Source organism: Petromyzon marinus, unplaced genomic scaffold, assembly GCF_048934315.1.
Source record: "Petromyzon marinus isolate PM22_M1 ecotype Great Lakes invasive population unplaced genomic scaffold, UKy_Petmar_22M1.pri1.0 PM_G_Scaffold_119, whole genome shotgun sequence".
Lineage (NCBI taxonomy): Eukaryota > Metazoa > Chordata > Hyperoartia > Petromyzontiformes > Petromyzontidae > Petromyzon > Petromyzon marinus.
Window position 1 is genome coordinate 92,043 of NW_027422672.1, and position 144,179 is coordinate 236,221.

The following is a 144,179-nucleotide window of genomic DNA, read 5'->3' on the forward strand; positions in this document are numbered from 1 at the left end:
TAGACCAATTCCGCGACCACATCAATTCCATACACCCAGCCATCAGATTTACCATGGAGGTGGAAAAAGATGGCAAACTACCCTTTTTGGATGTCTTAATTAAAAGGAGACATGATGGTTCAATGAGCCACTCTGTCTACAGGAAAGCTACCCATACACATGCTTACTTGAAACCGGATTCCCACCACCATCCATCCCAGAAGAACTCCCTCATCAAGACTCTATACCATAGAGCCCAATGCATTTCCGACCAGGAACACATTACCAGTGAACTCAAGCACGTACACCAGGCTCTCAGGGCTAATGGTTACTCCGACTACACAATCCGCAAAGCCATCACTCCAGTCATGAAGAAGGATCCTCTTGTGGAGCCACTCAAAACCATCACCTTACCCTACATTGCAGGGGTCACTAAAAAGATCTCCAAAATCCTGAATAAACACAAGATCCAGGTCCGATTCAACACAGTACATAAAATCCGTGATTTAGTTCCATCTGTAAAAGATGCTGTTCCAGACATACAGTACCCGGGCGTTTACAAACTAAAGTGCCTCTGTGGTAGTAGCTACATTGGAGAAACCGAACGACATATCTCGGACCGCATCCGCGAACATAAAGCAGACTTGAAACACGGTAGGACGAACTCCTCTGCCGTGGCAGATCACTGTTATAATTCAGTGGGCTCACATGACATTGACTTCTCCAAGACGGAGGTTCTTTGCAAACCAACCGGCTACCATGAGAGATTCGTTCATGAGGCCATTCACATATACAAGCACAGAGACAATTTCAACCGAGAAGATGGATTCTGGCTTAGTAACCACTGGAAAGATGTTTTAAATCATTTCTGTTCTTAATTAATTGTATTTTTACGATGACCTTCAGACCGCAGCTCTTTCACCAGCATTGACTCTTAATACTTCTCACACCACGGTTAATGGTATGGTTTACAAAATGGAGTATAATAGCGCCTCGCAGCTGTCTCTCACCCCTCCTCTGTTCCGACCATGGATGAACTCGTCCGTCTGAACGGGGCCCGTAGCTATCCGTGGTGCTAAAGTTGAGGGTAAGAATCCACCCATTTTTTCGCCATATAGCATTGTGATATATAACGACTTATTGTTGGTAGCTTAGCTGATTGGAGAATATAGAGTTTATTGATAACATTAAGGTAATTTATATTTTAGTTTTTTATTGGTTCACTATATAGTACTGTGAATAGCTCGGATGTATAGGCCTTGACTTCAACATAGTCATTTCTGTGACCAGTCACTAGCTAATCACTCAGTTATTTCAATGCTAAATTCGCCTAGTTATTTCAATGCTAAATTCTCCTGTTTGATTTGTACTAAGTGCCTCGGTGAATGTGTATGCTCTGACTTTAACGTAGCTATTTCTGTGACCAGTTACAAGCTAATCACTCAGCTATTTCAATGCTAAATTCTATGCTAATTCCTTTGTCAAGGGGTGCCTCTGCGGATGTGTATGCTTTAACTTTTAACATAGCTATTTCTGTGACCAGTCACAAGCTAATCATTCAGCCATTTCAATGCTAAATTCTATGCTAATTCCTTTGTCAAGGCGCTTTGTTTCCTCTCACACAGCTTAAAGGTCGTGATCTGAACGTGGCTCTTTCACTCCAGCGCTGTCCTACCAGACAGTCTCGTCCCTTCACCTGATGAAGGCCGCTTGTGTTGTGGCCGAAACGTCGTGAGAATATTATTGTTATTTTATTTTATCAATTTATTATTTTATTCTCATTCTACGTGACTTTACCGAAAGAACCAAAGAAGAAGTATGTGTTAGCTAGAGTAGGTCGGTGGTCACCACCTTATGTGCAGTGTTATATTACTTACCGTTCTAATAAATCAGCGTTGCCTCCCAAGGAGTCGTGTGTGCACCTAATTCGAACCCACTACAAATGCAATACTACTGTAGAATTCAGTGGTAAATGCAATACTACTGTAGAATTCAGTGGTAAATGCAATACTACTGTAGAATTCAGTGGTAAATGCAATACTACTGTAGAATTCAGTGGTAAATGCAATGCAACTGTAGAATTCAGTGGTAAATGCAATAATACTGTAGAATTCAGTGGTAAATGCAATACTATTGTAGAATTAAGTGGTAAATGCAATAATACTGTAGAATTCAGTGGTAAATGCAATAAAACTGTAGAATTCAGTGGTAAATGCAATACTACTGTAGAATTCAGTGGTAAATGCAATACTACTGTAGAATTCAGTGGTAAATGCAATACTACTGTAGAATTCAGTGGTAAATGCAATACTACTGTAGAATTCAGTGGTAAATGCAATACAAATGTAGATTTCAGTGGTAAATGCAATACAACTGTAGAATTCAGTGGTAAATACAATAAAACTGTAGAATTCAGTGGTAAATACAATACTACTGTAGAATTCAGTGGTAAATACAATAAAACTGTAGAATTCAGCGGTAAATGTAATAAAACTGTAGAATTCAGTGGTAAATGTAATACTACTGTAGAATTCAGTGGTAAATACAATAAAACTGTAGAATTCAGTTGTAAATACAATACTACTGTAGAATTCAGTGGTAAATACAATAAAACTGTAGAATTCAGTGGTAAATGCAATAAAACTGTAGAATTCAGTGGTAAATGTAATACTACTGTATAATTCAGTGGTAAATGCAATACCACTGTAGAATTCAGTGGTAAATGTAATACTACTGTAGAATTCAGTGGTAAATGCAATAAAACTGTAGAATTCAGTGGTAAATGCAATACTATTGTGGATTTCAGTGGTAAATGCAATACTACTGTAGAATTCAGTGGTAAATGCAATACTATTGTAGAATTCAGTGGTAAATGCAATACTGTAGAATTCAGTGGTAAATGCAATACTACTGTAGAATTCAGTGGTAAATGCAACACTACTGTAGAATTCAGTGGTAAATGCAATACTGTAGAATTCAGTGGTAAATGCAATACTACTGTAGAATTCAGTGGTAAATGCAATACTATTGTAGATTTCAGTGGTAAATGCAATAATACTGTAGAATTCAGTGGTAAATGCAATACTACTGTAGAATTCAGTGGTAAATGCAATACTACTGTAGAATTCAGTGGTAAATACAATAATACTGTAGAATTCAGTGGTAAATGCAATACTACTGTAGAATTCAGTGGTAAATGCAATACTACTGTACAATTCAGTGGTAAATGCAATACTACTGTAGAATACAGTGGTAAATGCAATACAACTGTAGAATTCAGTGGTAAATGCAATAAAACTGTAGAATTCAGTGGTGAATGTAATACCACTTTAGAATTCAGTGGTAAATGTAATACTACTGTAGAATTCAGTGGTAAATGCAATACAACTGTAGAATTCAATGGTAAATACAATAAAACTGTAGAATTCAGTGGTAAATGCAATACTACTGTAGAATTCAGTGGTAAATGCAATACTACTGTAGAATTCAGTGGTAAATGCAATAATACTGTATAATTCAGTGGTAAATGCAATAATACTGTATAATTCAGTGGTAAATGCAATAATACTGTAGAATTCAGTGGTAAATGCAATACTACTGTAGAATTCAGTGGTAAATGCAATAATACTGTATCATTCAGTGGTAAATGCAATAATACTGTATAATTCAGTGGTAAATGCAATAATACTGTATAATTCAGTGGTAAATGCAATAATACTGTAGAATTCAGTGGTAAATGCAATACTACTGTAGAATTCAGTGGTAAATGCAATAATACTGTATAATTCAGTGGTAAATGCAATAATACTGTATAATTCAGTGGTAAATGCAATAATACTGTATAATTCAGTGGTAAATGCAATAATACTGTAGAATTCAGTGGTAAATGCAATACTACTGTAGAATTCAGTGGTAAATGCAATAAAACTGTATAATTCAGTGGTAAATACAATACTACTGTAGAATTCAGTGGTAAATACAATAAACCTGTAGAACTGCACACGCTCTTGTGTGCCGGTTACCTAACATTTACAAACGGAAGCACAGTTAAATAAACATCCCCAATATCTGCATTACCGTATATGTTCAACAGTATGAACATGCAACTCTTTGTCGCTTAATGCAGATACTCTGCAATGGGTATACGGCACAGCGCTCGTACGTGCTGGTTTCTGTATGCACCGACACACAGGGCATAAAACGAAACAGGCTGCATCAAGTGTTTATTCGTATATCAACACGAAACGCATCATTAAACCTCCAAAATGTAAAAAGGGACAAACGCTCCCAACATTTTCTATTGAACACATGAGTACAGTATAACGTAATGGACACATCTTCCATTTTCTTTGGTTCTTTCGGTAAAGTCACCACCACGTAGAATGAGAATAATAAATAATAAAATAACACGATAAAATTCTCACGACGTTTCGGCCACAACGCAAGCGGCCGTCTTCAGGTGAAAGGAACAGACCCGTCGGGACGACAGAGCTTCAATGAACGTTGTTAAGATTCGAAGCGACTTTTTAGCTGGTTGGGGGAAGTGAGGCACCTTGACAAAGGGGTTTACATATCAAACAGGAGAATTTAGCATTGATATGTAAACCCCTTTGTCAAGGTGCCTCTCTTCTCTAAACCAGCTTAAAAGACGCCTCGAATCTTAACAACGTTCGTTGAAGCTCTGTCGTCCCGACAGGTCTGTTCCTTTCACCTGAAGAAGGCCACTTGTGTTGTGGCCGAAACGTCGTGAGAATTTATTTTATTTTGTTAATTTATTATTTTATTCTCATTCTACGTGGTGGTGACTTTACCGAAAGAACCAAAGAAGATGAATCCTTGCAGTCACGAAAGCTTTAAATAGAAACATCTTCCATTCTTTCTTAGCTTTCTTCTTTTATATACGCGAGGGATTTGCCTCTCGAACGGTGGGGTTCACGTCGAAAAATATTTGACGCCTGGCACGCCCTAAGCCCCGCGGTGGGAATAGGCTATTCCTTTTTCACGTCCGTCACATTAAACTTTGGTTTTTGCACCACAGGTTTTGACTTCAGCATCGGTCCAAACGGACAGCTGTCTTCACCTGATGGTTTCCTCTGCTCGTGAATGAGACTGGGACTTCCCGGTGCAGTTCCAGTGGTATTTGAAACTGTGGGAGGCTGATGGAAAGGACTTGCGACCGCGGATTTTGGAGAACTGAGAACGGACTGAATTTGAGACGAGTTAGACGCTGATTTTACATTAAAAGGGTTTCCACTACTTGGTTTAGGACTCACCGGAGGTGGTGACTTGACAGGAAAAACGGCGTTCTTAGTCTCTGAATGACTCGACGCCACACTCACGCTAGATGGCTCGTCATCTTTGAACAAGACGCTTGGGAAACTGACTGGTCTGAATGGTTTCGGCTTCCACTGGTGAACTCGTGGTGGCTCAGTTACAATCACCTTCTTAGGCATGCCAGCACAACTTCCGGATCGGATGGCATCAAGCATGGCCAGACGTGCATCCTCGGGCCTACGCTCTGTACCTGTGGCCCCGTTACCCACAAGGATGACAGGAGGTGGTGGGGCTATGGGGACTGGAGGAGAATGCACAGGTGCAAGCCGTGGCCGCACTGTGGCTGAGTCGCCCGAGTCGGCTTCTCTCAACTGCTGAGACACCAGTTCTTCGTCTTCTGCTGCTGCCGCTGCTGCTGCAGATGGGGTCTATGGAAACCAAAGACAGTAGAACACAGCAGTCAACGAGACACCAAGACTTGTGCTACCTGGGGTAACAACACTTCAAGTTCAGACAAATCACGCCATTGTTCGATGCCGTGCAAACGTACATCCTCAAGCTCAAAGAAAATTATGTTGAAGGACGTTTTTGTTAATGTATTAATGGGAGCAAGACAAATAGGCCCTAATATGCGTGATTCGTGTAATTTGCAACAGCTGTCAGGTTCACAAAAGTTCCATTATCCATGGCCCTATTCTTCCTATTATCCTCGATTATCCCCGACTTTCTCATTAGTCATTGCGGAATGGCTTCCTATGATCTGAGATTTTTGAAGGTAAGTGTCCCACGCGGGCACATACATCCCTATCGTACAGAAACTTTTAATTAAAAAAATCACTTTGGCCAAAGCAAATGAACGGATGGCACTTGCTTTGTTTATACACTGCATGGGAAATCAAAGACACAAAGACGAGACACACACACACACGAGACACAAATATCCCCACCCTCCCCCACCCTGTACAGCTGTCACTGACTCTTGGAGCAAGTGATGTTAGCACGTGCTAATGTTTACACACCGCACCGGGTACTCATTTGAGGCCGAGTCACGTAGAAGGGAAACAATAAAATAATAAAAAACAAAACAATAAAATTCTCACGACGTGAAAACCACACCTGATGATGATTGCTTGTGTTGCAGTCGAAACGTCGTGAGAATTTTATTGTTATTATTCATTGTTTCCCTTCTACGTGGTGGTGACTTTACCGAAAGAACCACGAATGTGAATCCCTGCAGTCACGAAAGCTTTAAATCAAAATTAAATACACAGCTGTCACTTGCATTCCCACTTACTTTTCTCAGTCGTTTCCCTCCTGCGCCTGATGGAACAGCGGCAGAAATGCGAGCATCTCTCTCTGCCTCACTGTCTACAGCTGCCAGCATTGCCTGCAGATGTTCACCCGAAACCTAGAATATAACGGAACAGCGACCAGAACATTTACGGAAATGTTGTACAACGTTTCACGTTAGCAAGGTAAATGTTTAATATAATATTGTTAGCTCTTTCGGTAAAGTCACGTTGAAGGGAAACAATAAAATAATAAAAAATATATATAAAACAATAAAAATTCTCACGACGTTTCGACCATAACACAAACGGTCGTGTTATGGTCGAAACGTCGTGAGAATTTTTATTGTTTTATATATATTTTATTATTTTATTGTTTCCCTTCAACGTGACTTTACCGAAAGAGCTAAGAATATGAATTACTGCAGTCACGAAAGCTTTAAATCAAAATGTTTAAAATAACTTTAATTATACATGTGCAATCATGGTTAACAATGCAGGTTCTACAAATACTTTTTTTTTAAATAAACGAATCACATTTAATTTAGGCTAAACACAACATTTTCCATATTTATTACAATATTTTAAATGTGACGATGTAGACGAAGCAGGCTGACCTTTCTCAATGTGCCCACGTTGTCTGTAGACTGAAGCGCTTCCATTAGGGAACCATGTGCATTGTTATCCTTCACAATTGGTGTTTGCACCACAGGTTTTAACTTCAGCATCGGTCCAAACGGACCGCTGTCTTCACCTGATGGTTTCCTCTGCCCGTGAATAAGACTGAAACTTTCCAGTGCAGTTCCAGTGGTATTTAAAACTGTGGGAGGCTGATGGAAAGGACTTGCGTCGGTGGATTTTGGAGAACTGAGAACGGACTGAATTTGAGATGAGTTAGTGGCTGATTTTACATTAAAAGGGTTTCCACTACTTGGTTTAGGACTCACCGGAGGTGGTGACTTGACAGGAAAAACGGCGTTCTTAGACTCTGAATGACTCGACGCTACACTCACGCTAGATGGTTTGTCATTTTTGAACATGACGCTTGGGAAACTGACTGGTCTGAATAGTTTTGGCTTCCATTGATGGACTCGTGGTGCCTCGGTTATAATAATCACCTTCCCCGGGTCACCTGGAGCATTTGGAATGTTGGCATTTTCTTCCGTAGAAAACTGTGGTGGTGGTGGAATCGTGAGCTCATCCTGTTCCCAATTTACCTGAATTGGTGGCAAAGCATGTACAGGTGTTGTATTTGTTGTGGTTGTGCCACTGTAAGTTTCATTCGGAGCATCAATGGCCTTGTAGGCTGTTCTCTTGGCAATGGCAGATGCCACGTAGATGCTGGAGGCCCTCCTGCCGGGACGGAAAAATGCATCTTGCTTTGAGCTCGATGGTGGTGGTGGTAGTGGTGGTGGAGATGTGGCAGTGCTGGCAAGTGGCTCGGTGGCAGAGTGTTGCTGAGATATTGCCTCCGTAGTACACTGGAGGGAATGGGACCTCTGGAATGGGCGAGCCACAATTGAGAGCCCTGATAAATGAGGAATCATTGGTGGAGGAATCACTGGTGGGGGAATTAATGGTGGAGGAATCACTGGTGGAGGACTTAATTGTGGAGGAATCACTGGTGGGGGAATCAATGGTGGAGGAATCACTGGTGGGGGAATTAATGGTGGAGGAATCACTGGTGGGGCAATTAATGGTGGAGGAATCACTGGTGGGGGAATCAATGGTGGAGGAATCACTGGTGGGGGAATTAATGGTAGAGGAATCACCGGTGACTGATGTGCTGTATGCTGTTGTGGATTGGTTGTAATGTCACCGATCTTCGCTGTTGAGTAGTATTTCAACGTTTCTTTGATTTCTTTTGTAGCATTGGTTGCAGTAGCATTTTCAGTCTTGCCGGGTTCTGTTTTATAAGCTGGTAGAAGGAATGGGACATCAGCTGTTCCAGGTTTTGGTCTTATGACTGGCTTGGAAGGAACAATTCTGTAAGTGGTCAATCCCACTTTAGGAAGGTAATCTCTGGTGATTTCATTTGTGGACCTCCACCGATCTGAAGGCTGCTTACAGACAGGAAAAACTGGAGATGTTTCAGCAGAATGATTTTGACATTCAACTTCAGGTGCACGTCGCTCTTTTGAAATTGATCGAGTCTTGTGAAAAATTCTGTTTTGCATCGAAGCCCCAGGCTCATTTGACTGGTCCATTACTGGCTGTGAAGTTTCATTTATTTCGGATACTTTTTCACTTTTAGTTAGCCTTGCTTCTGCAATAACCTTGCAAACTTTGTCTGGCTCAACTATTTCTTCTCTAGCGCCGGCAATTTCTTGACGGATTTCCACTGGCTGGATCAATACAGACTCTTCCACGTGCGTCTTGTGTTGGCGTGTTACCAGTTGTTCCGTATGCTGTTCGGATGATGCATCCTGTCGCTCCACAGGTATACTCTTTACTTGCTTGTCCACAGATTTGGCATGCACTACGGGGATTTTCTCCACGTGCGCATTTAGACAGGTTTCGTTTTTAACGGGCATTTTATCCAGGCACTTTAGACTTCCTCCACCACGCCTTCCTGCCCTGCTTAACTCACTATTGGGTTTGGTGGACGTGTCAGGGAAAGCCACGGGTAACCTTTTACGTCCGGGGTCTTGTTCACCCACGACACAACCAGACGCTTCTGCGGTGGCCCCAGTAAAAGACCCACAAAGGGCAGGTTTGGATTTACGGTCAAGTTGCTGGGCCAAGGCAGATTCCCGAACCTTGGCAAGGAAGTCGACTTTCGCTTCATTACCATTCTTTGTCTGAGTAACGGGTGGCTCGGCAGAAACCTGCGGCGCGTTTCCAGCCTCGTTTCCATCGGCTGCTTCCATTCTTTGCACATCATCGCGAGCTTTGAGAAACTGCAAAGGTTTTTCTGAAGGTCCTCTGTTGACATCTGTTGCCACATTGGCATTTGTCTCATCGTTCACGTCGACTTTATCAGTTTTATCGGAGCTGCTGTCCGCAGTGGCTTTCATCACTGTTGAATCTGGAAAGGCTGATTCTGGCTTTTTAACCGGCTCTACAGTAGAATCAACGTCAGCCTCTGTTTTATTTATTTTTACAGTTTCCACGTTGCGGGGACCACTCTTAGACCTCGAGTCATCATCTGCAAACAAGACAAAAGCATATTTTGTACATAATGTTTAAATCACAAATGCCACACCCCAATTATTCCACGTATTTTTTTTTAATGGTGATATTATCACTCATTTGCTTTTCGCTCATTGCACGCTTTATGAAACAACACTGAATTTTATCACACGTTAAGTAGTCTTCTTTGGCTCTTTCGGTAAAGTCACCATGTAGAATGAGAATAAAATAATAAAATAAAATAACACAAAAAATTCTCACGACGTTTCGGCCACAACACAAGTGGCCTTCTTCAGGTGAAAGGAACAGGTTTGTTTTGTTCCTTTCACCTGAACAGGTCTGTTCCTTTCACCTGAAGAAGGCCACTTGTGTTGTGGCCGAAACGTCGTGAGATATTTTATTGTGTTATTTTATTTTATCATTTTATTATTTTATTCTCATTCTACGTGGTGACTTTACCGAAAGACCCAAAGAAGATGAATCCTTGCAGTCACGAAAGCTTTAAATCGAAATTGTTAAGTATTGTGCTACGTTATTCTTATTTCCGCGACTAACCGTTTTGTGTGTGAAAGCGCTCACCCGTCGTCAGCCCCATTTCAAGTTCATCAATTAACTCGTCCAATTCAGCCGTTGCTGCGGCACCGGCGTCAGCCTGCGCCAGGTCTGACGGGCCTCCTTGCACCGCGTTATCAGCTACGGCCCTGCGCCGACATTAACAGACGGCACAGACCGACGTGGGGAACGTGTTCTTTTAGCGTGACAGGACGCGTGACGTGGCAGCGTTTTCAACGCATCTAAATTAAAATGAAAGGAGTGTGTCGCGTGTAAAAAAAGAGCAAATCTGCCCGAAGAGGAATGGGTTGCGACGCCTTACCCAGCTTGTTGAGATGTGACGCAGAAAGTCTTCTGCGTCTCAGACTTGGCGGTGGGTCCTTGTTCGAGCGTACGGGGCGACGACGCTTCGGGCTGTTGCCTTGTGACATCGGGATCGCCGCCCATTCCAGCACCCTCGTTCAAAGATGTTTCTGCGGCGGTAATCAACGTCCAACGACGTAGATGAACGAGGTCCGTTAAACATTGCGGATATGAACACCGTGACGTACTTCAGAACGTTGAGCAATGTTTTTAATATTCTTGGTTCTTTCGGTAAAGTCACGTTGAAGGGAAACAATAAAATAATAATATATATATAAAAAATAAAAAAATGTTTTTATAAATACACCGTTTAAAAATAAATAAATTTATGCAAACCGACACACCTGATGACGACCGTTTGTGTTATGGTCGAAACGTCGTGAGAATTGTTTTTATTGTTTTATATATATTTTATTATTTTATTGTTTCACTTCAACGTGACTTTACCAAAAGAACTAAGAATATGAATTACTGCAGTCACGAAAGCTTTAAATCTAAATTTAATGTTTTTTTATTTTTTTCAACGAGTGACGTGAATCCATTTTCTCTGACAAAATCGTTAAAGTTCGCGCAAACTATCACGCTGTGTAAGAGCACTTGGGGGGTGAAAAAAAAATCGGGTTCTTTTCATTTACATCTTCAACACCACAAAGATGTCTTATTAAAATCCACAAAACGCAAAGCGTAGAGTAATTTTTGAACGCGGACGAATGGCACTCTTTCGCCGTGCTGTTCGGCATCTCCACGAGCAAGCAATTTGCAAACCAACGGATTTTCTCCGACGTGAACGTGTCATCAGTGCGCGGGTTGCTTCGAATAAAGGCAAACAGCGGGGCAGCGTTTACACTATGAGACCTCCTTTGCCAGGAACAAGATATAGCAATAGGTTTTACCCTTTTAACTGGCACAAAAAACTGACACCTGTATTCAAGGCATCGTGTCTGCAATAACCACAACACAAGCAGTCAAAATGCAAACAAAAAAGACAACTCTGAAAATAATATTGGCACTGTCCTTGAAGTTGATTGGTCCACACCCGAGACGGCTTTCTTTAGAGCCTAGTCTCCACTGGTATTGTACGCCTTTTGGCGTCTTCTGGTCCAACACCAGTGGAGACTAGGCTCTAAGAAAAGCCGTCTCAGGTGTGGACCAATCAAATTCAAGGACAGTGCCAATATTATTATCAGAGTTGTCTTTTTGTTTGCATTTTGACTGCTTGTGTTGTGGTTATTGTAAACATGATGCCTTGAATAAAGGTGTCAGTTTTTTGTGCCCGTTAAAAGGGTAAAACCTATTTCTATAGCGAGGCAGTATTTATACTGCGAGGCCGTGGGGCTCCATGAATGAGGAGGCATAAAAGGCGTTCCCATCGTGATCTCAGGGCATCTGCTCTGGGGGTTTCGTGTGAAGTTTTTGTTCAACAAAAAGAGCTTTTGGCCAAGTGTGCTGTACAACAACCAGAATAAACACCGTGGCCAATGATGACATCTGGTCACCGTTACATTGCATTTATGGCTTTTATTTTGGTGATTTCGAAAAGTTTTTTTTTGTTTTGGCCATGTTTTTGTTTATTGTAGTACGGAGTTAGACTGATGGCCTTAATCTAAGTTGTCTTGTGGTTGTTGTTGTTGTTTGACTTGCATCCCACTGGGATTTTTGCACACAGCGTTGGTGGTGTACGGTGCTATTTCAGGAATATTTTGATGTTTTTTTCCTGGATTTTCTGTTTGCAAAGTCACACACAAAGTCACTTTAAGATGTTTTCTTGTTCATGTTTTTGTTTGTTGCGGTTGCACCCGATTCAAGAGCCGGATGGCTCACAGGGCTATACCACATAAATTAAACTATGGAACTAAATGAACTATGGAGAACAGACTTGCTGAAATGTACAAATTGTGCATGAAAAGAGTCAACTTACACGAACGGTAAGCAAAAGTACGAGTCCAACATTGGCAGAAGAAATTGCTTGTGAGTTTTTTTGACATAATAAACATCAACTTGTATGCGCATTTGAAATTTAAATTTGTGCAAGCTTTCAGAATTTACGTGTATTTTAAATCAATAATGCTTCCATCAAAAGCGCAATTGATTAGCACCTCACATTATCACGTCTGGCTACGTACGGTGCGAAATAATTGCAACATACATACATTAAATATTGTTTGGATTCAAACAGAACGTCACGTTAATGTCAATCACGTATGGCTACGTACGGTGTGAAATAATTTCAACATACATAGATTAAATATTGTTTGGATTCAAACAGAACGTCACGTTAATGTCAATCACGTCTGGCTACGTACAGTGTGAAATAATTGCAACATACATACATTAAATATTGTTTGGATTCAAACAGAACGTCACGTTAATGTCAATCACGTCTGGCTACGTACGGTGTGAAATAATTTCTACATACATACGTTAAATATTGTTTGGATTCAAACAGAACGTCACGTTAATGTCAAACATACAATGCTTGACCTGTTTGTCCATTGGAAATCCAAATTCCAGTTTTACAAAACATCATCAACAACCAAACAATAAGGTAATGGTGTCGTTTAGAACATAGGTAGCCAATGAAATAAAAAATAGAGCACTTGGTGGAGTATCCAAGAGCTTTCATTCCGAAATCTATAACGTACACTCACACTACCACTTTAAACGAGTTGAATATGTTACGTTACAAGCACCACAACTGCCCTTTAAACAAAGATTCACAGCTCAAACACAGGTTGAAAACATAACATACGTACGTGTTCAACATATGTATGAGCAGTTGTGTAAGATGATATATCTTATGAGATTCCACAAGAGATGTTTGACAGCCAGTTATATGTGCCAGCCAAATAAAAGATTTTAAAAAAATCCAATTGGTTGTCCTTGTTAAAGAGCCGCTGAGCTCAATTGGCTTTGCCAGCTGGAATAAAGTTAGTCTGAAATTGCATGGAACATATGTAAATTAACAATATGTAAATCACTAATTCGAATGTTTTTTTTTGTTGGTATTTTGGCAGGCTGTTTGCTCCACAGCCTGTCAACATTTTCGTGGAAAAATGAGGACCGGGAAGGTTAAAGGACTTTCAAAAGATCCTTCAATTAATCCACACACTTTCAAAGGAAATGGTGCCCCTGCTGCAAGGTTATGCAGTTGTTTTACCTTGTAAGCATTATTCTGCAGTATGAAAGTCAATTTTATATCTGAATTAACATGCCCTAAAAAAACTCTTAATAAATTACATATTTTATCAAAGTAGCGTAATAATTAGCCAATTGTCGGAACACGATTACAATTTTGATCACAAGATATCTAAATGAACAACCATTTAAAGAAACAGTTTATTGGATTAAAATTACTTCTGGCCTCCATACTGCTTATACAGAGCCATCTATTCCAATGAAGCCGTGCATTTTACAATATTTACCTTCTTCATTTTCATCCTTTAACGGTAAGCGCCCAGAACTTTGAGCGGAGGCTGAGAAACACAAAACAACATTTCCATACATGTGAATGCCATTCATTAGCATCAGCACATTTGACTTACCCATAACCGGTCAAGTGAATTCTTTAAGGTTCAAACAGCAGCTGGCTGTTAATATAAAACATGTTCGTCACATGCATGCACGCACACACACATACACATAAGTACTCACATACACTCACTCACAATCAAATATATACATATACACACTATGTACATGCTCACTGGACCAACTTGCTCACTGATTCGATGACTGTTGGATTGTGATGCCACCTGACTAACAAGAACACAACTGACAGCATGCAACTCCCATCACAACACATTGCACGGTACGATGCCATAGTGCGGCACATTTCTGTGTAATCTATCACAACAAGACAAGATTTCATCCATATAGTAATAGGTTTTACCCTTTTAACTGGCACAAAAAACTGACACCTTTATTCAAGGCATCATGTTTGCAATAACCACAACACAAGCAGTCAAAATGCAAACAAAAAGACAACTCTGATAATAATATCAGAGTTGTCTTTTTGTTTGTTGTGGTTATTGCAAACAAGATGCCTTGAATAAAGGTTTCAGTTTTTTGTGCCAGTTAAAAGGGTAAAACCTATTACTATATCTTGTTACTGGCAAAGGAGGTCTCATAATGTAAAATATTTCATCCCTTTTACTGGTCATCTGTGAAAATGAGCTTCACAGTTCATCAGATTTCTCCAGTCTAAATAAAGATTCTGATGGCACCCCAAAATTGCAAAATGTCTCTCTTCACAATAATAAAAAAAATAATTTCGTTTGGTCGATGAACAATTCATCCCGGCCAAATCTCTTAAACATAATTCACTATTGCTTCGCGAGGACATTAAACCCCGGAAACATTACTGGGTTAGGCACTTTAACATTCCACGACTTCAACCCTTCATTAAGCGTAACAATGATGATACATTCTGTGTTGATGTCCTCAAAAATAAGTCGCCAATTAAATATTTCACCTTGTCATCATATTACAAACGGTGCTTTGACTGACGACACACATCGTGGGGCTCATAGACTCTTTGTGTTTCTTCGGTAAAGTCACGACGTAGGTAAAATAAAATAAATAAAACAACTACATTAAATCACGACGTTTCGGGGGCAACACCAAGCTTCCGTCTTCATGGGGAAACCGTCACGGCAAAATTGCTGCATCAACTCGATACATAAATTCAGGTGGAAACCGTCACGGCAACATTGCCGCATCAACTTGATACAGAAATTCAGGTGGACACAGGTCACGGCAAAATTGCTGCATCAACTCGATACAGAAATTCAGGTGGAAATCGTCACGGCAACATTGCTGCATCAACTCGATACAGAAATTTAGGTGGAAACCGTCACGGTAAAATTGCTGCATCAACTTGATACAGAAATTCAGGTGGAAACCATCACGGTAAAATTTCTGCCTCAACTTCATACAGAAATTCAGGTGGAAATCGTCACGGTAAAATTGCTTGATACAGCTGTGACGGTTTCCACCTGAAGAAGGGAGCTTGGTGTTGCCTCCGAAACGTCGTGATTTAATTTAGTTGTTTTATCATTTATTTGTTTTTTAACTACGTCGTTACTTTGCTGAAAAAAAACACAGAGTGTGGTGAATCCTTGCAGTCACGAAAGCTTCAAATCTGGAAATAGTGGGGCTCACAAGGTAAATGTGTAGCAGCAGAGGTCTTGTTGAAAGAAGACAGTTGAAGCCAAACAAAACCGCATGCACGATTGGAACGTGTTCGCTTACCGTCTCCCCTGTGTAAACATGATGTTGACAAATCGGCTAGGTGATGATACTGTGTAGGAACCTCCTGGTTACTACACCACCAGCCCACAGGAGATTATTATTGTGTCAGTCTGTCGTGCATCCAAACATGGGAGGGGTGGGGAGGGGCTGGTGGGGAGGGGCTGGGTGGGGAGGGGAGGGTGGGGAGGGGCTGGGTGGGGAGGGGCTGCGTGGGGGGTGGGGCTGGCTGGGGAGGGGCTGGTCACCCCGTGGTGCCCTTATAAAACTCAACGTTTAACCTACTCACGCTGGCTTGTGCCTGCCCTCACAGTCGGGCATATTTACGGAACACACCACGTGGTGGTGCCGCCGTTGACCCTGGCCATTGACCGAGCAACCCAACAACGTTCCTACCAGCTCCTCCCTCCGCAGGAGAATGTGTTTAAGTTTAGGTATTGTGCCTAAGCAGTTCACTGCACTAAAAGCAATGGAATTTCACTTTTTGCTCCCCGAGATGCTTGCAGGTTGTTACCAAGACGAAACGAACAGAAGCTTTTTTTAGACATACTTTTTCGCTTAAATCAAAACGTTTGCCCGATGGCACAGCTTAAATTCCCGCATTTTGAACAGGGCCAAAAAGCGCCGCTCCGTCGTAAAAAAAAAAAAATCGGCCTTGAATCGATAGAACTATAAAGGGCACTTGATAAAAATAAAAAAAATGGAAAATGTGAGCACGTGAGAGCCCTCTCTCTCTCTCACGTGCGGAGCTGCTCCGCCTTCGACGCTCGTTCTCCACGCCGGGCTGCACAGGAGGAGTGGATCCAGGCTGCGACAACAACAACAACGCCGCCGGCCGCGCCTGTTCTGGGGCAGATCTCGGAAGCGGAGGCGGCGGCTCGGGGCCGGCAGCCTGCGTACCCCAGGCGGTGGTGCATGGGGGGGGAGGAGGAGGAGGAGGAGGCGCACGGGGCTTGGTGCGACGCCGCAGCGTGCCGAGCGGCGACGTGGCTCCAGCGGCCCGGGTCGAAGGCGAGGCCAACGGTGCGGGAGGGGGTGACCGGCTTCTTCCGGTCTCCTGTGCGAGGCGCGGCTGGCCTGGAGGGCTCTGAGCAGGAGACACAAGGTTTACATCGTTAGACCTCCTTTGCCAGTAGCCAAAATGTAATAATAGGGGGTTTTTCAACCTTTTTTCTGGCAACAAAACTGAAACCTTTTACATTATGAGACCTCCTTTGCCAGAAACAAGATATAGGAATAGGTTTTACCCTTTTAGTACGCCTTTTGGCGTCTTCTGGTCCAACACCAGTGGAGACTAGGCTCTAAGAAAAGCCGTCTCGCGTGTGGACCAATCAAATTCAAGGACAGTGCATATTATTATCAGAGTTGTCTCTTTTGTTTGCATTTTGACTGCTTGTGTTGTGGTTATTGCAAACATGATGCCTTGAATAAAGGTGTCAGTTTTTGTGCCAGTCAAAAGGGTAAAACCTATTCCTAAAACTGAAACCTTTTTACGAGGATTCATGTCGCTGCATTAACCACAATGCACGCCTTTTGGCGTCATCTGGTCGAGCACCAATTTGGGTCGAGGCTCAAAAGAAAGCCGTCCCTTGGCGTGGACCAATCAGTTTCAAGGACAATGCTACATATTATCATAGTATTTTTTTCGTTTGCATTTTGACTGCAAGTATTGTGGTTAATGCAGTAGACATGAATCCTTGTTAAAAGGTTTCAGTTTTGTTGCCAGAAAAAAGGGGAAAAACCCCTATTAAAACACAAAGTTGTTATGAGATATCCACCAAAGCCAAACCTATCTCCGGCACAATGCTGTACAACTATTTAATACATTTTGATTTAAAGCTTTCGTGACTGCAGTAATTCATATTCTTAGCTTTCGGTAAAGTCACGTTGAAGGGAAACAATAAAATAATAATATATACAAAACAACGTGACTTTACCGAAAGAGCTAAGAATATAACTATTTACTAATGGTGGTGTGTTATGTAACAAAGAACTTTATTGAAATCCAAAAACTAATTCGTTGAAATTTTTTTTTTTTACAGCTATTGGCCAAACATCCCTGTGCAGGACCCTCTTGAATAGGAGTCTTCAGACTCAGTGCAACTTTCCTGAACATGTAATTATTCTTACGGGTGTAACACATTGCCATGCTGGTCAGTGGGAGATTGTTGAAGTATGATTAACTTAAGTGCAATTTTAATTTTTGAATGACGTGAAATATTAGGTAAAGAGGTATATAAGAAATAATCGATTTCAAGGAGCATCTTCATGATACTCAGCTCGAGTATCATGCCAATAATGGAAACTATTTATATTCCAGACGCTACGTCATTGGTTGGCTATGCACGATGTGAAAGACGTTCAACATACTGCCAATGCATTAAACATATGCAGTATCACAATAAAACAGCATGTAAATGCCACAAAAAACTTTGAAGGAGCCTGAAAAGGCTTCATAATTTTGTTTTTGAAGTGTGGTTGCTATAACAATTTTGTTAACAAAGAGATTAAGTAACCAAAGCCTTAGGTTTATTTTATCTCCATATATGTAAAAGACAAAAAGGTGTGAGTATGTGTCTGTTCAAAATGTTTAGCGAACTTCCCGACATGCAACAAACTTTAAATTTGCCATGTGGGTACTTTACAGACTGTACACCGTGCAAACCTTATACAAATACACTTTTGTTTTAGTTTTTTGGTGGGGGGGGGGGGAGCTCAATAATGTATTTGTTTTTGCACGGCAAAACATAAATGCTGTGACGTCAAATCTGTCACGTGACCCGCGCATGTGGAAGCCTAACGCATTGTAGTGTAGCATAGCCTGGCACAAGCGTCGTGGTGACGTCACCGCCACTTAGTGGCGAATGGCGGTTGTTGTTGTTGTGTATGTGTGTGTATGTGTGTGTGTATGTGTCTGTGTCTATGTGGAAGCGTAAAGCATTGTTGTGTAGTGGTTAGCGCGCTGTGTATGTGTCTGTGTGTATCTGTGTATGTGTGTGTGTCTGTGTGTATGTATGTTTGTGTGTGTGACTGTGTGTCTGTGTGTGTATGTGTGTGTGTCTGTGTGTCTGTGTATGTGTGTGTGTATCTGTGTGTATGTGTGTGTATCTGTGTGTGTCTATGTGTGTGTGTGTGTAAGCCTAACGCATTGTAGTGTAGTGGTTAGCGCTACGCCGCGCTACGAACCCGGCGACCCCCAGTTCGATTCCCGCTCACTGCCACCGCCGGCGACGATTATTTCAACCGCTCCTGGGCCTCCCCTAGGTCGACTCAGCCTCAAACGAGTAACTGCCGTGTTGTGTGTGAACATCGCCACCGGGGAGACAAAGGCGGCCGGGCGTGGTGGACCCAAGTCCCGGGCGAAGCCGGCTAGTGACAGCTCAGCCCGTGACGTGTATATCCATGCTGTGACCGTACAGCTCATGCAGGCCAACGATGCCATTACCCTCTCATATCCCGACCTGCATAGCGTTGGCACAACGGTGCACAGTAAAGTTCACGCCAAAGGCCCCTCGTGACGCGGTGCTGCCCAACGGGCGTTTGCCGATGTGCTGCTCCACCCATTCAGTCGCCTGCACGTGTTCACCTACACGTGTTCACCTACACGTGTTCGCCTACACGTGTTCGCCTACACGTGTCCGCCTACACGTGTTCACCTACACGTGTTCTCCTACACGTGTTCACCTACACGTGTTCACCTACACGTGTCCGCCTACACGTGTTCACCTACACGTGTCCGCCTACACGTGTCCGCGCAGCATCAGTAGGCTCCGAACGTTACTGAGCACGACATAGGTTGCAGTATTGAGAGGGGGGATATTGTTGAAACAGCACAATAAGTTGTGTCACGCTTTCTACAGGGTTGGGTGTGGGTGGGGTTGCACGTTCCTCCAGGGATTCAAGCGCTGTTCGTTCGGCCAATGCACACGGTGAAAGCAGACAAAGATACTGCTGCGCACTGCACTTCCATTTACTTCCTTTAGGTCACCGTCGAAAAAGTCTTGCTGGAGGGCAAATAAATAAAGAGGTTTCGATTTTAACTGAACATTAAACTAATTTTCAATGGTACAGTATCTTTTTTCCAAGTAGTGGTATCCCAAACGTTTCGCGGCTGCTTAAATTCCCTTTTCACACCATCGATATGTAAACTCCCCCTCGCCCCCTCGCCGGTCTGCACATGTTCACCCTCTCTACACCGTTCATCGTGCTAAGTCTGCCAATTAAATGCTAAATTCTATGCTAATTCCTTTGTCAAGGCGCTCTGTTTCTTCTCACACAGCTTAAAGGTCGCGGTCTGAGCTTGGCTTTTTCACTCCAGCGCTGTCCTCCAGACAGTCTCGTCCCTTCACCTGATGAAGGCCGCTTGCGTCGTGGCCGAAACGTCGTGAGAATTTTATCGTGTTATTTTAATTGATCAATTTATTATTTTATTCTCATTCTACGTGGTGGTGACTTTACCGAAAGAACCAAAGAAAATAAATGAGAGGCGTTTTTATTAACGGCTCGCAGCATTTAACAAAAGTCAGCTCACAACTCATCTATGGGATGTAGGGAAATAAAGATTCCTTTTCTGCTGGTGGACCCGTGCACGTTTTTTGTTTACAACCTTACTTTTAAGAGCAGCGCAACTGTAGCGTAAGGTTATTAATAATTTCTGGAAAAAAAAAAACAGCAAAGGGCTATCACTTAAAACGGTTCACCACAATGGATGGTACAAAAAAAACCTTGATTGAAAGCTTTCGTGACTGCAGTAATTCATATTCTTAGCTCTTTCGGTAAAGTCACGTTGAAGGGAAACAATAAAAAAATAAAATATATATAAAACAATAAAAATTCTCACGACGTTTTGACCATAACACAAACGGTCGTCATCAGGTGTGAAAAAACCGTTTGTGTTATGGTCGAAACGTCGTGAGAATTTTTATTGTTTTATATATATTTTATTATTTTATTGTTTCCCTTCAACGTGACTTTACCGAAAGAGCTAAGAATATGAATAAAGAAAACCCTCATTAAACAAACACTTAACGTCATATAAATCGACAACAAAAAGCTTTAAGAACAGGATTTGCCAGTGGTCAGCGATAACATCGACAAAAATATTACTCACCAGCTCACTTTATTTTCCGATGGGTGTGGAGGGCAAGCGGCACCTGGCCACGTGGTCCCTACCCTACAACTCAAGTGCCAAGGCCTACGTGCTATGGTGTAGCGCGCAGGGAGACGTGCCGCTAACAAGTCTCCTGCTTTTGAACTAAATACGAGAGAGTAAGTTCTAAGAGGGGCAGAGTAACGGCAAATTCAAACGTGTGCTCAAATTTGGACCTAAAACCGCACCGGTCTCAGTCTGTGGCACGTCCTGTAAATCACAAACTGGAGAAGCCACGTTTATCTTGGCATTAAGCCTGCACACGCTTCGAATTGAAATGTACATTGCACTGTATGCACACAACATTACACCTGATGATGACCGTTTGTGTTATGGTCGAAACGTCGTGAGAATTTTTATTGTTTTATATATACATTATTATTTTATTGTTTCCCTTCAACGTGACTTTACCGAAAGAGCCAAGAATATGAATTACTGCAGTCACAAAAGCTTTAAATCAAAATTATTGGTGTTTTGTTGCTGCAAATATGGCGATGGGGTTCCTCCCCTTGCACATGATAAATGTATCACGCACGGTATTCATGCCACAGCCTGCACCCCGCTTGAAAGTTTTTTGTGCTTCCCATAGAGGGGCATACTTCCCACCCCCCGGGTTGAGAACCACTGTATTAACCTTTTAAATAGTACATTGTAATAACTGTTAACATATATACGCAAAAAACATGTCGCACCAACAATTTAAATGTGTATTGAGTGACACCTACAGCAACCACGATACATCTGCATTAAAATAAACTGATACATTTGAATTTAAATATTTCAAAAGTAAATCAAGGTATGTGATAAATATAAACTTAAAATCGGCTGTAATTTAATCATTCAACAATCCAGTTGTACAGTGATCACTGAATTAACAGTACTTACCCTGAATTTGATGATTCTCAACATCAATGGAATCAGCATGAATCATACTATACAGCTAAATAAATCGCTAATGCTTCCAAAAGGGTGCACTGTCAGCTAAATTGGTCTAAAACATGTTTTACCAGTGAATAATTTCTGGAAAGTTGTTGTTTTGCAGTTTACACCTACACCTGTACAACTTATTCCACCAAGATAACTTACACAAATTCTCAAAATGGCATTAACTGATTTAGTTGATAGCTAAAATTATTTTCCAATACGATTCTAACAATAAAGTGAACCAGAAAACAAAGATAACGAACTATAGGACTACACTGCATAACACATTGATATTTTTGTGGGGACCTTATAAGCTCCCCACAAAATATCAATGCCACATTTTAAAATGTAAAAAGGGTAATTACGAGTGTTGTATTATATTTAAAAAAATGTCTTTCACGTTGAATTATAAGGTCGGCATGACGGAAAATTATCTTTTTCAACAGTTTGATGTGCAAAAAAATGCGTAACATTTTAATGACACAGTCTGCTTTAGCTTTGAAGCTATGAATCATGTTGACAGGTTTCAAGGTTTTTTGCCAAAGGCAAGCTTTAATTTGAATCATAGCACCATAATTCAAGACAGTTCTTCAAGGGCAACTGAGTATTAAAAGGGAACGGGGTTAGCGCTAAAAAGTGATGGGCCTGTGCGACATTTACCGCTGTGAGCACAAGCATGAGGAATTATTTTCTGTTTAGCACTGCCGTTAGTATCGTTAGCGGGGCTGTAAACAGAGTTAGTACTTACGTCTCTGCTACTGTCACCATGCATTGAGCTGTTGGAACCACGCTCGGAAACATCATCATCATCACTCTGGGAAAGCCACAGCAGCAGAATGAGGACATGACACGCGGGTAAGCAAAGACAGCAAATACTCAACAATGCGCACGGGGGGAAGTTGTTAGAATAACCAAAACAGCTAGAAGTAGCTGGTTGCGTGTGTTAGTATCAACAGCAAGAACATGTCCCAACAGCGTTCAAAGCAAGCTTCTGCACGCAACGTGTTAGTATATTCAAATATAAGCGGAAATATAAAAATAAAAAGCAAATGCCTCCAGAATACATTTGAACTATAAACACACCGACTTGTTACAAATATATATTTTGTTACTGGCAAAGGAGATCTCATAATGTAAATGCTCACCCCGAGCCCTCAATACTCTGATGGTGCGCTGTTTTTGAGTTGTACGCCTTTTGGCGTCTTCTGGTCCAACACCAGTGGAGACTAGGCTCTAAGAAAAGCCGTCTCGGGTGTGGACCAATCAAATTCAAGGACAGTGCCAATATTATTATTATCAGAGTTGTCTTTTTTGTTTGCATTTTGACTGCTTGTGTTGTGGTTATTGCAAACATGATGCCTTGAATAAAGGTGGCAGTTTTTGTGCCAGTCAAAAGGGTAAAACCTATTACTATATCTTGTTACAAACATGTCTCCGTGTATCTACACATGACACTCCTCTCGACAAGAGAATAACACACCGTTTAATGAAGTCACAAGAGAACACCACGGCAAGAAAAAACACCGCTCAATTTCAAATACGCAGGGGTGCAAGTGTGTCACGTACTGACCTTCTTTATCTTTGGCCGCAAAAAGCTCCAAAGCCCTTTGTGTTTTTTCTCCGGGAGGTCTGCGTTGTCGTTCAGGCCATGGCCCAGCTCTGTAACGCAAAGAGAGCCACTCAATACATCCACAGGGTACTCTTTGGTTCTATTCGCTAAAGTCACGTAACAAGCAAAAAAAAAATTCTCACAACGTTTCGGCCACAACGCAAGCGGCCTTCATCAGGTGAAGGGACCGTGCTGTCATGAGGACAGCGTTGGAGTGAAAACAGCCAAGCCCAGGTCGCGTACTTTAAGCTGTGTGGGAGGCTGTTTTCACTCCAATGCTGTCCTCATGACAGCACGGTCCCTTCACCTGATGAAGGCCACTTGTGTTGTGGTCGAAACGTCGTGAGAATTTTTCAATTTTTATTTTGTTGTTGTTTAAACCTTTTTACAAGGATTCATGTCTACTGCATTAACCACAATACCTGTGCACCAATCAGTTTCAAGGACAATGCACCATATATTATCATAGTATGTTTTTTGTTTGCATTTTGACTGCAGGTATTGTGGTTAATGCAGTAGGCATGAATCCTTGTTAAAAAGGTTTCAGTTTTGTTGCCAGAAAAAAGGGGAAAAACCCAACTATTATTAAAGTTAAATTAATTAAGCCTTTCAGTACATGGTCTATTTTTTTATTAATTGTACGACGCTTGAAACCCAAGAAACTTCAAATTGCAAAAGGTGTACTATTTTCACGCACGTACCAAAATTATCAAGGTGTTTATTAAATGTTGATATAAACATGCATATTACACCATACTTGTGTATATATTTTTTTTAGGTACACCTCTACGGAGCGTTCACATTGTTCATTGTAACAATACTTCTCCACTAGATGGCAGGATTGTAAAAAAAAAATATTTTACACTTAAATTTCGATTTAAAGCTTTCGTGACTGCAGTGATTCATATTCTTGGCTCTTTCGGTAAAGTCACGTTGAAGGGAAACAATAAAATAATAAAAAAATATATAAAACAATAAAAATTCTCACGACGTTTTCACACCTGAAGATGACCGTTTGTGTTATGGTCGAAACGTTGTGAGAATTTTTATTGTTTTATATATATTTTATTATTTTATTGTTTCCCTTCAACGTGACTTTACCGAAAGAGCTAAGCTTATATATTTTACACTTCTTCAATTTCCCACCGGGTGGCGCTGGTGGCACACAAAATGCAGCAAAGCGCGCAGCAGAGAACGGCGCTGATTGTGCCAAGGGGTTGAAACTTGCAGCCCGTCACGGTAACCATGGAGCTGTCCAAGCACGGACATTCTAAGCCTCCCAAGCCATTATTAATGCGGCCAAGAAGTCAGTTCACCCACATGGTGGCCGCACACGGGACGTGTGAACATTCCGTGCTCGATTCCAGCAGCCAGCAAGCCCAAACATGCAGCTCATAAACTCGCACGCACGCACAAACAAATAACACGAACAATCCTCTGCATTAGTAATAGGTTTTACCCTTTTGACTGGCACAAAAACTGACACCTTTATTCAAGGCATCGTGTTTGCAATAACCACAGCACAAGCAGTCAAAATGCAAACAAAAAGACAACTCTGATAATAATATTGGCACTGTCCTTGAATTTGATTGGTCCACACGCGAGACGGCTTTTCTTTAGAGCCTAGTCTCCATTGGTGTTGGACCAGAAGACGCCAAAAGGCGTGCAACTCAAAAACAGCGCACCATCAGAGTATCGAGGGCTCGGGGTGAGCATTTACATTATGAGACCTCCTTTGCTATGCATGGGTAGCCAAAGGAACGACAGAGAAATCCAATCACGGCGGCTTTAGGTTCGAAGCCAATTCATGCGCTTTGCCTACTGACACAAATTAGCACGAGGCAGAGGCGACTAAATTTCGATTTGAAGCCTTCGTGACTGCAAGGATTCATCTTCTTTGGTTCTTTCGGTAAAGTCACCATCAATAAAATTCTCACGACGTTTCGGCCATTCTACGTGGTGTTGGTGACTTTACCGAAGGAACCAAAGAAGATGAATCCTTGCAGTCACGAAAGCTTTAAATCGAAATTTAACCTCTACGGGGAGGGATTTCACACAACCTTAAGCACCTGAAGACGGCCTCTTGCGTTGTGGCCGAAACGTCGTGAGAATTTTATCGTGTTATTTTATTATCTTATTATTCTCATTCTACGTGGTGGTGACTTTACCGAAAGAACCAGAGGCGACTAGACCGAGAGTGAGCAGACTGAGAGAGTTTGCCGGGCGGACTGATTTCAAGCAATGCTCACATCAGCATCTAACTAGAGATATTTGAGCAGATACCACGTGCACTATTTACTTTTAAAATGCTAGCAGTTATGAACACTGTCACAAAAGTAGGCACAGCAACTAGAATATACTTGTAAGAGACCTCTACGTGGATAGCAAGGCTATTTATTATAGTGGAGGGGGGGGGGGGTATCAAAACTGAAAGTCAGATGACCAGGGCATATTTCCAGGATGCTGACAAGTAAAATACCTTGAAACCCAAAAGATATACCGATGTCTGAAAACTTTAGAGGTGAAACAAATGAGTAGAATATCAAAAAATTAAAACTTCAGAAGGTGCACACGGTTTAAAGCATCACCACATGGGGGTCCGCGATTCCAAATGAACTATAATAATGATAAAAGTACGTGAAAGGAAGACAAGTGTCATTGCATTTGGAATCTCAGAAAAAAAACCATAAACAGACCATAGACTATTCTTAGCTCTTTCGGTAAAGTCACGTTGAAGGGAAACAATAAAATAATAAAATATATTTTGTTTAAAATATATTTTATTGTTTCCCTTCAACGTGACTTTACCGAAAGAGCTAAGAATATGAATTACTGCAGTCACGAAAGCTTTAAATCAAAATTTAGACAATAGACTGTACATCAGAACGATTGAAATGAGAACAGAATTATTTCCAGGTATATCAGGGTAGTGTGGAAGGCATCAAAATGAAATATAAAAAAATGTATTGCATGATGATATAAGAAACATTTTTACGCGTTATATATAGGCCTGTAATGTACAAAATATAGTCGCACATGAACACATACACACATATATACAGACGTCTAAAACAAATTGTTATCTTAAAAGTCATACCGATAAAATAAACAATTCTAGGTCAAATTTCGATTTAAAGCTTTCGTGACTGCAAGGATTCATCTTCTTTGGTTCTTTCGGTAAAGTCACCACGTAGAATGAGAATAAAATAATAAATTAATAAAACACAGTAAAATTCTTACGACGTTTCGGCCACAACACAAGTGGCCCTCTTCAGGTGAAAGGAACAGACCTGTCGTCTGACCTTTATTGTGTTATTTTATTTTATTAATTTATTATTTTATTCTCATTCTACGTGGTGACTTTACCGAAAGAACCAAAGAAGATGAATTCTAGGTCAATAACCAGGAGGTTCTATTGACAAGTCTAAAAGAAACTGCAGGGAAGGTAGGCTTTAAGCCAGCCTTATAAAGGACCGCCATGATAAAACTAATTTTTTATTCTTTGGTTCTTTCGGTAAAGTCACCACCACGTAGAATGAGAATAAAATAATAAATTGATAAAATAAAATAACAAAATAAAATTCTCACGACGTTTCGGCCACAACACAAGCGGCTCCAGCGCTGTCCTCCAGACAGTCTCGTCCCTTCACCTGATGAAGGCCGCTTGTGTTGTGGCCGAAACGTCGTGAGAATTTTATTGTGTTATTTAATTTTATTAATTTATTATTTTATTCTCATTCTACGTGGCGGTGACTTTACCAAAAGAACCAAAGAAGGATGAATCCTTGCAGTCACGAAAGCTTCAAATCGAAACGAATTTTTTGTTCTTTTCCATCAGCTCAAAAGTAACGTTAAAACAAAACCTCTGCTCCTGTCGACGGCGTACACCTCCTTGACGCCGAGCTCGGACAGCGAGCACGACGTATCGAGCAGCTCCGTCTCGCTGGCGTCCCCGAACAGCGCGGTGTGGTGGACGTTAAGCTCGCACTCGTTGCAGATGTCGGGCAGCAGCGCTTGCAGGGCCGCGCGCGGGCTCGCCAGAACCACGGTCTTCTTACGCGCTCGCGAGTAGTTCACCGTCAGCCGCACCGTTTGCTGAAAAACAAATTAAGTGATGTAATACTCTTTGCTTCTATTCGGTAAAGTCACGTAGGTAAAAAAATCACGACGTTTCGGCCACAACAACACAAGTGACCTTCATCAGGTGAAGGGACCGTGCTGTCACGAGGACAGCGTTGGAGTGAAAACAGCCAAGCCCAGGTCGCGTCCTTTAAGCTGTGTGGGAGGAAGCAACAGGCTTTGACAAAGGAATTAGTATAAACATGAGCACGATGTACGTAGGAGGTGCATGGGCCATGACCTGAGCTTGGCTGTTTTCACTCCAACGCTATCCTCATGACAGCACGGTCCCTTCACCTGATGAAGGCCGCTTGTGTTGTGGCCGAAACGTCGTGATTTTTGTTATTTTATTTTTTACCTACGTGACTTTACCCAATAGAACCAAAGAGTATGGATCCTTGCAGTCACGAAAGCTTTAAATCTAGAATTAAGAGATTTAAGTAGAGGATCGACGAATTGAATGCTGTAGTTAAAAAATCCCGTCTTTGTTTACCCTCTTAGGATCCAGCTGTCAACGTTCATTAAATTTCTCCATTTAAAAATGAAATACTGGGCTAGGCTGTGGATTAAGGGGGACTAAAACTGGGTTACACTTGGTCTGAATTACAGTCTAAAACCTCACGATGTGCTGTAGTGGAGGTTCAATGGGACAGGAAGCCCACCTCTTCACACAAATAACAATGTTATTGTATTTGTCTCTCACCCAATGGGGCCTTTGCCTTTGCAGGAAAACTCTGCACCAGTTTCGACCTTGTGAATTGCCCTTTTAAACAAATGCTGTTTCCAGCTGTTTAGAACAGCAGCACCATTAAAGCTATGGTGGATTCAGCAGCAGAAAACAGAAAAACTATACACAAACTCAAGTTTGTGGTGGAGGATCATGGGTAATGAATACATAATAAACAGACTGTAAAATTATGTTTTGTCTTTCTGTTCCCCCCCTTGTACTGTGACTCTGTACTGGGCTCATGCTCAGTCCCAACAAAAACCTTTTTGTAATGATGTTTCATCCATTCTGCCTATGGACCTTCCAGACCAATATTTTCCAGCAGTGCAGACAAAGCATGATTTCAGAAAGTAAGCTGGTTTCGAATTTCTGGGTCACATCACCAGTATATAACCTGCTTAACAAATGCTGCTGTGTAATATTCCATATATCCTGGATGACAGGATGCATGCATTTGTACCCCTGGGGAGAGCCTCTAACTAAGCAAATTCATCGTGTAACTTGTATGATTCACGATAAAGGTTTTTGGGTGAGATCGCATTATTTATAAATGTGTCGTAAAACCCTCCACCACCCGACATGGCCAAAGCAGTAAACATGTGTCACGTTCACAAAAGACAAAATATTCTAGATTTGAAGCTTTCGTGACTGCAAGGATCCATACTCTTTGGTTCTATTCGGTAAAGTCACGTAGTAGGTAAAAAAATAAAACAAAAATCACGACGTTTTGGCCACAACACAAGCGGCCTTCATCAGGTCAAGGGACCAGCCCATCTAGAGGACAGCGCTGGAGTGAAACACAGCCAAACTTAAAGGTCGTAGTCTGAGCGTGGCTGTGTTTCACTCCAGCGCTGTCCTCGAGACAGCCTGATCCCTTCACCTGATGAAGGCCGCTTGTGTTGTGGCCGAAACGTCGTGAGAATTTTATTGTTTTATTTTTTTACCTACGTGGTGACTTTACCGAATAGAACCAAAGAGTAAAAGACAATTAGTTCACTACTTTAGCCCATTTGCGCGTTGAAGAGTGAATCCACAACATAATTTACAACATTGTGAATACGACGTTTCGCTGGTGATTAGATCCAGCATCATCGGGCAATTCGCCAGAATGGTGAAGCCCTCTCTGCTTGCTCCCGGTCTTAAATAGAGCAGCAGTAGGGTGACGTCATCATTTAACTCATATCAGGCACAGCGATTAGAGGTGGATAGGGGGAGGGTATTGTAATTATATAATAGATTGGTAATTATTCAATTGTTATTAATTACTAATAGTTTCCCCTATAAGGAATTGTAGTTGCAATATAATTAATTTAACAATAAGGGTTACGACACGTTTATAAATAACGCGATCCAACCCAAAAGCCTTTATTATGAATAATATTGGTCACGAAAGCCTACGTGTTAAACTTGTAAGATGAAAATAAATGCACCAAAGGTTATCGGTCTGTATCCAGCTATATGCCTCTGTGTCTAGTATACAATAAACAACCATCACAAGATAAAATCTAAGACGTTTTGTCATTTGGTAGAATATCAACTAATGTACCATGGCCTCTGGTAAAATTGGGCTTTCACAACATTTACATACTCGCTAAACATTCTAAACTAGCCCCTGATCCTGGTGTACAATGCAAAGCCACCACCGGAGAGAAGATCAAGGCCTTGTTCACTGATCCCCAGGATTAAAGCACCTGCAGTTGCTAAGCATGCTTAAATTACATTTCAGACTAAACAATGCAGAGTAGAATTGGAAATACGTAATAGATTTGGATATCATGGAAAACACATGTCTCTAATTACCAATATGTATCCATATCTCTGTTTAAGAGCATTTCATTATTGTAATTTAATTGTACTTGTGTTGGTGTCAATAAAGTAGGAAATATGGAAACAGTTGCATAAAACTATGACAGTATAGGCTGACCTGGCTATAAATCAAAAGTAAACGCATCTACGCCTCCTTGTAAGGAACGAGACAGGAAGACTTCTCCACAACTCTGGATGTCGCCTGATGAAGCTGGTTGTAATTACTGGCAAAACGTCGTACTCAGATTGTAAATGTTGTGGCTTGGCTCCCCAACACACCGGTGTGCTGTACTAGTACACTACACTATACACTACACTACTATACACTACACTATACACTACTAGACACTACACTATACACTACTATACACTACACTACACTATACACTACTATACACTACACTATACACTACTATACACTACACTATACACTACTATACACTACACTATACACTACACACGAGTGCTGTACTAGTGACGAATCGTCCACGTTCTGTTTACGCGACAGCCCTTACTAGTTGGCTGTGTCGGGTGGTGGCGGGTTTTCACGACACAACATTTATATATTTATACGCGGTCTAACCCAAAAACCTCTATGATGGATGATATTGGTCGCGAAAGCCTGCTACGTGTTAAACTGACCAACTCCAACTCTGCCTGACCACCACAGTCCCACTCAAATAGTCACACAAAGTGGCTGCATCTTAGCCCTTCGTATTATTCATAAGACTGCCGGTCTCCTTTTACCAATTGAAATCTTACTCCAACCATTCACATATTTCCAAGAGGAAATTTGACTTCCTCATTACTACCAAGTAACGAGGCAGTCAAATTTAAAAGATTTAACAACAAAAAGCATCGTACGCTTTTCGAAGCAGACTTCAACTTTGCACAGAAGAACGGAACGGTCCAACTCTCTCTTCTCAATAAAGCCAAGTATGGCGCGTAAATACTTTGATCTAAAAGCAATCCATCCTTTTCACTGAATGCAAGTGATAAATATAATCACAGCCGGTGAAGTGACGAGAGGGAAATATTTTCCTTTAAAATTAATTAGGTTGCAATGTTTATACAAGATGCTTAAAAGTAAAAAAAAATATTTAAATAAGAATGTTTGCATAGCATATTCCACCCATGGATAAGTATTATCATCATCATCCGCATCATCATTCAGTATAAATTTTCTACTGGATGAATGCTAAGTATAGCCTGGTAAAAACATGATCTGCAGGCGAACTGAGCCAAAGCAAAATGTAGTTACTCTTTGTTTTTTTGTCGGCAAAGTCACGTATAAATAAGAAATAATAAAATAACATAATAGCGTACGACGTTTCGGTTGCAACACAAGCAGCCATCATCAGGTACAGAAGAGCTAAATTTACGAGAGAGGGGAGACACATAACCTCAGATGTATACACAGACACCCAAGTACTGGGGAACTAACACAGATACAACAGGGGACACAGAGAGAGAAGCATACCAGACAAACAGGGTTTATAAACATTTGGAAACCATATAAAGCAACACAGTCGGTCGGTCAAAACACAATCAACGCGTAGTCCGGTTGATCACGCTATTTCAAAGATTGATAAATTGCAAGTTGTAAACTGGCGGGTAACACCAACCGGTGCATCCAGTGAGGCATGATGTGATAATGGCATTTCATCATGTTTCATTAGTCAAGATACCAAAATCCAACCAAATCCAGTCTCACAAATATTTCCATTCATAAGTAGATTTGACCCGAAGGGTCAAGGTTTCCCGATGATACTCATCGCGTGACGGTGTAGTCGGCAGCATGCGTGCAAGGTTCAGAAATGAATCCGGCACACTGTCACAAAGGTCAAATCGGAGAGCCATGTATATAACACGGTAATCCACAGATGGACCCTAATACAAAACTGTACAACATCCTTTTACCTGTAACAACACGCGAGACTTTCTACAAAGTGTCAACAAGCACGACACGGCCGAGGAAATGTGTGAAAGACGCCTAATGTAGAAGCTAACCAATTGAAGGCAATGACGTCTAAAATGTACTTAAGGAGAATTTAACTAAAATTGTGTACTGACAACGTACACACATGCTGTGTTAACACACACCCATAGCCACATCTAGCTCAAAGTGTAGTTTCAAACTCTTATAATTCATCTAATAATAGTTATTTGCATGTACGCATGAACCGGGCCACTTTGCTTACACGTCCATTTTGCTAATCAGCTTTGTCACTCCGAGATCTCTACGCAGGTTTCAGCGCGTTTCGACTGTACAAAGTCTTGTCTACGACGAGGCCGCGTCAGCGAATCAACGCTTTACCTCCGGGACAACGGGCTGCATCGGCTTCTCCAGTCGGTCATCGCCGGCGGGCCGAGGTTTGAGGAGGGCCGTCCCAGCACCGAGGGCCCCCAGCGGTGTGCTGGGCCCGTACTGTAGAGGCGATGCATCGTCCCTCGATAGCAGCTCCAGGGTGTGGCCGTCAGGGCTCAACCAGTAGGAACCGCAGAGTTCAATCAGGAGGTCCATCACCGTCCTGCTGCTCACACAGCAACACGTGGGCAGCAGCAGCAGCAGCACAGACCGCAGCTCCAAGTCAACGTCAAACTGTGAGCAATGCGCAGGACATTTGTTGTTCCCGACTGAGGCCCGACTCGTAATTTAGAAACCAGAAAATTGTTCAAAAGATGCAGCGTGATATTCTTACAGTCTGGCTATGAACGCTCGGGAATGCGTTTGTGTCATGTTTACATTCGATGTGTGGAGTGTAATTTAAATTACTGTTTACGGGCCATAGCAATGAGTATGGAATGTAAGTAAAAAATTGTACACAATGCATCTTCAAAACACTCACCATCCTAACGTATTACGAGGAGGGGGATCAATCATACGTCTTGTTCACACTCATGGATTTCAAACACGGCTTAACAAGTTAAAACGTGTTGCATGGATACAAAATATATTTTTAATGTTGTATTCAAAATGACCGTAAATGTTTTCCAAGAAATAAAATGGCGTGTTTATTATATCCATAGCGATTATTTGCGCATTTAACAAATCCCCAAAAAAATAACACGCCGGCAGATGCAATCACCCAAAAGATGACCACATTACAGACAACTGGAAATAGCTCGTTATAAAATTGCTTGCAAAGAGGGCAATTTGACCTCGCGGCCATGAAGATTTATGCTTCGTGAAAATAACACATTTATTTTAATGCATTTAAAACCCGCTGTGTGAGCACAGAAACATTCCACGTGGAGCCAGTTTTACCGTGGATCATTCGCCCACCCACGCAGCACGTCCACCACTCTCATTAAACTCCACTCACCACTCTTATTAAACTCCACTCACCACTCTTATTAAACTCCACTCACCACTCTTATTAAACTCCACTCACCACTCTTATTAAACTCCACTCACCACTCTTATTAAACTCCACTCACCACTCTTATTAAACTCCACTCACCACTCTCATTAAACTCCACTCACCACTCTTATTAAACTCCACTCACCACTCTCATTAAACTCCACTCACCACTCTTATTAAACTCCACTCACCACTCTTATTAAACTCCACTCACCACTCTTATTAAACTCCACTCACCACTCTTATTAAACTCCACTCACCACTCTCATTAAACTCCACTCACCACTCTTATTAAACTCCACTCACCACTCTTATTAAACTCCACTCACCACTCTAATTAAACTCCACTCACCACTCTTATTAAACTCCACTCACCACTCTCATTAAACTCTACTCACCACTCTTATTAAACTCCACTCACCACTCTTATTAAACTCCACTCACCACTCTTATTAAACTCCACTCACCACTCTTATTAAACTCCACTCACCACTCTTATTAAACTCCACTCACCACTCTTATTAAGCTCCACTCACCACTCTTATTAAACTCCACTCACCACTCTCATTAAACTCCACTCACCACTCTTATTAAACTCCACTCACCACTCTTATTAAACTCCACTCACCACTCTTATTAAACTCCACTCACCACTCTTATTAAGCTCCACTTTTATTAAGCTCCACTCACCACTCTTATTAAACTCCACTCACCACTCTCATTAAACTCCACTCACCACTCTCATTAAACTCCACTCACCACAATATTAAACTCCACTCACCACTCTTATTAAACCCACTCACCACTCTCATTAAACTCCACTCACCACTCTCATTAAACTCCACTCACCACTCTTATTAAACTCCACTCACCACTCTCATTAAACTCCACTCACCACTCTTATTAAACTCCACTCACCACTCTCATTAAACTCCACTCACCACTCTTATTAAACTCCACTCACCACTCTCATTAAACTCCACTCACCACTCTTATTAAACTCCACTCACCACTCTTATTAAACTCCACTCACCACTCTTATTAAACTCCACTCACCACTCTTATTAAACTCCACTCACAACTCTCATTAAACTCCACTCACCACTCTTATTAAACTCCACTTACCACTCTCATTAAACTCCACTCACCACTCTTATTAAACTCCACTCACCACTCTTATTAAACTCTACTCACCACTCTCATTAAACACCACTCTTATTAAACTCCACTAACCACTCTCATTAAACTCCACTCACCACTCTTATTAAACTCCACTCACCACTCTTATTAAACTCCACTCACCACTCTTATTAAACTCCACTCACCACTCTCATTAAACTACTCACCACTCTTATTAAACTCCACTCACCACTCTCATTAAACTCCACTCACCACTCTTATTAAACTCCACTCACCACTCTCATTAAACTCCACTCAGGGACTCCCCGGCCCTACGCCCTTATAAGGGCGAGGTCAGAGGAAACCAGAGTGTAGACCCTGGGCCGGGGTCAGTGGTCAGCCCCCCCTAGGGTGATCACAGCGGAGGAGCCGAGAGCGTTGCCAGCGTCACGGCACGCTGGGAGTAGGCCGTGTCCCTAGGGCTGTAGCAGCGCATCAGGACTGTCGGGGAGCGCTGTGTTGTAATAAAGGAGTTGTCTATACGAAGGTGTGTCTACGGAACCCATTACGCCTGTGCCAAACTTGGGCGGCCATAAAATGCTTACCCATCCATCGCTTGATCCCCGCAGGAATGGAATGAGTGTGCGTGTGTGTGTAGCGGTTAGCGCTACGCTGCGCTATGAACCTGGCGACCCGGGTTCGATTCCCGCTCACGGCCAACACCGGTGACGATTATCTGAACGGGTCCCGGGCCTCCCCTAGGTCGACTCAGCCTCAAATGAGTACCTGGTGCGGTGGATAAAAACATTGCCACTGGGGAGACAAAGGCGGTCGGGCGTGGTGCTGGCCACCCACCCCCTCGTGTACCGTTCCGGCCTTCATAAGTGCTCGCTAACAGCACTTGCCCCAACTGTCTGTTAAGGCTACACGGGGGATCTTTGTGTTTGTGTGTGCTCGCTAACAGCACTTGCCCCTACAGTCTGTTACAGGCTACACGGGGGATCTTTGTCTTTGTGTGCTGCTCGCTAACAGCACTTGCCCCTACAGCCTGTCACAGGCTACACGGGGGATCTTTGTCTTTGTGTGTGCTCGCTAACAGCACTTGCCCCTACAGTCTGTTACAGGCTACACGGGGGATCTTTGTCTTTGTGTGTGCTCGCTAACAGCACTTGCCCCTACAACTCTGTTACAGGCTACACGGGGGATCTTTGTCTGTGCTCGCTAACAGCACTTGCCCCTACAGTCTGTTACAGGCTACACGGGGGATCTTTGTCTTTGTGTGCTGCTCGCTAACAGCACCACTTGCCCCTACAGTCTGTTACAGGCTACACGGGGGATCTTTGTCTTTGTGTGCTGCTCACTAGCAGCACTTGCCCCTACAGTCTGTTACAGGCTACACGGGGGATCTTTGTCTGTTTATCTTTGTGTAAATAATCCAAGTGCACGACACGCACCTCCCGTCGACTCGGGCCACGTGGTGCGCCCCGCCCGGCAGGATGACGTTGAGCTCCACGTTGTCCACTGGGGGGCCGTCGCCACCGTCCGGTGGGTCTAAGTTGGGGGTCCCAGTCTGGGACTGGGACCGCGTCAGCGGTGGTACCGGCGCACGGGGCTTCATCTTCCGGGCTGCTGCGGAACGACAACAAAATAAAGAGCAGTGGGACGTTGCGCTGCTAGGCCGTTTTAAGGATTTATATTGTTACATCAACAAGGGGGGTGGGGTGTGCAGTCAGGGTTGATGCAGGTACATTCGTTAGGTCAAGGCGAAGCCACTCATTCTCCAACGTCGGTGGACTGGCGATTTGTTAGGAACAACGAATGATCGGCCACTTAAGAGATCACAAGGCAATGGGGATCAATGCGTCAACATTCAACCCTGACTTAAAACTGCAATTAATCAAGTGATAGGCGTGTGACCGCCCTTACACACATCACTTTCAGATCTCGCATGGCCACGTGCACCTATATTCACAAATTGAAAGGAAATTAATGTATTCATTTAGTGGTTAGCAGCAGTAATGTATGATCATGATGCTTTAAATAAATAAAACATTTCATAAAAACGAAGCAGATGGAACCATTATATTACAAACACAGTAGCTCCATGTGATGCTTATGTAAAACGCAATATCTACGTAAATGCAATTGCCAGTTCAACGTAACACGTTTGCTACTTTGTTGCATGCAATTTCACGTTCACTTAAAATTGGGCAGTGCTCTTTGAATACATCTTGCACTGACTGTGCAAGCCCTGTACCGCCATGAAATTACTACACAGAGAAGTGATATTAAATCACTCTTGACAACAGGATGTTGATGAGTGATTAGCACGTGATGAGTCATTCATTGATCCGTTCGTTTTTTTAAAAATCATCTATCAGTATGGTGGGGGGGGGGTGTGGTCACTCCGTCAAGTAACCAGTTAACATTATCAAGACACACCTTAGTACATGACTTAAGTGAGTTTAGGGGTGTGATCAGTACGTACGATATAATTTTTGTTTGGGTGAATAATTATCCCGAATGTTTACGATCTGACCACTTACTGCATTCTTGGCGTAATGCAGTAAGAGTGTGAGTGTGTGTATGTGTGTGTATGTGAGTGTGTATGTGTGTATGTGAGTGTGTATGTGAGTGTGTGTATGTGTGTGAGTATGTATATGAGTGTGTATGTGAGTGTGTGTGTGAGTGTGTATGTGAGTGTGTATGTGAGTGTGTATGTGAGTGTGTATGTGTGTATACAGTCTGTTAAGGTAATATGGGGGATCTTTGTCGTTGTTGTGTATATGAGTGTGTATGTGTATGTATGTGAGTGTGTATGTGTATGTGAGTGTGTGTGTATGTATATGAGTGTGTATATGAGTGTGTATGTGAGTGTGTATGTGTGTATGTATGTGAGTGTGTATGAGTGTGTATGTGAGTGAGTGTGTATGTGAGTGTGTATGTGAGTGTGTATATTAGTGTGTATATGAGTGTGTATGTGTGTATGTATGTGAGTGTGTATGTGTGTATGTATATGTGTGTATGTGAGTGTGTATATGAGTGTGTATGTGAGTGTGTATATGAGTGTGTATATGAGTGTGAATGTGAGTGTGTATGTGAGTGTGTATGTGAGTGTGTGTGTATATGAGTGTGAATGTGAGTGTGTATGTGAGTGTGTATGTGTGTGTGTATATGAGTGTGAATGTGAGTGTGTATATGAGTGTGTATATGAGTGTGTATGTGTGTGTGTATGTGAGTGTGTATGTGAGTGTGTATATGAGTGTATATGAGTGTGTATATGAGTGTGTATGAGTGTATGTGAGTGTGTATATGAGTGTGTGAGTGTGTGTGTGTTTGTACAAGGATGTTGCAACCTGCTGTGTATGGTGTACACTGAAGTTCTTCTATGTGTAAGCACCTTGGCAGGAGTTTCAAAGGGGGAGGAACAACAACAACAACCTGCTTGCACACACACGGACACACACACGGACACACACACAGACATACACACACAGACACACACACACGGACACACACACACGGACACACACACACGGACACACACACACAGACACAATACAACAATGAGTACACACGTGTCAGCCAGAGTGAGCGGACACTGCTCAGATGGATCAACGTTTTCCATCATTAGACCTCCTTTGCCAGTACCAAAATATAATAATAGTGTTTTTTCCCCTTTTTTCTGGCAACAAAACTGACACCTTTTTAACAAGGATTCATGTTACTGCATTAACCACAATACCTGCAGTCAAAATGCAAACAAAACACATACTATGACCATATATGATGCATTGTCCTTGAAACTGATTGGTCCACACCAAGAAAGCCATCCCTTGGTGTGGACCAATCAGTTTCAAGGACAATGCATCATATATTATCATAGTATGTTTTTTTTTATTATCATAGTATGTGGTTAATGCAGTAACATGAATCCTTGTTAAAAGGTTTCAGTTTTGTTTTGCCGAATCGATTGTTAAAAAGCCACTCGCCATAACAATTACGTCATCCATTGTGATTCACAGCATCTCAATACTACATTGTTCAAGCGTTATGTAACATGCCCGTATTTGTATTCAGCAAAAGTTATTTAAACATGCGCTTGAGTGTCATAGATTTTACACGTATGTAGAAAATGCAAAGAAATGTGTCAGGCATATTATTACACGTCCTATTAAACCGCTCCCACCGTCTGTACACACACACACGGTGGTGGTGGTACTTTATACTGTAAAACACAGCACTTATAATACACCTTTTATAAATGACCGCAGTCGTAAATCGGCCACGTGTATTAACCACGTGGAGCTCATTAACACAGCCACGTTAGCCACGAAAAATCAGACACAGTCGTTCACTTGTAACTTAGAACTTGTAAAATCTATACACGTTACTTTTAAACTACGAATAAGAGTACTGTAATTACGGCAAAAATACATTAGAGGTGCTGTATATCAGAACAATAAATCAAACAATAACACAGCAACGTAGACCACAAACGCCAAAGGCCCCGTTCACCACCACAACTTGTGCTAAAATATTCTTGGTTCGTTCGGTAAAGTCACCACGTAGAAGGGAAGCAATAAAACAATACAAATATAAAACAATAAAATAATAAGAATATAAAACAATAAAATTATTATTCTTGGTTCTTTCGGTAAAGTCACATAGAAGGGAAACAATAAAATAATACAAATATAAAATAATACAATTCTCACGACGTATCGACTGCAACACAAGAAGCAATCATCATCAGGTGTGAAAACCACAACAAAATATTCTTGCTGTGGTTTTCACACCTGATGATGATTGCTTGTGTTGCAGTCGAAACGTCGTGAGAATTTTGTGTTATATTTTTATTATTTTATAGTTTCCCTTCTACGTGGTGACTTTACCAAAAAGAACCAAGAATAAGAATCCCTGCAGTCACGAAAGCATAAAAATCAAAATGTAACTTGTGCCAAGTTATCAGAGTTACTCATCAATCCGACTTGTTCAACGTATAGCTGCTACGGCTTCAAAGATTATCACAAACAACAATCATTAAACATAAATAAGGGAGCCCAGAACACCCCACCACCAACAACCACAACAACCACGCCATCATCAACGTATAGCTGCTACGGCTTCAAAGATGATCACAAACAACAATCATTAAACATAAATAAGGGAGCCCAGAACACCCCACCACCACCAACCACAACAACCACACCACCATCAACGTATAGCTGCTACGGCTTCAAAGATCATCACAAACAACAATCATTAAACATAAATAAGGGAGCCCAGAACACCCCACCACCAACAACCACAACAACCACACCATCATCAACGTATAGCTGCTACGGCTTCAAAGATTGTCACAAACAACAATCATTAAACATAAATAAGGGAGCCCAGAACACCCCACCACCACCAACAACCACAACAACCACACCATCATCACGGACGACATAAACTTGTTTACTTCACACCACGCAACAACTTTACAAACTGTTGTTGTTGTTTACGAATGCGACCTCGCAGAACCGCAAGAGTTTGTGACGCTGTGCAAGCAAGCAGCAGCATCACCATCTATTTATAATTAATATCGTGAACAAAACAAGTACAAACTTCTCCGTCTCTCTCCACTTCCACACTTGCAACCAACCCCACTTCCTCCACGTGCTGCTGCTGCTGCTCACACAGACAGCGACAACAGCAGCAGCGTGCGACAAAAGGTAGCCATTACCACGTGCTGGTGATCACGTGCTGGTGGTGGTGGTGCTGGTCACGTGCTTGTTTGTAGTCGTGGATTTTGTCTTAACGGGGTCTCCAGACAAAACCTTGTAACTCCACAGGCTGCTGGCTGCTGCTGCTGCTGGCTGCTTGCCGTCTCTCACTCCTCCCTGGAAGCCGGGAGGCGGGCGGGCGGGGCGGGCGGGAGCGTGAACAGAACTCGACGGCAGTGTGGCCGGGACCTCGGTTACGGTCGGTCTCAGACGGGCCCGTCACCGCTGCGTAGTCCCGTCGTCGTCGTCGTGTGCGCGAAGGGGCCCACGGAGCGGATGAGCGAGAGAAGGGGAGAGAGAAGGAGAGAGAGATTATGGGAGCTGTGAGAGAGAGAGCGAAGTGGAGTTGATGAGAGCGGCAGGAGGAGGGGGAGGGGAGGGACGAGGAGGGGGCGGTGCCGTAGTGGGCGGGGTCACACTACGGCACCGCCACCTCCTCGTCCCTAGTGTGACCCCGCCCACTACGGCACCGCCCCCTCCTCGTCCCTAGTGTGACCCCGCCTACTACAGCACCGCCCCCTCCTCGTCCCTAGTGTGACCCCGCCCACTACGGCTGAGACTTGAAGCCAACTCGGTGTGTGGGGGTGGGTGGTTACTAAAACAAACATTCAGATTTATTAGTGCAGCAAAGCGCTTCATAAACTCAAGCCGTGTTTAATTTTACCAGGGTAAGGCTCACTGGGCTCTGTTAGATCTGCTTTAATTTATTTGTCTTTCCAGAAGAGATCTGCATATCGTCGCAAATGATGGGTCAACCAAATTGGCTTATCGTGGGTAAATTTGTAAGACGCTAATGCAGGGTGGTTTAAAAAAATGTGGACCCAATTTCAAAGCGGTATATTTCACGATGGCAACAACACGTTACAATTACACAACAAGTTACAAACGTAACAGTAGGGGTCTTCCCCCTTTTTTCTGACAACAAAACTGAAACCTTTTTAACAAGGATTCATGTCTACTGCATTAACCACAATACCTGCGGTCAAAATGCAAACAAAAAACATACTATGATCATATATGATGCATTGTCATTGGTGTGGACCAATCAGTTTCAAGGACAATGCCACATATATTATCATAGTATGTTTTTGTTTGCATTTTGACTGTAGGTATTGTGGTTATGCAGTAGACATGAATCCTTGTTAAAAAGGTTTCAGTTTTGTTGCCAGAAAAAAGGGGAAAAACCCCTATTGTTACATTTTGGTACTGGCAAAGGAGGTCTAATGAAGTTACAAACGCTTTAATGAGTTATCAAGATTTACTAACCATTTTATAAATTCTCTATGTGCCCTCCACCAACATCGAGACGATAGTTGAATTCGTCCCAAACGCCTCTCAAAGCGAAGTCTTCTCTTCCACTGAAGTCACCGCTTGCCGTGATTCTGTTTTTGAGGTCATCCAGATGAGTCGCTGATGGTAGCACCAAAATCACTCTACGGGTCTTTGACGTATCACCACAAGGACAAGTCGCAGGGTGTGGCCGGTGAATGACTGAGGCTAGGGGATGTTTGTGCGCTGGCAGAAGCATCTAGCGGTTATCATTTTAAACTCTATGCCCCGCCGTTTCAAGTGGTATTGCCCGATGACGTTGGATGTAATTACCAGCGTAACGTCACAGTACTAATCAAACTGTAAATGTTGTGGATTCACTCTTCAACCACCACCGGTGTGGGGCTAAAGTAGTGAACTAATTGTCTTTTTTCAACGTGACGCTTTTTTTTGCTGATTGGCCGTGTCGGGTGGTGGAGGGTTACGACACAGTTATAAATAACACCATCTAACCCAGAAAACCTTTATTGTGGATTATTATGAAGAGTTCGTGGTTTGCAGAGATGTAGCGATTTCAAATCGGGTCAATGTATTTGAAACACCCTGCTCTAAAATCCTGACCCGAACCTTAATAACAATACGATTATATTAAAACATTATAGCAATGCATTGATAAAAATTACATATTTACAGTGGTGGTAAATATTCAACATGCAAAAATAATGTGCGGTGCTTCGAAAAGTATTACATTTGCATCTTCCGGCATAATTATGAAGACAACCTAGACTGGATCAGCCCATCATCTGTCGGGGGTAGATACAATAGGTAACACACTGTGGAGGAGAAGTCAACAGTGGTTGCCTTTATGTGTTTACTTGCCCCCGCCATAGTAACGTCGAATTTCCACCACGTGGCTCAGAGCTCTTAAACGGGAGATGAGCACCGCCTAAATGCTCACTTTGTAAAAAAAATATTTTTGAGATCAGAACGCATCAGTACAAATACAATATTACAGTAGAGTTCACATTGCAGCAGTACACAGACAAGTCACAATCATTCATTATTATTATTTTATCCAGGCGAGATTACAGGATTTAATCCATGCAACCTATCTTGGCCACGGATCAGTAACTAAGGGATGGGGAACCTTACGATTTCGGCTGATTGTTGATCCTTCTACAACAGCCTTGTGCCATTGTGATGTTTTTTTTAATGTAAAGGCATTTATAATGTTTTTTAACTATATATTTTTAAAAGTAATGTCCGTTTGTATTGACCCTGCAACCACAGCCTTCCGATTAATTATTAGACGGTTGGCTATTTTATCATTCGTTATTTTACAATAATTAACTTTACTTCTGAACAATCACTTCGCTGTCTCCTGTAAATCGTTCATTGAATGTTTTTGATCTTTTTATTCTGAATCTGTTCGTGTAAAATCGATGTTTTCATTTCATTAAAAAATTTGAGCGATGCATCAATGCGTTTGTTCTTGTCAATGTCCCCGTGTCTAATCGGCACCAGTGATTCTGTCAAATTCGCTTCAGTACGATGGACCCACAAATCAATTTTGGTTACAGCCTGCTTTGTCGAGTCTTAGAAGATGTGCAGTTTGTGGATTAACGCTCCACGATTAATTGACGATGTACAGTGGAATGATGTATGAAGAAATATTTCATACTGTAGGAATTGCAGGTTTAACTTCACAGACTGTACCCAGTCTTTGGGGGGTAGGGGAGGGCAAATGTCTTTCCTTGTTATAGTAATAGGTTTTACCCTTTTAACTGGCACAAAAACTGACACCTTTATTCAAGGCATCATGTTTGCAATAACCACAACATAAGCAGTCAAAATGCAAACAAAAGCGACAACTCTCATAAAAATATGCACTGTCCTTGAATTTGATTGGGTAAAACCTATTACTATATCTTGTTACTGACAAAGGAGGTCTCATAATGTAAATCTTTCCTTCTTGTTAAACTCCAACCCTCGCTGCGACCCTATTGAAGCAACGCTGGGTGGCACCCTATTCCCATTGTAGATCCTGAACTCGTGCTGTGCAGAGTGGTCCTGATGTCTTGTGACTCCCAAAATTAATTGACCCCGAACATATTTGCATATTAAATGTTGCGTTTTAAATAAAGCCTCCTATTACAATATTAAGCTTTAGAGGAGACATGAGACATTTGGACCACCCTGTATCTGTAGCCTGGAATTCCACGTTGCTGATGGTGGCCAGTTTACATTTTTTGGCTTCTCACAAAGTGATGCTCAATATACACAATAAGTATGAAAATAATGGAAGATAAAAACATCTCACATTCTGAAGGATTTCAGCTCAAAGTTCAGCTTTAAATGTGACCTGTTTTGTTGCCAGAAAAAAAATGGGAAAACCTATTTTCATATCAATCAGCCAATGAACTGTCATTACACTGAATTTGTATCTGAGATATAGACAGGGTTCTCATAATAAATTGATGGTGGATAAAACCAGCAAGTGGCAAATTCTGCAACAGGTTACTTTATACATTTCTATAGATCTCGGAATGAAATGTGCATGTGTGTTGCAGTTTTTTCTGTTTAATTTTTGTTTAAAAAAATTGTTACTTATTAACTTTGTACCCAGTGGTGTTGACAAGAATCAATTATCAAAGTTAATGACACACCCACAAATGAAAAGACGGCTGATAAGTTAAAGAGCCAAGCTCCATTGGAAGTGGACAGTGACCAGTCATTTTATTGTCGAGATACGTTACACAAGTGCGTTACTTGGCGGGCTGCAGGCCAACAGTAGCCGTTCAAGATGAGATCAGATTGCTTCATTGATGTTTTGTTCATCATTAGACCTCCTTTGCCAGTACCAAAATATAATAATAGGGTTTTTCCTCTTTTTTTCTGGCAACAAAACTGAAGCCTTTTTAGCAAGGATTCATGTCTGCATTAACCACAATACCTGCAGTCAAAATGCAAACGAAAAAACATACTATGATAATAAATATGTGGCATTGAAGCCTCGACCCAATTGGTGCTCGACCAGATGACGCCAAAAGGCTCAAAAGAAAGCCGTCCCTTGGTGTGGACCAATCAGTTTCAAGAACAATGCATCATCATATATTATCATAGTATGTTTTATTTTTGCATTTTGATTGCAGGTATTGTGGTTAATGCAGTAGACATAAATCCTTGTTCTATGGGAGCCTTTAACATTGAAGTCTATGGGAGCCTTTAGCATTGAAGTCTATGGGAGCCTTTAACATTGAAGTCTATGGGAGCCTTTAATATTGAGGTCTATGGGAGCCTTTAACATTGAAGTCTATGGGAGCCTTTAACAGTGAAGTCTATGGGAGCCTTTAACATTGAAGTCTATGGGTGCCTTTAACATTGAAGTCTGTGGGAGCCTTTAACATTGAAGTCTGTGGGAGCCTTTAACATTGAAGTCTATGGGAGCCTTTAACATTGAAGTCTATGGAAGCCTGTAACATTGACGTCTATGGGAACTTTTAACATTGAAGTCTATGGGAGCCTTTAATATTGAAGTCTATTTGAGCCTGTAACATTGAAGTCTGTGGGAGCCTTTAACATTGAAGTCTATGGGAGCCTTTAACATTGAAGTCTGTGGGAGCCTTTAACATTGAAGTCTATGGGAGCCTTTAACATTGAAGTCTATGGGAGCCTTTAACATTGAAGTCTATGGGAGCCTTTAACACTGAAGTCTATGGGAGCCTTTAACATTGAAGTCTATGGGAGCCTTTAACATTGAAGTCTATGGGAGCCTTTAACATTGAAGTCTATGGGAGCCTTTAACATTGAAGTCTATTGGAGTCTTTAACATTGAAGTCTATGGGAGTCTTCAACATTGAAGTCTATGGGAGCCTTTAATATTGAAGACTATGGGAGCCTTTAACATTGAAGTCTATGGGAGCCTTTAACATTGAAGTCTATGGGAGCCTTTAACATTGAAGTCTATGGGAGCCTTTAACATTGAAGTCTATGGGAGTGTTCTATGTTGAACTTCTTTCGCTCCGTACGTGGCCAGCCATGCAAACCCACTGGCGGCATTCACAAAACAGACCCAGCACCCGTACCTCTGATTAGCACGGTTGGCCACGTAGGGTGCGAAAGAAGTTCAGGGCACGTACAGCCCTCGCGACAGGGAGCTTCGAGGCGCGTCGTCAGGGCCGTCGTTTGCGACATGGCCGGATAGCTTCTGAAAAACAGCTGCACGGCTCGGTGGGCATCAGGCGGTGAAATAAACAAAAAGAGTCTCCAGCGAGCGGAGAGCGAGAGGAGAGGCGGAGAGGGACGGACGCTCAGGCGCGGCGTTCGGTCTCACCACAGGATGGTGGCGGGCGGCCACACCAACACCGAGCACTCCATGTACACCGCCTCTCCCTCTCTCGCTCTGTACATCCTGTCTGGCTCCGACAGCATCTGCGGGGCGCTGGCTGTGTGAGGCTGTCGTCGGGGGGCTGCCGCGTCCCCCCCTACGAGTCGTGGAGGGGGGGGGTCATAGAAGGCGATTCGCACAAAGTGGGTTTTTTAAAAATATAAAAAAATCGATTTTCAGAACCCTCTCTCTCTCCCTCTCGCCTGCAAGGTTCTGCGGCTCGGAGTGGTTGTTTCTCGCGTTGGCCTCTCGTCACCGTGGCGGTCGCGTGGATTTCTCCCTCCGGGTCCTTCCGGGCGTCTCTCCCCCCGCGCCGCACTCAGAATCGACGTCGCGCGTTTCAAAGCGTTTGGGCCGCAAAACAAAAAAATGTCCGCGCCCGCTGACGACGGCGACGGCCCGGTCGCCGGTGAAAAAGCGCCACGTAGCTCGGTGGGGCCCTTACCTGCCGGTCAAACACAAAAACAAAGTTTTTCGCAGTTTTAGTTTTCCTAACGAGGGGACGCCGGCCCGGCCCCCGGGGGTCGACGTGGGGGGGGTCACGCCGGGGTCGCGGGTCGTGAGCGACAACTCCGTTGTTGTCCGCCCGGCGGTGGGAGTGAGCTCACCGCGGTGCTTCCCGTCTAGGCGGGTGGCACGTGGTGGGGTGAAGTGTGGGACACTTCAAGAGGTTTGGCTGGCGTGGCGGAGGAGTGGGGTCCAACGTGCCCTGCCTAGAGGGGAGCTCCCTACAGCGCTCTGTGCAGTGAAGGACCTCCTCCTTATCCTCCTCCCCCTCCTCCTCCTCGTCCTCCTCATCCTCATCCTCCCCCTCATCCTCCTCCCCCTCCTCCTCCTCCTCCCCCTCCTCCCCCTCCTCCTCATCCTCCTCCCCCTCCTCCCCCTCCTCCTCATCCTCCTCCTCCTCATCCTCCTCCCCCTCCTCCTCCTCATCCTCCTCCTCCTCCCCTTCCTCCTCCCCCTCCTCATCCTCCTCCTCCCTCCTCCTCCTATTCCTCCTTCCGCCAACAGGGGCACGAGCAAGTACTTGCAGTGCTGCACCTTAACAAACTGCGTACTCAACTGGGCCCTGTACATGTGTATGTGTGTGTGTGATGTCGCAACCGTGCACCTTTCCGTCGTGTGTCCGGAGGTTGCTGCTTTGCTGCATACACCTGATGTGAGCTTCTTTGGTACCGTACGTGGCCAGAGATGATAACCGCAGCTGTGGGCGAAAATACAGCAGAGTGTTAGTAGGGTCTCTGTGTGAGTAGTGTGTGGGTCTCTGTGTGAGTAGTGTGTGGGTCTCTGTGTGAGTAGTGTGTGTGTCTCTCTGTGAGTAGTGTGTGGGTCTCTGTGTGAGTAGTGTGTGGGTCTCTGTGTGAGTAGTGTGTGTGTCTCTCTGTGAGTAGTGTGTGGGTCTCTGTGTGAGTAGTCTGTGGGTCTCTGTGTGAGAAGTCTGTGGGTCTCTGTATGTGAGTAGTGTGTGTAGTGTGTGTGTCACACAGATACCTACAAGTGTTTCGAGTACTCGGCCCCGCTTGAACGTCGAAGTGCTTCGTTGAAGCCATCATTTGCAAGAGCCGGAGCGCTTCTGAAAAAAAAAAGCGCCACGAAGCTCAGTGGGCATTGCCTGGTGAAGTCAAAAGAGTCGAGTTTAGTCGATGGCCTTTAGTGGGAGTAGCGTTGAGAGGGGGCATCGTCTCAAGTGTGGTAGCAGCGCTGTTTGCTACTCACGGTCAAGGGGCAGGGCGAAGGGGTTGTGACGACGGTCGCCCAGCACAATGACCAGCAAGGCCACTAAACGGGTGGTGGTGGAGAAAGTCTCCATTGGGGGGAGGTGGCAGATGGTCGGCCTGGCGGCTTCCTTCACTTGGCTAGGAGGGGTGAAGGGGAGGGAGTAGGAGGAGCAGTGGGAATGATATTTATTTAGACTGCAAGAGGAGGAATCCAAAGCGCTACGAAGCTCTTTTTGTCACAGATGTCCAGCTGTGGCACTGGGTCAGAACATGACAACAAACACAAAACAAAAACACGGCGTGAGTGCAGAGTTACAGGAAGAGTAAAACAAATCACTTTAAAAATATATATACTAATAAAACTAACCAATGTTTAATGTTGCCACGGGAAGCACACCACCGTGCTACATAGCTCTTTTTTAAGAAGAGACCTTGGCCCATAAATGGTGGGCTGATATCAAGTGGACATTCAGGGCAAAATACTCTAAACGCGTGGCGTTTCGGAATGCGGAGGGGGAAAACCCGGAGGACTCTGGGAGAAAAATCCACGCGGCCGCGGGGAGCGAGAAACGTCAACCCCAAAGAAAGAGCAGGGAGTGTCAGGGTCGGTATCAAACCCCACGACCTCCTGTACACCAGGTGACAACCATGCCGGGTTAAAGACCTCCTCCTTCACAAGGGACAATTGGATGCATACCTAAGGCTCCCTCACTGATGGACACGTTCCTCCTGTGTTGAGCAAAATGTTTAGGTTCTCATCGTTTCGCAGAGGCTGCATTTTTTGCCACCGCAGAAAACGAACGTTGGGGGAAACGCCTCCTCGCATCGGACTCTTTCTTTTTTTTGCTAAAGTCACGTAGGTAAAAAAAATCTATAAAATAAATAAATGAAAAAAACAACTCAATTAAAATCACGTTTCGGAGGCAGCAGCACAAGCTTCCGTCTTGAGGTGGAAACCGTCACGGCAAAATTGCTGCATCAGGTGAAGAGAACTCTAAGACACCCGAGATTGTATACAGGTTAAGGGGGGGGGAGAGACAAGAAGGGCCGTGGGGGGGGGGCTAAGTTAAGCCACCTTCTGTTATGCTGCAGGGGGTTGGGGACGGAGAGATGGCCGTGTGCAGGTTGAAGAGCGTTACACACGTGAACCAGAGGCAGAAGGCAGTAGTTAAGCTGACAAACTGGTTGCCTTGCGGAGCATACTGCTGTAAACTATAAGGCTGCTAAAGTTTAACTTGGGTTTAACTTTATTTTTTTTACCAGCGCGACTTTACCGAAAAAAAGCTAAAGACTATGAATCCTTGCACATCACGAAAGCTTCAAATCTAGCGCCTCACATCGTGTTAGTTTGGCACCGATGTTCGTGCTGATGTTTTAAACTAGATCAATAAAACAACATTGATTACAGCCCCAGCTCAGGTTATTTTCCCATCAATGAAACAGCCCCTGGAGTGAGAGCACCTTCCAGGATATAAACCAACACTGCCGCACGTCTGTCCAAGAGCTGTGTAAAAAAACAATTGAGTTGAAAAAAATGTCAAGCCGACAGGGAAAGGGGCTCCTGGCAAGTGTGACCACCAGCCAGGTCGATGTATTGGTAATGAGAATGTGCAATTGTTTTTGTCCTTGGAAACACGAACTATGAATAAAACGAGATATTCTTAGCTCTTTCGGTAAAGTCACGTTGAAGGGAAACAATAAAATAATAAAATATATATAAAACAATAAAATTTCTCACGACGTTTCGACCATAACACAAACGGTCGTCATCAGGTCGAAACGTCGTGAGAATTTTAATTATTTTATATATATTTTATTATTTTATTGTTTCCCTTCAACGTGACTTTACCGAAAGAGCTAAGAATATGAATTACTGCAGTCACGAAAGCTTCAAATCAAAATTTAAAACGAGATACTCACAGAGTTTACGCTTCTGAATGTGCCCTTGTTCAAGCGGTTCACTCGGCCTAAGAGGCAGACGCACGGTAAATTATTGGGCGGCACTTTGTAAGCTGCTAAGGTAGACAAAGTGAGCTTGAACACGACGCGCTCGAGTGAAGTCTTTGAGCGACGCATCACCACGTTGACACGCGTGCATCGCAAACAATTAAAGTTTAAAACACGCAGCAAAGATTCGTTACAAAAAGCCGAGCGGCAGCCTTCACGCATCCTTTGGAAGCTTGCTAACCCACAACATAACCTAGAGACCATCTTCCAGGTCTCCATGGAGACCATCGCATGACAGCGGCATCTGTAGCCGGCCAAAGTGCCGCCTCGGCCGGCTGGGCAATCTAGCCGAGACCGGTGACACTCCCGGAATAGGCCTCAACGCGGCACTCACCAGCGCAACGCTGCGTAGGTGCTGGGGAGGGGGTCTTGAGCTATATCCTCCTTCGTGGTGAGGTTACAAACAAAACAATGTCCTCGTGTGGTCGTGGTGGAGGAGGAGATTCGACGTTCCGTGCCTCGAATCACGGGCAGGCGACTCGGCGGGGCTGTTATCACGTGAGGCCTTAGCAGGGCGCTTTTATAAATCGTAGTGTGGATAGGCGAACACGCAGTGCGAGCGAGGCTCAGATTCTGTAGAATTGATAAACACTGCCCATAGACTCAGCACTGCCCATAGACTCAACACTGCCCATAGACTCGGCACTGCCCATAGACTCAACACTGCCCATAGACTCAACACTGCCCATATACTCAACACTGCACCATAGACTCAACACTGCCCATAGACTCAACACTGCCCATAGACTCAGCACTGCCCATAGACTCAACACTCCCCATAGACTCAACACTGCACCATAGACTCAACACTGCACCATAGACTCAGCACTGCCAGTAGAGTCAACACTGCCCGTAGACTCAACACTGCCCGTAGACTCAACACTGCCCATATACTCAACACTGCCCATAGACTCAACACTGCCCCATAGACTCACCACTGTGATCTCTACATTGGGTCAAACTTAACATATCTTAATGTTCGACGGCTTGTGCACCAGATCTTATTTATTCACGATGTACTTACAAAAAATTCCGCAGACTACCTACTGGATCTCCTCTCTGTTTCAAAGAACAAATTTGACCTCAGGTCTTCGCTCATTTACCAGCTTCACATTCCCTATTGCCGTACAAAAACAGGAGGAAGGGCCTTTGCTATTGATGCCCCCAGGGTCTGGAATGCTATTGCCAATAAACTGCAACTTGAATCACTACCTATGAGATCTTCACTCAAAACTGCTCTAGAGGAGTTGTACACCCCTAGCTGCCACTGCTATTCAGTGGCCTAAAATATGGCTCTAGATTTTGGTGTTATAATTTATTTATGTAGTTTATTGTTAAAAATTCGGTCACAGTCCCTATGATCACTGTTACATTGCATTTATGGCTTTTATTTTGGTGATTTCGAAAAGTTTTTATTTTATTTTTGGCCATGTTTTTGTTTATTGTAGTACGGAGTTAGACTGATGGCCTTAATCTTAGTTGTCTTGTGGTTGTTGTTGTTGTTTGACTTGCATCCCACTGGGATTTTTTGCACACAGCGTTGGTGTACGGTGCTATTTCAGGAATATTTTTGATGTTTTTTTTTTCCTGTATTTTCTGTTTACACAGTCACACATAATCACTTTAAGATGTTTTCATGTTCATGTTTTTTTGTTTGTTGAGGTTGCACCCGATTCAAGAGCCGAATGGCTCACAGGGCTATACCAAATAAATGAAACTATGAACTACGACCTCCTGTAGACCAGGCGAGGTTTTTCAAATTTCCCGCGCTTTTTGTGACTCCGGGTCACGTGGCCCCGGCTGCCTCCACCCCCCCTCGCGCCCTCGGCAGCGCCTCTCAGTCCCTGAAGGCCACCGCGAGGTTGTTTTAACAAAGTAAATAATCTCCTCATCGTGTAAATGTACACACGCGTGTGTATAGAGAGAGAGTGAGTCACGAGTGATAGATAATTAATAATTAAGCTGAAGTTAGCCGTCCAAGTGGGAACGTGAAGAGTTTGCGGTGTTGGTTTTGGTGACGGTTTGTTTTTGGCGGGAAAAGTGGAAACGGCTGCGCTGAGGGCTCGCGTGAGGTAAACTTTTAATTAAACACAACTCTTAAATTACACGCCCAATGTTTATTTTATCATCGTAATATACACGGCATTTAATATTTGCGCAGGTTGAGCACGTTTTGGGCAAAGGGGGGAGCGGTGGCACAATGGTTAGCACGCATTGACCAGCGTGGTGAAGTATGGTCAGGTCACATTGACCAGCGTGGTGAAGTATGGTCAACCCACATTGACCAGCGTGGTGAAGTATGGTCAGGTCACATTGACCAGCGTGGTGAAGTATGGTCAGTACACATTGACCAGAGTGGTGAAGTATGGTCAGTACACATTGACCAGAGTGGTGAAGTATGGTCAGTACACATTGACCAGCGTGGTGAAGTATGGTCAGTCCACATTGACCAGCGTGGTGAAGTATGGTCAGGTCACATTGACCAGCGTGGTGAAGTATGGTCAGTCCACATTGACCAGCGTGGTGAAGTATGGTCAGGTCGCATTGACCAGCGTGGTGAAGTATGGTCAGTACACATTGACCAGCGTGGTGAAGTATGGTCAGTACACATTGACCAGGGTGGTGAAGTATGGTCAGGTCACATTGACCAGGGTGGTGAAGTATGGTCAGGTCACATTGACCAGCGTGGTGAAGTATGGTCAGTCCACATTGACCAGCGTGGTGAAGTATGGTCAGTACACATTGACCAGGGTGGTGAAGTATGGTCAGTACACATTGACCAGCGTGGTGAAGTATGGTCAGTACAGATTGACCAGCGTGGTGAAGTATGGTCAGTACACATTGACCAGCGTGGTGAAGTATGGTCAGTACACATTGACCAGCGTGGTGAAGTATGGTCAGTCCACATTGACCAGCGTGGTGAAGTGTGGTCAGTAAACATTGACCAGGGTGGTGAAGTATGGTCAGTCCACATTGACCAGCGTGGTGAAGTATGGTCAGGTCGCATTGACCAGCGTGGTGAAGTATGGTCAGTACACATTGACCAGCGTGGTGAAGTATGGTCAGTACACATTGACCAGGGTGGTGAAGTATGGTCAGGTCACATTGACCAGCGTGGTGAAGTATGGTCAGTACACATTGACCAGCGTGGTGAAGTATGGTCAGTACAGATTGACCAGCGTGGTGAAGTATGGTCAGTACACATTGACCAGCGTGGTGAAGTATGGTCAGTACACATTGACCAGCGTGGTGAAGTATGGTCAGTCCACATTGACCAGCGTGGTGAAGTGTGGTCAGTAAACATTGACCAGGGTGGTGAAGTATGGTCAGTCCACATTGACCAGCGTGGTGAAGTATGGTCAGGTCGCATTGACCAGCGTGGTGAAGTATGGTCAGTACACATTGACCAGCGTGGTGAAGTATGGTCAGTACACATTGACCAGGGTGGTGAAGTATGGTCAGGTCACATTGACCAGCGTGGTGAAGTATGGTCAGGTCACATTGACCAGCGTGGTGAAGTATGGTCAGTACACATTGACCAGAGTGGTGAAGTATGGTCAGTACACATTGACCAGAGTGGTGAAGTATGGTCAGGTCACATTGACCAGCGTGGTGAAGTATGGTGAGTACACATTGACCAGGGTGGTGAAGTATGGTCAGTACACATTGACCAGCGTGGTGAAGTATGGTCAACCCACATTGACCAGGGTGGTGAAGTATGGTCAGTACACATTGACCAGAGTGGTGAAGTATGGTCAGTACACATTGACCAGAGTGGTGAAGTATGGTCAGTACACATTGACCAGCGTGGTGAAGTATGGTCAGTCCACATTGACCAGCGTGGTGAAGTATGGTCAGTACAGATTGACCAGCGTGGTGAAGTATGGTCAGTACACATTGACCAGCGTGGTGAAGTATGGTCAGTACACATTGACCAGCGTGGTGAAGTATGGTCAGTCCACATTGACCAGCGTGGTGAAGTGTGGTCAGTAAACATTTACCAGGGTGGTGAAGTATGGTCAGTCCACATTGACCAGCGTGGTGAAGTATGGTCAGGTCGCATTGACCAGCGTGGTGAAGTATGGTCAGTACACATTGACCAGCGTGGTGAAGTATGGTCAGTACACATTGACCAGGGTGGTGAAGTATGGTCAGGTCACATTGACCAGCGTGGTGAAGTATGGTCAGGTCACATTGACCAGCGTGGTGAAGTATGGTCAGTACACATTGACCAGAGTGGTGAAGTATGGTCAGTACACATTGACCAGAGTGGTGAAGTATGGTCAGGTCACATTGACCAGCGTGGTGAAGTATGGTGAGTACACATTGACCAGGGTGGTGAAGTATGGTCAGTACACATTGACCAGCGTGGTGAAGTATGGTCAACCCACATTGACCAGGGTGGTGAAGTATGGTCAGTACACATTGACCAGAGTGGTGAAGTATGGTCAGTACACATTGACCAGAGTGGTGAAGTATGGTCAGTACACATTGACCAGCGTGGTGAAGTATGGTCAGTCCACATTGACCAGCGTGGTGAAGTATGGTCAGGTCACATTGACCAGCGTGGTGAAGTATGGTCAGTACACATTGACCAGCGTGGTGAAGTATGGTCAGTACACATTGACCAGCGTGGTGAAGTATGGTCAGTACACATTGACCAGCGTGGTGAAGTATGGTCAGTCCACATTGACCAGCGTGGTGAAGTGTGGTCAGTAAACATTGACCAGGGTGGTGAAGTATGGTCAGTCCACATTGACCAGCGTGGTGAAGTATGGTCAGGTCGCATTGACCAGCGTGGTGAAGTATGGTCAGTACACATTGACCAGCGTGGTGAAGTATGGTCAGTACACATTGACCAGGGTGGTGAAGTATGGTCAGGTCACATTGACCAGGGTGGTGAAGTATGGTCAGTACACATTGACCAGGGTGGTGAAGTATGGTCAGTACACATTGACCAGCGTGGTGAAGTATGGTCAGTACAGATTGACCAGCGTGGTGAAGTATGGTCAGTCCACATTGACCAGCGTGGTGAAGTATGGTCAGTACAGATTGACCAGCGTGGTGAAGTATGGTCAGTACACATTGACCAGCGTGGTGAAGTATGGTCAGGTCGCATTGACCAGCGTGGTGAAGTACGGTCAGGTCACATTGACCAGGGTGGTGAAGTATGGTCAGTACACATTGACCAGCCTGGTGAAGTATGGTCAGTACACATTGACCAGCGTGGTGAAGTATGGTCAGTACACATTGACCAGCGTGGTGAAGTATGGTCAGTCCACATTGACCAGCGTGGTGAAGTATGGTCAGTACACATTGACCAGCGTAGTGAAGTATGGTCAGTTACACATTGACCAGAGTGGTGAAGTATGGTCAGGTCACATTGACCAGCATGGTGAAGTATGGTCAGGTCACATTGACCAGCGTGGTGAAGTGTGGTCAGTAATCATTGACCAGGGTGGTGAAGTATGGTCAGTACACATTGACCAGGGTGGTGAAGTATGGTCAGGTCGCATTGACCAGCGTGGTGAAGTACGGTCAGGTCACATTGACCAGGGTGGTGAAGTATGGTCAGGTCACATTGACCAGCCTGGTGAAGTATGGTCAGTACACATTGACCAGCGTGGTGAAGTATGGTCAGTACACATTGACCAGCGTGGTGAAGTATGGTCAGTACACATTGACCAGCGTGGTGAAGTATGGTCAGTACACATTGACCAGCGTGGTGAAGTGTGGTCAGTAAACATTGACCAGCGTGGTGAAGTATGGTCAGTCCACATTGCCCAGCGTGGTGAAGTATGGTCAGGTCGCATTGACCAGCGTGGTGAAGTATGGTCAGTACACATTGACCAGGGTGGTGAAGTATGGTCAGTACACATTGACCAGCGTGGTGAAGTATGGTCAGTACACATTGACCAGCGTGGTGAAGTATGGTCAGTACACATTGACCAGGGTGGTGAAGTATGGTCAGTACACATTGACCAGCGTGGTGAAGTATGGTCAGTACACATTGACCAGCGTGGTGAAGTATGGTCAGTCCACATTGACCAGGGTGGTGAAGTATGGTCAGTACACATTGACCAGCGTGGTGAAGTATGGTCAGGTCACATTGACCAGCGTGGTGAAGTATGGTCAGTCCACATTGACCAGCGTGGTGAAGTATGGTCAGTACACATTGACCAGAGTGGTGAAGTATGGTCAGTACACATTGACCAGGGTGGTGAAGTATGGTCAGTACACATTGACCATCGTGGTGAAGTATGGTCAGTACACATTGACCAGAGTGGTGAAGTATGGTCAGTACTCATTGACCAGCGTGGTGAAGTATGGCCAGTACACATTGACCAGCGTGGTGAAGTATGGTCAGTTCACATTGACCATGGTGGTGAAGTATGGTCAGTACACATTGACCAGAGTGGTGAAGTATGGTCAGCACGCATTGACCAAGGTGGTGAAGTATGGTCAGTACACATTGACCGGGGTGGTGAAGTATGGTCAGTACACATTGACCAGCGTGGTGAAGTATGGTCAGTACACATTGACCAGCGTGGTGAAGTATGGTCAGGTCACATTGACCAGGGTGGTGAAGTATGGTCAGTACACATTGACCAGCGTGGTGAAGTATGGTCGGTCCACATTGACCAGGGTGGTGAAGTATGGTCAGGTCACATTGACCAGCGTGGTGAAGTATGGTCAGGTCACATTGACCAGGGTGGTGAAGTATGGTCAGTACACATTGACCAGCGTGGTGAAGTATGGTCAGTACACATTGACCAGGGTGGTGAAGTATGGTCAGTACACATTGACCAGGGTGGTGAAGTATGGTCAGGTCACATTGACCAGAGTGGTGAAGTATGGTCAGTACACATTGACCAGGGTGGTGAAGTATGGTCAGGTCACATTGACCAGCGTGGTGAAGTATGATCAGGTCACATTGACCAGCGTGGTGAAGTATGGTCAGTACACATTGACCAGGGTGGTGAAGTATGGTCAGGTCACATTGACCAGAGTGGTGAAGTATGGTCAGTACACGTTGACCAGGGTGGTGAAGTATGGTCAGTACACATTGACCAGCGTTGTGAAGTATGGTCAGTACACATTGACCAGCGTGGTGAAGTATGGTCAGGTCACATTGACCAGAGTGGTGAAGTATGGTCAGGTCACATTGACCAGCGTGGTGAAGTATGGTCAGTACACATTGACCAGCGTGGTGAAGTATGGTCAGTACACATTGACCAGCGTGGTGAAGTATGGTCAGTACACATTGACCAGCGTGGTGAAGTATGGTCAGTACACATAGACCAGCGTGGTGAAGTATGGTCAGTACACATTGACCAGCGTGGTGAAGTATGGTCAGTTCCCATTGACCAGCGTGGTGAAGTATGGTCAGTTCACATTGACCAGCGTGGTGAAGTATGGTCAGTACACATTGACCAGCGTGGTGAAGTATGGTCAGTACACATTGACCAGAGTGGTTAAGTATGGTCAGTACACATTGACCAGGGTGGTGAAGTATGGTCAGTACACATTGACCAGCGTTGTGAAGTATGGTCAGTACACATTGACCAGCGTGGTGAAGTATGGTGAGTCCACATTGACCAGGGTGGTGAAGTATGGTCAGTCCACATTGACCAGCGTGGTGAAGTATGGTCAGTCCACATTGACCAGGGTGGTGAAGTATGGTCAGTACACATTGACCAGCGTGGTGAAGTATGGTCAGTATACATTGACCAGCGTGGTGAAGTATGGTCAGTACACATTGACCAGCGTGGTGAAGTATGGTCAGTCCACATTGACCAGCGTGGTGAAGTATGGTCAGTACACATTGACCAGGTTGGTGAAGTATGGTCAGTACACATTGACCAGCGTGGTGAAGTATGGTCAGTCCACATTGACCAGCGTGGTGAAGTATGGTCAGGTCGCATTGACCAGCGTGGTGAAGTGCGGTCAGGTCACATTGACCAGCCTGGTGAAGTATGGTCAGTTCACATTGACCATGGTGGTGAAGTATGGTCAGTACACATTGACCAGAGTGGTGAAGTATGGTCAGCACGCATTGACCAAGGTGGTGAAGTATGGTCAGTACACATTGACCGGGGTGGTGAAGTATGGTCAGTACACATTGACCAGCGTGGTGAAGTATGGTCAGTACACATTGACCAGCGTGGTGAAGTATGGTCAGGTCACATTGACCAGGGTGGTGAAGTATGGTCAGTACACATTGACCAGCGTGGTGAAGTATGGTCGGTCCACATTGACCAGGGTGGTGAAGTATGGTCAGGTCACATTGACCAGCGTGGTGAAGTATGGTCAGGTCACATTGACCAGGGTGGTGAAGTATGGTCAGTACACATTGACCAGCGTGGTGAAGTATGGTCAGTACACATTGACCAGGGTGGTGAAGTATGGTCAGTACACATTGACCAGGGTGGTGAAGTATGGTCAGGTCACATTGACCAGAGTGGTGAAGTATGGTCAGTACACATTGACCAGGGTGGTGAAGTATGGTCAGGTCACATTGACCAGCGTGGTGAAGTATGATCAGGTCACATTGACCAGCGTGGTGAAGTATGGTCAGTACACATTGACCAGGGTGGTGAAGTATGGTCAGGTCACATTGACCAGAGTGGTGAAGTATGGTCAGTACACGTTGACCAGGGTGGTGAAGTATGGTCAGTACACATTGACCAGCGTGGTGAAGTATGGTCAGTACACATTGACCAGCGTGGTGAAGTATGGTCAGGTCACATTGACCAGAGTGGTGAAGTATGGTCAGGTCACATTGACCAGCGTGGTGAAGTATGGTCAGTACACATTGACCAGCGTGGTGAAGTATGGTCAGTACACATTGACCAGCGTGGTGAAGTATGGTCAGTACACATTGACCAGCGTGGTGAAGTATGGTCAGTACACATAGACCAGCGTGGTGAAGTATGGTCAGTACACATTGACCAGCGTGGTGAAGTATGGTCAGGTCACATTGACCAGCGTGGTGAAGTATGATCAGGTCACATTGACCAGCGTGGTGAAGTATGGTCAGTACACATTGACCAGGGTGGTGAAGTATGGTCAGGTCACATTGACCAGAGTGGTGAAGTATGGTCAGTACACGTTGACCAGGGTGGTGAAGTATGGTCAGTACACATTGACCAGCGTGGTGAAGTATGGTCAGTACACATTGACCAGCGTGGTGAAGTATGGTCAGGTCACATTGACCAGAGTGGTGAAGTATGGTCAGGTCACATTGACCAGCGTGGTGAAGTATGGTCAGTACACATTGACCAGCGTGGTGAAGTATGGTCAGTACACATTGACCAGCGTGGTGAAGTATGGTCAGTACACATTGACCAGCGTGGTGAAGTATGGTCAGTACACATAGACCAGCGTGGTGAAGTATGGTCAGTACACATTGACCAGCGTGGTGAAGTATGGTCAGTTCCCATTGACCAGCGTGGTGAAGTATGGTCAGTTCACATTGACCAGCGTGGTGAAGTATGGTCAGTACACATTGACCAGCGTGGTGAAGTATGGTCAGTACACATTGACCAGAGTGGTTAAGTATGGTCAGTACACATTGACCAGGGTGGTGAAGTATGGTCAGTACACATTGACCAGCGTTGTGAAGTATGGTCAGTACACATTGACCAGCGTTGTGAAGTATGGTCAGTACACATTGACCAGCGTGGTGAAGTATGGTCAGGTCACATTGACCAGAGTGGTGAAGTATGGTCAGGTCACATTGACCAGCGTGGTGAAGTATGGTCAGTACACATTGACCAGCGTGGTGAAGTATGGTCAGTACACATTGACCAGCGTGGTGAAGTATGGTCAGTACACATTGACCAGCGTGGTGAAGTATGGTCAGTACACATAGACCAGCGTGGTGAAGTATGGTCAGTACACATTGACCAGCGTGGTGAAGTATGGTCAGTTCCCATTGACCAGCGTGGTGAAGTATGGTCAGTTCACATTGACCAGCGTGGTGAAGTATGGTCAGTACACATTGACCAGCGTGGTGAAGTATGGTCAGTACACATTGACCAGAGTGGTTAAGTATGGTCAGTACACATTGACCAGGGTGGTGAAGTATGGTCAGTACACATTGACCAGCGTTGTGAAGTATGGTCAGTACACATTGACCAGCGTGGTGAAGTATGGTGAGTCCACATTGACCAGGGTGGTGAAGTATGGTCAGTCCACATTGACCAGCGTGGTGAAGTATGGTCAGTCCACATTGACCAGGGTGGTGAAGTATGGTCAGTACACATTGACCAGCGTGGTGAAGTATGGTCAGTATACATTGACCAGCGTGGTGAAGTATGGTCAGTACACATTGACCAGCGTGGTGAAGTATGGTCAGTCCACATTGACCAGCGTGGTGAAGTATGGTCAGTACACATTGACCAGGTTGGTGAAGTATGGTCAGTACACATTGACCAGCGTGGTGAAGTATGGTCAGTCCACATTGACCAGCGTGGTGAAGTATGGTCAGGTCGCATTGACCAGCGTGGTGAAGTGCGGTCAGGTCACATTGACCAGCCTGGTGAAGTATGGTCAGTTCACATTGACCATGGTGGTGAAGTATGGTCAGTACACATTGACCAGAGTGGTGAAGTATGGTCAGCACGCATTGACCAAGGTGGTGAAGTATGGTCAGTACACATTGACCGGGGTGGTGAAGTATGGTCAGTACACATTGACCAGCGTGGTGAAGTATGGTCAGTACACATTGACCAGCGTGGTGAAGTATGGTCAGGTCACATTGACCAGGGTGGTGAAGTATGGTCAGTACACATTGACCAGCGTGGTGAAGTATGGTCGGTCCACATTGACCAGGGTGGTGAAGTATGGTCAGGTCACATTGACCAGCGTGGTGAAGTATGGTCAGGTCACATTGACCAGGGTGGTGAAGTATGGTCAGTACACATTGACCAGCGTGGTGAAGTATGGTCAGTACACATTGACCAGGGTGGTGAAGTATGGTCAGTACACATTGACCAGGGTGGTGAAGTATGGTCAGGTCACATTGACCAGAGTGGTGAAGTATGGTCAGTACACATTGACCAGGGTGGTGAAGTATGGTCAGGTCACATTGACCAGCGTGGTGAAGTATGATCAGGTCACATTGACCAGCGTGGTGAAGTATGGTCAGTACACATTGACCAGGGTGGTGAAGTATGGTCAGGTCACATTGACCAGAGTGGTGAAGTATGGTCAGTACACGTTGACCAGGGTGGTGAAGTATGGTCAGTACACATTGACCAGCGTGGTGAAGTATGGTCAGTACACATTGACCAGCGTGGTGAAGTATGGTCAGGTCACATTGACCAGAGTGGTGAAGTATGGTCAGGTCACATTGACCAGCGTGGTGAAGTATGGTCAGTACACATTGACCAGCGTGGTGAAGTATGGTCAGTACACATTGACCAGCGTGGTGAAGTATGGTCAGTACACATTGACCAGCGTGGTGAAGTATGGTCAGTACACATAGACCAGCGTGGTGAAGTATGGTCAGTACACATTGACCAGCGTGGTGAAGTATGGTCAGGTCACATTGACCAGCGTGGTGAAGTATGATCAGGTCACATTGACCAGCGTGGTGAAGTATGGTCAGTACACATTGACCAGGGTGGTGAAGTATGGTCAGGTCACATTGACCAGAGTGGTGAAGTATGGTCAGTACACGTTGACCAGGGTGGTGAAGTATGGTCAGTACACATTGACCAGCGTGGTGAAGTATGGTCAGTACACATTGACCAGCGTGGTGAAGTATGGTCAGGTCACATTGACCAGAGTGGTGAAGTATGGTCAGGTCACATTGACCAGCGTGGTGAAGTATGGTCAGTACACATTGACCAGCGTGGTGAAGTATGGTCAGTACACATTGACCAGCGTGGTGAAGTATGGTCAGTACACATTGACCAGCGTGGTGAAGTATGGTCAGTACACATAGACCAGCGTGGTGAAGTATGGTCAGTACACATTGACCAGCGTGGTGAAGTATGGTCAGTTCCCATTGACCAGCGTGGTGAAGTATGGTCAGTTCACATTGACCAGCGTGGTGAAGTATGGTCAGTACACATTGACCAGCGTGGTGAAGTATGGTCAGTACACATTGACCAGAGTGGTTAAGTATGGTCAGTACACATTGACCAGGGTGGTGAAGTATGGTCAGTACACATTGACCAGCGTTGTGAAGTATGGTCAGTACACATTGACCAGCGTGGTGAAGTATGGTGAGTCCACATTGACCAGGGTGGTGAAGTATGGTCAGTCCACATTGACCAGCGTGGTGAAGTATGGTCAGTCCACATTGACCAGGGTGGTGAAGTATGGTCAGTACACATTGACCAGCGTGGTGAAGTATGGTCAGTATACATTGACCAGCGTGGTGAAGTATGGTCAGTACACATTGACCAGCGTGGTGAAGTATGGTCAGTCCACATTGACCAGCGTGGTGAAGTATGGTCAGTACACATTGACCAGGTTGGTGAAGTATGGTCAGTACACATTGACCAGCGTGGTGAAGTATGGTCAGTCCACATTGACCAGCGTGGTGAAGTATGGTCAGGTCGCATTGACCAGCGTGGTGAAGTGCGGTCAGGTCACATTGACCAGCCTGGTGAAGTATGGTCAGTTCACATTGACCATGGTGGTGAAGTATGGTCAGTACACATTGACCAGAGTGGTGAAGTATGGTCAGCACGCATTGACCAAGGTGGTGAAGTATGGTCAGTACACATTGACCGGGGTGGTGAAGTATGGTCAGTACACATTGACCAGCGTGGTGACGTATGGTCAGTACACATTGACCAGCGTGGTGAAGTATGGTCAGGTCACATTGACCAGGGTGGTGAAGTATGGTCAGTACACATTGACCAGCGTGGTGAAGTATGGTCGGTCCACATTGACCAGGGTGGTGAAGTATGGTCAGGTCACATTGACCAGCGTGGTGAAGTATGGTCAGGTCACATTGACCAGGGTGGTGAAGTATGGTCAGTACACATTGACCAGCGTGGTGAAGTATGGTCAGTACACATTGACCAGGGTGGTGAAGTATGGTCAGTACACATTGACCAGCGTGGTGAAGTATGGTCAGGTCACATTGACCAGGGTGGTGAAGTATGGTCAGTACACATTGACCAGCGTGGTGAAGTATGGTCAGTACACATTGACCAGGGTGGTGAAGTATGGTCAGTACACATTGACCAGGGTGGTGAAGTATGGTCAGGTCACATTGACCAGAGTGGTGAAGTATGGTCAGTACACATTGACCAGGGTGGTGAAGTATGGTCAGGTCACATTGACCAGCGTGGTGAAGTATGATCAGGTCACATTGACCAGCGTGGTGAAGTATGGTCAGTACACATTGACCAGGGTGGTGAAGTATGGTCAGGTCACATTGACCAGAGTGGTGAAGTATGGTCAGTACACGTTGACCAGGGTGGTGAAGTATGGTCAGTACACATTGACCAGCGTGGTGAAGTATGGTCAGTACACATTGACCAGCGTGGTGAAGTATGGTCAGGTCACATTGACCAGAGTGGTGAAGTATGGTCAGGTCACATTGACCAGCGTGGTGAAGTATGGTCAGTACACATTGACCAGCGTGGTGAAGTATGGTCAGTACACATTGACCAGCGTGGTGAAGTATGGTCAGTACACATTGACCAGCGTGGTGAAGTATGGTCAGTACACATAGACCAGCGTGGTGAAGTATGGTCAGTACACATTGACCAGCGTGGTGAAGTATGGTCAGGTCACATTGACCAGCGTGGTGAAGTATGATCAGGTCACATTGACCAGCGTGGTGAAGTATGGTCAGTACACATTGACCAGGGTGGTGAAGTATGGTCAGGTCACATTGACCAGAGTGGTGAAGTATGGTCAGTACACGTTGACCAGGGTGGTGAAGTATGGTCAGTACACATTGACCAGCGTGGTGAAGTATGGTCAGTACACATTGACCAGCGTGGTGAAGTATGGTCAGGTCACATTGACCAGAGTGGTGAAGTATGGTCAGGTCACATTGACCAGCGTGGTGAAGTATGGTCAGTACACATTGACCAGCGTGGTGAAGTATGGTCAGTACACATTGACCAGCGTGGTGAAGTATGGTCAGTACACATTGACCAGCGTGGTGAAGTATGGTCAGTACACATAGACCAGCGTGGTGAAGTATGGTCAGTACACATTGACCAGCGTGGTGAAGTATGGTCAGTTCCCATTGACCAGCGTGGTGAAGTATGGTCAGTTCACATTGACCAGCGTGGTGAAGTATGGTCAGTACACATTGACCAGCGTGGTGAAGTATGGTCAGTACACATTGACCAGAGTGGTTAAGTATGGTCAGTACACATTGACCAGGGTGGTGAAGTATGGTCAGTACACATTGACCAGCGTTGTGAAGTATGGTCAGTACACATTGACCAGCGTGGTGAAGTATGGTGAGTCCACATTGACCAGGGTGGTGAAGTATGGTCAGTCCACATTGACCAGCGTGGTGAAGTATGGTCAGTCCACATTGACCAGGGTGGTGAAGTATGGTCAGTACACATTGACCAGCGTGGTGAAGTATGGTCAGTATACATTGACCAGCGTGGTGAAGTATGGTCAGTACACATTGACCAGCGTGGTGAAGTATGGTCAGTCCACATTGACCAGCGTGGTGAAGTATGGTCAGTACACATTGACCAGGTTGGTGAAGTATGGTCAGTACACATTGACCAGCGTGGTGAAGTATGGTCAGTCCACATTGACCAGCGTGGTGAAGTATGGTCAGGTCGCATTGACCAGCGTGGTGAAGTGCGGTCAGGTCACATTGACCAGCCTGGTGAAGTATGGTCAGTTCACATTGACCATGGTGGTGAAGTATGGTCAGTACACATTGACCAGAGTGGTGAAGTATGGTCAGCACGCATTGACCAAGGTGGTGAAGTATGGTCAGTACACATTGACCGGGGTGGTGAAGTATGGTCAGTACACATTGACCAGCGTGGTGACGTATGGTCAGTACACATTGACCAGCGTGGTGAAGTATGGTCAGGTCACATTGACCAGGGTGGTGAAGTATGGTCAGTACACATTGACCAGCGTGGTGAAGTATGGTCGGTCCACATTGACCAGGGTGGTGAAGTATGGTCAGGTCACATTGACCAGCGTGGTGAAGTATGGTCAGGTCACATTGACCAGGGTGGTGAAGTATGGTCAGTACACATTGACCAGCGTGGTGAAGTATGGTCAGTACACATTGACCAGGGTGGTGAAGTATGGTCAGTACACATTGACCAGGGTGGTGAAGTATGGTCAGGTCACATTGACCAGAGTGGTGAAGTATGGTCAGTACACATTGACCAGGGTGGTGAAGTATGGTCAGGGGTCACATTGACCAGCGTGGTGAAGTATGATCAGGTCACATTGACCAGCGTGGTGAAGTATGGTCAGTACACATTGACCAGGGTGGTGAAGTATGGTCAGGTCACATTGACCAGAGTGGTGAAGTATGGTCAGTACACGTTGACCAGGGTGGTGAAGTATGGTCAGTACACATTGACCAGCGTGGTGAAGTATGGTCAGTACACATTGACCAGCGTGGTGAAGTATGGTCAGGTCACATTGACCAGAGTGGTGAAGTATGGTCAGGTCACATTGACCAGCGTGGTGAAGTATGGTCAGTACACATTGACCAGCGTGGTGAAGTATGGTCAGTACACATTGACCAGCGTGGTGAAGTATGGTCAGTACACATTGACCAGCGTGGTGAAGTATGGTCAGTACACATAGACCAGCGTGGTGAAGTATGGTCAGTACACATTGACCAGCGTGGTGAAGTATGGTCAGGTCACATTGACCAGCGTGGTGAAGTATGATCAGGTCACATTGACCAGCGTGGTGAAGTATGGTCAGTACACATTGACCAGGGTGGTGAAGTATGGTCAGGTCACATTGACCAGAGTGGTGAAGTATGGTCAGTACACGTTGACCAGGGTGGTGAAGTATGGTCAGTACACATTGACCAGCGTGGTGAAGTATGGTCAGTACACATTGACCAGCGTGGTGAAGTATGGTCAGGTCACATTGACCAGAGTGGTGAAGTATGGTCAGGTCACATTGACCAGCGTGGTGAAGTATGGTCAGTACACATTGACCAGCGTGGTGAAGTATGGTCAGTACACATTGACCAGCGTGGTGAAGTATGGTCAGTACACATTGACCAGCGTGGTGAAGTATGGTCAGTACACATAGACCAGCGTGGTGAAGTATGGTCAGTACACATTGACCAGCGTGGTGAAGTATGGTCAGTTCCCATTGACCAGCGTGGTGAAGTATGGTCAGTTCACATTGACCAGCGTGGTGAAGTATGGTCAGTACACATTGACCAGCGTGGTGAAGTATGGTCAGTACACATTGACCAGAGTGGTTAAGTATGGTCAGTACACATTGACCAGGGTGGTGAAGTATGGTCAGTACACATTGACCAGCGTTGTGAAGTATGGTCAGTACACATTGACCAGCGTGGTGAAGTATGGTGAGTCCACATTGACCAGGGTGGTGAAGTATGGTCAGTCCACATTGACCAGCGTGGTGAAGTATGGTCAGTCCACATTGACCAGGGTGGTGAAGTATGGTCAGTACACATTGACCAGCGTGGTGAAGTATGGTCAGTATACATTGACCAGCGTGGTGAAGTATGGTCAGTACACATTGACCAGCGTGGTGAAGTATGGTCAGTCCACATTGACCAGCGTGGTGAAGTATGGTCAGTACACATTGACCAGGTTGGTGAAGTATGGTCAGTACACATTGACCAGCGTGGTGAAGTATGGTCAGTCCACATTGACCAGCGTGGTGAAGTATGGTCAGGTCGCATTGACCAGCGTGGTGAAGTGCGGTCAGGTCACATTGACCAGCCTGGTGAAGTATGGTCAGTTCACATTGACCATGGTGGTGAAGTATGGTCAGTACACATTGACCAGAGTGGTGAAGTATGGTCAGCACGCATTGACCAAGGTGGTGAAGTATGGTCAGTACACATTGACCGGGGTGGTGAAGTATGGTCAGTACACATTGACCAGCGTGGTGACGTATGGTCAGTACACATTGACCAGCGTGGTGAAGTATGGTCAGGTCACATTGACCAGGGTGGTGAAGTATGGTCAGTACACATTGACCAGCGTGGTGAAGTATGGTCGGTCCACATTGACCAGGGTGGTGAAGTATGGTCAGGTCACATTGACCAGCGTGGTGAAGTATGGTCAGGTCACATTGACCAGGGTGGTGAAGTATGGTCAGTACACATTGACCAGCGTGGTGAAGTATGGTCAGTACACATTGACCAGGGTGGTGAAGTATGGTCAGTACACATTGACCAGGGTGGTGAAGTATGGTCAGGTCACATTGACCAGAGTGGTGAAGTATGGTCAGTACACATTGACCAGGGTGGTGAAGTATGGTCAGGTCACATTGACCAGCGTGGTGAAGTATGATCAGGTCACATTGACCAGCGTGGTGAAGTATGGTCAGTACACATTGACCAGGGTGGTGAAGTATGGTCAGGTCACATTGACCAGAGTGGTGAAGTATGGTCAGTACACGTTGACCAGGGTGGTGAAGTATGGTCAGTACACATTGACCAGCGTGGTGAAGTATGGTCAGTACACATTGACCAGCGTGGTGAAGTATGGTCAGGTCACATTGACCAGAGTGGTGAAGTATGGTCAGGTCACATTGACCAGCGTGGTGAAGTATGGTCAGTACACATTGACCAGCGTGGTGAAGTATGGTCAGTACACATTGACCAGCGTGGTGAAGTATGGTCAGTACACATAGACCAGCGTGGTGAAGTATGGTCAGTACACATTGACCAGCGTGGTGAAGTATGGTCAGTTCCCATTGACCAGCGTGGTGAAGTATGGTCAGTTCACATTGACCAGCGTGGTGAAGTATGGCCAGTACACATTGACCAGCGTGGTGAAGTATGGTCAGTACACATTGACCAGAGTGGTTAAGTATGGTCAGTACACATTGACCAGGGTGGTGAAGTATGGTCAGTACACATTGACCAGCGTTGTGAAGTATGGTCAGTACACATTGACCAGCGTGGTGAAGTATGGTGAGTCCACATTGACCAGGGTGGTGAAGTATGGTCAGTCCACATTGACCAGCGTGGTGAAGTATGGTCAGTCCACATTGACCAGGGTGGTGAAGTATGGTCAGTACACATTGACCAGCGTGGTGAAGTATGGTCAGTATACATTGACCAGCGTGGTGAAGTATGGTCAGTACACATTGACCAGCGTGGTGAAGTATGGTCAGTCCACATTGACCAGCGTGGTGAAGTATGGTCAGTACACATTGACCAGGTTGGTGAAGTATGGTCAGTACACATTGACCAGCGTGGTGAAGTATGGTCAGTCCACATTGACCAGCGTGGTGAAGTATGGTCAGGTCGCATTGACCAGCGTGGTGAAGTGCGGTCAGGTCACATTGACCAGCCTGGTGAAGTATGGTCAGTACACATTGACCAGCGTGGTGAAGTATGGCCAGTACACATTGACCAGCGTGGTGAAGTATGGTCAGTTCACATTGACCATGGTGGTGAAGTATGGTCAGTACACATTGACCAGAGTGGTGAAGTATGGTCAGCACGCATTGACCAGGGTGGTGAAGTATGGTCAGTACACATTGACCAGGGTGGTGAAGTATGGTCAGTACACATTGACCAGCGTGGTGAAGTATGGTCAGTACACATTGACCGGGGTGGTGAAGTATGGTCAGTACACATTGACCAGCGTGGTGAAGTATGGTCAGTACACATTGACCAGCGTGGTGAAGTATGGTCAGGTCACATTGACCAGGGTGGTGAAGTATGGTCAGTACACATTGACCAGCGTGATGAAGTATGGTCGGTCCACATTGACCAGGGTGGTGAAGTATGGTCAGGTCACATTGACCAGCGTGGTGAAGTATGGTCAGGTCACATTGACCAGGGTGGTGAAGTATGGTCAGTACACATTGACCAGCGTGGTGAAGTATGGTCAGTACACATTGACCAGGGTGGTAAGTATGGTCAGTACACATTGACCAGGGTGGTGAAGTATGGTCAGGTCACATTGACCAGGGTGGTGAAGTATGGTCAGTACACATTGACCAGGGTGGTGAAGTATGGTCAGGTCACATTGACCAGAGTGGTGAAGTATGGTCAGTACACATTGACCGGGGTGGTGAAGTATGGTCAGTACACATTGACCAGCGTGGTGAAGTATGGTCAGTACACATTGACCGGGGTGGTGAAGTATGGTCAGTACACATTGACCAGCGTGGTGAGGTATGGTCAGTACACATTGACCAGCGTGGTGAAGTATGGTCAGGTCACATTGACCAGGGTGGTGAAGTATGGTCAGTACACATTGACCAGGGTGGTGAAGTATGGTCAGTACACATTGACCAGTGTGGTGAAGTATTGTCAGTCCACATTGACCATGGTGGTGAAGTATGGTCAGTACACATTGACCAGCGTGAAGTATGGTCAGTACACATTGACCAGCGTGGTGAAGTATGGTCAGTACACATTGACCAGCGTGGTGAAGTATGGTCAGGTCACATTGACCAGAGTGGTGAAGTATGGTCAGGTCGCATTGACCAGAGTGGTGAAGTATGGTCAGTACACATTGACCAGCGTGGTGAAGTATGGTCAGTACACATTGACCAGCGTGGTGAAGTATGGTCAGTACACATTGACCAGCGTGGTGAAGTATGGTCAGGTCACATTGACCAGCATGGTGAAGTATGGTCAGTACACATTGACCAGCGTGGTGAAGTATGGTCAGTACACATTGACCAGCATGGTGAAGTATGGTCAGTACACATTGACCAGCGTGGTGAAGTATGGTCAGTCCACATTGACCAGGGTGGTGAAGTATGGTCAGTCCACATTGACCAGCGTGGTGAAGTATGGTCAGTACACATTGACCAGCGTGGTGAAGTATGGTCAGTTCACATTGACCAGCGTGGTGAAGTATGGTCAGTACACATTGACCAGCGTGGTGAAGTATGGTCAGTTCACATTGACCAGCGTGGTGAAGTATGGTCAGTACACATTGACCAGCGTGGTGAAGTATGGTCAGTACACATTGACCAGCGTGGTGAAGTATGGTCAGTACACATTGACCAGCGTGGTGAAGTATGGTCAGTACACATTGACCAGCGTGGTGAAGTATGGTCAGTTCCCATTGACCAGCGTGGTGAAGTATGGTCAGGTCACATTGACCAGCGTGAAGTATGGTCAGTACACATTGACCAGCGTGGTGAAGTATGGTCAGTACACATTGACCAGAGTGGTGAAGTATGGTCAGTACACATTGACCAGCGTGGTGAAGTATGGTCAGTACACATTGACCAGCGTGGTGAAGTATGGTCAGTTCACATTGACCAGCGTGGTGAAGTATGGTCAGTACTCATTGACCAGCGTGGTGAAGTATGGTCAGTTCACATTGACCAGCGTGGTGAAGTATGGTCAGTACACATTGACCAGCGTGGTGAAGTATGGTCAGTACACATTGACCAGCGTGGTGAAGTATGGTCAGTACACATTGACCAGCGTGGTGAAGTATGGTCAGTACACATTGACCAGCGTGGTGAAGTATGGTCAGTTCCCATTGACCAGCGTGGTGAAGTATGGTCAAGTCACATTGACCAGCGTGAAGTATGGTCAGTACACATTGACCAGCGTGGTGAAGTATGGTCAGTACACATTGACCAGAGTGGTGAAGTATGGTCAGTACACATTGACCAGCGTGGTGAAGTATGGTCAGTACACATTGACCAGAGTGGTAAAGTATGGTCAGAACACATTGACCAGCGTGGTGAAGTATGGTCAGGTCGCATTGACCAGCGTGGTGAAGTATGGTCAGTACACATTGACCAGGGTGGTGAAGTATGGTCAGTACACATTGACCAGGGTTGTGAAGTATGGTCAGTACACATTGACCAGCGTGGTGAAGTATGGTCAGTACACATTGACCAGCGTGGTGAAGTATGGTCAGTCCACATTGACCAGCGTGGTGAAGTATGGTCAGGTCGCATTGACCAGCGTGGTGAAGTATGGTCAGTACACATTGACCAGCGTGGTGAAGTATGGTCAGTACACATTGACCAGCGTGGTGAAGTATGGTCAGTACACATTGACCAGCGTGGTGAAGTATGGTCAGTACACATTGACCAGCGTGGTGAAGTATGGTCAGTACACATTGACCAGGGTGGTGAAGTATGGTCAGTACACATTGACCAGCGTGGTGAAGTATGGTCAGTACACATTGACCAGCGTGGTGAAGTATGGTCAGTCCACATTGACCAGCGTGGTGAAGTATGGTCAGTACACATTGACCAGGGTGGTGAAGTATGGTCAGTACACATTGACCAGCGTGGTGAAGTATGGTCAGTACACATTGACCAGCGTGGTGAAGTATGGTCAGTCCACATTGACCAGGGTGGTGAAGTATGGTCAGTCCACATTGACCAGCGTGGTGAAGTATGGTCAGTCCACATTGACCAGGGTGGTGAAGTATGGTCAGTACACATTGACCAGCGTGGTGAAGTATGGTCAGTACACATTGACCAACGTGGTGAAGTATGGTCAGGTTACATTGACCAGCGTGGTGAAGTATGGTCAGTACACATTGACCAGCGTGGTGAAGTATGGTCAGTACACATTGACCAGCGTGGTGAAGTATGGTCAGGTCACATTGACCAGCGTGGTGAAGTATGGTCAGTCCACATTGACCAGCGTGGTGAAGTATGGTCAGTACACATTGACCAGAGTGGTGAAGTATGGTCAGTACACATTGACCAGCGTGGTGAAGTATGGTCAGTACACATTGACCAGCGTGGTGAAGTATGGTCAGTTCACATTGACCAGCGTGGTGAAGTATGGTCAGTACACATTGACCAGCGTGGTGAAGTATGGTCAGTTCACATTGACCAGCGTGGTGAAGTATGGTCAGTACACATTGACCAGCGTGGTGAAGTATGGTCAGTACACATTGACCAGCGTGGTGAAGTATGGTCAGTACACATTGACCAGCGTGGTGAAGTATGGTCAGTTCCCATTGACCAGCGTGGTGAAGTATGGTCAGGTCACATTGACCAGCGTGAAGTATGGTCAGTACACATTGACCAGCGTGGTGAAGTATGGTCAGTACACATTGACCAGAGTGGTGAAGTATGGTCAGTACACATTGATCAGCGTGGTGAAGTATGGTCAGTACACATTGACCAGAGTGGTGAAGTATGGTCAGTACACATTGACCAGCGTGGTGAAGTATGGTCAGGTCGCATTGACCAGCGTGGTGAAGTATGGTCAGTACACATTGACCAGGGTGGTGAAGTATGGTCAGTACACATTGACCAGGGTGGTGAAGTATGGTCAGTACACATTGACCAGCGTGGTGAAGTATGGTCAGTACACATTGACCAGCGTGGTGAAGTATGGTCAGTCCACATTGACCAGCGTGGTGAAGTATGGTCAGGTCGCATTGACCAGCGTGGTGAAGTATGGTCAGTACACATTGACCAGCGTGGTGAAGTATGGTCAGTACACATTGACCAGCGTGGTGAAGTATGGTCAGTACACATTGACCAGCGTGGTGAAGTATGGTCAGTACACATTGACCAGCGTGGTGAAGTATGGTCAGTACACATTGACCAGGGTGGTGAAGTATGGTCAGTACACATTGACCAGCGTGGTGAAGTATGGTCAGTACACATTGACCAGCGTGGTGAAGTATGGTCAGTCCACATTGACCAGCGTGGTGAAGTATGGTCAGTACACATTGACCAGGGTGGTGAAGTATGGTCAGTACACATTGACCAGCGTGGTGAAGTATGGTCAGTACACATTGACCAGCGTGGTGAAGTATGGTCAGTCCACATTGACCAGGGTGGTGAAGTATGGTCAGTCCACATTGACCAGCGTGGTGAAGTATGGTCAGTCCACATTGACCAGGGTGGTGAAGTATGGTCAGTACACATTGACCAGCGTGGTGAAGTATGGTCAGTACACATTGACCAACGTGGTGAAGTATGGTCAGGTTACATTGACCAGCGTGGTGAAGTATGGTCAGTACACATTGACCAGCGTGGTGAAGTATGGTCAGTACACATTGACCAGCGTGGTGAAGTATGGTCAGGTCACATTGACCAGCGTGGTGAAGTATGGTCAGTCCACATTGACCAGCGTGGTGAAGTATGGTCAGTACACATTGACCAGGGTGGTGAAGTATGGTCAGTACACATTGACCAGCGTGGTGAATATGGTCAGTCCACATTTACCAGCGTGGTGAAGTATGGTCAGTACACATTGACCAGCGTGGTGAAGTATGGTCAGTCCACATTGACCAGGGTGGTGAAGTATGATCAGTACACATTGACCAGAGTGGTGAAGTATGGTCAGTACACATTGACCAGCGTGGTGAAGTATGGTCAGGTCGCATTGACCAGCGTGGTGAAGTATGGTCAGTACACATTGACCAGGGTGGTGAAGTATGGTCAGGTCGCATTGACCAGCGTGGTGAAGTATGGTCAGGTCACATTGACCAGGGTGGTGAAGTATGGTCAGTCCACATTGACCAGGGTGGTGAAGTATGATCAGTACACATTGACCAGAGTGGTGAAGTATGGTCAGTACACATTGACCAGCGTGGTGAAGTATGGTCAGGTCGCATTGACCAGCGTGGTGAAGTATGGTCAGTCCACATTGACCAGCGTGGTGAAGTATGGTCAGGTCGCATTGACCAGCGTGGTGAAGTATGGTCAGTACACATTGACCAGCGTGGTGAAGTATGGTCAGTACACATTGACCAGCGTGGTGAAGTATGGTCAGTACACATTGACCAGCGTGGTGAAGTATGGTCAGTACACATTGACCAGCGTGGTGAAGTATGGTCAGTACACATTGACCAGGGTGGTGAAGTATGGTCAGTACACATTGACCAGCGTGGTGAAGTATGGTCAGTACACATTGACCAGCGTGGTGAAGTATGGTCAGGCCACATTGACCAGCGTGGTGAAGTATGGTCAGTACACATTGACCAGGGTGGTGAAGTATGGTCAGTACACATTGACCAGCGTGGTGAAGTATGGTCAGTACACATTGACCAGCGTGGTGAAGTATGGTCAGTCCACATTGACCAGGGTGGTGAAGTATGGTCAGTCCACATTGACCAGCGTGGTGAAGTATGGTCAGTCCACATTGACCAGGGTGGTGAAGTATGGTCAGTACACATTGACCAGCGTGGTGAAGTATGGTCAGTCCACATTGACCAGGGTGGTGAAGTATGATCAGTACACATTGACTAGGGTGGTGAAGTATGGTCAGTACACATTGACCAGAGTGGTGAAGTATGGTCAGGTCACATTGACCAGCGTGGTGAAGTATGGTCAGTACACATTGACCAGCGTGAAGTGTGGTCAGTAAACATTGACCAGCGTGGTGAAGTATGGTCAGTACACATTGACCAGCGTGGTGAAGTATGGTCAGTCCACATTGACCAGGGTGGTGAAGTATGGTCAGTCCACATTGACCAGCGTGGTGAAGTATGGTCAGTCCACATTGACCAGGGTGGTGAAGTATGGTCAGTACACATTGACCAGCGTGGTGAAGTATGGTCAGTACACATTGACCAACGTGGTGAAGTATGGTCAGGTTACATTGACCAGCGTGGTGAAGTATGGTCAGTACACATTGACCAGCGTGGTGAAGTATGGTCAGTACACATTGACCAGCGTGGTGAAGTATGGTCAGGTCACATTGACCAGCGTGGTGAAGTATGGTCAGTCCACATTGACCAGCGTGGTGAAGTATGGTCAGTACACATTGACCAGGGTGGTGAAGTATGGTCAGTCCACATTGACCAGGGTGGTGAAGTATGATCAGTACACATTGACTAGGGTGGTGAAGTATGGTCAGTACACATTGACCAGAGTGGTGAAGTATGGTCAGGTCACATTGACCAGCGTGGTGAAGTATGGTCAGTACACATTGACCAGCGTGGTGAAGTGTGGTCAGTAAACATTGACCAGCGTGGTGAAGTATGGTCAGTAAACATTGACCAGCGTGGTGAAGTATGGTCAGTCCACATTGACCAGCGTGGTGAAGTATGGTCAGGTCGCATTGACCAGCGTGGTGAAGTATGGTCAGTACACATTGACCAGCGTGGTGACGTATGGTCAGTTCACATTGACCAACGTGGTGAAGTATGGTCAGGTCACATTGACCAGCGTGGTGAAGTATGGTCAGTACACATTGACCAACGTTGTGAAGTATGGTCAAGCATATCGCTCCTCAACCTCGCACCGGGAGACTAGCATGATGTTTTGTGTTTCTCACTCGTGATGGGACTTTGTAGTATGAACGTTGAGATGTATAAGGGGCACCGAGGGGTGATCAATAAGTTCTGAATTACTCATTGGTTTTGTCGGTAAAGTCACGTATGTAGAAATACAATAAAATTATATTAAAACAAAAAAAACACAATCACGACGTTTCGATCACAACGCAAGCGATCTTCATCAGGTGTCAAGAACAAATCGCGGAGGTAAATACAGCAAAAAGATGAGAGACGAGAATTCAACAAACCTGAAAAACCATTATGTGAAGCACATCCAGTCAGGCCAACGACACAGTTAGACACTTCCAGGCGGACCACGAATTTCAGAAGAGTGTTACATTTCGTGTTCAACCTTTGGATTGCACATACCACCTGATGAAGATCGCTTGCGTTGTGATCGAAACGTCGTGATTGTTTTTTGTTTAAACATAATTTTATTGTATTTCTACATACGTGACTTTACCGAAGAAACCAATGAGTAATTTCATGCAGTCACGAAAGCTTTAATACTTTATTAAGTTCTGAATTGGCCCGTAGTAAGGTAGGGGCAACTGATGAGGGGTTGACAGCTGCGCCATCGAGAGGGAATCTTGATGGTGACGGTGTTTGTCTTTGTGGGTGAAGGACGCCAGTGGGAGAGCCTCGCCATGGACACGTCAGGTGACGAACTTGGCCGTGGTGGCAGCAGCAGCAAGGCCGCTTCTGACAGCCGGTGATGGCTCTGTGGTGATCGTGATGGGGTTGGTGGTGGTGATTGTGAGGGTGGTAGTGATGGGTGGTGATCGTAATGATTGTGGTAATGGTGGTGATCGTGAGGGTGGTTATCGTGATGGGGTTGGTGGTGATCATGATGATGGTAGTGATGGTTGGGGATCGTTATGGTGAATGTGAGGATGGTAGTAATGGTGGTGATCGTGAGGGTGGTTATTGTGAGGGTGGTTATCGTGATGGGGTTGGTGGTGATCATGATGATGGTAGTGATGGTTGGAGGTCTTTATGGTGATTGTGAGGGTGGTAGTGATGGTGGTGATCGTGAGGGTCGTGGTGATGGTGGTGATTGTGAGGGTGATGGTGGTGATCGTGATGATGGTGGTGATCGTGATGGCGATGATGTTCATGACGATGGTGCACGTGATGGGGATGGTTATGATGGCGATCGTGGTCATCAGGGCCATAGAAAGTCATAGACGACAGTTAGGCAATACAAAAAAAAGATGTATTCCTGACCAGGGAGTATACATTTTGTGAAGTATAATTACCTTCTCAGGGAGTATAATTTCCAACAGTTTTGCACTATTGGACATTGTGCTCCCTAGTTGAATCGTATTCTCCCCGTACAGAAATTCACGATCACATTGTGTCCCGTACATTTTCTCTCCCACCTGTCACAATCCCAACACCAGGTACGATTCCAACACCAACTATGACCCTTCCACCCAATTATCTCCAGCCGCCGAGGAAGCCTCGACCCTTGGGCAGGCCCACCTCTGACGATCTGACAAACGAGCTGGAAGCACTGGTGCAGGAGATTAACGATAAACGCGCCAGGGACTTGGAGATGTTGAACGAGTTCCAGAATTCACTATTATTCGAGGTGAGAGGATGTTACTACGACCCAGGGTCGCCTTAATCTGGCTCTCTTGAGCCTCTGGGGCTTAACACCTGGGTCCTTAGGCACCCTCATTCTGGCTTTGAAACTGTGCGAAGGATTTATGAAACAAGCCTCAGAGTTGTAACACTGAACCTGACGGGGAGCCTTCAGACCAAAATTGAACGAGGGCCATTTTCAGGAAACGGTTGGCAAAAATCATCAATGATGATTGCATGTGAAAGAAATGCTGTATCTTAAAAAAAAAACTGACTCAAATCTGATGACTTGATCTCCCTTTTGTACATTTGGGTAAGCAACTTCCGTTGAGATCTTAGAAGTCACCTTTCTTGAGGTGCGCTCTTCAGATACCCAGTGGTCGCCCATGTAACCCACGTAGCAACAAACTCGTTTTTTTTACCAGCTAGACCAGGGGTGGGCAAATTTGTTGACTCGCGGGCCACAGTGGGTTCTAAAATTTGACAGAGGGGCCGGGCTAGTAACAGACGGATGAAGGAGTGTTTGTGTGAACTAAATATAAAGGACGTGTTAAAAATCATTACGTGAAAGGATTTGGCCTTTAACAGATAGCAAAGCATTCGTTTGCAAGGCAATTTAACAAGTTGCACGAACATAAACAATACAAAAACATACATTTTGATTTAAAGCTTTCGTGACTGCAGTAATTCATATTCTTAGCTCTTTCGGTAAAGTCACGTTGAAGGTAAACAAAATGATAAAACATATATAAAACAATAAAAATTCTCACGACGTTTCGACCATAACACAAACGGTCGTCATCAGGTGCGTCGGTTTGCAGTAATTTACTTATGTTGAAATATATATTTCATTATTTTATTTTTTCCCTTCAACGTGACTTTACCGAAAGAGCTAAGATGATGAAATACAAAAACGTGTCGTAACTCGCGGTCAAAGTGCGCCATCTAGTGGGGAAATGGGGGCATTACAGGAGAAGGAAAATTTAATTTAATAATATTTGGTCGAAACGTCGTGAGAATTTTTTATTGTTTTATATATATTTTGTTATTTTGTTGTTTCTCTTCAACGTGACTTTACCGAAAAAACTAAGAATATGAATTACTGCAGTCACGAAAGCTTTAAATCAAAATTTAATATTTGGACAAGTTCGGCGGGCCGGATTATAAAGCCCAACGGGCCGCACTTTGCCCACGTCTGAGCTAGACACAACTCTTTCACCATACGGCAGGATTCCTCACGTTGGCTATTAGGCCACGTGACATCACGCACGTTATCTCTGTCTTGGGGGAGCTTGGCTGTCATCTCGCTTGATCTCTTATCTCCAGCTATTTAACAACAAAAAAACACTCAGTGGGACACTCCAAGAGCATTTGACTTACAGAACCACCGGTTGCGCATTTACTTACCGTGACAATGTATGTTTCCCTCAAGTTCAGTTAAAATAAATATTTAACGAGGTGAGAACTCAAGGGACCAGGATAGTCTCATTATTCAAAATCGATCCCCCGAGTCCAAGGTTGACAAAAGAGTAAGCAACAAAGAAAGTACAGAAATTATCAAATAAAAAATCTGAAGAAAAACAACAACAGCCGCCATTCACCGCTCCGCCACTAACTGGTGGTAATGTCACCAAATAGCTTGCGCCTTTGAATCCATGGTGCCCGTTTCGAAGGCAAGAGGTCATTGGACAGGCCCAGATCATTGTGGGTTAGCTGACCGAGGTAAATGGCAGATGCACGCCCTGTGAGCCCCACTGTGCCAACTTGTGTGCTTTAGCCGCCCACTGCTCCACTCTTGAGCGTCGCTCCTCCACCCTACATTGATGCTTGCAGAGCGACTGCCTCCAACTGCCCAGTAGCATCCTTCATGAGCCTCCTCCACAGAGGCCGATCTTGACAACGCTGGTACCAATCCTTGGCAAGTCCAATCAGCTTTATATTCTCCTGTACCACAGCAGCCCCTGTGTTCTGTAGCTTGTACCATGACCATTCAGTCCCTTCTATCTGGCTAGACAGAAACTGATTGGGCATGCGGTGGCTGGGCATGTGGGCTATGTGACCCAGCTAACACACAGTCTAGCCTCATTGAGGAAGTCACTGGTGTGACTTTGTCCAGATCTTTCAAGAACATGTGAGTTCCTCACAACACAGCCTGGTTAAACGCAGGGTGGATTGGAGGCAGGCCAGCCTGAATGTTTCAAACCGATGCAAAATGTTCCTTTAAATGTGTTCAGTTTCACGAAAACAAAACACGATCATATGAGGAATTGAAAACATTTCCCTCCATTATTGCTTGTAAAATTGCCCTTTCGCCCCCCCCTCCCCCAACTGTAGGTGTCTCAGGTGTGCGATGCTATCCGCTCCTCCGTCATGTCACGTCACGAAGGCTACAATATCCGCTTTACCATGCAGTTTGGGGAAATGGCGACGGTGCTGCAACAAGCTCGACAACAAGAGGTAGCCCTCGCCACCTCGTGGCAAGCCCTGGACTCAATCATGCAGCTACAACAGAGGCCCTAGAGGGCGTCAGTAATGGTCGTGTCAGACATGAGCCCTGGGGTGTTTATTTACAGAGAGAAAAAGCAACGTAGGAAGTTCACAACGCCCATGGCGGATTAACAACGGATTTGTTGGTAAAGTCACGTAAAATAGAAATAATAATAATAAAAGGAAATGAATAAAAATAAAACCTACGACATTTCAATCGCAGCACAAGCGGCGATCGTCATCAGGGTTCATATTGGCCTTGCCATGTTCTGAGTTCGTACCGGATTGAGGCTTCACTTGAGCCTAATGAGGTGCAGAGTAATGGGAGAAAACTGGCCGAGGAAAAAAAACCCTATAGAGGAATCGAGCCGGAGGACTCCACCATTTGTGGAGGTGCAGATGTGCGTGTTTGGCAGGAGGGATTACACAAGACCAGCACTTGAAACATTCATATGCCAGGTTCCAAAACTTAAATACAAATTGTTGGCTAATCCTTCACGCACAACGCTCCTCCACACATGGAATTATATCACATTTGTATAACATCTAAACATGATCCTGGCCCACTCAGTTTTTATAATTGTCAAGTCAAAGTTGATTTCCTGCTTAAATGTGCAAGGGTGTTGTGTTTACAGCCCTTAGCCAGTGTTAGAAATGTCACATTTCAATGATGGGTGTGAGTCGGCCCATAGGACAACCACTGTTTACTTCCCTACTTAGTGGTACTAATTGAATTGGCCCTTGAGGTCTCATAGGCTGAGTCAACCCCCAACCTTAGGATTTTATTGGTTTTTAATAAGCTATTAATTCCATAATTGGATGTTATAAATTTGAGCGCTTTTCAGATTTGTTGCATAGATAGTATGAGTTTTCAGATTTTAGTTAGACCTTTTCGGCAATGTTAATTGTAAAATGTTGTGAAATGTATTCTAATATATTCTTAGCTGTTACTGCAACTGCTTTTAAAATTGCTTTGTACTTGCTGTGCTTTCGTGATGTTTCATGAGTGCTGACCCAGGGCTCACTGAAATAAAATACATCGAGACTCTGGGCTTACACTTGGTTATAAAGTTAATACTGGTAGGAACCTCCTGGTTATTACACCACCAGCCCACAGGGGATTATTGTTGTGTCCGTCCGTCGTGCATCCAAAAATGGGAGGGGTGGGGCTGGGTGGAGAGGGTGGGGAGGGGAGGGGCTGGGTGGGGAGGGTGGGGAGGGAGGGGCTGGGTGGGGAGGGTGGGGAGGGAGAGGCTGAGTGGGGAGGGGCTGGTCACCCCGTGGTGCCCTTATAAAACTCAACGTTTAACCTACTCACGCCGGCTTGTGCCCGCCCTCACAGTCGGGCATATTGTGCTGAACACACCACGTGGTGGTGCCGCCGTTGTTGACCCTGGCCATTGACCGAGCAACTCAACGTTCCTACTACCAGCTCCCTCCGCAGGAGAACGTGTTATGTTATCTTATGGTTGTGCCTCTACGTGCCTTTGGCCTTGCTTTACATACCCTTGAACTCTCTAAACATTGGGCCTCGCTCTTTGGCTCTTTAGGTAAAGTCACGTAGTAGGTATAAAATAAATTAAATCCGCGACATTTCGGGCGCAACACAACAAGCGTCCGCCGTCAGGTGGGACAACCACAGCAAGAAAACAATTGCTGAAGTGGGCAAAAGGGCTGCTGTGACAAGAGGCTATGTAGGTAAGAGAGGGGGTGAGGAGCCAGGGAGGAGAGATAAAGAGTGGAGGGGGTGGAGTAGGGGCAGTGGAGTGCTGCAAGTGAGTCACATCTAGATTGGGTCTTGCGTTTCATTATCAAGTTACATTTTCCAAAAGCGCACCAACCTGCTCTCATCCGCTTATTTTGTAAGTTTGATCCCAGGCGGCCTTCAGTTATATGCGAGCCACTTATGGCGCTCAGGATGCGTTCTTGATAAACGGAACACTTCGTGAAACAGCGCTGTAGGAGGTCATCATAACGTGCTTCCAATGGAGATGCATTACCGAATGAGCATTAGTTTTCCTCTGACCAAATATGAGCACTTCATTGGGGTATCAGTACCCGCCTTAATTACGATACTGTGCACATGATAAATGTTTAGAGCATTTTATATATTTAAAACAAGTTCAATGGTTAAAGACGTAAGAGCTATGCCTGTACATGTGTAGTGGGTTCTTTAAGACGGCGTAGAGACGAATCGGTAGAGGCAACGCTTATTTATTACAAAGGTGCTTAACAATACAATGCAGCCTTCTACTTGAAGGGGTAACGGCCCCTTCACCCGCTGCTAGCTGAGGAGGTACGGCTTCGGTCTAACTCGCCCTATTCCTGGGCTAGGGTCTCGGGGTCCTCCGGCTAAGGGGGTCCTAGGGGAGGCTAGTCTGACCTGACCCAGCCAAGGTACAGGTCTCGACCACTGGCCACACGGGACCCGTCCCTGATAAGCCACCCACACAGACACACACTCACCTAGCCACCCACACACTCAGTCACTCACTCACCTAGCCACCCACACACTCAGTCACTCACTCACCTAGCCACCCACACACTCAGTCACTCACTCAGCTAGCCACCCACACACAGTCACTCACCTAGCCACCCACACACTCAGTCACTCACTCACCTAGCCACACACACACAGTCACTCATTCACTCACTCACCTAGCCACCCACAGTCACTCACTCACCTAGCCACCCACACAGACACACAGTCACTCACCTAGCCACCCACACACTCAGTCACTCACCTAGCCACCCACACAGTCACTCACCTAGCCACCCACACACTCAGTCACTCACTCACCTAGCCACACACACACAGTCACTCATTCACTCACTCACCTAGCCACCCACAGTCACTCACTCACCTAGCCACCCACAGTCACTCATTCACCTAGCCACCCACACACTCAGTCACTCATTCATTCACTCACCTAGCCACCCACACACTCAGTCACTCACTCACCTAGCCACCCACACACACAGTCACTCACCTAGCCACACACTCACTCACCTAGCCACCCACACACTCACTCATTCACTCACTCACCTAGCTACCCACACAGTCACTCACTCACCTAGCCACCCACACAGTCACCTAGCCACGCACACAGTCACTCACTCACCTAGCCACCCACACACTCACTCACTCACCTAGCCACCCACACAGTCACTCACCTAGCCACCCACACACTCAGTCACCCACTCACCTAGCCACCCACACACTCAGTCACTCACTCACCTAGCCACCCACACAGACACAGTCACTCACCTAGCCACCCACACACTCAGTCACTCACTCACCTAGCCACCCACACACTCAGTCACTCACTCACCTAGCCACCCACACAGACACAGTCACTCACCTAGCCACCCACACAGACACTCAAGTCACTCATTCACTCACTCACCTAGCCACCCACACATTCAGTCACTCACTCACCTAGCCACCCACACAGACACACACTCACCTACGCACCCACACAGACACTGTCACTCATTCACTCACCTAGCCACCCACACAGTCACTCACTCACCTAGCCACCCACAGTGACTCATTCACTCACCTAGCCACCCACACACTCAGTCACTCACCTAACCTAGCCACCCACACACTCAGTCACTCATTCATCTAGCCACCCACACACTCATTCACACACTCACCTACCCACCCACACACTCAGTCACTCATTCATCTAGCCACCCACACACTCATTCACACACTCACCTACCCACCCACACACTCAGTCACTCATTCACTCAGTCACTCACTTAGCCACCCACAAAGACACTCATTCACTCAGTCACTCACCTAGCCACCTACAGACACAGTCACTTATTCACTCAGTGACTCACCTAGCCACCCACACAGTCACTCACCTAGCCACCCACACACTCACTCACCTAGCCACCCACACACTCACTCATTCACTCAGTCACTCACTTAGCCACCCACACAGACACTTAGTCACTCATTCAGTCACTCACCTAGCCACCCACAGTCACTCACCTAGCCACCCACACAGTCACTCATTCACGCACTCACCTAGCCACCCACACAGTCACTCATTCACTCAGTCACTCACCTAGCCACCCACACACTCAGTCACTCATTCACTCAGTCACTCATCTAGACACTCACACAGTCACTCATTCACTCAGTCACTCACCTAGCCACCCACACACTCAGTCACTCATTCACTCAGTCACTCACCTAGCCACCCACACAGTCACTCATTCACTCAGTCACTCACCTAGCCACCCACACACTCAGTCACCTAGCCACCCACACACTCAGTCACTCTTTCACTCAGTCACTCACCTAGCCAACCATACAGACACTTAGTCATTCAGTCACTCATCTAGCCACCCAGACACTCACCTAGCCACCCACACAGTCACTCATTCACGCAGTCACTCACCTAGCCACCCACATAGACAGTCACTCATTCACTCACCTAGCCACCTACAGACACAGTCACTTATTCACTCAGTGACTCACCTAGCCACCCACACAGTCACTCACCTAGCCACCCACACACTCACTCACCTAGCCACCCACACACTCACTCATTCACTCAGTCACTCACTTAGCCACCCACACAGACACTTAGTCACTCACCTAGCCACCCACAGTCACTCACCTAGCCACCCACACAGTCACTCATTCACACACTCACCTAGCCACCCACACACTCAGTCACTCACTCACCTAGCCACCCACACAGACACAGTCACTCACCTAGCCACCCACACACTCAGTCACTCACTCACCTAGCCACCCACACACTCAGTCACTCACTCACCTAGCCACCCACACAGACACAGTCACTCACCTAGCCACCCACACAGACACTCAAGTCACTCATTCACTCACTCACCTAGCCACCCACACATTCAGTCACTCACTCACCTAGCCACCCACACAGACACACACTCACCTACGCACCCACACAGACACTGTCACTCATTCACTCACCTAGCCACCCACACAGTCACTCACTCACCTAGCCACCCACAGTCACTCATTCACTCACCTAGCCACCCACACACTCAGTCACTCACCTAGCCACCCACACACTCAGTCACTCATTCATCTAGCCACCCACACACTCATTCACACACTCACCTACCCACCCACACACTCAGTCACTCATTCACTCAGTCACTCACTTAGCCACCCACAAAGACACTCATTCACTCAGTCACTCACCTAGCCACCTACAGACACAGTCACTTATTCACTCAGTGACTCACCTAGCCACCCACACAGTCACTCACCTAGCCACCCACACACTCACTCACCTAGCCACCCACACACTCACTCATTCACTCAGTCACTCACTTAGCCACCCACACAGACACTTAGTCACTCATTCAGTCACTCACCTAGCCACCCACAGTCACTCACCTAGCCACCCACACAGTCACTCATTCACGCACTCACCTAGCCACCCAGTCACTCATTCACTCAGTCACTCACCTAGCCACCCACACACTCAGTCACTCATTCACTCAGTCACTCATCTAGACACTCACACAGTCACTCATTCACTCAGTCACTCACCTAGCCACCCACACACTCAGTCACTCATTCACTCAGTCACTCACCTAGCCACCCACACAGTCACTCATTCACTCAGTCACTCACCTAGCCACCCACACACTCAGTCACCTAGCCACCCACACACTCAGTCACTCTTTCACTCAGTCACTCACCTAGCCAACCATACACTTAGTCATTCAGTCACTCATCTAGCCACCCAGACACTCACCTAGCCACCCAGACAGTCACTCATTCACGCAGTCACTCACCTAGCCACCCACATAGACAGTCACTCATTCACTCACCTAGCCACCTACAGACACAGTCACTTATTCACTCAGTGACTCACCTAGCCACCCACACAGTCACTCACCTAGCCACCCACACACTCACCTAGCCACCCACACACTCACTCATTCACTCAGTCACTCACTTAGCCACCCACACAGACACTTAGTCACTCACCTAGCCACCCACAGTCACTCACCTAGCCACCCACACAGTCACTCATTCACACACTCACCTAGCCACCCACACAGTCACTCATTCACTCAGTCACTCACCTAGCCACCCACACACTCAGTCACTCAGTCACTCACCTAGACACTCACACAGTCACTCATTCACTCACTCACCTAGCCACCCACACACTCAGTCACTCACCTAGCCACCCACACAGTCACTCATTCACTCACCTAGCCACCCACACACTCAGTCACTCATTCACTCAGTCACTCACCTAGCCAACCATACACTTAGTCATTCAGTCACTCATCTAGCCACCCAGACACTCACCTAGCCACCCACACAGTCACTCATTCACGCAGTCACTCACCTAGCCACCCACATAGACAGTCACTCATTCACTCACCTAGCCACACAGTCACTCACCTAGCCACCCACACACTCAGTCACTCACCTAGCCACACACACAGTCACTCACCTAGCCACCCACACACTCAGTCACTCACTCACCTAGCCACACACACAGTCACTCATTCACTCAGTCACTCACCTAGCCACCCACACACTCAGTCACTCACCTAGCCACCCACACACTCAGTCACTCATTCACTCACCTAGCCATCCATACAGACACTTAGTCATTCAGTCACTCACCTAGCCACCCAGACACTCACCTAGCCACCCACACAGTCACTCATTCACGCAGTCACTCACCTAGCCACCCACATAGACAGTCACTCATTCACTCAGTCACTCACCTAGCCACACACACAGTCACTCACCTAGCCACCCACACACTCAGTCACTCACATAGCCACACACACAGTCACTCACCTAGCCACCCACACACTCAGTCACTCACCTAGCCACACACACAGTCACTCACCTAGCCACCCACACACTCAGTCACTCATTCACTCAGTCACTCACCTACCCTATGCCCAACTTCCTTCATGTCTCCACGCTCATGTTCAATCGATTCCAGTTCGATGTCAAACATGCATCTCTCCATGCTTTTATTTTCAAACACTGTTCTATTTTCTCTTGGGGTTTATATTTGCAAGCGTATTAACCTGCTAAATACACGCACTGTACAGAATGCTAACCCATGTTTTTCAATGGGATTTTCAATGAGTCGGGGTATATTTTTACCAGCCCCCCCCCCCCAAAAGGGTCTCTTTGGCATTTATTTCAGAGCTCTCCGTTATGAAATTAAATGGGCAATATTAGTGCCATGGGCTACAGCAAGAAAGGAGCATCACTCGTGGTGGGAGCAAAAACTTTGGCTATGAGCAAGTTGAGAACCCCCCCAAATTGTAAATTAATTGGAGCCGCTAAAGTTACGGCACCCGAGGACTGCCAAGTGAAATCTGGTTTGGGGCTCATGGACAAAATAGCAATGCACACGGCAGACAAACTCGGCAGGTTAAGGAGACTAATCATAATTATTTTAATTTCAACATTCTTCATTTCCACTGCGACCTTTAAAATCTTTCGGTGCAGTCAATATAGAAATCTAAATTAATCCTCCAAAAAATGACAACTAAAATGTAAACGCGTCAAATTGCACTTTCGACCTATACCCACGGTTAACTTTCAACAAGAGTGATGGGACATTCACAAATAATACACAAAGTGACAATGATGTTGACACCGACGTTCAATACGGCATGAAACATGTTGAGTTGTCTTCTATGAAGGCTGGGCAGTGGAGAAGCACAGTTTGAGGGTGTAGAGGTATGGAACATCTGAGAAAATAAAAACAGGGGAGCCACATGACGTCTTCACTGGAGCACACAAAAACTTAAAACAATGAAGCGATTCTTAGGAGGGTCTTTGTTGATGTTAACAAACTCGTTCAGGGAGCTAAGATAACGTTGAGTTGTGATAAGTGAAAGTGCTTGGCTATGTCAACTTTCAATTCCATTCTGTATATGCAAACAACAACAACGAAATCCAAATCGCCCATAAATAACAACCTGTTAATATATAATACAACAATCTACAACTGCTTTCGCTTCCTGCAATTTCACCCAAGGCTGCTAGGCAGCCAGTGTACACAGATGGTGCTATGGTAATAACAAGCGCCCCCCCCAAATCTGAACATTAGGTGCTCAACAGAGCGTACGACCAAAGATTTGCCGATAATGCAGCACCGCTTCAATGTCATCGCACCAACACAAATGGCCAACACCCCACAACTTACTTGCGTTCTTCAGGGGGTGATGGTTAATGCACGCCAGAGCCTCCATGGCATCGTTCTTGGTCTCCCACTCCATCAGGCCGGACACGCTCCTATCGGCTGGACACGTGGACGGACCGTCGCTCATAGAGTAATTTGGGTCGTGTAAAACGCAACACCCTTCGCCATTTTGATTTAAAGCTTTCGTGACTGCAGGGATTCATATTCTTGGTTCTTTCGGTAAAGTCACCACCACGTAGAAGGGAAACAATAAAATAATAAAAATATAAAACAATAAAATTCTCACGACGTTTCGACTGCAACACAAGCAATCATCATCAGGTGTGAAAACCACAGCAAGAAAATTTTAAAAAAGTGGCGGTTATTTTTAACGTTAGCACCACGGAGAGCGATTTGGCAGTTGTTCAGATGGACGAGTCCATCTATGTTCTGAAAAGAGGAGGGGGGAGACGAAAATAATGGATGCGGTATGAAAGCCACCGTAAGCGTGAACAATCAATTAAGACCCGAAATGGTTTATCAAATCCTTCCAATGATTGCTAAGCCAGAATCCATCTTCTCGGTTGAAATTGTCTGTTTGTATATATTTATTATTTTGTTGTTTCCCTTCTACGTGACTTTACCTAAAGAAGCCGTGTTTAAAGGGTGGTGTCAGTCGTCGGTGAATTTCTGCAGCAGGAAGGCTTCAGTCCGATGCCTTGGCTACGCTAACACGCTTCAGTCAGCTTGGGCGCGAGTGAATAGCAAGGACTGCTCTCGCGAGAGAATTTTTCACAGGGTTTCTTGAGCATGGCCTCATAGCACACGTTGCAGATCATCTGGTGTCGTGCTGTAAATCAAGCGACGATTGCATGGAGAATACAGTACACGATTTATTCTGTGCCATGACACGTAAGATAAATAATAAACATACTTTGCGGGACTTACTTTTTCCAGAAAACACTTTGAAAGAGCGGGGCCTCGCAATCGACATTTCGTCGCACAGCTGCGGGGACAGAACGGGCGGCGTTCACGTTATAGTTGGTAACAGTTAACGTGCACCGGTAAAGCATTCGGGAGATGTCATTTTAATTGCAGGCACAAATCCCGTTGTCCATTTTTAAATTTACATTCGCCAGCTTTGGAGCAGTCTTTCAAAGTGCTCAGATTATTGTGAACACCAAGCATAGACTCAGGGGGAATGCAACCATTTGCAGAAACAATGTCCAAAGACTGAAATGTAAACCTTTCGAATACGAATGAATATGAATCGTAATGTATTGAACAGGACAAATTAACGCGAGGTGTTGTCTAGTCTGTAACAAAAAAGTCCCTTTGGAACATCGACTGCATTATTTATACATCTTATGTTTTAACCGCTGAAAGGAAACTACATTACACCATTTTACATTTGTTCCGTCACAGGAAACGTGTCATGGGCCACCACAAACTCCACAACATCAATAGGCTCATCTTAAAAACCCACGATTGTTTCACGTGCAAACTTTGGACTTGAATATTTATAAAAGCTTCACCTGGGAAAACTTTTAAAGAAACCGAACGCGCTCCCCTTCTGCGCTGCTGGCAGCAGGCTGAAGGGGCGGCGGGGGCACGGACCTGCGCGAACATCTCGACCGTGATGTCCGTGGGCGCGTTGAAGAAGTGCAGCACCGCGGTGGGACGCTGGTTGCGGTTCTTCGCCGCCTTCTCGCTGTCGGCGTAGCGGTGGTTGCGAGAACCTGCGTAGTCCCTGTAGCTGTCGGTGCCGTCCGGCAGCTCGAACGCCTGGCCCGGCGCAATCGACCGCTGCCTCGACGCGCTGCCGAGACGAGGGCGGAAGGGAGGGAATAGCGCGAAGAAACTGTTTTTATTTATTTTATCATGTTCCAAATTTCAAGTGCTCTTTGGTTCTATTCGGTAAAGTCACGTAGGTAAAAAATAAAATAACAAAAAATCACGACGTTTCGGCCACAACACAAGTGGCCTTCATCAGGTGAAGGGACCGGGCTGTCCAGAGGACAGCGTTGGAGTGAAGACAGCAAAGCCCAGGTCGAGTCCTTTAAGCTTGTTGTCGCGGCATCTTTTGAGGAAGGTCAGCGTCTCGATGAGCTTTGACTTCTTGTCCCGTTGTCTGTTGAAAGCTCTAACAGATAGGTGAAAGCCCTCCCCGTAGAGCTTCAAATCTAGAATCCAAATTTCACGTTCGCTATTTCAATAAAGGCCCTCTCCGTAAAGCTTCAAATCTAGAATCCAAATTTCACGTTCGCCACTTCAAAAAAGGCTCTGGACAGCAAGTCATCGGGGTCCTCGTGAGCTGTGTGACAAGTGTTTCGTTCACGGTATTTATCAGCTCTCTTTTTCACCGTCCTAAAATTTAGCCACTTGCACTAAATATTTACTAAAGTTGTCTTCTCTAAAGGGAAAGCAGTATCCAATTACATTAACAGGATATGACGAGTTACATTTACCATTTTAACACGGGAACAAAACGGCTCACCAGAGGTTGATTTTATTTCCAAAGATCTGAGACATATTGAGGTGAAAAACCGCCCTGTGCACGGCGTACTGATCTCCCATCTCGACCATGGCGGCTCCCGGCTTGCTCTTCAGGAACTTAACCTACAAGAATAACAACCCGTAACACGGTTCAGCATCGCGCAATCTTGTACGAAAATATCTACAAGTTTCGTTGTAACGCATCGTTGAAATGTGAAGTGTTGGCCGAGGGGCCATTAGAAAACATGCACAAAGAACACTTTGCATTGGGTACATTTTTGTAAAGAAAAAAGAGCAAATGTGTATGTTGTCAACCGGTGAACAAATTTGGTCGTGTGAATCTCCCACTTTATATAACACGATGAGCGCACGACGTGCACCACACGCGTGCGTACGCGTTGCACCGCGGTTGAACCTTTGGAAGGAAAAAAACAGGGACTCATTTCAAAGCAGGCGCGCGCAACACCCAGCGAAGGCACCTTCTCCACGTCGCCGAAGAGGCAGAGGATGTTAAACACGCGGTCGCAGTTGAAGCGTTCGGCATCCAAGCCGTACACCATGAGGACCTTGTTGCCGGCCTGCTGGTTCATCATGGCCTGCACGTGCTGGCCCTGGGGCCCACCCAGGTTGCCCATGCCCATTCCTCCCATGCCCATTCCTCCCCCACCGCCCATGCCCATGCCGTCGCCGCCAGGTCCGTAGTCGAGGCCCGGTGGCGGTGGCTGCTGGTGGCCTGTGACGCAAACACACAAGAGGGGGAAACGCATCGTGAACTAGCTGAAACTCTCTAAACTTCTCTGAAAAACAGATTTACCACAGCCATCATCTTACACACACGTGTGCCCTTTCCTATAAGATCAGGTAACCCAGGATTCACCACTCTACCCCTTGGAGACACTGGAAAACATTGGTCCAGAAGACTCAGTTGCCTAGGGAATAGACTAAACTAGTTTTTATTTTAGGTTGAGGCCCACCAAGCTAGAGCTCTTATTCAGCATAGCTTGTTTTAAATACCCAATACATCTGATAACTGTTGGAAATATCGTCTCTTTAAAACACAAAGCAACTCGTACGTTGCAATTGTTAACCGCAAAAAAAGGTTTTTAGGATGCACCTTAACACTAATTCCAAATAAGAAATGTTCTCAACAGGCAGCAGGTTCTTTCAATCTGACAGCAAGCTGAAGGAAACCGAAATTATAGCATTCGCAACAAGGGGATTACCTCCACAGTCGCCACCACCGCAAGCGTGTGCTTTGGGATGGTCGCCAAGGAGAGACGTTTGCTTCGCTGGCATCACTGCATTGTCCTCTGAAAACAAACAAAAAAACGATCACCAAATTCACCCACGGGAAACATAAGCGCTCACTGCTGCACAAAATATGACAATCCAAAAAAATCATTCTGCACCCAGAACATTCACACTACCGACACATTAAGAAATTCTGGGCACATTCCACAAGGGGGCGCGCTGCGTCTGTCGATAAAAACAATCGGCGGTATTTTTAAAATGCAGATTTCACACGGCGCAACATAAATAACGAGCACCATACAAAATACAGCGCGTAAAGAAACGCTCATCGCAAGAAGAAGAAATTTTTTTTATTGGAGGTGTACAGATGCACGCGACAAATTGTTCCGAGGTGCGGCGTCAGCGAGTATCCGTGGTTGCCGCCTGCGATGCCCGCTCGTTTCTTACCCAGTCTACGCTTCGACGGGAACACAAAGTTGCCCAGAGTCGGGCGGCGGCTGACGACCCATCGCGAGGAGGATGCAACAGAAAGGCCGGCGCCTTCTTTCCTGCGCCAACAGCAGTCACGCTCGGCACAAATGGACCCCCCCGCGTTGTCCGTGCCACCGCACCTCTCGCTCTCCGGCGACCCTTTTTGGTTTGGGGCTTAAAATTGGGACACTTGAAGTGGGCGACGGGGCCTTACGAACCTTTAAAATGAAAAAGATCGCCGCTTATAAACCGATGCGAAATGCGTTGTGTCTGGCATCTGCAATGTAAAAAGCCTCGTTTGCAAACAAAACTTTAGCAAGGCAGTCTAAACGTACGAGCGTCGAGGTAAATTCTCACCAACGGAGCGATTTTAAGCCCCAAACGCATCGGCACGCGTTCCGTTCGGCTTATTTCCAAGTCCCGTTCGCGGTGAATGCGGGCTTTTGTCGTTCCTGGCTTCTTCGCGGCGATGCCGGTACTTTGCCGGTCTGTCAGCGCCGTGTCCCCCCGGTGCCTGCGGCTGGACGCGGGTTATCCGATGGCCTCTGCCAAGCGGCACTTGGCGGTTGCGGTGCAGCGGATGCGGCGTGCTGCGCCGAGTGTTCCGTGACGTGGCGCTGCAGGCGTGGGGGGCGCGGGTCGGCCGTGCGTGTCACAGCGGCGGCGGCGTGTTGGTTGCTTGGTCCCCGGTGCCTCCCAAGTGCCGACGAGGATGTCGCCAATGTCGCCGTTCGTGTCGTCGCCGTTCACGTCGGTGGCTGTTGGCTGCCGGGCGCTTGATTGCTCGTGTGTTGCTTGCAAATTGCCTCCGTGTGCTTCTGTGTGCGGCAATGCTCGCAGATGCTCCTTGTAGCGTTGATGTTTGGAGTGAGGAAAATACTCTTCGAAGCGTTTACGGAAATTTGGCGATAAAATCAAACCGCACCGTGTCCCTGAAGCTCCCTTGATAAAGTGGCGAGACTTACCTCTTCGGAAACTAATATCTGTGCGTACGCACAATGTACTCGGGACAAAGATACATTTTCCTGTTCAGGCTCAATCGTACCAAATTAAAAGGGTTACTTTATAATAAGTGATATTTTCAATCGTAAATATCGGCTTTTCTGACATCCTCTAAGCTTCTCCGCTTAGTATCCAGACACCACATAATGCAGTCAAGGTTTCTCAACCATACAAAATATAAAAACGCAACGTGCAATGTCCACCTCAAATATGCCAGTGAAAGTTGGCATCTACTTCTGATCCAACAGACACACACCCTGGTAAATCTAAATACAAAGTAAAACCTTGGATTGCGAGTAACTTGGTCTGCGAGTGTTTTGCAAGACGAGTTAAAATTGTAAATAAATATTAACTTGATAAACGAGCGAGGTCTTGCAATACGAGTAGTGTACGTGTAGACACGCTTTGTACTGCCCAGCGTCACGTGATCACACAACTGGTAGACGTGTAGACACGCTTTGTACTGCCGTGAGTCACGTGATCACACAACTGATAGACGAGTGTTATGATGTACGAGCGCTTTGGATTACAAACACGTTCCCGGAACAAATTATGCTCGTAATGCAAGGTTTTACACTGTAGTGTAAAAATGACCAGCCTTGATACACCCGAACAACCGAGTACCCGCCTATGGGCCACATGCACTTGACGTTGGGAAAATCTTCAAAGCTGATCAAAATCTAAAACGCCACCAACTTAATGGCAATGTCTATCGCATGTCCAGTACCAGGGCAACAGCTTTAATGGTAACAAAAAAATTAATCCAATGGATTATTGAACACTCCAGCAGCCACATGCCTCCTTGTGAATCCTGTTCTTCACAACATTCACTTAAACTGCCACATTGTTGTGAAGGGTTAACTAGAAAAACAAAGTACACGGGCAGGAGTTTAAAACCAATCTGCCCAGAGTAAACTACGCAAGCTTAGCATGGGCTAAAAAAACACAAAGATTATTTAGTTATATGTTGCGCTAGCTGTTACTACCCGGCTTCGCCCAGGACTTGGATCCACCATGCCCGGCCGCCTTTGTCTCCCCAGTGGCGATGTTCACACACCACAGCAGTTACTCGTTTGAGGCTGAGTCGACCTAGGGGAGGCCCAGGACCGGTTAAAATAATCGTCACCGGTGGTGGCGGTGAGCGGGAATCGAACTTGGGTCGCCGGGTTCGTAGCGCAGCGTAGCGCTAACCGCTACACTACGGGTCACGTGACAGATTTGACGTCACAGCTCACTTGCCGTGCAAAAAATAAATGCATTATCGAGCTCCCCCCCCCCCCAAAAAAGAAAAGTGTATTTGTGTAATGTTTGCACGGTGTACAGTCTGGAAAGTACCCACATGGCAAATTTCCAGTTTGTTGCATGTCGGGAAGTACGCTAAACATTTTGAACAGACACACACAATCACAACTTTGCCTTTTATATATATGGAGAAGATAGGTATAAACGAAAATAACCTTGACCAGCTCTACACAATTGCAGTGATTGCATGTTTGATACAGAAGAGGGGAGTGGCGTTTCAAATAACTTCCTGTGACATCGACCAAGTTCTGTAGATTGTAAACAGTACACCAATGTGCTTCAAGACAACCAAGTGTCTGCAGGTGTGACATTTTTCTGCAACCAAAATCTCAAGTGCAGAAGCTGCATTATCCTCTTGAGAACGCTCCAAACTTCCCCCTCTACTTGGCCACGGATCTTCAAGTATAACACGGCAAAGCCGGCTGCGTACAGAAATAGTCAATGCCTGTTTCATCACGCCGTGCACACCCCCCATCCCTTGCGTTAAAAACGTCACCCCCCCCCACACACCGAGGGCTCACCACCACCAGCTGTCGAGAGAGCGCGGCTCTGATATGCTCAATATTGGTCTTACCTTGCTTGAGGCCAGGGTTGGTGAAGTCCCAGGTCTCAGAGTCATTTTTAAACACATTCAGACGCGTCGCCTGTAAAGAGGACACAGCAGGGGGAAAAGATAAACATTATTCGTGGCCAGCATATAGGGCATAGATGCTCGGAAAAAAATTATATAACTTTAGAACCTTCTTTGGTTCTTTCGGTAAAGTCATCACGTAGAATGAGGATAAAATAATAAACTAAAACAATAAAAGTCTCACGACGTTTCGGCCACAATACAAGTGGCCTTCTTCAGGTGAAAGGAAGAAACCTGTCGTCCCGACCTTGTGTTGTGGCCGAAACGTCGTGAGAATTTTATTGTGTTATTTTATTATTTTATTCTCATTCTACGTGGTGGTGACTTTACCTGAAAGAACCAAAGAAGATGAATCTTTGCAGTCACGAAAGCTTTAAATCGAAACTTTAGAACCATTTAAAATGTACAAGCATAATAATTATTAAGCAAGTCATTACCCCCGAGACAATTACGGCACGCAACTTGCGGTGAAACCGAGGTACTTAACGCAACCCTTCACCTCCTGGGAGATGAATGAATAAGAGCTGCCACACGTAGGAAGTCAACGGTAAGCTAAACTTTCGCGCCGTACGTAGCAAAAGCGTGCTTCTTCTTTGGTTTTGCAGTCACGAAAGCTTTAAATCGAAATAAAAGCGTGCTTATCGGAGTTGTGGGAAACAGTGGCCATTCTGCCACCGTTTTTTTTTTAAGATCACGTGTTGATTATCCCTCTTCGTTGGAACAAGCTCCCTTCGTGTTTGCAGATAAAAATCGCTAACCCTCGGTGGCCTATTTAAATTCCAAACTTGTTTAATTGCACATAAGTTTGGCATGCTCTGCCTAACTTGGTATTATTTATTCGCGGTGTTCCTCGTGTACTGTGAAGCATTAGCCTTGATCGTATACCTCAAAAATGTTGAAGTGCCATAACCCCATTATGAAAATGATGCATTCGTTATTACTGTTCTGTAATTTTATTTCCTGCTAACAATGTAACATCTCCCCTCAGGTACTCTGCAGGTCTCGCAAAGCAGCCTATGGCTGAATGTTAATCACCCGTCACCAAATCAAATTGAATTAAAAACCAACTCTACCCTTCCCACTGGATGCGAATTTTCCACTAACTGGCTCAGGGCACTGGCTCAGATGAGAACCACCCTCACGGTAATATCAATTGGGAAAAGTTTGACTTTAGACAACGGCAAGGATGACCGTCATGCAAAATGGGTTGTTGTAGGTTGTGGGGCTGTGTGGTGGGCAGCTGTAAAACCCATTGGGTGCATTGTATTTCTATGCTGCCACAAAATATGCTACACTCCTTTACCCCGCACACAAGTCAAATAACCCCACAACAGGCGTCGAGTGCGGAAGCCCTCATCTGGCAATGAATTGCCGTGTGTATTCAGCATTATTTGCTCACCAAAGTGGTCAATTCAGAATATTAAATTAATCTTTGGTCTGCGGGTGAAAAAACCCAGGTTGTGGTGCACACACTTGTGAATGTACAAAGTATCAGTTGTACTTGCCCTCGCATAGTCCACTATAAGAGTACAGCAGCCCGAATAGATGTCTGCTCCATTCAGAGATGAGTTCGCTCTCTCGGCGCTCTCAACCGAAACAAACGTGGCCAAAAATTAAGGAAAACACGACCATTTCATTTTAAAAACAATACATTTAGCATCTCCAAAATAACACGTAAAATTACGTGAATGGCGGACATGTCGTTACGGTTATGCATCTCGTTGAAAGGATATTCCACAAAGGCCTGCAGGCCATTCTTCCTGAAGATCACAATGCGTTGCAGAGGCCCAAATGGTTTGCAAATGTTGTAAAGCACATCCTGCAGGACCACATGGAGCACACAAACGCAGCGAGGTGATTTTGCACGCATTACCAAGTAAATTTGAAAAGCTTTTTTTCCAGTGAATTTTTAAGATCGAGCCATACAGGACATCAACGCTTTCCAAAATCAACATTAGGTCTATTTTTTTTTTATTCAATGCCATTGGTAGACTTCAAAGCACAAACAAAAAACACGACTTCAATTGCCTCAAATGAACCAAAGGATCGATGTAATTTCCTTAGAAAAAGCCATTCACTGTAATCCAAAACGGACATAATTTCACTCGTAAAAATGAAACACGCGTGTGTGTGCGCGCGTGTGCGCATGGCACACCCGACAAATTATTCACGCGTGAATGTCTAGCTGCTGTGAGCGTAACAATGCCCACCGTGGTGATGGGGTAGATGGGGTTGAGGATGGTGAAGAGCAGGACGTGGTTGCTGTTGCCGTTATCCCCCGGGACGCCAGGGCGCCAAAGCTTCTGGCTGGTAGAGAAGTTAAAATAGGCCGGCTGCCCGCACACGTAGACGGAGCCCGTGGACGAGTAGTCGACGCAGCTGCGGGAGCTCTCCGGGTCTTCAAACTCCACCAGTGCCTGCCGCGTCTTGGGCATCATCACCACGTAGCTGCACGGAGGGAGCGATTCAAACGAGTGCCGTTATTCAAAGATGTGGCCGACTTTAAAACGCGTGCCTGTTGTTGTTGATGTTAAACACGAGGTTGGTCTGCTCCAAGTCACCTCATTTGATCTCAAGAAATGTTTCAATGCATGCAACGGAGTGGAGACTGGTTGGATGCAGGTTAGATGCCACGTCCCATTTCAGTTTGGCAGTGTAGTGCGTTGGAATTGAATGTACTGTAACAATATAATTAGATTTAGAATACATCTTGAGGGTAATGTAGTCTTCTTCTATCGATGTATCACCTGATAAAGGAAGCCTCTTCAAACGTACATAAACAAGGTATGTGTGCACCATTTCAATACAAGATATTAATTTTTAACACGGTTACTAATCACATTTGAACGTGTGCCGCTTTTGTCAGATGGCACAACAAAAGCAGCAGCGGCACTTTAATTCGGAGGGAATTCGTGACTTGGGAAAATTGAAAAACAAACGGTTTTTTGTTTCGATTTAAAGCTTTCGTGACTGCAAGGATTAATCTTCTTTGGTTCTTTCGGTAAAGTCACCAACACGTAGAATGAGAATAAAATAATACAATAAAATAACACAATTCTCACGACGTTTCGGCCACAACACAAGTGGCCTTCATCAGGTGAAGGGACGAGACTGTCCCATTTCAGTTTGGCAGTCTCGTCCCTTCACCTGATGAAGGCCGCTTGTGTCGTAGCCCGAAACGTCGTGAGAATTTTATCGTGTTATTTTAATTTTGATCGATTTATTATTTTATTCTCATTCTACGCGGTGGTGACTTTACCGAAAGAACCCCAAAGAAGATGAAGCGGTTTTTGGTTGGTCACTTCAGGCTGTAAAGGCCCCGAGTAAGCCACGCACGGCGTCGCCGATCACGCCGTGACGTGGGCAACGCCGCGCCCTCTCGTCCACCGCCACACGCGGCCACGGCTTTTTATTTACGGAAGTGGTTCTTGAGCTTTAACCTGCAGCCTTGCCACCCCCCCTTTGGTTCTCAATATTTTTTTTCAAACGTACAATGTTTATTAATTTAGAGGTTTGATGGAACAAAGTAGCAGTGCTTACGTGCCCGTGCTCAATGTGTTTCGATGATTTACCTTGTTAAAAATAATCTGGCACGTCTTGCGCCCCCAGAAAGGGCATCTCCCACCCCGTGCTTAAGAACCATCGAGTATTTTCGTGTTATGCAATTTCTTGAGTTGTCGAAGCGAAAATCGGTAATATTCGAATTTCCAAGGTCTACGTTCACTCCACGTCCGCAAACACCACCACCACAACAATAATAACAATAACAACAATAATAATAACAATAATAATAACAACAATAATAATAACAACAATAATAACACCAATAATAATAACTATAATAACAATAATCTTTGTTTTTTTCGGTAAAGTCACGTATAAATAAGAAATAATAAAATAACATAATAGCGTACGACGTTTCGGTTGCAACACAAGCAGCCATCATCAGGTACAGAAGAGCTAAATTTACGAGAGAGGGGAGACACATAACCTCAGATGTATATACAGACACCCAAGTAGGGGGGAACTAACACCGACACAATAGGGGACACAGAGAGAGAAGCATACCAAACAGACAAGAGTTTAGCAGAATTTGGAAACCAAATAAAGCAACACAGACGGTCGGTCAAAACACAATTAACGCAAAGCCTGGTTGATTACGTTATTTCAAAGATTGCTAAATTGCAAGTTAAGTATGAAATTTAAGATACAGACGGCACACACACACATAGACATTCAAGTAGAGCGGACCAGCACAGGTACAAGCACACAGTGAAGTCGCCTTAAATAGGCAGAGAAGGCAAGGCTGAGAGACAATGGGACATATTAGCATGAGAAGGCAAGGCTGAGAGACAATGGGACATTTTAGCATGAGGTATGCATAGAGCAAAGTGGAGCACGGCAGCAAACATTCGGAAGCACCAAGACCGACACACAGGCACAGAGAAACAAATCCAAGCACAGACACAAAGGCAGATACACAAGCAGAGACAACACACAGACAACACAAGACAACACAAAGACAGACACAAAGATACAGACCTTATACCTCCCCGTAGAGGCGGTTTAAACTTGGTTCAAAGCTTTCGTGACTGCAGGAATTAATCTTTGGTGTTTTCGGTAAACAACAATAATAATAACAATAATAATAATACAGCTTCCTTCCCCATGCGGGCAACGGTCACCACCGACTGGTCACCTGACTAGGCCAAAGTGCCGCACGGCCTCCACGAGGTCCGACTCGAGGGCTGTGTCCAAGAGTCCCCGCACGTGAACCACACCCGACGGTGGGGGCTTGTGTGGGTCCTCAAACGTGTCCTGTGCACGTCGGCAAGGAAGCAAACTCAACACGACTATTGTGCAAAGCTGTTGTTTCCTCCTATACCGAGAAGACAGTTTTCAGTTTCATTTATTTGGTATAGCCCTGTGAGCCATTCGGCTCTTGAATCGGGTGCAACCGCAACAAACAAAAACATGAACAAGAAAAACATCTTACAGTGATTATGTGACTGTGCAAACAGAAAATCCAAGAAAAAACAGCAAAATAATCCTTGAAATAGCACCGTACACCAACGCTGTGTGCAAAAATCCCAGTGGGATGCAAGTCAAACAACAACAACCACAAGACAACTTAGATTAAGGCCATCAGTCTAACTCCGTACTACAACAAAACAAACATGGCCAAACCATAAAACTTTTTCAAAATCAAAATAAAGCCACGGCTAACATCGCTGGCAAGTGATATCGGAGCAGATGCAGACACTTGCATTAAAGGGGTTTTTAAATCTGCATCCGTTTGGCAAAAAATGGCCATAGCTCAGTGCCATCATTTCAGTAATCGCTAAGAACGTTCGCGAGTTTAACTTTAAATCTAAACGGCCCTCGAGTTACAAACTCTGGAACTCGCATCCCCCACCGCCAGGTGCGCTTTTGTAGACGCTGTAAAGTTTTATTATTCCGCAAAGTTTTTAATCACATTGGGGAGGGTCGAAGAGCTACCCCACGACGCCATCGCGTGGGACATTTAACACATCGGTATTTTAACTTAATTAGTATTTTAACTTTTGATTTAAAGCTTTCGTGACTGCAGGGATTAATATTCTTGGTTCTTCTGGTAAAGTCACCACGTAGAAGAGAAACAATAAAATAATAAAAATATAAAACAATACAATTCTCACGACGTTTTGACTGCAACACAAGAAGCAATCATCGTCAGGTGTGAAAACCACAGCAAGAAATTTTGAATAAAAGTGGCGTTTTTTTAACGTCAGCACCACGGAGAGCGATTTGAGAGTTTGTTCAGATGGACGAGTCCATCTATGTTCTGAAAAGAGGAGGGGGGAGACGAAAATAATGGATGCGGTCTGAAAGCCACCGTAAGCGTGAACAATTAAGACCCGAAATGGTTTATCAAATCCTTCCAATGATTGCTAAGCCAGAATCCATCTTCTCGGTTGAAATTGTCTCTGTGCTTGTATATGTGGATAGCCTCATGAACGAATCTCTCCTGGTAGGCAATGTTTTTATTCGTGGTCCGCCAGGAAGTGTCTAACTGTGTCGTTGGCCTGACTGGATGTGCTTCACGTAATGTTGTTTCAGGTTTGTTGAATTCTCGTCTCTCATCTTTTGCTGTATTTACCTCCGTGATTTGTTCTTGACACCTGATGAAGATCGCTTGCGTTGTGATCGAAACGTCGTGATTGTTTTTTGTTTTAATATAATTTTATTGTATTTCTACATACGTGACTTTACCGAAAAAAACAATGAGTAATGTTTTTATTGTTTCATATTTTTATTATTTTAGTTCAGTGCAAAGAGAATACACACCCTTAGAAGAGAAAACGCCGTCTAAAAAATTACACTGGAAATAGCCCAAAGTGTTAACGAACACGAAATCCACGTTTACCAAAACGCGTTTTACTGAACGTAAGCAGAGCCTAGCGATGCTGTGGTCCGCGTGGTCCATCCCCAACACCAAGAAGCTCTTCGCAACGGCACTGGAATCTGCGAGTTACAAAGCTAAACAATCACGTTAAATAATATAAACACGGCTGGTGGTGGTGGCACGTCGCCTGAGTGAAGCCTCTGGCCCAGGCCTCACAACGAGGCTCTGGGCGAGGAGGAGTAAAATAAACATCTTCTCGTTATAAAAACACCTCGTCAAGTCGCTCGTCACTGACGCTCACCATCGCGCCCGCCTGGACGCGGTCGTTGCCTTCGCCATTGACTCCCAGGCGCTTGGCCGCGTGCCGGGCGGCGGAGGCGGCGGCGGTGGTCGACATCGTGATGGCGTGGAGCGCCGGAGGGAATCGATTCGCGATCCTGTCGCTCAAAAACGATGCCCGCGCGGATCGCCGAGCGTCAGCGGCAGCAGCGGGCGGCGGCGGCGGGGCGATTCCAACGCGTGACATCGATTCTCGGATCGATGTGGCCTCTGGCGATGTTCGCGCGGCTTGGTGTGACCCCACAGCCACTCGTCACGTGATGCCTCTCTCGGCCGACTGGGGCCGGCGACGGAGATCTGAAGCAGTCGTGGGCCTCCCCCTAGGTCGGACTCGGACTACAATTAAATTTGATTATATTTTTATAATATTAAATAAATAATAAATGATAAATAATAAATGATAAATAAAAATAATCAAATTTGATTATTGTAAAATCATTATAAATAAATAAAAAATTCCAATAATCACATTTTATTACTTTTAAATAAGAATAAATAAAAACCAAATTTTATTATTTTTAAAATAAGATTAAATAAATAAAAAACATACATTTAAATAATAAAATTTGATTGTTTTAAATAATAAAGAAATATACATTATAAGTTAAAATAATCAAATTGGATTATTTTTAAATAATAATGATTAAATAATAAAATAATTGACATATTTCGCTCACTTTTACATAATAAGTAAAGGCAGAAATATTTAATTAATAATTTAGCCTTTCTTTATAACCACATTTTTATATTTTAAAATAATAATAAATAAAACTTACAAATAATCACATTTGATTATTTTAAATAATAAGTAAATAAAATTTCGTTTAAAATTTAACTAATCAAATTTGATTATATTTAAATAAGAATAAATAAATAAAAATAATGAAATCTGATTATTATATGAATTAAAAAAAGAGGGATGACATTGTCATCCTCTCAGCCGACAAAGTCAATGCCACTGTCATCATGGATAAAATAGAATATAACAACAAAATTAAAGAATTACTCAATGATGGTAGCTATACAAAAATAAAAAGAGATCCCACCAACAGCCTCGTCATACAAACCAAAATCATTTCTGATTCAACCACATTAATTGATCAAACCAAACAGTTCTCGTTGAAACCTTCTGCTGCCAGGCCACCAAGATTATACGGCTTACCAAAAATACATGAAGTAGCACCCTTCGTCCCATCGTCTCTACTACAGTGAGGGAAAAAAGTATTTGATCCCCCGCTGATTTTGTACGTTTGCCCACTGACTCAACACTGCCCATAGACTCAACACTGCACCATAGACTCAACACTGCACCACCATAGACTCAACACTGTACCATAGACTCAGCACTGCACCATAGACTCAACACCGCACCATAGACTCAACACTGCCCATAGACTCAACACTGCACCATAGACTCAACACTGCACCATAGACTCAACACTGCACCATAGACTCAACACTGCACCATAGACTCAACACTGCCCATAGACTCAACACTGCCCATATACTCAACACTGCACCATAGACTCAACACTGCACCATAGACTCAGCACTGCACCATAGACTCAGCACTGCACCATAGACTCAACACTACACCATAGACTCAGCACTGCACCATAGACTCAGCACTGCACCATAGACTCAACACTGCACCATAGACTCAGCACTGTACCATAGACTCAGCACTGCACCATAGACTCAGCACTGCACCATAGACTCAACACTGCACCATAGACTCAGCACTGCACCATAGACTCAGCACTGTACCATAGACTCAACACTGCACCATAGACTCAACACTGCACCATAGACTCAACACTGCCCATAGACTCAACACTGCACCATAGACTCAACACCGCACCATAGACTTAACACTGCCCACTGACTCAACACTGCACCATAGACTCAACACTGCCCATAGACTCAGCACTGCACCATAGACTCAGCACTGCACCATAGACTCAACACTGCATCATAGACTCAACACCGCACCATAGACTCAACACTGCCCACTGACTCAACACTGCACCATAGACTCAGCACTACACCATAGACTCAACACTGCCCATAGGGGGATCCCTGCCTAGGGGTGTGAGGGGTCAAGGGGATCCCTGCCTAGGGGGTGTGAGGGGTCAAGGGGATCCCTGCCTAGGGGGTGTGAGGGGTCAAGGGGATCCCTGCCTAGGGGGTGTGAGGGGTCAAGGGGATCCCTGCCTAGGGGGTGTGAGGGGTTTTACTGGCACGAAGTTTTCGCCGAGGCTTCGCGGTCCGCCCCTCTAGGCCGCTGTAACTTTATTGACACCACGCGGTTCCTGTAACTTTATTGACACCACGTGGTGTCTGTAACTTTATTGACACCACGTGTGTCACTGTGTGTCGCTGTGTCACTGTTTGTGTACACTGTGTGTGTGTACACTGTGTCACTGTGTGTGTGTACACTGTGTGTGTACACTGTGTGTGTGTACACTGTGTGTGTGTACTGTGTGTCACTGTGTGTCACTGTGTGTACACTGTGTGATGTACTGTGTGTCACTGTGTGTGTGTCGCTGTGTGTCACTGTGTGTGGGGAGCGATAGTGTAGCGGTTAGCGCGCTGCGCTATGAACCTGGCGACCCGGGTTCGATTCCCGCTCACGGCCAACACCAGTGACGATTATCTGAACCGGTCCCGGGCTTCCCCTAGGTCGACTCAGCCTAAAATGAGTACCTGGTGCGGTGTGTAAACATTGCCACTAGGGAGACAAAGGCGGTCGGGCGTGGTGCTGGCCACCCACCCCCTCGTGTACCGTTCAGGCCTTCATAGGTGCTCGCTAACAGCACTTGCCCCTACAGTCTAAGGCTATATGGGGGATCTTTGTATCTTTGTTTTTGTCAGTGTGTGTCGCTGTGTCACTGTTTGTGTACACTGTGTGTGTACACTGTGTGTGTACACTGTGTGTGTGTACACTGTGTGTATACACTGTGTGTGTGTACACTGTGTGTGTACACTGTGTTTGTGTACACTGTGTGTGTGTACACTGTGTACACTGTGTGTGTGTACACTATGTGTGTATACACTGTGTGTGTACACTGTGTGTGTACACTGTGTGTGTGTACACTGTGTGTGTACACTGTGTATACACTGTGTGTGTACACTGTGTGTGTGTACTGTGTGTACACTGTATGTGTGTATACACTGTGTGTGTGTACACTGTTTGTGTCCGCATTGAACCGAACCCCCGGCAAGGCCATCCACTTAACGTTGAGAGAAAATTCACACGAAATGTCCTTTTCAACGAAGTCTTCCAGATGTAAATTGATACAAGCTTTTAATGAAGAAATAAAATCATCTAATTCAAAACACAACACAATTCAAAGATGCTTCATTTTAAAACTTCAAAACGGAGCATGGGGTACTTGCGTGAATGCGTCCTTCGTGTGCAAATGTTGTGACTTTCCTGGCCTGAAGGCCGTCAATGTGTTGGACCCTTATTGGTGCACAGCGTCTCACCAACAGCAGTGGGGTTTGCTTCAACCGATAGGTACGAACATCCAGACGTCAATCAGCAAGGAGCATTTATAGTCCTAGCTAGACAAAATCTACGTCAACACGTAAGACAAAACTACAATTCGTGTTGTAGAGAATGTACCTCCTCCTATACGTGTAACTTTTAAGTGGTATGCCTTGTAACTGATAAATGATCCGAGCGTGCTCCCTATTTCAAAGACAATGAGTTGCTCCAGAGGCAGACGCTTTGTGAAACACAAAAGTACCCTTTGACCTGTATCACAAGAACAATGAGTCTCACCTGAGTTCTCTGTACAGGTTACTTTCAAACACACACACACACACTTTGTCCTAACATCACTTATTCAATGTTTGACCCTCAGACAAAATGTTACATGCACGCGCACAATCAGACAAGTATTCATTCTAAATCATTGACGGGCATATTAACAACATTGAATTACTGCAGCGAAATTGACTGCATCACGTTACATCGTATTAACAAGAAGTTATTTTACAAATACGCACCGTCTGCTTAACAGTGTATGTACAACGTACTATTGTTGCGTCATTCAAAACGAATAGGCCGTTGCATGCTGGCGTCTGGGTCAAAATGTAACAAATTCTAAACATTACCTACAAATAATGGATCACGGCGTTTCGATGGCAACACAAGCAATCATCATCAGGTGGGACAAGCACAGCAGCAATAAGAAGAAACTGCTGGAGTAGGCGCCTACTACTTCAGCAGTTACTCTTGCTGTGGTTGTTCCACCTGATGACGATTGCTTGTGTTGTGATCTAAACGCCGTGATCTGTTATGTTTCTACCCACGTGGTGACTTTACCGAAATAACTAAAGAGTGTGGATTCCTGCAGTCACGAAAGCTTCGAATCAAGATTACCTACACACTACACAACTGAGATGACGCATCAATCATCGCCCCCTACTGACAGGCTCTTGTCCACATGCAGGCCGGTGCAGGGCCACCACCTTGTGCCACACAGGGGCAGCTGCTACTTGGGGATGCTCTTCGAGTGTTTCAGACGAGACACTAAACTCCGAGTTGCTGAGGCGGTTAAGCAAGCACCGTGTAAATGTAATTATGCTAACATAGTGAATGCTTGGGGGCTTATTGTCTCTCGCTCCTGGTTAGAGATCTACCCAACTCACAGGTCCACAAAGACTGGCCGCTCTTACTCTGCAGGATGAACCTAGCAACTGAGTGTCCAACTTCACATTCTTGTCATTAAGGCCTGTGACAAAGGTGCATCTATTGTAGCGACATCGTCTCAAGCTTACACATCTACCGGGTCTCCACTTGACTTTGGATTGTCTCGGAGGAAGTCCACCCAAACCTCCACTTCCACAAACTGCTGGGAGTTGCCTCGCTCTGCTTCACAGTCAGGATTCTCCTCCTGCTTCACGTTGCCTCCATCGATGTGAAGGTCCCATTTTGGAGTTGAATCTTCATCTTCACATTTCACCTTCACTTCTTCACTCTTCACCATCACCTCTTCACATTTCACCTTCACTTCTTCGCTCTTCACCATCACTTCTTCCCTCTTCACCATCACTTCTTCACATTTCACCTCGATACCTTTAAAAGTGTCCAAGCTGGGATTTTCTTCCGGTTCTTGTTTCATGAGGGATGGGCTTATTGCGGCACTTTGACTTTCACAAGCTGATTTCAGACTCCACTCCTTGTGGATCTTCTGATGCTTTTGTGTTCTCTGGTGTACTTGAAGATGTTGTTGCTGTGAAAACGCCTTCCCGCATGGAGTGCACCTGAAGGGTTTCTCTCCCGTGTGTGTTCTCTGGTGTACTTGAAGATTTGATGAATTTGCAAATGTCTTCCCGCACACACTGCACTTGAAGGGTTTCTCTCCCATGTGTGTTCTCTGGTGTTTTTTAAGAGGAGATGACTGTGAAAATGCCTTCCTACAAACACTGCACTTGAAGGGTTTCTCTCCCGTGTGTGTTCTCTGGTGTCTTTGAAGATGAGATGAATCTGAAAATGCCTTCCCACACACACTGCACTTGAAGGGTTTCTCTCCCGTATGTGTTCTCTGGTGTTTTTTAAGAGCAGATGACTGTGAAAATGCCTTCTTACAAACACTGCACTTGAAGGGTTTCTCTCCCGTGTGTGTTCTCTGGTGTCTTTGAAGATTAAATGAATCTGGAAATGCCTTCCCACACACAGTGCACTTGAAGGGTTTGTCTCCAGTGTGTGTTCTCTGGTGTTGTTTAAGAGCAGATGAATCTGAAAATGTCTTCCCACACACAGTGCACCTGAAGGGTTTCTCTCCCGTGTGTGTTCTCTGGTGTGTTTTAAGACGAGATGACCGTGAAAATTCATTCCCACACACATTGCACTTGAAGGGTTTCTCTCCCGTGTGTGTTCTCTGGTGTGTTTTAAGAGCAAATGAACCTGAAAATGTCTTCCCACACACACTGCACCTGAAGGGTTTCTCTCCCGTGTGTGTTCTCTGGTGTTTTTTAAGAGTAGATAAATCTGAAAATGTCTTCCCACACACACTGCACCTGAAGGGTTTCTCACCCGTATGTGTTCTCTGGTGTGTTTTAAGAGCAGATGACCATGAAAATGTCTTCCCACAAACACTGCACTTGAAGGGTTTCTCTCCCGTGTGTGTTCTCTGGTGTTTTTTAAGAGTAGATGAATCTGAAAATGTCTTCCCACACACAATGCACCTTAAAGGTTTCTCTCCCGTGTGTGTTCTCTGGTGTGTTTTAAGAGCAGATGACCATGAAAATGCCTTCACACACACACTGCACTTGAAAGGTTTCTCTCCCGTGTGTGTTCTCTGGTGTTTTTTAAGAGCAGATGAATCTGAAAATGTCTTCACACACACACTGCACTGGAAGGGTTTCTCTCCCGTGTGTTTTCTCTGGTGAATTTTAAGAGCAGATGACTGTGAAAATGACTTCCCACACACAGTGCACTTGAAGGGTTTCTCTCCTGTGTCTGTTCTCTGGTGGGTCTCAAGAACTGATGGCCATGCAAATGCCTTGTCACACACAGTGCACTTGAAGGGTTTCTCTCCTGTGCGAGTTCTCTGGTGCCGTGTCAAATTTCCAGTCCGATCCGTGCTGTATGCACGCTGGTCGCATTGTTGACTTGTCGTACCGAGCTGGTGTGCTGAGGGCCTTTGCTCCATCAGACCAGCCTCAGCTGCAGACAGAAAATAAGAATATCCACACCCTCTACACGTCAGTATCGAGCCATGGAGGAATGAATATAAACAGTCACACGTGACTTACACGTCTATATTCATTCATATATTCACGACTAGCTGTACTACCCGGCTTCGCCCGGGACTTGGATCCACCACGTCCGGCCGCCTTTGTCTCCCCAGTGGCGATGTTCACACCACAGCAGTTACTCGTTTTAGGCTGAGTCGACCTAGGGGAGGCCCAGAAGCGGTTCAAATAATCGTCGCCGGTGGTGGCCGTGAGCGGGAATTGAACTCGGGTCGCCGGGTTCGTATCGCGGCGTAGCGCTAACCGCTACACTGCAATGCGTTACGCTTACACACACAGACACACACACAGACACACACACACAGACACACACACACAGACACACACACACAGACACACACACACAGACACACACACACAGACAACGCTAACCGCTACACTACAATGCGTTACTCTTCCACACACACACAGACACACACACACAGACACACACACACAGACACACACACAGACACACACAGATACACACAGACACACACACACAGACAACGGTAACCGCTACACTACAATGAGTGACGCTTCCACATACGAGGGTCACGTGACAGATTTGACGTCACAGCTCACTTGCCGTGCAAAAAATCTATACATTATTGAGCTCCCCCCCCGCCCCCTAGAAACAAAAGTGTATTTGTATAATGTTTGCACGGTGTACAGTCTGGAAAGTACCCACATGGCAAATTTCCAGTTTGTTGCATGTCGGGAAGTACGCTAAACATTTTGAACAGACAACACACACAATCACAACTTTGCCTTTTATATGTATTTGGAGATGCAGTGAAAAAGCTTTCCCAAATTCATCACGCGGTTTCAGTTTTTTGATTTTCAGTTTGATTTATTTTGGTTATAGTCCCGTGAGCCATTCGGCTCTTGAATCGGGTGCAACCACAACAACAAAACAAAAACACGACCAAGAAAAACATCTTACAGTGACTGTGTGTGACTGTGCAAACAGCACTGTCATGGCACGCAATGAGAGGGCAAATGTCATAAATATTCCTGTAAGCCCTCGCATCTTCAACATTAATGTAGCCATAGAAACGTTGTGGGGTGTTTTGCTTCAATTAAAAAAAGATACATTTATTATCTGTTATTTTTATTTTATTTTCTATCTACGTGACTTTACCGAAAGAACCAAGAATATTAATTCCTGCAGTCACCAAAGTTTTAAGTCAAAACATTCACACACGTTGACAAAGCCTCACCTTGTGTTGTTGTGGGCAGGTCGCTTCTGATAACAAGAGCGGTATAGCAGCTCAAGCGGGCTTGGCCTGCTAACAAAAGAACGAATATAAAAACTGTGTGAATATTTACAATAAAACAAAGTTACAAAGTGGCGAGCCGGGTGAAGACAAATAAAACTTAAGCGAGATAATTAAAGTAAACGCAATCAGGCGAGGGCAGGAGGCAAGACCCCGCGTGGCTAGGCCCCGCGTTGTAAAGTTCCAACCTGGACATCGATTCCCATGCTCACTGCTACTCAACTGACATCCCTACGAGAGAGAGCGAGGCTCTACCTTGGTAAACAACAACAACCACCACCACAACGATGAGAATTTCTCACCTCGGATTTCAGTGCAAGCGCGCACACGGCAGCTTCCTGTTGCCTCGGGACAGCAGGTAGTATGACGTCACTTCCCTCCCACGAGCGACTATTTAACTGAATAAATTATGTTAATGAATACGGCCCATATGTCGAGGGATGGGGGCTTGAGAGCTGAACCCGTCGCAATAAACTCGCGACGGCTTTAACGGACACATTATGTTAATTAGCCGCCAGTCACTGGGCGTAGCTTTGCCCAAATAAGGATTGCCACTGGAACGATATCGGCAGTGACCCAAGCGGAGGTGACGTCACGCTCAAGTGCGCGGTGGACGGGGGAGGGCTGAATAACCTGGTGACATGACGTCACTAACGAGGTACACCTCACCCTGGCGTTTCACACCGATGAGGTAATGCAGAGTGGTGACGTCACAGAGTTGGAGTTTAAGTTGATTTAGATTGGGTGTGTGAGCTCAACAACAACGTGGACATTATTGTGTATACACTGTGTGTGTGTACACTGTGTGTGTGTACACTATGTGTATACACTGTGTCACTGTGTCGCTGTCACTGTGTGTGTACACTGTGTGTGTATATACTGTGTGTGTACTCTGTGTGTGTACACTGTGTATATACTGTATGTACACTGTGTGTACACTGTGTGTACTATTTGTGTACACTGTGTATACACTGTGTGTTCAATGTGTGTGTACATTGTGTGTACACTGTGTATATACACTGTGTGTGTACACTGTGTGTATACACTGTGTATACTGTGTGTGTACACTGTTTGTGTACACTGTGTGTACTGTGTGTGTGTACTGTGTGTGTACACTGTGTACAGTGTGTACACTGTGTACACTGTTTGTACAGTGTGTGTGTACACTGTGTGTACATTGTGGGTGTACACTGTGTGTACACTGTGTGTGTGTACATTGTGTGTGTACACTGTATGTACACTGTGTGTGTGTACACTGTTTGTGTCCGCATTGAACCGAACCCCCGGCAAGGCCATCTGCTTAATGACGAGAGAAAATTCACGCGAAATGTCCTTTTCAATGAAGTCTTCCAGATGTAAATTGATACAAGCTTTTAATGAAGAAATAAAATCATCTAATGCAAAACACAACACAATTCAAAGATGTTTCATTTTAAAACTTCAAAACGGAGCATGGAGTACTTGCGTGAATGCGTCCTTCGTGTGCAAATGTTGTGACTTTCCTGGCCTGAAGGCCGTAAATGTGTTGGACCCTTATTGGTGCACAGCGTCTCAACAACAGCAGTGGGGTTTGCTTCAACAGATAGGTAACGAACATCCAGACGTGAATCAGCAAGGAGCATTTCTAGTCCCAGTTAGACAAAATCTACGTCAACACGTAAGACAAAACTACAATTCGTGTTGTAGAGAATGTACCTCCTCCTATACGTGTAACTTTCAAGTGGTATGCCTTGTAACTGGTGAATGATCCGAGCGTGCTCCCTATTTCAAAGATAATGAGTTGCTCCAGAGGCAGACGCTTCGTGAAACACGAAAGTACCCTTTGACCTGTATCACAAGAACAACGGGTCTCACCTGAGTCCTCTGTACAGGTTACTTCCAAACACACACACACTTTGTCCTAACATCACTTATTCAATGTGTGACCCTCAGATAAAATGTTAAATGCACAATCAGACAAGTATTCATTATAAATCATTGACGGGCATATTAGCAACATTGAATTACTGCAGCGAAATTGACTGCATCACGTTACATCGTATTAACAAGAAGTTATTTTACAAATACGCACTGTCTTCTTAACCGTGTATGTACAACGTACTATTGTTGCGTCATTCAAAACGAGTAGGCCGTTGCATGCTGGCGTCTGGGTCAAAATGTATCAAATTCTAAACATTACGCTACAAATAATAGATCACGGCGTTTCGATGGCAACACAAGCAATCGTCATCAGGTGGGACAAGCACAGCAGCAATAAGAGGAAACTGCTGGAGTAGGCGCCTACTACTTCAGCAGTTTCTCTTGCTGTGGTTGTCCCACCTGATGACGATTGCTCGTGTTGTGATCTAAACGCCGTCATCTGTTATGTTTCTACCCACGTGGTGACTTTACCGAAATAACTCAAGAGTGTGGATTCCTGCAGTCACGAAAGCTATGAATCAAGATTACCTACAAACTACACAACTGAAATTACGCATCAATCATCGCCCCCTGACAGGCTCTTGTCCACATGCAGGCTGGTGTAGGACCACCACCTTGTGCCACACAGGTGCAGCTGCTACTTGGGGATGCTCTTCGAGTGCTTCAGACGAGATACAAAACTCCGAGTTGCTGAGGCGGTTAAGCAAGCACCGTGTAACTGCAATTATTATAACATAGTGAATGCTTGGGGGCTTATTGTCTCTCGCTCCTGGTGAGAGATCTACCCAACCCACGGGCCCACAAAGACTGGCCGCTCTTACTCTGCAGGTTGAACCTAGGAACTGAGTGTCCAACTTCACGTTCTTGTCATTAAAGGCCTGTGACAAAGGTGCATCTATTGTAGCGACATCGTCTCTGGCTTACACATCTACCGGGTCTCCACTTGACTTTGTATTGTCTAGGAAGTCCACCCACACCTCCACTTCCACAAACTGCTGGGAGTTGCCTCGCTCTGCCTCAGTCAGAATTCTCCTCCTGCTTTACGATGTGAAGGTCCCATTTTGGAGTTGAATCTTCATCTTCACATTTTACCTTCACTTCTTCGCTCATCACTTCTTCCCTCTTCACCATCACTTCTTCACATTTCACCTTCACCTCTTCATATTTCACCTCGATACCTTTAAAAGTGTCCAAGCTGGGATATTCGTCCGGTTCGTGATTCACGAGGGATGGGTTCATTGCGGAACTTTGACTTTCACAAGCTGATTTCAGACTCCACTCCTTGTGGATCTTCTGATGCTTCTGTGTTCTCTGGTGTACTTGAAGATTTGATGAACGTGCAAATGCCTTCCCACACACACTGCACTTGAAGGATTTCTCTTCTGTATGTGTTCTCTGGTGTTTTAAAAGCAGATGAATCTGAAACTGTCTTCCCACACACACTGCACTTGAAGGGTTTCTCTTCTGTGTGTGTTCTCTGGTGTTTTTTAAGAGCAGATGACCGTGAAAATGCCTTCCCACAAACACTGCACTTGAAGGGTTTCTCTCCCGTGTGTGTTCTCTGGTGTAATACGAGATTATATGACTGTGTAAACGCCATCCCGCACATCGTGCACCTGAAGGGTTTCTCTCCCGTGTGTGTTCTCTGGTGTTTTACAAGATCAGATGACTGTGCAAATGCCTTCACGCACACACTGCACTTGAAGGGTTTCTCTCCTGTGTGTGTTCTCTGGTGTTTTTTAAGAGCAAATGACCGTGTAACCGCCATCCCGCACACACTGCACTTGAAGGGTTTCTCTCCCGTGTGTATTCTCTGGTGTTTTCTAAGAGTAGATAAATCTGAAAATGCCTTCCCACAAACACTGCACTTGAAGGGTTTCTCTCCCGTGTGTGTTCTCTGGTGGTTCTTAAAAACTGATGGCCATGCAAATGCCTTGTTACACACAGTACATTTGAAGGGTTTCTCTCCTGTGCGAGTTCTCTGGTGCCGTGTCAAATTTCCAGTCCGGTCCGTGCTGTATGCACGCTGGTCGCATTGTTGACTTGTCGTACCGAGCTGCGCTGAGTGCCTTTGCTCCATCAGACCAATTCTGCAGAAGAAGCGTCAGCTGCAGACAGAAAAAAAGAATATCCACACCATCTACACGTCAGGCACAGAGGAATGCACACGTGACTTACACGTCTATACTTATTAATATATTCATGATGTAGTGAAAAAGTTTCCCAAATTCATCAGATTTGATGAATCTGCAAACGCCTTCACGCACAGAGTGCACCTGAAGGGTTTCTCTCCACGGGCTGCTATGGCACACAATGAGAGGGCAAATGTCATTAATATGCCTGGAAGTCCTCATATCTGCAAAATGAATGTTAACCCAAAACTCCGAGCACACAATTTCGGCTGTCTGACTACAAAGGAATATTTATGAAAGCTAAATTCGGCTGACATAGCAAAGGGTGTTGAAAAAAATACTATTTCTGTTGTGCAGAAATGCATTAATTAACGTTCAATTGCAACTCAGGTGTGAATTCAGGCTCATATGTCCTTGAATGCTGGGGATGAACAGTTCCGACTTCAGCTGCATGTGTGTGCTGTATTCACCTCCTGTTTCCATTCTTATAAAGAGTTCCAGCGGAAAACTAAAATAAACTATTGTTTTGATATAACCTCCGTGTTCAATAGAGTTAATAGACTTTACTGCAAACACAAACTTGACACTGTCACACACTGCCATGAGTAAACAGGTGGCGGTGTGACCAGCACCATGCCTGGCCACCTTCATCTGCTCAACATTAATTCTTCCTCACTCCACCAAGTAATGAATCGAGGATCAATCAACATAGCCGAGGCTATCCGTGTGTCTGTCTCTCTCTCCCCGTGGTGAAGGTGTTCCCCTCCACACATTCAGAGTCAACAGCGGCACGCGCTTAGCGTCTTTGACCGATAGATACATTAACACACGTATTGTTGGTTCTTTCAGTAAAGTCACGTAGATAGAAAATAAAAATAACAGATTAAATTCAATAAGATAAAGACCACTTGTGTTGCGATCGAAACGTCGTGGGTTTTTTGCTTTATTTTCAATTTTTTTATTTTTCATTTAATTTATAATCTGTTATTTTCATTTAATTTTCTATCTATGTGACTTTACCGAAAGAACCAAGAATATTAATTCCTGCAGTCACCAAAGTTTTAAGTCAAAACATTCACACACGTTGACAAAGCCTCACCTTGTGTTGTTATGGGCAGGTCGCTCCTGATAACAAGAGCGGTATAGCAGCTCAAGCGGGCTTGGCCTGGTAACAAAAGAAAATAAAAACTGCGTGAATATTTACAATAAAACAAAGTTACAAAGTGGCGAGCCGGGTGAAGACAAATTAAACTTAAGCGAGATAATTAAAGTGAATGCAATCAGGCGAGGGCAGGAGGCAAGGCCCCGCGTGGCTAGGCCCCGCGCTGTAAAGTTCCAACCTGGACATCGATTCCCATGCTCGCTGCTACTCAACTGACATCCCTACGAGAGAGAGCGAGGCTCTACCTTGGTAAACAACAACAACAACAACCACCACCACAACCACCACTACCACAACGATGAGAATTTCTCACCTCGGATTTCAGTGCAAGCGCGCAAACGGCAACTTCCTGTTACCTCGCGACAGCAGGAAGTAGTATGACGTCACTGCCCTTCCACGAGCGGCTAACTGAATAAATTATGTTAATCAGGCCGGCCCATATGGCGAGGGATGGGGGCGTGGGCGCTGAACCCGTCGCAATAAACGCGCGACGGCTTTAACGGGAACATTATGTTAATGAGCCGCCAGTCACTGGGCGTAGCTTTGCCCAAATAAGGATTGCCACTGGAACGATATCGGCAGTGACCCAGGCGGAGGTGACGTCACGCTCAAGAGCGCGTTGGACGGAGGGGTGAATACCTTGGTGACATGACGTCACTAGCGAGGACACCTCCCCCTGGCGTTTCACGCCGATGAGGTAATGCAGAGTGGTGACGTCACAGAGTTGGAGTTTAAGTTGATTTAGATTAATTTTCCATTGCTCCCTCCCTTTGGTGTGAGCTCAGCAACAACGTGGACATTATTGTGTATACACCGTGTGTGTGTGTACACTGTGTGTGTACACTGTGTGTGTGTACACTATGTGTATACACTGTGTGTGTCACTGTGTGTCGCTGTGTCACTGAGTACCTGGTGCGGTGTGTAAATATCGCCACTAGGGAGACAAAGGCGGTCGGGCGTGGTGCTGGCCACCCACCCCCTCGTGTACCGTTCCGGCCTTCATAGGTGCTCGCTAACAGCACTTGCCCCTTCAGTCTGTTAAGGCTATACGGGGGATCTTTGTCTTTGTGTGTCACTGTGCCTGGCACAAGCGTTGTGGTGACGTCACCGCCACTTAGTGGCGAATGGCGGTTGTTGTGTCACTGTGTGTGTCACTGTGTGTGTGTACACTGACTGGCTCCAGTTTAACAGCAGAGGTCTCACTCCGAATCAGTCGAGCGGCAATATCTTTTCATCGGTTGCGTAACGCTGTGTGGAAGCTACCTGGTCTGTCGCTCCGCACTAAGCTTCAGGTCGTCTCGGCCACGGTCATTCCCTCCCTTCTTTACGCTTGCGAAACGTGGACCCTCTTAATGGAACATCTTCGCCAGTTAGAAACATTTAGGCTGGCCTGCCTACGATCCATCCTGGGTTTAACCAGACTGGATTGTGTGAGGAGCTCACAAATCCTTGAAAGATCTGGGCAAGGTCCCATCGGTGAGCTCCTCCGGCGGGCAAGGCTGCGATGGCTGGGTCATGTAGCCCACATGCCCAGCCACCGCATGCCGAAACAGCTTTTGTGCGGCCGGATCGAGGGGGCTAAGCGGGCGCGGCACGGGCTAGAGAAGAGATGGAGTGATGTGGTACAGGAGGACGTGGAGCTGAGTGGACTTGCCGATGACTGGTACCAGCGGTGTCAAGATCGGCTTCTGTGGAGGAGGCTCGTGAAGGATGCTACTGGGCAGTTGGAGGTAGTCGCCCTCCAACAACAACGGAGGGCGGAGAAGCGACGCTCAGAACAATGAGCGGAGCGCTGGGTGGCTAAAGCACAGCAGGTTGGCACAGTAGGGGGCACAGGTGGTGCATCAGCCAGTGATCTCAATCAGTCGACCCGTGGCACCTGGGTCTGCCCCGTGACCTCCTGCCAGCGGACGTTCGACACTTCACGTGGCCTCAGGGTGCACATAGCTTGGCACAAGCGTCGTGGTGACGTCACCACCACTTAGTGGCGAATGGCGGTTGTTGTTGTTGTTGTGTACACTGTGTGTGTACACTGTGTCACTGTGCGTTTGTACACTCTGTGTGTGTACATACACTGTGTGTGTACCCTGTGTTTGTACACTGTGTGTGTACACTGTGTGTACACTATGTATATACTGTGTGTGTGTACACCTTGTGTGTACACTGTGTACACTGTGTGTACATTGTGTGTGTACACTGTGTATAAACTGTGTGTGTACACTGTGTGTGTACAATGTGTGTGTACATTGTATGTGTACACTGTGTGTATACTGTGTGTACACTGTGTGTGTGTACACTGTGTGTGTATACTGTGTGTACACTGTGTGTACTCTGTGTATACACTGTGTGTGTGTACACTGTGTGTGTACACTGTCTGTGTACACTGTGTGTGTACACTGTCTGTGTACACTGTGTGTACATTGTGTATACACTGTGTGTATAAACTGTGTGTGTACACTGTGTGTATACTGTGTGTACACTGTGTGAACTGTGTGTACATTATGTGTACACTGTGTGTGCACTCTGTGTGTGTACAGTGTGTGTGCACACTGTGTGTGTGTACACTGTGTGTACACTGTTTGTGTCCGAACCCCCGGCAAGGCCATCTACTTAATGACGAGAGAAAATTCACACGAAATGTCCTTTTCAATGAAGTCTTCCAGATGTAAATTGATACAAGCTTTTAATGAAGAAATGAAATCATCTAATTCAAAACACAACACAATTCAAAGATGTTTCATTTTAAAACTTCAAAACGGAGCATGGGGTACTTGCGTGAATGCGTCCTTCGTGTGCAAATGTTGTGACTTTCCTGGCCTGAAGGCCGTCAATGTGTTGGACCCTTATTGGTGCACAGCGTCTCAACAACAGCAGTGGGGTTTGCTTCAACCAATAGGTACGAACATCCAGACGTGAATCAGCAAGGACCATTTCTAGTCCCAGTTAGACAAAATCTACGTCAACACGTAAGACAAAACTACAGTTGGTGTTGTAGAGAATGTACCTCCTCCTATACGTGTAACTTTTAAGTGGTATGCCTTGTAACTGATGAATGATCCGAGCGTGCTCCCTATTTCAAAGACAATGAGTTGCTCCAGATGCTTCGTGGAACACAAAACACCCTTTGACCTGAATCACAAGAACAACGGGTCTCACCCGAGTTCTCTGTACAGGTTACTTCCAAAACACACACGCACTTTGTCCTAACATCACTTATTCAATGTTTGACCCTCAGACAAAATGTTACATGTACGTGCACAATCAGACAAGTATTAATTCTAAATTATTGACGGGCATATTGACGGGCATATTAACATTGAATTACTGCAGCGAAATTGACTGCATCACGTTACATCGTATTAACAAGAAGTTATTTTACAAATACGCACCGTCTGCTTAACAGTGTATGTACAACGTACTATTGTTGCGTCATTCAAAACGAGTAGGCCATTGCATGCTGGCGTCTGGGTCAAAATGTAGCAAATTCAAAACATTACGCTACAAATAATAGATGAGGGCGCTTCGATGGCAAAACAAGCAATCGGCATCAGGTGGGACAAGCACAGCAGCAATAAGAACAAACTGCTGGAGTAGGCGCCTACTACTTCAGCAGTTTCTCTTGCTGTGGTTGTCCCACCTGATGACGATTGTGCGTGTTGTGATCTAAACGCCGTGATCTGTTATGTTTCTACCCACGTGGTGACTTTACCGAAATAACTCAAGAGTGTGGATTCCTGCAGTCACGAAAGCTTCGAATCAAGATTGCCTACAAACTACACAACTGAGATTACGCATCAATCATCGCCCCCTACTGACAGGCTCTTGTCCACATGCAGGCCGGTGCAGGGCCACCACCTTGTGCCACACAGGGGCAGCTGCTACTTGGGGATGCTCAAGTGTTTCAGACGAGGTACGACACAAAACTCTGAGTTGCTGAGGCGATTAAGCAAGCACGGTGTAAATGCAATTATTATAACATAGTGAATGATTGGGGGCTTATTGTCTCTCGCTCCTGGTTAAAGATCTACCCAACCCACAGGTCCACAAAGACTGGCCACTCTTACTCTGCAGGATGAACCTAGAAACTGAGTGTCCAACTTCACATTCTTGTCATTAAAGGCCTGTGACAAAGGTGCATCTATTGGAACGACATCGTCTCTGGCTTACACATCTACCGGCTCTCCACTTGACTTTGGATTGTCTCGGAGGAAGTCCACCCACACCTCGACTTCCACAAACTGCTGGGAGTTGCCTCGCTCTGCCTCACAGTCAGAATTCTCCTCCTGCTTCACGTTGCCTCCATCGATGTGAAGGTCCCATTTTGGAGTTGAATCTTCATCTTCACATTTCACCTTCACTTCTTCCCTCTTCACAATCACCTCTTCCCTCTTCACCATCACTTCTTCCCTCTTCACCATCACCTCTTCATATTTCATCTCGATAACTTGAAAAGTGTCCAGGCTAGGATTTTCTTCCGGTTCTTGTTTCATGAGGGATGGGCTTATTGTGGCACTTTGACTTTCACAAGCTGATTTCAGACTCCACTCCTTGTGGATCTTCTGATGCTTCTGTGTTCTCTGGTGTACTTGAAGATGTGATTGCTGTGCAAACGTCTTCCCGCACGGAGTGCACCTGAAGGGTTTCTCTCCCGTGTGTGTTCTCTGGTGAATTACAAGAGGAGATGACTGTGCAAACGCCTTCCCACACACACACCGCACTTGAAGGGTTTCTATCCCGTGTGTGTTCTCTGGTGTATTACAAGAGCAGGTGACCGTGAAAATGCTTTCCCACACACACTGCACCTGAAGGGTTTCTCTCCCGTGTGTGTTTTCTGGTGTTCTACAAGAGTAGATGTTTGTGCAAACGCCTTCCCACACACACTGCACCTGAAGGGTTTCTCTCCTGTGTGTGTTCTCTGGTGTTCTACAAGATTAGATGACTGTGCAAACGCCTTCCCACACACAATGCACTTGAAGGGTTTCTCTCCCGTGTGTGTTCTTTGGTGTGCTACAAGAGCAGATGAATGTGCAAACGCCTTCCCACACACACTGCACTTGAAGGGTTTCTCTCCTGTGTGTGTTCTCTGGTGTTCTACAAGATTAGATGAATGTGCAAACGCCTTCCCACACACACTGCACTTGAAGGGTTTCTCTCCTGTGTGAGTTCTCTGGTGCCGTGTCAAATCTCCAGTACGATCCGTGCTGTATGCACACTGGTCGCATTGTTGACTTGTCATACCGAGCTGCGCTGAGTGCCTTTGCTCCATCAGACCAATTCTGCAGAGGAAGCGTCAGAGGAAGCGTCAGCGGCAGACAGAAAAAAAAAATATCCACACCATCTACACGTCAGTATCGAGGCACAGAGGAAAGCATATATACACAGTAACACGTGACTTACACGTCTATACTTATTCATATATTCATGATATAGTGGAAAAGTGTCCCAAATTCATCACACGGGCTGTTATGGCACACAATGAGAGGGCAAATAGTTATAAACATACCTGGAAGCCCTCGTATCTTCAAAATGAATGTTCACCAAAAACTCCGAGCACACAATTTCAGCTGGCTGGCAACAAAAGGAATATTTATGAAAGCTAAATTCAGCTGACGTAGCAAAGTGTGTTTAAAATAATACTGTTTGTGTTATGCAGAAATTCATAAATTAATGTTCAATTGCAATTTAGAGGTGTGAAGCCAGGCACAGATGTCCTTGAATGCTGGGATGAACAGATCCGACTTCAGCTGCACGTGTGTGCTGTGTTAACTTCCTGACTCCATTCTTACAAAGAGTTGCAGAGGAAAACAAAACTAAAGTACTGTTTTGATATAACCTCCGTGCGCAATAGAGTTAATAGACTTTACTGCAAACACAAACTTGACACTGTCACACACTCAGAGGTGGAGCCAGGTTTTCAGGTAGTGGGGGCAACCCTTCCAGAAATGAAAAATGATAGTAGTTGTTAGTAAGTAAGAAGTTGTTAGTAAGGAGTTGTTAGTAAGGAGTTGTTAGTAAGGAGTTGTTAGTAAGGAGTTGTTAGTAAGTAAGGAGTTGTTAGTAAGGAGTTGTTAGTAAGTAGTTGTTAGTAAGTAATGAGTTGTTAGTAAGTAAGGAGTTGTTAGTAAGTAAGGAGTTGTTAGTAAGTAAGGAGTTGTTAGTAAGGAGTTGTTAGTAAGGAGTTGTTAGTACGTAATGACTTGTCCCTTGCTTTTTATTCGACGGGTGTGATCGGCATTGCGCTCGCTGAAGGTGTTTGCCTTCAGGGAAGTCGTGTACTGTATACGCAACTGCGCAAAATTCTGTGAGTCGCTTGTAACTGCTTTGCCGTTACTTATTGCCAATTATGGACTCGGACTGTTGTCCTCTCATAGAGTCCCTGGCACGTAATAATATGCCACACGGTGGCAGTGGGGGTCGCAAAATGCTGATTTATCTACATATATATGAAAGGGAAATGTGTGGATACGTGTGTCTGTTCGAAATGTTTAGCATACTTCCCAACGTGCCACACACTTGAAATTTGGCATGTGGGTATGTTCCATACTGTACACAATGTAAAAAATATAAATAGTCTTTTGTATTTTTTTTTGGGGGGGGGGGGAATGACCATGAAGTGTCTGGCGTCAACCCGCAACACCTCTGAGTTAAGCGCTCTGCAATGCTTAGAGCTGTTAACAGCGTGCCGGGAGATTTTAGGTGGCGCTTCGCTCCTGGCCGATGAAGCCATTGGCTTCTCGGAGTTCAATACATATCCTCCGTGCGAAGAACGGGTAGAACTGCTATCTAAAATATGAAGCAGAACATTCCATCTGTTTGTGCGAAGCAGCAAAAACCTCTCCAACGCTGAGCTCTGGAGTCATGAAAATTTGCACAGCTGACGCTGTCTGGAATTTCTAAGTGAACGTGACTATTTTCCGCTCGCCACGTCATTATTCCCTTCCCGAGTGGCAAAATCGACCTTACGTAGAAGTGGGGTAAGGTTGAATTTCCTTGAGTGAAAACATCCGATTTAGATAAATTGATTTGTACTCTTTGGTTCCATTGGGTAAAGTCACGTAGGTGAAAATAAAATAACAAAAAATTATGACGTTTCAGCCACAACTCAAGCGGCCTTCATCAGGTGAAGGGACGAGACTGTCTGGAGGACAGCGCTGGAGTGGGAGAAGCCACGCTTAGATCACGACCTTTAAGCTGTGTGAGAAGAAAAACACAAAGCGCCTTGACAAAGGAATTAGCATTGAAATGGCTCATTGAAATAGCTAAGTTAAAGTATACACATCCGCAGAGGTACCCCTTGACAAAGGAATTAGCATAGAATTTAGCATTGAAATAGCTGAGTGATTAGCTTGTAACTGGTCACAGAAATAGCTATGTTAAAGTCAGAGCATATACATTCACCGAGGCACCTAGTACTCATCAAACAGGAGAATTTAGCGAAACACAACCACGCTCAGACAGCGGACCTTTAAACTGTGTGCGAGCAAACAAGGTGTTCTGACAAAGAAATTAGCATAAAAATTAGCATTTGATTGGCGGATTTTAGGAAAGAGGTGGTGTACGTGCCGTTTGGTGCGGGGAGGGGGGGGAAGGGGGGGGAGGGGGAGTTTACCTATTGATGGTGTGAAAAGGGAATTTATAAGGGCTGCGAAAGTTTGGGGTACCACTACTTGAAAAATATACTGTACCATTGAAATTAGTTTAATGTTTAGTTCGATTTAGAACATCTTTCCAATGGTTGCTTAATTTGAAACCATCCTCTCGGTTGAAATTGTGTCTGTGTTTGTAGATCTGAATTGCTTCGTGAACAAATCTCTGATAAAAGCCCGTGGGTTTGCAAATAACCTTGGTATCGGAGAAAATTATATCGTGATCCCCCACAGCATTGTAACAGTGATCAGCCACGACAGAATAATTCGTTTTGCCGTGTTTCAAATCTGATTTGTGCTCGCGAATTCAGTCAGAGACATGTCGCTTTGTCTCACCAATATAGCAATCACCGTAGGTACAACTCAATTTGTAAACCCCGGGGTACTGTAAATCAGGAATGACATCCTTCATAGGCGTAGGACACATCCAAGCAGACGTTGCGAGAGCTGAAATAGCCACTATTTTTAAGAATGCTAAGAAACCCATTAGTAACATCAGCAAAAATGAACGCTCTGAACTCGCGAATTTAAAAAACAGAAGTGATATAGTCATCCTCTCAGCCGATAAAGGCAACGCTACTGTTATTATGGATAAATATTCATACAACAACAAAATCCAGAATCTGCTCAACGATGGAAGTTATTCAAAAATAAAAAATGACCCTACTAATAGCTAGCGATAAAAACCAACAAGATCATCACAAGTTCGACCTCCCTAATCGACCCAACTAAACGTCCCTCCCTAAAACCTTCTGCTGCAAGACCCCCTAGATTCTATGGTCTTCCCAAGATTCATAAAGAAGGCACCCCACTTCGACCCATCGTATCCACGATCAACTCCCCTACCTATAGACTAGCCCGTTTTCTGTCAGATACCTTGCTGCCTTTCACTGGCAAGACCGCCTCAGCAGTACTTAACTCAGCCCAATTAGTCTCTATGGTCAAAGACGTACTGTCCCCTGACGATATCCTTGTCAGCTTCGATGTGGTCTCTTTGTTCACCAAGGTCCCAGTACCTGATACCATTGAAATAATTGAAAATTTGGTCCAACATGGACTAGACCCCGACACACCTGCACTGGTTAGGCACTGCCTCAACAATACCTACTTTACTTGGAATGGCTCCTTCTACAAACAAAATGAGGGTACCCCCATGGGATCCCCCTTATCACCAGTGATAGCCAATATTTCCATGGAGAAATTTGAATCAGACGCCATCCAGACTTCCACCCTCAGACCTTCCCTGTGGAAGAGATATGTGGATGACACTTTCGTCATTTAGCCACATGGCCTCCCAGCTCTGAACCTTTTCCTACACCACATCAATTCCAGACATCCCGCCATCAAATTCAAAATGGAAGTGGAGAAAGATGGCAAGCTACCATTCTTAGATGTTCTGTTTGAGAGTAGACCTGATGGCTCATTGGGGCATTCTGTCTACAGGAAACCCACCCACACAGATTCCTACTTGAAACCTGATTCCCACCACCACCCAGCCCAAAATAATTTTCTCATCAAAACTTTATACCATAGGGCTCATTACATTTCGGACCAACACCACCTGACCAGTGAATTAAAACATGTACACCTGGCCCTCAAAAGGAATGGTTACTCTGACCGTACCATCCGCCAAGCTGTCTCTCCCTCCATACAGAAACAACCACTTGATACTCCGGTCAAAACCATCACACTTCCATATATAGCAGGCGTTACTAAAAAGATTTCCAAAATTCTAAACACAAGATCCAGGTCCGGTTCAATACAGTACACAAAATTCGTGATCTGATCCCATCCGTGAAGGATGTCATTCCTGATTTACAGTACCCCGGGGTTTACAAATTGAGTTGTACCTGCGGTGATTGCTATATCGGTGAGACAAAGCGACATGTCTCTGACCGAATTCGCGAGCACAAATCAGATTTGAAACACGGCAAAACGAATTCTTCTGCCGTGGATGATCACTTTTACAACGCTGTGGGGGATCACAATATAATTTTCTCCGATACCAAGGTTGTTTGCAAACCCACGGGCTTTTATCAGAGATTTGTTCATGAAGCAATTCAGATCTACAAACACAGACACAATTTCAACTGAGAGGATGGTTTCAAATTAAGCAACCATTGGAAAGGTGTTCTAAATCGAACTAAACATTAAACTAATTTCAATGGTACAGTATATTTTTCAAGTAGTGGTACCCCAAACTTTCGCAGCTCTTATAAATTCCCTTTTCACACCATCAATAGGTAAACTCCCCCTCCCACCCTTCCCCCCCCCCACCCCCCGCGCCAAACGGCACGTACACCACCTCTTTCCTAAAATCCGCCAATCAAATGCTAATTTTTATGCTAATTTCTTTGTCAGAACACCTTGTTTGCTCGCACACAGTTTAAAGGTCCGCTGTCTGAGTGAGCGTGGTTGTGTTTCGCTAAATTCTCAGGTTTGATGCGTACTAGGTGCCTCGGTGAATGTATATGCTCTGACTTTAACATAGCTATTTCTGTGACCAGTTACAAGCTAATCACTCAGCTATTTAAATGCTAAATTCTATGCTAATTCCTTTGTCAAAGGGTACCTCTGCGGATGTGTATACTTTAACTTAACTATTTCAAAGAGCCATTTCAATGCTAAATTATATGCTAATTCCTTTGTCAAGGCGCTTTGTGTTTTTCTTCTCACACAGCTTAAAGGTCGTGATCTAAGCGTGGCTTCTCCCACTCCAGCGCTGTCCTCCAGACAGTCTCGTCCCTTCACCTGATGAAGGCCGCTTGTGTTGTGGCCGAAACGTCGTGATTTTTTGATATTTTATTTTCACCTACATGACTTTACCCAATAGAACCAAAGAGTATGGATCCTAGCAGTCACGAAATCTTTAAATCTAGAATTGATAACCTCTATGGGGAGGGCTTTCACCGATCTGTTAGAGCTTTTAACAGACAACGGGACAAGAAGTCGCAACTCATCGAGACGCTGACCTTCCTCAAAAGATGCCGCGATCACAAAGTAATACCCATCGCTTTCACACTCACTTCTGCTGCTGTATCTTCTCCGAATTCTAAACAGATTCTGCTTAAGGCCAGCCTATCTTTAATCTCAGAGAGGATAAGGCTACTCCGATTTGAACTCGATACTTTAGACAGGACTCTCCTACAAGCCCATTTAATGTTAACGCAAAAAATGTCACCTTCTGATTGGAATCACGTAGACAACATGACTGCTTCTTCTGCTGAGTCACTGTCAGTCAAATGTAAAGCTAACCTGATTTCTAAATTCAACCACCTATCAAAGAAGAACCCAGTTCCACATATAACAAAACTAGATGTTAACAAAATCATCATTAATCAGAGTAGCACCCCGATTTCGGACAATCTGAAAACAGTACTGGCTAGGGGACTAAATTTTGCTGTCACCCCAAAACACATACCAATAGATGATATCATCTCTCAGGTCGATGTAGTCCTCAAAGGCATAGGACACATCCAAGCAGACGTTGCGAGAGCTGAAATAGCCACTATTCTTAAGAATGCTAAGAAACCCATTAGTAACATCAGCAAAAATGAACGCTCTGAACTCGCGAATTAAAAAAACAGAAGTGATATAGTCATCCTCTCAGCCGATGAAGGCAACGCTACTGTTATTATGGATAAAGATTCATACAACAACAAAATCCAGAATCTGCTCAACGATGGAAGTTATTCAAAAATAAAAAAATGACCCTACCAATAGCCTAGTGATAAAAACCAACAAGATCATCACAAGTTCGACCTCCCTAATCGACCCAACTAAACGTCCCTCCCTAAAACCTTCTGCTGCAAGACCCCCTAGATTCTATGGTCTTCCCAAGATTCATAAAGAAGGCACCCCACTTCGACCCATCATATCCACGATCAACTCCCCTACCTATAGACTAGCCCGTTTTCTGTCAGATACCTTGCTGCCTTTCACTGGCAAGACCGCCTCAGCAGTACTTAACTCAGCCCAATTGGTCTCTATGGTCAAAGACGTTGTACTGTCCCCTGACGATATCCTTGTCAGCTTCGATGTGGTCTCTTTGTTCACCAAGGTCCCAGTACCTGATACCATTGAAATAATTGAAAATTTGGTCCAACATGGACTAGACCCCGACACACCTGCACTAGTTAGACACTGCCTCAACAATACCTACTTTACTTGGAATGGCTCCTTCTACAAACAAAATGAGGGTACCCCCATGGGATCCCCCTTATCACCAGTGATAGCCAATATTTCCATGGAGAAATTTGAATCAGACGCCATCCAGACTTCCACCCTCAGACCTTCCCTGTGGAAGAGATATGTGGATGACACTTTCGTCATTTGGCCACATGGCCTCCCAGCTCTGAACCTTTTCCTACACCACATCAATTCCAGACATCCCGCCATCAAATTCAAAATGGAAGTGGAGAAAGATGGCAAGCTACCATTCTTAGATGTTCTGTTTGAGAGTAGACCTGATGGCTCATTGGGGCATTCTGTCTACAGGAAACCCACCCACACAGATTCCTACTTGAAACCTGATTCCCACCACCACCCAGCCCAAAAAAAAATTCTCATCAAAACTTTATACCATAGGGCTCACTACATTTCGGACCAACACCACCTGACCAGTGAATTAAAACATGTACACCTGGCCCTCAAAAGGAATGGTTACTCTGACCGTACCATCCGCCAAGCTGTCTCTCCCTCCATACAGAAACAACCACTTGATACTCCGGTCAAAACCATCACACCTCCATATATAGCAGGCGTTACTAAAAAGATTTCCAAAATTCTAAACAAACACAAGATCCAGGTCCGGTTCAATACAGTACACAAAATTCGTGATCTGATCCCATCCGTGAAGGATGTCATTCCTGATTTACAGTACCCCGGGGTTTACAAATTGAGTTGTACCTGCGGTGATTGCTATATCGGTGAGACAAAGCGACATGTCTCTGACCGAATTCGCGAGCACAAATCAGATTTGAAACACGGCAAAACGAATTCTTCTGCCGTGGATGATCACTTTTACAACGCTGTGGGGGATCACGATATAATTTTCTCCGATGCCAAGGTTCTTTGCAAACCCACGGGCTTTTATCAGAGATTTGTTCATGAAGCAATTCAGATCTACAAACACAGACACAATTTGAACCGAGAGGATGGTTTCAAATAAAGCAACCATTGGAAAGGTGTTCTAAATCGAACTAAACATTAAACTAATTTCAATGGTACAGTATATTTTTCAAGTAGTGGTACCCCAAACTTTCGCAGCTCTTATAAATTCCCTTTTCACACCATCAATAGGTAAACTCCCCCTCCCACCCTTCCCCCCGCGCCAAACGGCACGTACACCACCTCTTTCCTAAAATCCGCCAATCAAATGCTAATTTTTATGCTAATTTCTTTGTCAGAACACCTTACTTGCTCGCACACAGTCTAAAGGTCCGCTGTCTGAGCGTGGTTGTGTTTCGCTAAATTCTCCTGTTTGATGAGTACTAGGTGCCTCGGTGAATGTATATGCTCTGACTTTAACATAGCTATTTCTGTGACAGGTTACAAGCTAATCACTCAGCTATTTCAATGCTAAATTCTATGCTAATTCCTTTGTCAAGGGGTACCTCTGCGGATGTGTATACTTTAACTTAGCTATTTCAATGAGCCATTTCAATGCTAATTCCTTTGTCAAGGCGTTTTGTGTTTTTCTTCTCACACAGCTTAATGGTCGTGATCTAAGCGTGGCTTCTCCCACTCCAGCGCTGTCCCCCAGACAGTCTCGTCCCTTCACCTGATGAAGGCCGCTTGTGTTGTGGCCGAAACATCGTGATTTTTTGTTATTTTATTTTCACCTACGTGACTTTACACAATAGAACCAAAGAGTATGGATCCTAGCAGTCACGAAAGCTTTAAATCTAAAATTGATTTGTTTCGGCTTTTTTCTTTCTTGCAAGCATCAATTTTTTCCAGGGTTTTTCAGTGAAATAGAAGGGAATGCGAAGATAACCAAAGACAAGAATCCAAGTCCCGGGCGAAGCTGGGTAGTGAAGCTCGTTACTAATAAACCCCAATGATTCTATCAAAATGAGGGATTTCAATCGGATCGTTGGGGAGGCACGTGCCACCCCACCCCCCACTGGCTCCACCACTGTCACACACTGGCATGGTTCACAGGTGGTGGTGTGTCCAGACCCACGCCTGGCCACCTTCACCTGCTCAGTATTAATGCTTCCTCACTCCACCAAGTAGTTAATTGAGGATCAATCAACACAGCCGAGGCTGCGTTTCTCTCTCTCTCCCCGTGGTTGTGTGGATTTCCTTCACGATCCCCCGGTCTCCCCTCTACATGTAGAGAATGAACACCGCCACGCGTCTAGAGTGAACACCACCAAGCGTCTAGAGTGAACACTGCCACGTGTCTAGAGTGAACACCGCCACGTGTCTAGAGTGAACACCACCACACATCTAGAGTGAACACCACTACGCATCTAGAGTGAACACCGCCACGTGTCTAGAGTGAACACCGCCAACGCGTCTAGAGTGAACACCACCACGCTGTTGACAAGCCCCACCTTACACCATTGGAAACCTCATTTGCCAGTAACAAAATGATTGTTTTTTTACCCTTTCATCTGGCAACAAAACTGACACCTATTTTACATGGAGTCATGTTTACATTGACCACAATACCTGCGGTCGGAACGCAAACACAAAACAACAACTCTGATAATGTATGTGGCACTGTGGTGCATTGTCTTCTGGTCCAACACCAACGTGAGACGAGGCTCTAAAGAAAGCTGTCTCGGGTGTGGACCAATCAATTTCAAGGACAGTGCCAATACATTATCAGAGTTGTTGTTTAGTGTTTGCTTTCCGACCGCAGGTATTGTGGTCAATGTAAACATGACTCCTTGTAAAAAAGGTGTAAGTTTTGTTGCCAGATAAAAGGGTAAAAAACCAATTATCAATTCCCACCTTGTTGTTATTGTTGTTGTGGGCAGGTCGCTTCTGATAACAAGAGCGGTATAGCAGCTAAAGTGGGCTTGGCCTGGTGAAAAAAATAAAAACTGCGTGAATATTTACAATAAAACAAAGTTACAAAGTGGCGAGCCGGGTGAAGACAAATTAAACTTAAGCGAGATAATTAAAGTGAACGCAATCAGGCGAGGGCAGGAGGCAAGGCCCAGCGTGGCTAGGCCCCGCGTTGTAAAGTTCCAAACTGGACATCGATTCCCATGCTCGCTGCTACTCAACTGACATCCCTACGAGAGAGAGCGAGGCTCTACCTTGGTAAACAACAACCACCACCACAACCACCACCACAACAACCACAACAGCAATGAGAATTTCTCACCTCGGATTTCAGTGCAGGAAGCGATAGCTTCCTGTTACCTCATGACGTCACGCGGCAGCAGGTGGCATGACGTCACTTCCGGGGACGAGACACGTTCCTTTCTAGATTTAAAGCTTTCGTGACTGCTAGGATCCATACTCTTTGGTTCTATTGGGTAAAGTCACGTAGGTGAAAATAAAATAACAAAAAATCACGACGTTTCGGCCACAACACAAGCGGCCTTCATCAGGTGAAGGGACGAGACTGTCTGGAGGACAGCGCTGGAGTGGAAGAAGCCACGACCTTTAAGCTGTGTGAGAAGAAAAACACAAAGCGCCTTGACAAAGGAATTAGCATATAATTTAGCATTGAAATGGCTCATTGAAATAGCTAAGTTAAAGTATACACATCCGCAGAGGTACCCCTTGACAAAGGAATTAGCATAGAATTTAGCATTGAAATAGCTGAGTGATTAGCTTGTAACTGGTCACAGAAATAGCTATGTTAAAGTCAGAGCATATACATTCACCAAGGCACCTAGTACTCATCAAACAGGAGAATTTAGCGAAACACAACCACGCTCAGACAGCGGACCTTTAAACTGTGTGCGAGCAAACAAGGTGTTCTGACAAAGAAATTAGCATAAAAATTAGCATTTGATCGGCGGATTTTAGGAAAGAGGTGGTGTACGTCCCGGTGGACTTGCCGTTTGGCGCGGGGGGGGGGGGAGTTTACCTATTGATGGTGTGAAAAGGGAATTTATAAGAGCTGCGAAAGTTTGGGGTACCACTACTTGAAAAATATACTGTACCATTGAAATTAGTTTAATGTTTAGTTCTATTTAGAACATCTTTCCAATGGTTGCTTAATTTGAAACCATCCACTCGGTTGAAATTGTGTCTGTGTTTGTAGATCTGAATTGCTTCATGAACAAATCTCTGATAAAAGCCCGTGGGTTTGCAAAGAACCTTGGTATCGGAGAAAATTATATCGTGATCCCTCACAGCGTTGTAACAGTGATCAGCCACGGCAGAAGAATTCGTTTTGCCGTGTTTCAAATCTGATTTGTGTTCGCGAATTCGGTCAGAGACATGTCGCTTTGTCTCACCGATATAGCAATCACCGCAGGTACAACTCAATTTGTAAACCCCGGGGTACTGTAAATCAGGAATGACATCCTTCACGGATGGGATCAGATCACGAATTTTGTGTACTGTATTGAACCGGACCTGGATCTTGTGTTTGTTTAGAATTTTGGAAATCTTTTTAGTAACGCCTGCTATATATGGAAGTGTGATGGTTTTGACCGGAGTATCAAGTGGTTGTTTCTGTATGGAGGGAGAGATAGCTTTGCGGATGGTACGGTCAGAGTAACCATTCCTTTTGAGGGCCAGGTGTACATGTTTTAATTCACTGGTCAGGTGGTGTTGGTCCGAAATGCAATGAGCCCTATGGTATAAAGTTTTGATGAGAAAATTATTTTGGGCTGGGTGGTGGTGGGAATCACGTTTCAAGTAGGAATCTGTGTGGGTGGGTTTCCTGTAGACAGAATGCCCCAATGAGCCATCAGGTCTCCTCTCAAACAGAACATCTAAGAATGGTAGCTTGCCATCTTTCTCCACTTCCATGGTGAATTTGATGGCGGGATGTCTGGAATTGATGTGGTGTAGGAAAAGGTTCAGAGCTGGGAGGCCATGTGGCCAAATGACGAAAGTGTCATCCACATATCTCTTCCACAGGGAAGGTCTGAGGGTGGAAGTCTGGATGGCGTCTTATTCAAATTTCTCCATGAAAATATTGGCTATCACTGGTGATAAGGGGGATCCCATGGGGGTACCCTCATTTTGTTTGTAGAAGGAGCCATTCCAAGTAAAGTAGGTATTGTTGAGGCAGTGCCTAACTAGTGCAGGTGTGTCGGGGTCTAGTCCATGTTGGACCAAATTTTCAATTATTTCAATGGTATCAGGTACTGGGACCTTGGTGAACAAAGAGACCACATCGAAGCTGACAAGGATATCGTCAGGGGACAATACAACGTCTTTGACCATAGAGACCAATTGGGCTGAGTTAAGTACTGCTGAGGCAGTCTTGCCAGTGAAAGGCAGCAAGGTATCTGACAGAAAACGGGCTAGTCTATAGGTAGGGGAGTTGGTCGTGGATACGAAGGGTCGTAGTGGGGTGCCTTCTTTATGAATCTTGGGAAGACCATAGAATCTAGGGGGTCTTGCAGCAGAAGGTTTTAGGGATGGAACGTTTAGTTGGGTCGATTAGGGAGGTCGAACTTGTGATGATCTTGTTGGTTTTCATCGCTAGGCTATTAGTAGGGTCATTTTTTTATTTTTGAGTAACTTCCATCGTTGAGCAGATTCTGGATTTTGTTGTTGTATGAATCTTTATCCATAATAACAGTAGCGTTGCCTTTATCGGCTGAGAGGATGACTATATCACTTCTGTTTTTTAAATTCGCGAATTCAGAGCGTTCATTTTTGCTGATGTTACTAATCGGTTTCTTAGCATTCTTAAGAATAGTGGCTATTTCGGCTCTCGCAACGTCTGCTTGGATGTGTCCTACGCCTTTGAGGGCAACAGTTAACTCTTATATTACGCATAGGGTGGTGACCACCGACTTACTCTAGTTAACACACACTTCTCAGATACTCTAGCGTGACCCAGCCAGGTGGGCTACTGGCAGGTCTGTAGGGTGGTGACCACCGACCTACTCTAGCTAACACACACTTCTCAGATACTCTAGCATGACCCAGCCAGGTGGGCTACTGGCAGGTCCGTAGGGTGGTGACCACCGACTTACTCTAGCTAACACACACTTCTCAGATACTCTAGCGTGACCCAGCCAGGTGGGCTACTGGCAGGTCCGCTGATTGGAGGCTTGACTCTTCTTGGCGTCTTCACGATGCATCTTCATTCTTGATATGGGCAGCCTCGAACCTCGTGAGGAGGCTGCTTATATGGGCCTTGGCGGGCCCCGGCCCGGCCACGCCTCCCTTCGAGGACCCTCTCGAAGCCCCCCCCCTGCTGTCCACGTGCCCCCCGAGGTGCCCCCTAGGCCCCCGGCCCCCACTGGGGTCCAGTCACGTGTCCAGCCGGGGTCACGGAGAGTGCCACGACCTCACACCACCCTCGTGACCTCCCGAGTCCAGACCCGGCCCTGACGTCATTCCCGCCTCCAGCCGGGATGACGTCATGTGTGTGTGTGGACCCGCGTGGTAATGACGCTCCCCCGCATATTGACGTCACACGTGTGCATGTGTGCACAGTGGTGATGCTACAATCACTACACTTAGAGGCGTAGATGTGGTGACCACGCTTGTGTTAATTGATTGGCACTGTTAATTGATTGCCACTGTTATTTCATTGCCACTGCAACTTAATTAATTGCTACTGTTGATTGATTTGATTTACAACGTTAATTGCTTATTTGACACTGTTAATGAACAATGTAAATCGTTGGCAAATTTTAATCGATTTATACACGGGCTCGCCCAAATTATTGTCATGGTGTAATGTTAATTGATTGTCCTTAATTGATTACGCGTGTACGTTGAACTTCTTTCGCGCCGTACGTAGCCAACCGTGCTAATCAGAGATGCGATTGGTTTGGCGCATCGATGTTAATTGACCGATGGTGGTCAAACGCTGCGTCACGTTGACTGATCGGCATAGTACCGCGTCAATCGATGACATCGGTACGTCGGATCAGTTGGGACAGTGTTGGTCGGGCTCCGTGTTACGGCATTTAATTGGCGTAACTTTACGTTAATTGATTTGGACCGGTGTCATGTTAATCGATCATGACGAGTTTCAATGCAGCGTCAATGTCACTGGTTGAAAATCGCCTTTGTTTGCAGATGGGTAGGCACTGCCGTGAAACTTGCTACAGTGAGGGAAAAAAGTATTTGATCCCCTGCTGATTTTGTACGTTTGCCCACTGACGAAGAAATTATCAGTCTATAATTTTAATGGTAGGTTTATTTGAACAGTGAGAGACAGAATAACAACAACATGTCAAAAAATTTATAAATTGATTTGCATTTTAATGAGGGAAATAAGTATTTGACCCCCCTCAATCAGAAAGATTTCTGGCTCCCAGGTGTCTTTTATACAGGTAACGAGCTGAGATTAGGAGCACACTCTTCAATCGCACTTTGCCCCACTCTGCGCAGACCATCCCCGGATGAGCGTCTCTTTGAGAGGGAGCTTAAGAAGGTCCTTGCCCCCGCTGGTGATCAGACGGAAATTGTGGTGTCTTCCCGGCAGTGCCACCGTAAACACTGACGATGCACCCGGTATGAGATTCTACAGATTTGCGGCTTTCTGAACCAGTCCTGGGCCTCTCCGAGGTCGACTCAGCCTCAAATAAGTACCTGGTGCAATTCCAGGCATGGTGCTGGCCATCCACCCCCATGTACGCCGTGCCGACCTTCACACGTCAAGAGGTTCAAGGCACCCAGGACCGCCACGGCCACCGCCACTCCCGCCACCAGGAGAGGGACCGCAGCAGCCGTGGTCAGGGCCAGCAGTGCAAAGGGCGCGGCACGTGGAGCCAGGGCGAATGTTGGGCCAGATCCTGCACCTCGACAATCGCCGAAACACAGCTCCCGCCCCCCCCCCCCCCCCCCCGCTGCCTGTCCTCAACAAAGGCAGTGTCACTGCTTGTGCCACGGCATCGCGTAAACCCAAGTGGGTTCCTCCAGGTAAGGATAAAGCATTGGACCACGACCGGCACAAAGCACACGTGTTTCTAACTCGGCATTTACTTTCACGTTTTCCCCCACGATGAAACCATCCATGAATGTGCCTGATCTCCACTGGGTCTAGGAAGCTAATCAGGGTTTTTTTTTTAAGCCTGCTAAGTACTTTGATAAGTGATGACCACCAGAGCTTTCCAGGTGATGTAGGTTGTGAGACCGCGAGATGGTGTGGACCTCGCAGTGCTGAGTGTTATCGCCTCGTAAGCGAGGCTCGTGACGGAGTGGCAACACGTGGACGTCAACTGCGGGGACGGAGCGAGGATATGGAAGCGTGTGCTAAATTCATTGTTGTGTGACCGTGAGGGATGGCGACAGCTTTGGGGTGGCCTTCATCTAGCAGTGGATAGAGCACGTCAGAAATGCCGATGGAGCAGACACAAAACTCTTCGAAGGAGGCAGAAAAACACAAAAAGGGATGCAAAAAGAGAATGCTTTTTAAAGTCTAATTGTGACTCCAAATGAAGACATTCTTCTAATTACTTCGGAGGAAGTCAATGGTCGCATGGCAACTAAATACGTGTAATCCTCGGAGTAACTTTAATATAATGTTTAAAAATCCCCCCGATATTTTGCCGTCCACTCACGGACGAAGGCCTCTCCATGCCGTGGCAGTCGCCAAAAATAACGACGACTTAACAAAAAGGTGAAATGTGAGTTCGCATTTGTTACTCTCGTAGCCTGACCCCAACAACACCGTTGAACCCGCCTGTCGTGCCGTCAAAATATTTCAAATCAGGTCCGACCTTGCGTCCTGGCCTCTCTAAACGTGCCAAAGCTGACGCCACTCCACCCCGGATCTCCGTGAAACTGCCACAGACCACCACGGACCGCCACAGCTGCCAGCCACTGACTCTCTCCACGTGCCGTGGAATGTCCCAGTCAGCTACTAAGCCATTCCACTTGCCACGGTCTGCGAGCGACACATTCCAAATACCAAGCACTACCACAGTCTGCCACTGAACCCATGGACTTGTCAGGGACAAGCACCGACCCATTCAACTGCCAAGGGCCACTACCACTGACACAGCCCAAGCGCGACTCGACTTGCCATTAACTCAACATATACAAGACCCGCCATGCCTCAATAGGTATGGTCTGCTGTAAGCTAACCTGACTTGCCACGAGTGCACTCTCTGCCATGCCAGCTACCGTAGAGATTGCGGCAGCCACGCTGTGAGGTGACTGCTATCTGCCTGTAGCAGCCACGGCCTAAAACGTGGCTGCGAGACTGACTTGAAGCACCACCACCAAAGGCAACCTCACCTGCCATGGCTTTTACCTGGCTGCCCTGAACCGGCCACAGATGAAATCTGAGGCACGGTTTAACAGTGAAAGCCCTTCATTCCATTTTAATAGCACGTTCTTGTTTAGCACATGGTTGAAAATCATCTGAATAACTTAGTTTTAATGATTTTTGTTAGAGTCTGTAGAGCCAGCTTAGTTCTGCATTTTGTTATGTTGTTATATACCACGAGTGTTTGGTGTAAACTTTAACGCAAGACTGGTTTTAATTCCGTATGACATCACGGGATATTTCCCGGACTCTGTTTCAGGAAAATCGAAATGTTTTTATCCTGACTCCCTCCCCCCACCTCGTCACACGGCGTCACGAAAAGTCAAATATGACGTCACAAAGCTCTGCCCCCCCCCACCCCCCCAAAACCATATTTCCATTTGGAAAATAAAACATGCTTCAAATCGCTTTAAACTATTGTTGTCATTGCAGTGCGTTGTTCATGTGGCGCTGCACTTCGATGTTGTAGGAGTGTTGTTATAACAATTCGTGTTGTTATAACAATTCTATATTTATTTAAAGTTGCGCATTTTGATGTGACGTCACATTTCTCAACCTCCCCCTCGTCACACATCGTCACAAATGTCTGACCCCCCCCCCCCCCCCCAGGTGCGTGACGTCATTTATGGACGGCCCCTTAACTGCTGCTGTTGTTCATTAAACCTCCTTTGCCAGTACCAACATGTAATAATAGTAGGGTTTTCCCCTTTTTTCTGGCAACAAAACTGAAACTTTTTTTACAAGGATTCATGTCACTGCATTAACCACAAAACTTGCGGTCAAAATGCACAAAAAAACACACTGATAATATATGTGGCATTGTCCTTGAAACTGATTGAGCTGTGTGACGCCTTTTGGCGTCCTCTGGTCGAGCACCAATTGGGTTGAGGCTCAAAAGAAAACCGTCCCTTGGTGTGGACCAATCAAGCTCAAAAGAAAGCCGTCCCTTGGTGTGGACCAATCAGTTTCAAGGACAATGCCACGTATATATTATCATAGTGTGTTTTAATAATGATGATGAAGTATGTGTTTTGTTTGTATTTTGACCACAAGCATTGTGGTTAATGCAGTAAACATGAATTCTTGTTAAAAGGTTTCAGTTTTGTTGCCAGAAAAAAGGGGAAAAACCCCTATTATTGCTGCTGTTGTCGTTGTTGCTGTTGTTGATGTTGCTGTTGGTGTTGTTATTGAGACTGTTGTTGCTGCTGTTGCTGTTGTTGTTACTGTTGTTGTTGTTGCTACTGTTGTTGTTGGTGTTGTTACTGTTCTTGTTGCTGCTGCTGTTGTTACTGTTGTTGCTGCTGCTGTTGTTGTTACTGTTGTTGCTGCTGTTGTTACTGTTGTTGTTGTTGTTGCTGTTGTTGTTGTTACTGTTGTTGTTACTGTTGTTGTTGCTGTTGTTACTGTTGTTGTTGCTGCTGCTGTTGTTGTTGCTGTTGTTGCTGCTGCTGTGACAACTCCCAGCGCGGTTCTCTCTCTCTCGTCTCACAGTGCACCTGGGGCCCTGGTGCGTCTCCAGTCCGGTATGCTCCAGCGTGCACCCCCTGCCCTCTGCATCTGCTTGAGACCTTCACACATTTGACCCTCATGGCGGTGACCCCGGGGTCCCATAAGCCCCCCCCCCGCCCCCCGGCTCTCGCGTGAACTGCGTTGCGACGTCGTTTCACGTCCGCTGAAGGGCTGACCGACGAGGCGACCTCTTCCTCTCGACGAGCTCTGCTCGACACGCGCTCATCAAAGTTTTGTGACCACGGCCGTTCTGGCCGCGACTTAGACGACGACTTAGACGACGACTTAGATGACGACTTAGACGACGACTTAGACGACGACTTAGACGACGACTTAGACGACGACGGGGTGCTCGGCGGAGCACCGGTGGATTGATTCCCGGTGGCTCGCTGCGTTTATTGCGTGTGCTAGTGGGGGGGGGGAGACGGAGTCGCCCAAAAGTAAATAATTGGGCGGCGATTTTGGCTTCCGTTTATTGGGGACCCCCGGGGGGTCCGGCCACGAGGTTCACTTCACGTCGGGGACTCTCCGAGAAACTCGACCGTCGCTGAATTGTCACATTCTCACGATGAAATGAGTTGCAGGGAAAAAACTAAAACATTGTACGCGCAAAAATCCAAAACAACGTTTAGCAATTTTGTTTAATCGAGAACATTCACTGACAATGTCACCGCAATAGACAACGACTCCCCACGCCCCGTGTAGCCCCAACAGACTGTCGGGATGAGTGCTGCTACTCGCACACCTAACACTGTGGCACCACCCCTGACCGACCGCCTTTGTCTCCCCCGCGGTGATGTTCACTACGCAGCAGCAGCAGGAGCTGCAGCAGCAGGTACGCTCGTTTGAGGCAGAGCGGACGTAGGGGAGGCCCAGCACCGCTCCGAGGGGGGGTAAAGAGAGGGGCAGGCTGGGTGGTGGACGGCTGTTGAAGTGAGTAGGATAGTCCAGCAGTTCTCTGTGTGAATCTATGGGTCTTTGTTTAAAGTCTACGGGTCTCTGTGTGAATCTATGCGTCTCTGTGTGAATCTATGGGTCTCTGTGTGAATCTATGGGTCTCTGTGTGAATCTATGGGTCTCTGTGTTAGTCTACGGGTCTCTGTGTGAATCTATGGGTCTCTGTGTTAGTCTACGGGTCTCTGTGGGAATCTATGGGCTCTGTGTTAGTCTACGGGTCTCTGTGTGAATCTATGGATCTCTGTGTAAATCTATGGGTCTCTGTGTTAGTCTATGGGTCTCTGTGTGAATCTATGGGTTTCTGTGTGAATCTATGGGTCTCTGTGTTAGTCTACGGGTATCTGTGTTAGTCTACGGGTCTCTGTGTTAGTCTACGGGTCTCTGTGTTAGTCTACGGGTCTCTGTGTTAGTCTACGGGTCTCTGTGGGAATCTATGGGCTCTGTGTTAGCCTACGGGTCTCTGTGTGAATCTATGGATCTTTGTGTGAATCTATGGGTCTCTGTGTTAGTCTACGGGTGTCTGTGTGAATCTATAGGTTTCTGTGTGAATCTATGGGTCTCTGTGTTAGTCTACGGGTCTCTGTGTTAGTCTACAGGTCTCTGTGTTAGTCTACGGGTCTCTGTGTTAGTCTACGGGTCTCTGTGTTAGTCTACGGGTCTCTGTGTTAGTCTACGGGTCTCTGTGGGAATCTATGGGCTCTGTGTTAGTCTACGGGTCTCTGTGTGAATCTATGGATCTCTGTGTGAATCTATGGGTCTCTGTGTTAGTCTACGGGTCTCTGTGTGAATCTATGGGTCTCTGTGTGAGTCTACGGGTCTCTGTGTTAGTCTACGGGTCTCTGTGTTAATCTATGGGTCTCTGTGTTAGTCTACGGGTCTCTGTGTGAATCTATGGGTTTCTGTGTGAATCTATGGGTCTCTGTGTTAGTCTACGGGTCTCTGTGTTAGTCTACAGGTCTCTGTGTTAGTCTACGGGTCTCTGTGTTAGTCTACGGGTCTCTGTGTTAGTCTACGGGTCTCTGTGGGAATCTATGGGCTCTGTGTTAGTCTACGGGTCTCTGTGTGAATCTATGGATCTCTGTGTGAATCTATGGGTCTCTGTGTTAGTCTACGGGTCTCTGTGTGAATCTATGGGTCTCTGTGTGAGTCTACGGGTCTCTGTGTTAGTCTACGGGTCTCTGTGTGAATCTATGGGTCTCTGTGTTAGTCTACGGGTCTCTGTGTGAATCTATGGGTTTCTGTGTGAATCTATGGGTCTCTGTGTTAGTCTACGGGTCTCTGTGTTAGTCTACGGGTCTCTGTGTTAGTCTACGGGTCTCTGTGTTAGTCTACGGGTCTCTGTGGGAATCTATGGGCTCTGTGTTAGTCTACGGGTCTCTGTGTGAATCTATGGATCTCTGTGTGAATCTATGGGTCTCTGTGTTAGTCTACGGGTCTCTGTGTGAATCTATGGGTCTCTGTGTGAGTCTACAGGTCTCCGTGTTAGTCTACGGGTCTCTGTGTTAGTCTACGGGTCTCTGTGTTAGTCTACGGGTCTCTGTGTTAGTCTACGGGTCTCTGTGGGAATCTATGGGCTCTGTGTTAGTCTACGGGTCTCTGTGTGAATCTATGGATCTCTGTGTGAATCTATGGGTCTCTGTGTTAGTCTACGGGTCTCTGTGTGAATCTATGGGTCTCTGTGTGAGTCTACGGGTCTCTGTGTTAGTCTACGGGTCTCTGTGTGAATCTATGGGTCTCTGTGTTAGTCTACGGGTCTCTGTGTTAGTCTACGGGTCTCTGTGTTAGTCTACGGGTCTCTGTGTTAGTCTACGGGTCTCTGTGGGAATCTATGGGCTCTGTGTTAGTCTACGGGTCTCTGTGTGAATCTATGGATCTCTGTGTGAATCTATGGGTCTCTGTGTTAGTCTACGGGTCTCTGTGTGAATCTATGGGTCTCTGTGTGAGTCTACAGGTCTCCGTGTTAGTCTACGGGTCTCTGTGTGAATCTATGGGTCTCTGTGTTAATCTCTGGGTCTCTGTGTTAGTCTACGGGTCTCTGTGTGAATCTATGGGTCTCTGTGTTAGTCTACAGGTCCCTGTGTTAATCTACGGGTCTCTGTGTGAATCTACGGGTCTCTGTGTTAGTCTACGGGTCTCTGTGTTAGTCTATGGGTTTTTGTGTGAGTCTACGGGTCTCTGTGTGAGTCTACGGGTCTCTGTGTTAGTCTACGGGTCTCTGTGTTAGTCTACGGGTCTCTGTGTTAGTCTACGGGTCTCTGTGTGAATCTACGGGTCTCTGTGTTAGTCTACGGGTCTCTGTGTTAGTCTACGGGTCTCTGTGTTAGTCTACGGGTCTCTGTGTTAGTCTACGGGTCTCTGTGTGGTGAGTCTACGGGTCTCTGTGTTAGTCTACGGGTCTCTGTGTGAATCTACGGGTCTCTGTGTTAGTCTACGGGTCTCTGTGTTAGTCTACGGGTCTTTGTGTGAGTCTACGGGTCTCTGTGTGGGTCTACGGGTCTCTGTGTTAGTCTACGGGACTCTGTGTTAGTCTACGGGTCTCTGTGTTAGTCTACGGGTCTCTGTGTTAGTCTACGGGTCTCTGTGTGGTGAGTCTACAGGTCTCTGTGTTAGTCTACGGGTCTCTGTGTGGTGAGTCTACGGGTCTCTGTGTTAGTCTACGGGTTTCTGTGTTAGTCTACGGGTCTCTGTGTGAATCTACGGGTCTCTGTGTGAGTCTACGGGTCTCTGTGTTAGGCTACGGGTCTCTGTGTTAGTCTACGGGTCTCTGTGTTAGTCTACGGGTCTCTGTGTTAGTCTACGGGTCTCTGTGGGAATCTATGGGCTCTGTGTTAGTCTACGGGTCTCTGTGTGAATCTATGGGTCTCTGTGTTAATCTCTGGGTCTCTGTGTTAGTCTACGGGTCTCTGTGTGAATCTATGGGTCTCTGTGTTAGTCTACAGGTCTCTGTGTTAATCTACGGGTCTCTGTGTGAATCTACGGGTCTCTGTGTTAGTCTACGGGTCTCTGTGTTAGTCTATGGGTTTTTGTGTGAGTCTACGGGTCTCTGTGTTAGTCTACGGGTCTCTGTGTTAGTCTACGGGTCTCTGTGTTAGTCTACGGGTCTCTGTGTGAGTCTACGGGTCTCTGTGTTAGTCTACGGGTCTCTGTGATAGTCTACGGGTCTCTGTGTTAGTCTACGGGTCTCTGTGTTAGTCTACGGGTCTCTGTGTGGTGAGTCTACGGGTCTCTGTGTTAGTCTACGGGTCTCTGTGTGAATCTACGGGTCTCTGTGTTAGTCTATGGGTCTCTGTGTTAGTCTACGGGTCTCTGTGTTAGTCTACGGGTCTCTGTGTTAGTCTACGGGTCTTTGTGTGAGTCTACGGGTCTCTGTGTGGGTCTACGGGTCTCTGTGTTAGTCTACGGGTCTCTGTGTTAGTCTACGGGTCTCTGTGTTAGTCTACGGGTCTCTGTGTTAGTCTACGGGTCTCTGTGTGGTGAGTCTACGGGTCTCTGTGTTAGTGTACGGGTCTCTGTGTGGTGAGTCTACGGGTCTCTGTGTTAGTCTACGGGTTTCTGTGTTAGTCTACGGGTCTCCGTGTGAATCTACGGGTCTCTGTGTTAGTCTACGGGTCTCTGTGTTAGTCTACGGGTCTCTGTGTTAGTCTACGGGTCTCTGTGTTAGTCTACGGGTCTCTGTGGGAATCTATGGGCTCTGTGTTAGCCTACGGGTCTCTGTGTGAATCTATGGATCTCTGTGTGAATCTATGGGTCTCTGTGTTAGTCTACGGGTCTCTGTGTGAATCTATGGGTCTCTGTGTGAGTCTACAGGTCTCCGTGTTAGTCTACGGGTCTCTGTGTGAATCTATGGGTCTCTGTGTTAATCTCTGGGTCTCTGTGTTAGTCTACGGGTCTCTGTGTGAATCTATGGGTCTCTCTGTTAGTCTACGGGTCTCTGTGTTAGTCTACGGGTCTCTGTGTGAATCTATGAATCTCAGTGTTAGTCTATGGGTCTCTGTGTTAGTCTACGGGTCTCTGTGTGAATCTATGGGTCTCTGTGTTAGTCTACGGGTCTCTGTGTTAGTCTACGGGTCTCTGTGTTAGTCTATGGGTCTTTGTGTGAGTCTACGGGTCTCTGTGTGGGTCTACGGGTCTCTGTGTTAGTCTACGGGTCTCTGTGTTAGTCTACGGGTCTCTGTGTTAGTCTACGGGTCTCTGTGTTAGTCTACGGGTCTCTGTGTGGTGAGTCTACGGGTCTCTGTGTTAGTCTACGGGTCTCTGTGTGGTGAGTCTACGGGTCTCTGTGTTAGTCTACGGGTTTCTGTGTTAGTCTACGGGTCTCTGTGTGAATCTACGGGTCTCTGTGTTAGTCTACGGGTCTCTGTGTTAGTCTACGGGTCTCTGTGTTAGTCTACGGGTCTCTGTGTTAGTCTACGGGTCTCTGTGTTAGTCTACGGGTCTCTGTGGGAATCTATGGGCTCTGTGTTAGTCTACGGGTCTCTGTGTGAATCTATGGGTCTCTGTGTTAATCTCTGGGTCTCTGTGTTAGTCTACGGGTCTCTGTGTGAATCTATGGGTCTCTGTGTTAGTCTACAGGTCTCTGTGTTAATCTACGGGTCTCTGTGTGAATCTACGGGTCTCTGTGTTAGTCTACGGGTCTCTGTGTTAGTCTATGGGTTTTTGTGTGAGTCTACGGGTCTCTGTGTGAGTCTACGGGTCTCTGTGTTAGTCTACGGGTCTCTGTGTTAGTCTACGGGTCTCTGTGTTAGTCTACGGATCTCTGTGTGAGTCTACGGGTCTCTGAGTTAGTCTACGGGTCTCTGTGATAGTCTACGGGTCTCTGTGTTAGTCTACGGGTCTCTGTGTTAGTCTACGGGTCTCTGTGTGGTGAGTCTACGGGTCTCTGTGTTAGTCTACGGGTCTCTGTGTGAATCTACGGGTCTCTGTGTTAGTCTATGGGTCTCTGTGTTAGTCTACGGGTCTCTGTGTTAGTCTACGGGTCTCTGTGTTAGTCTACGGGTCTTTGTGTGAGTCTACGGGTCTCTGTGTGGGTCTACGGGTCTCTGTGTTAGTCTACGGGTCTCTGTGTTAGTCTACGGGTCTCTGTGTTAGTATACGGGTCTCTGTGTGGTGAGTCTACGGGTCTCTGTGTTAGTGTACGGGTCTCTGTGTGGTGAGTCTACGGGTCTCTGTGTTAGTCTACGGGTTTCTGTGTTAGTCTACGGGTCTCTGTGTGAATCTACGGGTCTCTGTGTTAGTCTACGGGTCTCTGTGTTAGTCTACGGGTCTCTGTGTTAGTCTACGGGTCTCTGTGTTAGTCTACGGGTCTCTGTGGGAATCTATGGGCTCTGTGTTAGCCTACGGGTCTCTGTGTGAATCTATGGATCTCTGTGTGAATCTATGGGTCTCTGTGTTAGTCTACGGGTCTCTGTGTGAATCTATGGGTCTCTGTGTGAGTCTACAGGTCTCCGTGTTAGTCTACGGGTCTCTGTGTGAATCTATGGGTCTCTGTGTTAATCTCTGGGTCTCTGTGTTAGTCTACGGGTCTCTGTGTGAATCTATGGGTCTCTCTGTTAGTCTACGGGTCTCTGTGTTAGTCTACGGGTCTCTGTGTGAATCTATGAGTCTCAGTGTTAGTCTATGGGTCTCTGTGTTAGTCTACGGGTCTCTGTGTGAATCGATGGGTCTCTGTGTTAGTCTACGGGTCTCTGTGTTAGTCTACGGGTCTCTGTGTTAGTCTACGGGTCTCTGTGTTAGTCTACGAGTCTCTGTGTTAGTCTACGGGTCTCTGTGTGAATCTACGGGTCTCTGTGTGAGTCTACGGGTCTCTGTGTTAGTCTACGGGTCTCTGTGTTAGTCTACGGGTCTCTGTGTTAGTCTACGGGTCTCTGTGTTAGTCTACGGGTCTTTGTGTGAGTCTACGGGTCTCTGTGTGGGTCTACGGGTCTCTGTGTTAGTCTACGGGTCTCTGTGTTAGTCTACGGGTCTCTGTGTTAGTCTACGGGTCTCTGTGTTAGTCTACGGGTCTCTGTGTGGTGAGTCTACGGGTCTCTGTGTTAGTGTACGGGTCTCTGTGTGGTGAGTCTACGGGTCTCTGTGTTAGTCTACGGGTTTCTGTGTTAGTCTACGGGT

The 144,179-nt window shown here is 45.7% G+C and overlaps 2 protein-coding genes and 2 long non-coding RNA genes across 8 annotated transcripts; 1 reads left to right on the forward strand and 3 right to left on the reverse strand.

Moving 5' to 3' along the window:
- Positions 1-16,425: 16,425 nt before the first annotated feature.
- On the reverse strand, positions 16,426-40,788 carry LOC142909400 (uncharacterized). Its single transcript, XM_076059716.1, has 8 exons — positions 40,386-40,788; positions 38,055-38,095; positions 36,109-36,283; positions 32,488-32,704; positions 27,382-27,613; positions 23,480-23,568; positions 22,658-22,723; positions 16,426-16,923 (listed from the first exon to the last, which is right to left on the reverse strand). The coding sequence occupies exons 3-8, from the start codon at positions 36,270-36,272 to the stop codon at positions 16,426-16,428; spliced, it is 1,266 nt and encodes a 421-aa protein (XP_075915831.1). The 5' UTR covers positions 36,273-36,283; positions 38,055-38,095; positions 40,386-40,788.
- A 4,493-nt stretch (positions 40,789-45,281) lies between these two features.
- LOC142909409 (uncharacterized) lies at positions 45,282-50,396 on the reverse strand. Of its 2 annotated transcripts, none has more exons than XR_012932324.1 (6): positions 50,141-50,396; positions 49,720-49,766; positions 47,798-47,937; positions 47,577-47,654; positions 47,193-47,285; positions 45,282-46,178 (listed from the first exon to the last, which is right to left on the reverse strand). It is a non-coding gene; the product is annotated as an uncharacterized LOC142909409 (long non-coding RNA). The 2 variants fall into 2 exon arrangements; XR_012932323.1 differs by lacking the exon at positions 45,282-46,178 and adding an exon at positions 46,190-46,526 and having other exon boundaries at positions 50,141-50,391.
- Positions 50,397-51,618: 1,222 nt separating this feature from the next.
- On the forward strand, positions 51,619-80,313 carry LOC142909404 (uncharacterized). 2 transcript variants are annotated; one of them, XR_012932320.1, is made up of 4 exons: positions 51,619-51,878; positions 75,816-75,903; positions 76,642-76,785; positions 79,113-80,313. It is a non-coding gene; the product is annotated as an uncharacterized LOC142909404 (long non-coding RNA). The 2 variants fall into 2 exon arrangements; XR_012932319.1 differs by having other exon boundaries at positions 51,620-51,878; positions 76,595-76,785.
- Positions 80,314-86,271: 5,958 nt separating this feature from the next.
- On the reverse strand, positions 86,272-101,565 carry LOC142909405 (heterogeneous nuclear ribonucleoprotein L-like). Of its 3 annotated transcripts, XM_076059722.1 has the most exons (13): positions 101,294-101,561; positions 99,307-99,425; positions 96,818-97,055; positions 96,341-96,426; positions 96,113-96,209; positions 94,551-94,620; positions 91,174-91,260; positions 90,430-90,683; positions 89,952-90,073; positions 89,072-89,273; positions 88,403-88,460; positions 87,479-87,574; positions 86,272-87,020 (listed from the first exon to the last, which is right to left on the reverse strand). In XM_076059722.1, the coding sequence occupies exons 1-13, from the start codon at positions 101,516-101,518 to the stop codon at positions 86,965-86,967; spliced, it is 1,710 nt and encodes a 569-aa protein (XP_075915837.1). In that variant the 5' UTR covers positions 101,519-101,561; the 3' UTR covers positions 86,272-86,964. The 3 variants fall into 3 exon arrangements, with proteins under 3 accessions (XP_075915837.1, XP_075915839.1, XP_075915838.1); XM_076059724.1 differs by lacking the exon at positions 99,307-99,425 and having other exon boundaries at positions 101,294-101,549; XM_076059723.1 differs by lacking the exons at positions 86,272-87,020; positions 89,952-90,073 and having other exon boundaries at positions 87,485-87,574; positions 101,294-101,565.
- Positions 101,566-144,179: the final 42,614 nt, after the last annotated feature.

Bases quoted from the DNA above. Each gene is read 5' to 3' on its own strand.
- LOC142909405 (XM_076059722.1), bottom strand. From the start codon at position 101,518: ATGTCACGCGTTGGAATCGCCCCGCCGCCGCCGCCCGCTGCTGCCGCT. The intron at 96,210-96,340 runs ATATCCTTTCAA...ATTTTTGGCCAC, and splicing joins GGCCTGCAGGCCTTTGTGGA to GTTTGTTTCGGTTGAGAGCG. The intron at 89,274-89,951 runs GTGAGCCGTTTT...TCGTCTCGGCAG, and splicing joins GGAAATAAAATCAACCTCTG to CGCGTCGAGGCAGCGGTCGA.
- LOC142909400 (XM_076059716.1), bottom strand. From the start codon at position 36,272: ATGAAGCCCCGTGCGCCGGTACCACCGCTGACGCGGTCCCAGTCCCAG. The intron at 27,614-32,487 runs GTAAAGCGTTGA...TTTGTTTTTCAG, and splicing joins TGCAGCCCGTTGTCCCGGAG to CAAACGGTGCGGCTGACGGT. The intron at 16,924-22,657 runs GTAAGTACTAAC...TCTCCTGCTCAG, and splicing joins ATGGTGACAGTAGCAGAGAC to AGCCCTCCAGGCCAGCCGCG.